Source organism: Mustela nivalis (genome assembly GCF_964662115.1).
Source record: "Mustela nivalis genome assembly, chromosome: 6".
NCBI lineage: Eukaryota > Metazoa > Chordata > Mammalia > Carnivora > Mustelidae > Mustela > Mustela nivalis.
The window spans coordinates 116,062,575-116,202,132 of record NC_139025.1 but is presented as its reverse complement, the minus strand read 5'-3'; the positions used below and the strand labels follow the sequence as shown (position 1 = coordinate 116,202,132).

Genomic DNA, 139,558 nt, shown 5'->3' with positions numbered 1-139,558 from the left:
GTCATGATCCCAGGGTCCTGGGATTGAGCCCCACATCGGGCTCTCTGCTTTGCGGGGAGCCTGCTTCCTCCTCCTCTCTCTCTGTCTCTGCCGACCTCTCTGCCTACTTGTGATCTCTGTCTGTCAAATAAATAAATAAAATCTTAAAAAAAAAAATCTGTTTAAAAAAAAAAAAAAGAAAGAAAGAAATAACAATGGAGCGGGTTCCTGGGTGGCTCAGTTGTCTAAGCATTGACTCTTGACTGGGGCTCAGGTCATGATCTCGGTGTTGTGAGAGCCAGCCCCATGTCAGGCTCGGCCCTGGATGTGGAACCTGCTTAAGATTCTCTCCCTCCTTGGCACCTGGGTGGCTCCACTGGTTAAACAACTGCCTTTGGCTCAGGTCATGATCCTGGAGTCCTAGGATTGAGTCCTACATCGGGCTCCCCATGCGGTGAGTCTGCTTCTCCCTCTAACCCTCTCCCCTCTCATGCTGTCTCTCTCACCCTCTCTCTCAAATAAATAAATAAAATCTTAAAGAAAAAAAATCTCTCCCTCCCTCTGCCCCTCCCCCTGCTCACTTGTGCACTCTCTCTCTCAAGTAAATAAATCTAAAAAAAAAAAAAGAAATGACAATGACGTGTTTTCTTCCAATGAGGTGGGTATTTTTACTCTCTCAGCTTCCTCATTCAGTAACACTTCCTTGAATCTCCTGCAGCCTTTAGAATATCCTCGTCTTTCGTGTCGTGGTAAACCCAAATAGAGACAAATGGAAAATTCACGCTGCTTTTCTGGAGCCCACACCACACGTGCTCCTCGTGTCAGTTCAATGTGACGACACCAGGCTAAGTATGCTCTCAACCGAGGGCTTTGATCGTGGGATGCTTAAGATTTTGCTTCGGCAGTAACAGCCTTTTAGACCTGTCGGGATTAAATTCCACCTCGCCAAGAATGTCCGTCCTCTCTCTGCGCCGATGGGCTTGTTTTGATAGACCAACAGTTTGTGCATCAGGTCCTTGGATCCATAAATTCTTCAGAGAAGCTCCCCATGTCTAAAACGGTCCTCATTTTGAATTCGAAGCACATCAAATGTCTTCCGAGGCTTAACATCTTTTCTCAGGAAAAATGGTTTTAAAACACAGAGGTAATTCGAACTTGTGAAATTGAAGTTGGATTTCAGGTAGATTATAGTTTCAGTAAAGAAACAGAAAGTTCCGTTAACTTGGCTGTCCTTTACTGGTGATAATTTTTTGAGTTCTGAAGCAGTCTTATTTCCAAGAAATGACTCATATTTTTTTCCCCCTCACTGGGTGGGGTGTTGTCACACCTAAAACAAAATGGAATTAGTCAGGTGCACTCGGTTCACCCTTTTGCCGGGCCTCTCCAAAGGTCATCAAACAGTTTTGGAGAAATAGCATGTAAATTTCCATTTTTACAGTAACCCTCTTCTCCAGTCTCATCGCCAGTATATTTCCAAATTAGAGAAATTTCCACACTTTGAAAATACCATTTACAGCAGGCCAACGTTTTCACGTCTTTTCTACAAGACATCTTGTAGGCATATGTCTAAGGAGGCTATCTCCTTCCACTTCTATAATAAGAAATCTCATTAAGTGCTTCTGCAAGCTTTGAAGAAGCTGAAAAATGACCAAAAATTATGTTATGAAACTCTCAATATCACAGGTAAACAAATCACAGCTTTTTTCCTCCCATGTTCTATAAAAGGTAAGCAGGACCTTCAGCTGTAAGATTTGTAAAAAAATGTTTTTGATAAGTTCACAGACTGAATAGAATTCTCTAGAACTTATTTTTGCACCGTTTGCCGCATATGCCGATAGATGAGCAAAGTCTAGTTTGCATTTGGAAAAGATAGCAACAATCTTTGATTTCATATATGCTGTGATTTCCTTAAGATCTTCCTAAAAGTCAGGAAAACAATTTGAAGCTCCATTTTTCAGATCAAAATACCCAAGAGCTAGGAGGACCATGTTTTTGTTGCCATGTTCAACGCATTGCTTGCAATGCTTGAGAATGTCTGCTTGCTGGAGCAGCTCACGGAATCAGCTCTGAGTTGTGAAGGGCTAGAGCAGCCATTCGCAGAACTGCCCCTTCTGGGGCGCCTGGGGGCTCCATCGGTTAAGTGTCTGCCTCGTTGGTTGGGGCTCAGGTCGTGATCTCATGGGTTGTGAGATCGAGCCCTGTGTTGGGAATCTGTGGTCAGCCGGGAGTCAGCTTGAAGATTCTCCCCTTCTGCCCTTCCCCCAACTCTCACACATTCTCTCTCTCTCAAATAAATAAATCAATTTAAAAAAATTAACGTCCTGTTTCCCTATAGGACATTTTATTTGCAACACCCGAATCAGGAGACATACCTTTACTTATGTTCCATAAAGCAATCAAGGACACAACGCAGTAGAGTCTGGGTGATATGCCCCGGGGTTAATTCATGGTTCCGCAGAGCATTTGTGTTTTGGGGCAGGAGATGAAAAATCTCGATTGATTTAGAGACAACTGTCTCACCTGGATTTGTGAGAGATTCAGCCTCTATCAGTGGTAACCAGATCTCGAGCCAGGCTGCTGCACACAACCCAGGAGGCCTGCGCCCCCTCCCCCCCAAGAGCAGAAGAACATCTCTTGGAACAAAAAAGAGTGTGTCATCTCTCCACACCAGAGCTGGTTTTCAGGGTGACTCTTCTAGACCAGCACACAGCTCTTCTACTGTAGCTGGAGAGGCTGGAGGTGAAGCTGGAATCCTCACGCTTCCTTCTAGGCCTTCTAGGGACTGAGAGATGTGGGGGAGGGGCAAGCGTTGGGCACTGTGAGCCAGGGAGGATTTCACTAACATAATATCCTCCCTTCTCTGCACTGGGGTGGGGCGGGGAGATTGAGCAGATGCCAGTTTCAGGGATGCAGCTGAATCATGGCAGAGGGAGCATGCTGGGGGCATGGATCAGACAGAGCTTTGTCATCAGTTCCCCCACGGGGTGGGACCTGCTCCATTCAGCAACCCACTCCCCGGGAAGAAGCTGGTGCTCTGTCACACTGGGATGGACCAGGCAGAGGTCAGCTGGTTGGAAAAGATTCCTGGGAAAGTCAGGGCCAGGCCACCAGACTGCAGGGTAGCTACAGGCAAGGCCGGAGGGAGGAGATAAGTAAGACTTGGCCTGCAGACTGGAGCCCCAGAGAGCACACACCACCAGGTCCAGGTGGAATGTCTCTCACTGTCCGATAATTACATTGTTTCTGAGCTCGGGGCTCAGAGAAGGAGTCATCAGCTAAAAATGGACTTAAGTGATTTTTTTTTTTTTTTTAAGTAAAGGGAAGAAAGAGATGAAGCCATCGAAATTAAAATCAGACCATAAAAATGCTTAAAGAGGGACCTCTTGCCACAGGGAAAACCAGGGCTGTTCAGCGACTGGGGACATTCATGTGTGCCCAAATCGCTTTTGACAAGTCTATTTTTGCCACAGTGGGATGCTGGTTCTGTTGGACAATGTCGTTTTTCCATGCCTCTCAGAGTTAAAGACACCAGGAAGCTGGCAGAGATGTGGGATTTGTCAGAGGACAGACAGAGGATCCAGAAATAATCCAGAGCTGGTCAAGAGTGATGAAAATCTAAACAAGGCTGACAAAGCCACCAGGGGACGGAAATGGGCCTTAGCAACACCTTCAGGGGAAGGGTGAGCAGATGTTAGTCACTCGGCTTTGCAGGAGCAGCTGAGCTGAACAGATCGACTTCCTGCTTCAGTCACGTGGGGGGGGGGTGAGGCTGCTGCTGAGACACGTGTAGATATCCAGTTGCAGAAAGCTGGAGAAAGAAACCTGGGGGAAGGTAAGGCAAGGGTCGGCAGGGAGCTCGAGTCACTGCAAAACGTTTTGTCTTTCTGACCAGCTGTTAGAGCTGCACGTGAGGCTGTCACAGGTAACTATGTGAACTCCATTATTGCCACCCAGTCACGGACTCCTGCAGGAGCAAGTCCGTCTAGTAATCAGGTTCTAAATGAGGTAGCTCTTTTAGAGAAGTAGCACAAAGCTTCCTGCTTTCGACTGAACATATTTCCAAGGCAGAAGGATGTGTTTCCAGAATCCTTGGTAACTGGGACTATAAATGGGAAGAACCTAGATGCTGGGGCAAAGAGGGGCCAGGCATCAAGTCTCCCAGCTTCCTTCTCCATCTCCTGAGCTGAACGACTTTCTGTTCACCCACCCACTCATTCATTCATTCATTCATTCATTCATTCATTCCTGAAACACACAGTTAGTAGCGGTTATGTTTCGAGTGCAGCCTGTGTTCCAGCAAAGAGCTGAGTAAGACCCTCTTGCCTGTAAGGAGTCTACTGTTTCTGCTGTTATCCAATTTTTCAATCCCAGCAAATGAGGATTATGTAAAATAAACGCAAATCCTGGCTTAGACAGAGATAGATTTTATTAGAAACAAAGACTTTTGCAATAGGGAGGAAGAATACTCCCGTCTCAGAACCATGCAAGCATTTTAAAATCAAACGGAGGGCGGGGCGTGCCTGGGTGGCTCAGTAGGCTAAGGGGCCTTGGTTTCCACCCAGGTCATGATCTCAAGGTCCTGGTGTCCATCTGTGTATCAGGCTCCGTGTTCGGCAGGGAGTCTGCTTGTGGATTCTCTTTCTCTCTCTTTCTGCCTCTGCCCTTCCCCTTGCTCATCCTCTCTGTCTCTCTCTCTCAAATAAATAAATTAATAAATCTTTAAAAATAAATAAACAAAGCAAACGGAAAGAAGTGTTTTTCTTTCATAGGGTAGAGGGAAGACAAGCAAAGAGAAGCAGAAACTTTAGAGGGGAAGCTGAACAGCAAGGGTAAATGCCAGTGAGATCTGACCAGAAAAGTGTCCCACTGTGGTCAGCCAGTTCCCAGGAGAGGCTAGTAAAGGGGTACGTTCCCTTTTTCTTGTGTTTGCTCAGGCTTGGGGTAAAGCAGAGTTCAGGTCTGTAAGAAAGGGGGAAGTCTGCCTAAAATGTGGTTGAGACCAAGCAGACAGTAAGCAATGGGCATTTGCAGACAGTCTGTCAAGCTCTCGAAACTGACACTTTTGATAAGTGTCAGAGTGGTGAGCAGGAGGCCACTGCTGGTGAATGGCATCCCTCAACTATTTCCCAGCCACACACACACCCACGCACACACAGACCATGGGGTTCCTATCCTGTGGTGATTCTGATTGCTTTACTCTATATTTTATATTTTTCCAGGCCACAAACAGTAGCTTCCTTTCTGTTGGGTAAAATTCAATGTAATTACACCCAGAGCACACCCTATAGTCAACGAAAAATGAATAGACAGGTTCAGATATATTCTTTTGTTTCCTCAATGGAAAAGCCAGGAGAATAGAAATAGAATTTGTACCTTCCAGACCCTGAGAGGAAAACCACAATAAACAAAACTAGATCTATCTAACAAAAGGCAAGACACAGGAGGAAAAAAAGAAACCCCAAAGCCTGGCAGATAAGAAACTCAAAATAAGGTGATAGGAAGAGACCCAAACATATCATTCAGTACAATGAATTGTGAATACATTGTTATCCATGGAAAGAAAGGTGTTTGGACCGGGTTTCTGAAAATCCAGTTATATGTGATTTACAAGTGTAAGTATTTACTGCACCATGACAATGCACCCCAAAGCTTAGTGGTTAAAGACAAAAATGATTTCTCATTTTTCACAGTCTTGTGGGCTAGTGATCTGACCAGTTCTTCTGTTAGTCCTCCCTGGGATCACTCATGTGGCTGCTGTCAGCTGGCGGCTGGACTGGGGCTAGAGAGTCCAGGATGTCCTCAGTGTGTGTATGGCAGCTGATGATGGCTGTTGGCTGGGACTCCTCTGTTCACTTCAATGTGGCGGCTCCTCCTGCAGGAAATTAGTTAGGGTTTCTTTAAAGCATGGTAATCAGGGTGAGAGGGAGAAAGACGGAGCTACAGGCCTCCTAAGATCCAGTCTCTACAGTCCCATGGCCCTTCTGCTACATTCTGTTGGGTGAGGCTAAGGCAGTCACAATAATCCATACAGTGTGGTATTGGTGGAGAGATAGATACATAGATCAATAGAGAATAGACAACCCAGAAATAGACCCACACCAATATGCCCAGCTGATTTTCAACAAAAGTGCAAAGCAATTCAATGGAATAAGAATAGCCTTTGCCACAATGAATCGTTGAACACTACATCAAAAACTAATGATGTATTATATGTTGGCTAATTGAAATTTTTTTAAAAAGTGTCAGAGCAACTGAACATCTGTAGGCAAATGTGCTTTCAACCTAAACTTCAAGCCTTTCACAAACATGAACACCAAAGTGATCACAGATGCAAGTGTAAAACCTTTAACTATAAAACTTCTAGAAAAACATAGAAGAAAATCTTCAGGATCAAGGGCTAAGCAAAGAGTTCTTCAACCTGACCCCAAAAGCATGATCCATAAAAGGGAAATCTGAAAACTGGACTTCATCAAACGTGAAACCTGCTCTGTGGCAGACCTGTTGAGTGGTTGAAAAGACAAGCCACAGAGTGGGAGAAAATACTCACAAACCCTGTATCCAGCAAAGGACTAGTATCTAGGATATATAAAGAACTTAAAAACTCAACAGTAAGGAAAAAATCCAATGAGAAAACGGGCAAACAACATGAAGAATCATTTTGCTGAAAAGGATATTCAGGTGGGCTATAAACATGAAAAGATGCTTGATGTCATTAGCCACCAGGGAAATGCAAAGGAAAATCAGTGAGATATTACCACGCACTCTCAGAACGACTAAAATAAAAAATAGTAATGCCGCCAAATGCTAGTGAGGATTCTTAAAAACTGGATCAGTCATTGTGGCAGGAAGATTAATAGCCTTCCAAAAATATATATGCCCTTATCCCCAGACCCTGTAACAATGTTAGGTTGCATGGCAGAAGGGGATTAAAGTTACAGACAGGATTCAAATTGTTAAATGGTTGACTTTAAAATGGGGAGATTATCTGGGTGGCCTCAGTGTGATTGCAAGGATCTTTAAAAGTAGAATAGGGATACAGAAAAGTCACAGAAGGAATCATGATGACAGAAGCAGTGCCAGAGAGTCCAGGAAAAAAAAAACAAAACCCACACATATATGGTCATCTAACTAATGACAAATGTGCCAAGGCTTTATAGCAGGGGACAGGATCATCTTTTCAAGGAAAGGTGTAGGGTCAACTGGATAGTCACATGGAAAAAAATTGAATCTTGATCCCACCTTACTCCATACACAAAAATAATGTCCAGATGGCTTGCAGACTAAGTGTAAAAGGTAAAATAATAATGTTTCTAAAAGAAAACATAAGATAATATTCTCATAGTCTTGGGATAGGCAAAAATTTCTTTTTCTTTCTTTCTTTTTTTTTTTTTTAAGATTTTTATTTATTTATTTGACAGACAGAGATCACAAGTAGGCAGAGAGGCAGGCAGAGAGAGAGAGAGAGAGAGAGAGAGAGAGAGGAGGAAGCAGGCTCCCTGCCGAGCAGAGAGAGCCTGATGCAGGGCTTGATTCTAAGACCTGAGATCATGACCTGAGCGGAAGGCAGATGCTTAACTCACTGAGCCATGGAGGGGCCCCTAGGCAAAAATTTCTTAAACATGGTTCAAAAAGGTTCTAACCATAGAGAAAAAAAAAATCAATAAATTGAAATGTGTTAAAATTAGGAACAGCTTTTTATTTAAACACACACACACACACACACCCACCATTAAAAGTGTGAAAATAGGGGCACCTGAGTGGTTCAGTAGGTTGAGCATCAGACTTATTATTTCAGCTCAGGTCATGATCTCAGAGTAGTGAGAGAGAGCCCAGGGGTCATCGGGCTCCGTGCACAGCCGGGAATCTGCATAAGATTCTCTCTCTCCTCTCTCTGCACCTTCCCTTGTTTGTGAACAGGCTCTCTCTCTCTCTCTCAAATAAATAGATCTTTTTTTTTTTTTGAAAGAGTAAAAATAAGGGTGCCTGGGTGGCTCAGTCATTAGGCATCTGCCTTCAGCTCGGGTCATGATCCTCGGGTCCTGGGATCAATCCTCGCATCAGGCTCCCTGCTCCATGGGAGACCTGCTTCTCCCTCTCCCATTCCCCCTGCTTGTGTTGCCTCTCTTGCTTTGTCTCTCTCTGTCAAATAAATAAATAAAATCTTAAAAAAAAAAAAAAAGAGTGAAAATAGAAGCAAGCCATAGCAAGGGAAAAGACATTTTATTTACAAAGGACTCATATTGCAGAAATATAAAGAACTCTTATGAATCAATAAGAAAAGGATTCTTGGGTGCCTGGGTGGCTCAGTGGGTTAAAGCCGCTGCCTTCGGCTCAGGTCATGATGTCAGGGTCCTAGGATCGAGCTCCGCATCGGGCTCTCTGCTTGGCAGCCTGCTTCCCCCTCTCTCTCTGCCTGCCTCTCTGCCTACTTGTGATCTCTCTCTCTGTGTCAAATAAATAAAAATCTTAAAAAAAAAAAAAAAAGAAAAAGAAAAAGATTCTTATTTCCAATGGAAGAATGAGTAAAATACCCTACATGAGAGGCTATCCAGATGGACAGTAAACAACAGTATTCAATGTATTAATCAGCAAAATGTCAATTATAATCATAGTGCAACAATGTTCCACACCCAACAGAATGTCTACAACCCAAAGCAGACAACGTCTGAGTGTTGATGAGGATTCTTACTGCTGGTGCAAGGGTCACATGGTACACACTGCAAGACTGTTTGGCAGTATCTGTCAAAGCTATCCATGTGTACTGTACACCTTGTGGTTCTAGTCCCTCAAAAATGTATCAGTTCCCCAAAAGAGAAATACAGAAACATTTACAACAGCATTATTTATTTTTTTAAAAGATTTTATTCACTTATTTGAGAGAGCATGAGAGAGGGCATGTGTAAGCACAGGTAGGGAGGGGCAGAGGGAGAGGGAGAAGCAGACTCCCTCTGAATAGGGAGCCCGACTTGGGGCTCGGTCCCAGGACCCTGGGATCATGACCTGAACCGAAGGCAGATGCTTAACCAGCTGAGCCACCCAGGTGCCCCAACAGTACGATTGCTGATAGCCCCGAATGGGAAACAGCATAAATGTCCAAAAACAGTAGTATGAATAAATGAAATCTGTGTATTCCCACAGTGGAACATTATACAATAGTGAGAAGGAACAACAGAGGCAAGAACACAATGCAATGGGCCATGTACAATCACACAACTGAATCTCACAAGCAGAATGTTAGTGCAGGCAAAACGAATCTATGCTGTTAGAAGGCAAGAGAGTGGAGGCAGAGGAGTGAGGGGAGAGAACACAGGGAGGCTGCTAGGTGCTCATCATTCTCCTTTTGTTGATCTGAGGGCCGGTTGTACATGTTTTCTCTTTGTGAAAATACTTCCCTGTATGCATGTTAATTCCAATAAAAATTTAGTGGGAAAAGAATACACCTTAGGACATTGCCTCAAAAATATACAGAGCAGGGACCCCTTGGTGGCTCAGTGGGTTAAGGGCTCTGCCTTCGGCTCAGGTCATGATCCCAGAGTCCTGGGACTGAGCCCCGCATCAGGCTCCCTGCTCAGCAGGAGGCCTGCTTCTCCTTCTCCCACTCTCCCTGCTTGCGTTCCTTCTCTTACTGTCTCTTGCGCTGTCAAATAAATAAACAAATTTTTTAAAAAACATACGCAGAGCAAAGTGAACAACATGACAGAAAAAGAGACAAATCCATAATCATGGGAAGGAGATTTGGACACACGTTCCTCAGAAATTAATAGAGCAAGTGGAAAAAAACATTGATGAGGAAACAGACGATAAAAACAATAAAATTAGCAGACTTGACCTAATGACCACATAATCACAAACCCAATCCAAGAATGAACATTTTTTTCAAACATACATAAACCTTCACAAAAATTCACTACATACTATTCCTCAGAGCAAGATTTAATAACTTATAACCAATATCATACAGTCCAAATTCTCTGACAATACAAATGAATCAGTATCAAAAAACAAAAGTGGCAGGAAAAAACTACACACACACATTTGGATATTTAAAAGCATGTTTCTAAATAATTTATGAATCAAAGAACAAATCTCACGAAATAAAATATTTAAAACTAAATGACAATGCAAACACTACCTATCAAAACTTGGGGCCTGCTGTTAAAATGGCACTTAGAGGGACATTAATAGCTCTAAAGGCATACATTAAAATGAATAAAGTTTAAAAATTAATGAATTAAGAACTGAACTCCAAAAGTAAACACGGAGAGTTGTGTCGGTCTGAGTCAGAGGGAGCCCGTGCCAGAAGCCGTTGCGGTGTTACCCAGAGAGAAAATTATCATGTTGGGACCAGCAGGATTCTGGGCAACCTTGCAGAAGAGTTACGGGCTCCATTGTGGTGTGAAGGCAACGCAAGACCTTTGTGAGAGTTTCCAGTGGGAGCTGAGTCATGCATGCAGACCTCCCAGGCTTCCCCGTAGCAAGTATCACCAGCAGGCTGGCCCCGGGCCACAGGCTAGTTCTCCATTCCGGCAGTATGGAATAAACGCTCCACTTAAGTCCCGGTCAGCACCGAGCTCCAGGAACACCCAGCAGGTGTCTGACTTACCCCAGGTGACATCAGTTCTTTCTTTCTTTCTTCTTCTTCTTTTTTTTTTTTTTTTTTTTTTTTGCAGTTTTCATAATCTTTTATTGACATTGTTCTCATACTATCCCAGGACCACCATTGCTCAAGAAGAAGGGGAGTAGAGTCCTAGATCCCGGTGGGGTGTGGATGGTGGAGATAACAGCCTACACATCCCCTTGGGGACACTGAACCGAACCAGATGGGAAAGCTCCCTGAATGGGGGTGGTGTTAATGACACTGCTTATATTTCCATACAGATATGTGCGTTGTTAGAAACACCTGCAAAAATGGTCCGAAAAGATCCCGGTTACCCCTCACCCCTCGTAAGAGTGATGACCCCAGGGGAGAGCTCTGGGATTGCAGGTGGAGGGAAGTTTCAGTGAATCCGTTATTCAATGACCTTAGGACAAGAATGTGATACTTATGTAATTTAAGAACAATTCTGCAGAAAGAGACTGGAAAGAATGTTAAAAGGTTAACTCTGCTCTCCATGGGATGGGGTTTATATAGATAATAAATTCTTTTTTCTTTTTTAAAAAGAGTTTATTTATTTTATTTGAGAGAGAGAGAGAGAGAGAGAGCGCATGTGCAAGCCGGCAGAGGGGCAGAGGGAGAGGGAGAGAATCTGAGCTGAGCGCGAAGCTCGAGGCAGGGCTCGATCTCATGACCCTGAGATGATGCCATGAGCCACAACCAAGAGCTGGACGCTCAACAGACTGAGCCATCTGAGCGCTCCAATAATAACTTATTTTTTCTATACACTTCTGGATTTTTCATTTTTCTGTAACAACACCACCGATAGAACTTTCTGTGATGATAAAAATGTTCTGTCATCTCTGCTGCCCAATCAATATATAGTAGCCACTAGCCACGTGGGGTTATTGAGCACCTGAAATGAGGCTAATGTGACCGGGAACTGAATTTTGAATCTTATTTAATGTTAATTAATTAAATTTTAAATTTAAATAACCACATTGGCCAGTAGCTACTGTATCGGACAGTGCAGTTCTGTACGGAGTACACATTACGTGGTGGCTGTATTTCCAAGGGTTATTTTTCCATTTTTAAAAATCGAGGTATAACAAATACAATAAAGCGTACAACTCTTAAATATACGGCTTGGTGAATTTTTACATGCATAAACACTCCTGAAATCACCCCCCAGAATAAGATGGAGAACATTTCCAGCACCTCAAAACATTCTTTCGAATACCCTCTCAGTCCTGGTCAGTACTTTCCAACACTATTCTGACTTCTTTCTCCCCAAATTAGTTTTGGCCTGCCTTGAACTTCATATGAATGAAATAACACGTTACCCATTCTTTTGTGCCTGGCTTTTCTCCCCTCAACATTATGGCGTGCATGCTGCTGTGTGTTGAAACTTGTTGAAACAAGTTGAAACTTGTTTGCTTGTTTGTTTTTCACTGCTGTGTCCTATTCTATTATATGAATATACCACAGTTTTTTTTCCCCATTCTACCCTTGGTGGCTATGTGGGTTATTTTCAATTTGGGGTATTACATATAAAGTCATGACAAACGTTCTCGCACTTGTGTCCACCAAAAGACCTGTTTGTCTTTCAATAGGCTTACGTGCTCACTTCTATCAGGGAGATGCCAGGAGTGAAATTGCTGAGTCATAAGCTATAATGTATCTTTCACCTTTGTATACTGCCAAATATTTTTCCTAAGGGCTCTACCCATTTACATTTAATCTCGCATAACATTTTTTAGCTTTTTTTTTTTTTTTTAAGATTTTATATATTTACTTGACAGATAGAGATCACAAGCAGGCAGAGAGGCAGGCAGAGAGAGAGGAGGGGAAGCAGGCTACCGGCTAAGCAGAGAGCCTGATGTGGGGCTCAATCCCAGGACCCTGGGAGCATGACCTGAGCCAAAGGCAGAGCTTTTAACCCACTGAGCCACCCAGGCGCCTCATGCATAACTTTTATAATTGGGGATAAAATGGCTATTTTGAGAAATAAGAGAGACTGCAAGAGAAACTCTTTTTCTAGACAAACTTGATAATCAGCAACAAAATTAGCAATATATAAAATATATTATCCTTCACTTAATCTGATTTATAGAGGTATCAGAAGGATGTTTGGTTTTATGGCTAAGAGCTCTGTTGCAAAGTACAAACCTCAATCCTGCAAATCACCAGCTATATGACCTTTGGCAAATGACTAACCTTTCTGCTTTTGATTTTCTTTGCCTAAGTTGGGATAATAATATTATCACCACACAAGATTATCAAAAAGATGAATAAAGTAATGATTATAAATTCTATAGTATGTGTGTCCCTGAAATATGGTAGGAGTTCAATAAATGTTATTAATAAGTCATTTTAACTTAATTTAATTAATTTTAATTACTCATTGTTAATATTTACTAGGTGACCATTAACATTTTTAGCCTGTCTAAATACACAAAAGTCACTTTTACTAAAAAAAAGCATTGATAATTAATTCTCCACTCCCATTCTTTCCCTATTTAAACACTGATCAATTCTTACCAAGTTCCTCTCTGATGTTTATGATTGTAGCAGTTTTTCTCTCAAATGGCTGGATGCCTCGAAGGGCTTTTAGACTCAATTTAAGGACCAGTTTGCTAGAGTGTTGCTAAGAGAAAGTGCATCTAATTTACCAAAACCAAATTAACTCTTAATACACAAGGGGACATGTTTAAGCCATAAACAGTTGATAAAAATATAAACATTTATTTTCCTTATTCCATGTGGACCAAAACTTAATTATTAAACTTACGTTCACATGTCCAGACAAAGCATGAGCAATTAGCACAATTTAAAAAATCATATCATCTTCAAATTACCTAAATTACTTGCTCAACCAAGGAATGGTACAAAGTCTTTCCAACTGATTTAACCCAACGAGTTGGTTTTATTTTCTGCTCATCATGGGGTCTCTGGATGGTTTTTTAAAAAATCCATATCAAGTCTCATTAGGAAAACTGGCCATATTTAGAATTAAATGCTAATACTGCAAGACATTTTCTAATTCAATCTCTTTTATATGCCAGTCACAGCAGACCTTCCATTTTCAGTGCATAATTCTCTACCAAGTCCTAAGGCAAAATCTTGTCATTGAACACATATGTGTAGGTGGGTGTGTTACAAATGCAATCAATTAATTGACACATCACAGCTGAAATGGCTCTGCTTGCCCCATCCCCTATCTTCCAACAGAATTGCTCTTGTCAATATCTTCATGTGGGCAATTTACAAGGTAAAGGTATTTGTTAGGTCAGATTTCACAATTTAGGGTCTCTACTTGGGGCCTTTCTTAGGTCCTAGTCCCTGAGGTTGGGTTTTTCTGTCGAAAATGTACCTCATGCCTGAAAGGTAAAGGCCCTCCAGTTTCTCAGACATCATCATTCTTTCTCTGCGGATGATGTCTCTGTTGGGCAGAGGCTCCTTCTTTCCCCGTGGAGTATACCATAACTGGGGCTCTGATATGAATGAATCTGGGGCAAGAACCTTGTAGCAAGACGCCATCCCCTTTCCTTTCCCTACCAAAATGTTCTGCCCTGAGATCAAGGAGGGAAAATCAAGATTAGCCTCACCTCCAGGGATTAGCTGTCCAAACATTTACTGATTTGAGTAATCTTTAGAAATGTTAGCTTTACTTGTGGTTGTTATTCCAGTGTCATGGGTGGGGAGCTTCATTCCAAACACAAGATCAGGAAGCATGGGGTGGCTGGCGGGAGGGTGGGGGGCATGGGGGGGTGGGGGGGTGTCTGTTCCAGATGCTTCTTTCTCAAAGAAGCCCTGTGTCCCTTTGTATAATGGACTTTCCCTAATGATCTTCATGATGGTTCTCATTCCTGCTGATCTTTAGGAGACACTTGGGGGGGGGGGGGCGGGGGCACTCCTTTCAAATCACCTTCCTGCAGACAGGTTTCCAATCTGATTCAAGGCCACATCCTGGGCATCTGGTTTCTGTAGTTCAGAGAATTACTGCTCCTGATAAATTGCTCTGAGTTCCAAGGTTACCGCTGTCATATTGCATTCTCTGAGCATTTTCCAGGTCCCCTCCATAGGCGCATACAACACACACACACATGCACACGCGCATTGAATGGAAAGCTTTACAGCCCTGGAGTGAGGGATGGAGGTGGTATTCACCAGCAGACCTCTGCGGGATCTCCCGGAGATGTGACCTTTATACTGCTCAACAGTCTGTTACTTGGGGGGAGAGAGCAGGAGTGAGCTCCCCATTGTGCAGGAAAATAGCCTTGAACAATGGAATATAGAAAGGGCCCACAGAGACCCCCTGGCTGAATATAGGGGACCCAACTCAAAATATCCAGAGGCCCTCCCTGAACAATGGGCTGCTTACAACCAGGCTCAGATACCAAAAAAGGCAAATTCCATAGTTACCATACCTGCTCACCTTCCCCCTCTTAAAGACAGCCCCCGCCCACTGCCTAAGTTGCAGATAGCTGCTCCTCTGGGGTCTGCCCTCCGCTCCCTTGGGTGGATTCAATAAGCTTCTGTCTCCTTTGTTCTGCCTCAGGTGAATTCTTTCCCTCCCGTCCTGGCACTGGCTTCCACCCAATCCTTACCGCATGTTTGAGGACCCTCATCTGATCTGGACAAACACCCCATCTAGACACCACACCCAGCACTGGGTAAGCACGATGGAGCTCCTAAAACACCTGAGGAAGGAATGACGTCTCCGTTGGGCAAGGCTTCAGGGTTCCTTCCAACCCTGGGCCTTTAAGAGATTCTTCAATGAATAAATAAGGCAGATGCAGAAAGAAAAAGAAAAGAGAGAGAAGAGAAGGGGAGGAAATGAAAGAATAAAATTAAGAGATAGGAAGGAAGACCAGAGGCTGGAGAACATTCTGGTTACGTGCCAATCCTCCATTTGCACAGAAGCTGGTAAGGGCCAGAGGGGACTGGTATCCCAGTGGACAGTCAACAGTGTGTCATGGCACCCTGGTCCTCCACCTCCAGCACCCGCCTAGTCCCGTCCCGGGACCTGAGCCTTTGTGCCTGGCTTTGCCCTGACAGCACTAGGCTAGCTCAGCTGTGGGTGTCCGTCCATTAGGAAGACTGGCCCAGGACAAAGGAGGGGAAGAACTCTCAGAACTCTGCCTATCCGCCTGGGGCACTCAGGGTTCTAGGGGGTCTCCAGCAAAACCCCTAATCCTTAGGGAGGACAGGAAGGATCCCTTCATTCCCCTCTCCCTCTATACCCATGACCAGAGAACTGGGTTAGGCCCGAACTGCTAAGCACTCACCCGCCCAGCCAGGCCTCTGCCCAATGCAGTCATGTGGGTGGATTCCTGAACCAGTTACAAAAATTGAACCAGGGGGCACCTGGGTGGCTCAGTGGGTTAAGCCGCTGCCTTCGGCTCAGGTCATGATCTCAGGGTCCTGGGATCGAGTCCCGCGTCGGGCACTCTGCTCGGCGGAGAGCCTGCTTCCCCCTCTCTCTCTCTCTGCCTGCCTCTCCATCTACTTGTGATTTCTCTCTGTCAAATAAATAAATAAAATCTTAAAAAAAAAAATTGAGCCAGTCCCTGCCCCCTGCTCAAAGGCAGCATTTTCAAGCAAAACAAAGCTTTTATAATACAAGATGATATTTCTGAGCTGTGTCCCCAACAGTGAGGTGAGCTGCAGGGGCAAAATGGAACTGTGACTCTCAGAAGGGACTTTTTCTCGGACACAGGTTTGCTGGTCTGAGCAGGGAACCGAGCCTCCAGCCCCGGGAAGAATCCCAGCTGCCGTCTTTGCCAGGAGACAGGCTAGGATAGGAGGCTGGGTGTTTGGACATGGGCCCAGTCCCCAACCTGCACTGGTCCCATTAAGAAGTCTTAATACTGGGGCACCTGGGTGGCTCAGTCGTTAAGTGTCTGCCTTCAGCTCAGGTCATGATCCCGGGGTCCTGGGATCGAGCCCCACATCGGGCTCCCTGCTCAGTGGGAAGCCTGCTTCTCCTTCTCCCACTACTCTGCTGTGTTCCCTCTCTTGCTGTATCCCTCTCTGTCAAATAAATAAAATCTTTAAAAAAAAAAAAAAAAAAAGAAGTCTTAATACTCACTGTCCGGGTGAGGAAGAAGAAACTGGAAGCTGAAGAGTAGGGACGAAATCTCGATCAGCTCCCCTATTTTTATGCCTTTTCTTACACTTCCCTTCCTGGCCACTCCCTATTCTGCAGGGGGATTCAGCTGGAACTCACAGCCAGCCCAACCCAAGCACCAGAGGCTGGTCAGGACCACAGCTCCCGCTCTGGCTCCTGCCATTTCTTTCTCCTGTTCTCCTCAACACAAGAAGCCTCGCTTCTAGGAGGATTCAATCAACCAGATTCTACTCACCTCCACTCACCCCAAGAGACTCACAGACCTTGTCAGTTGTCCATCATTCACTAAGCACCTTCCAAACATAAACACACACACACACACACACACACACACACACACCCACAGGCACACGCTTGGGCATGCGCACATGCCCTGTGAATTCCCCCACTGGCTTCTCAGAGAACAGAGGGACTGGAGTTGAAACAGAAATGAGGCAGTCTACACACACACACACACACACACACACTGCACCACACCCCATCATAGCGACTATGTCAACCCAAGGAGTATTTGGCAGCTACACAACACACTCAGGCGCACCCCCCCCACACACACACACGCACCCCTGAACTGTCGTTCCGTCTGTGGGGACCACCCCCACCCTCCCTGAAACCTCTCACACTCATTTCCAACCTCCTCAAGCCCACGTGGTTTCGCCCCCTGCCGCTCGGAGTTGGAGGCACTAAGAACGAGCGGGTGCCGGGTGTAAACACCTGGCAAAATTACAGGACAGTCCAAGCAACACGAACTCACACAAAGGATCCCAATGGGAGGATCCTGGGGGCTCCCTCCTACTGCGGTTTCCTCCAGCATCCTCCAGGCTTCCTTCCTCTGCTCCCCCCCCCCCCCCACAAAGAGTCACCAAGCCCAGATCAAATCGATTGTTTTATTGACTGTTTACATACAGACGCCTTTAGAAAAGGGCGCGGGCTCCGGGCTTGGGGAGCTACTCCGCCCCGGGCCGCACTTGTGCTGCGCTTCGCGAAGGACTGGCAGGTCCCGACGACCGAATCCACCGCCCCCCCCCCCCCATCACCATCCCGACGTTCACCTCCAAGAATAAAAAAAGGACCCCGCCCCAGTCGCCGCGCCGCGTCCACCCTCCCGCCCCCTCCCTCCCCGCCCACCTGCCTGCCCGCCCGCCCCCCTACACTACACGATCACACTTTACAGAATACAGACTTCTACAGAGCACGCTCGTCTAGGACTACACGCCAGGCAAATACTGTTCTCGTGGAAGGAGGGGCAGGGCGGGAAGACGCGAGGACCCAGGGGCTTTTCTCCATCCGGATCCCGAGGCACCGTCACGCGCAGGCTTTGTGCGAACCAGGGCGCAAGCCCTTGCACGAAACCCGGCCCGGGAAGACCGCACTTGGCTTCCTTTGCCCCCAGCGCACCTCGAACGGAGGTCTGGGCCACGTGCAGCAGCGGAACCCCAGCTGTGGAGTGCTTGAACTCCGGAAACCCCAAGTCACCCACAACGAAATTCACCCAGGACCAAGCCCACGCTCTCTGCGTTAAAAGGGAGTGCCGTTCCTCGGCGCTTTAAGTTAGGAGAGCCGGAGAGAGAAAACAGATTCCCTGCTCTACCCCCTCACACACATCCAATTTTCCTAGAGGCTGGGAAGGGGGTGTTAGCACCGGACCCGGAGTGTCGCTGTCTTTGAGAAAACAAAACAAAACAAAACAAACAAACAAACAAACAAACAAAAAAACCCCTACGAAAATATGAAAATCGGAGCGCGGAGCTGAAAGGCGCCCCAGGCTCCGGGCTTGGCTCCAGCTGATTAGAAGCGGATTGGGGGTGGGGGGACAGAAGGGTTTGTTTCCCAGCCGCAAGGGGACTTTGAAACTAAAACTAGGGAGTTGCCACGGATTCCTGGCTTCTGGGACGTGCACCCCAGAAATGTTGGAGTAGGGGTTCAGGTGGGACCCTACAGCACTCCACGCAAGAGACATCTGCTACGGATCCCTGGCTGACCCCACGCCACGGCATTACCACCAGATATTTCCGTGGTCTCCTCTGTTTCCTCTGGTTCCAGAGCCTACCGTGGGGCAGGCTGCAGAGCAGATATCGCAGATAACAATTAGGGTGGGAATGGAGAGGCGTGGATTCCGCTTCCCGGTCAGCGGGTGGTGCATTATAGGGAGAGAGGAGAGTGAGTAACTGTGCTTGCCGTGGAGGGGAATTGAGCCCTCAAAGACAATGATGATAATGGGTGGCTGGGAACTGGTGCAGTCATCCCACTCCCCTCTCGAAGTCCCCAGTAATGAAGGTCGGGGCTGGTAAAGGGGCGGAGTAAGCGAAGGTTGCGGGTGGGGTGGTGGGCGTACATCCTGCCAGCCCTAGGCTTCTTCTCCCAGGCACCCAAGGTGGGGGATGGGAATGGGCAGGCCGGTGGGGCTGGGGATTCAGCCTGCCGTCTGCCTGTAATTGCCATTAATTTCCTGGGCGATGTTGACTGCCTCGGCGCCCAGGGGCAGCCGATCACTGTACTCAGAGCCCGCCTCGAACTCCTCTTGGTTGGCCTTGGACTGGGACTCCACCAAAGAGCAGGCCGCCAGACTCTCCTCCCTCTGCAGGTCCCCACCTGGGTCCCCTTGCTCCGCGTCTTCGTCGAGGCCCTCCCCGGGAACCTCTTCTGGCTCCACGACGTCTGCCTCGCCGCCTGCCGGGTAGCTTTTCTCGGACTCGAGGTAGGAGGCACGTGGGTCGAAGTCGGCGGCGATGCGTTTCTCCATGGGGTCTGGGGCCTGTGGCCGCAGTATAAGACGATAGGGCTTACCGGGGTGTTTGGCCAAAAGGTGGCAGCAGGCGGCGCCCAGCAGGGGCACGGTGGCCAGCACCAGGAGGAATACGCTCACCGCCACGATAACCAGCAGCGAGGGCAATTCCTTCTTAGTGGCAAACACCACTTGCACGTGGCAAGCCTCCCCGGCTAGCGCCAAACACACTGAGTAGTTAGTACCAGGCCGCAGGCCGCGGAACCAATAGGCGTTGACGCCCTCCTCCACGCGCGACCACTGCACTGCTGCGCCACCCCCAGCTGGGCACAGGTAGAGCAGGCGCAGCGGCCGCCGCCCCGGCCGCCCGGTTGCCCCAGTCCCGCCAGGCCCAGATCCCCAGCGCGCCGCCAGCGGCGTCAGCTGCACCCGAGCCTCGCGCTCCGCCACGTCCAGCGCGATGACGCCCAGCTCAAAGACGTGCTGCTTGAGCTCTGCGCTCTGGTTGAATGCGTGGTTGGACACGTACCGCGAGGGGTCCCCGTGGCCACAGCGTTGCTCCTCCGCCGGATCCGCAGAGATCTGGTCTTCTGCTTCCTCTCCCTCACCTGCCTCCTCCTCCTCCTGCTCCGGCCCCGCCTCCGTTTCCCCGAGGATGCTAACCCGGGCTAGGCCTTGGCCTTTGATTTTGCCCTCGGGTTTGGAGGGTAGAACGCTGTTGCCCCGGCCTTTGGCTGTGGACTTGCGTTCAGAAGTAGGGGCCTGCCCTACAGAGTCTCCCCCGGCGCCAGGAGCGTGCTTTGGGGGCCCGGCAGCCGCCACTGCCACGCGTAGTGAGGTGGAGTTGGTCCCCAGCTCATTGTGGGCTCGGCAGGTGTAGATGCCTGCTTCCTTGGCACTCAGGAGGGGCACCAACAGGGAACCGTTTGTGAGGGCCAGGAAACGTGGGTTGGCTGGGGGCGCGGGCCAAGCGGGTGCTGGAGTCGGGGTTGGGGCCTCCGTCTGCGTGGGCCCATCCCCATCTCCTTCCTCCTCCCTGTCATCGGCCCCATCTGCGTTGTCCTCCCCGCTCAGGACGGGAGGCTCTAAGACTATGGTGCCACCCGGGATCTGAAGTTGCCATTGCAGGCGGGGTGTGGGGTGTCCTTCAGCGACGCAGTGTAGCATGAGCGCCAGGCCGGAGGGCAAGGGGCTGCCCGGTGCCTCGGGCGGGGGCTCAGCACTCAGACGCACGCTGGGTGGTACACAGGATAGGGCGGGAAGGCGGTGCACAGGCACCCCCTGCAGCGCGGGAGGCGAGGCACACGCAATGGAGTCGGGCTCTGGTAAGGAGACCCTGGTGCTTGCGGCCCAGGCTTGCAGCCACACAAGGCTGCAACCGCAGTGGAAGGGGTTGTGATAGAGTTGGAGATGGGACAGTGCGCTTAACGCGTCGAAGGTGCCAGGAGCCAGGGTACGCAGCCGGTTGTTGTTGATGCGCAGGGAGCGGAGGTCGGGCAGCGCACCGAGCGCATCCCGGGGCAGCGAGCCCAAACGATTGTGGTTCATTTTAAGCAGCTGCAGCGCACTCAGATTACGAAGGTCGCTCCACGGGAAGCTGGATATGAGGTTGTGGCTTAGGTCGAGGTTCTTGAGCTGGCTCAGCACTGCCAGGGAACCGGGCTCCACCGTGCGCACCTCATTGTGCGCTAGCCACAACGACGTGACTTGCGTGACGTCGGCGAAGGCCCCGCGCCGCAGCACGGTGATCTTGTTGGCCGACAGACTCAGCGTGGTCACGTTGGCCGGCAGTCCTTCCGGCACCTCATGCAACTCCTTGTAGGCGCAGTCTGCGAACTGGTGCGCGTATTTGTCCACGCAGGCGCACGGCTCTGGGCACGCTCCGGCCACTCCTAGCAGAGCCCAGGCCAGCCACAGAGCCCACAAGGGCACCATCGCGGATCCTGCGGATGGAAGCTGGAGAAAGAGGGGAGAAGATGACTTTTGAGATCCAGCCTCCCTCTCTCTATTAAGCTCTGCCTCCGCAAAAGCCCCTCTGGGGCAGACCCTGGGGCCCCAGGAACCTTCTCTGTGCCCAAGAGTCTCTCTTGGACACGAGTTGGGGCGCAATAATAGTCTCAGGATTCAATGCATGCTCTCTCTCGGGACCTGACTTCCATTTCTAGCGGACTTGTGCCTCGACCCCTACCCCCCACCCCCACCTACCCATTCAGTCTGGCACTCCAGAGACTCAGCCGCTCCCCTGTCTGCTCTGGGCTCTGCCCTGACCCGCAGGTATGTTTCTAAGCCTTCGTTTAACCCCGTGACAAGGGTACACAGAAAAAGTATTTCTGTCTGTTGCCTGTTGTCTTTCCTCAAGCTCTTTGTCCCACTCACCGCGTTCGCACACGCGCCCATACATTCACACAACACTACAAACACAGCCTGGGCACGCCACCAAACTTGCAACTTCTGCAGGGGTTTAGAGGTTCACAGCACATTTTCTAGCACACAAACACAACGACACCCAGACATGAGCACACTGGAGACCTCATTGTTCTTTCAGCTGAACCTAGCATCCGGACAGGGTTCTCCGTCGCGGTGCTTTCCTGTTCATTGTGTGAGCTGACAGACACAAGGACACAAGTCCTCACACGAACCCACCCGCTCACAGGCAGCACAGGCGTTCGCTTGCGCATGCACAAAAGCCCTCCACTGAGACAGAAATCCCAGCGGATAGAGAACTTGAGGTGGGAGTGAGGCAGGCGGGACTGGGGCAGTAGGCTCCTAGCCACCCATCCCCCTATACTGAAGCAGCCTGCCCTGGGCTGCAACTCCCTCGAGGGGAGGACCAAGGTTGCTGTGTCAACTTCTGTCTGAGGAAGGAGGTCCTTCCCCTTGCATGAACCTGGAGCATTGAGGAGGATGTCACTAAAGATTCAAAGAATCCCCCCTCCCATCACGGAGGAGCCCAGGCAGCTCCCAGAGAGGGTACAGGAGTCCCCAACGGACAGGTCATCGTGCAGGATTCTGTCCCTTTTCTATGGCTCCACGAAGCTAGCACACCTCAACCCCGCCCCCCCCCACTGCCCCATAAAACCTTATACCCAGCCACACAAACGCGCTTTCGGGGAGACTTTCCTGCTCCCACCTAGAACTCCCAGCAGGTTGGGCAGAGCCCCTCCCACAAGCCCATCTTTGGGAACCCGGGTTCCCTCACGCTGCCTTTGCTCCTGGGGGAGGGCCCCTCCCCACCCCTCCGTATCCCCCCCCCCCCCATAGCTCCAGGGGTTATGGTAACCCAGGTGGAGGTTGTGGGGCGGTCCCGCGGCTTACCCGCTGCTCGCTGACTCTCCGTGCACTGCCCTCGGGCTGCAGCCCCTTCTCCAGACTTGAGGTCTCCGAGCCAGGACACTGCCCAAGGGCGTTTTCCACATCTGTTGCTGGCTGTGGAAAAGACAGGGGAGGGGGCAGAGAAAGGGACAGGTAAGTATGGAGACCTCCCTAGCCCTTAGGTCCCGCTTCAGCTTTTCCTTCCGCGTCTGTTCCCCCCACGTCTGGCTGGCTGCAGACTGAAGAGAGTCCGCGCGCGCTCCCGGCGCGGCAGGGACGCGCACAGCCTCTCCCACCTCCCGCATCATCCACATTTGTTAAAGCCGTAGAGGCTTTCCCCGAGGCTGAGACACGTTGGGCTCAAGCGGCGCCCCCCACACTCACCGCCCTCATCTGGGCTCTTCCCAGTTCAACGCACACCCATACCCCACGTCCCTCCGTATTTACACATCTGTAGACGTTGTCACTATGCCTAATCACATCGCCATCCTCCCCCCACCACGTTCAAACACATTGATACAGACACACACAGACCTTCACACCGTCCGCACAGTTGACCTTCACACGGTAGAATTATCCATCATCATGTAATAATAACCGAGTCAATGTGTTGAGGCCTCCTGACGTTCACACACATTTTCAAAGGCACACCTTCACTCGGGACACTCACCATTTTCTCCCTCCTGTGTACGCACACACTTTCACGCTCACTCACCCTCACGCGCGGGTCCCGCGGGGGCCGGGGAGCTTCGCTGCTAATTGAACAGAGAGCCGCTTTTACGCCCCGCAGCACGTGAGACAAACCATCTTTGAGGAATTTGGGGGAAGGCAAAGCGCACGACTGAGGGGGGGGGGCGTGTCTTTGCCTTTAAACTCTTTTTGCAAATGCCGGCTGTGGCACAGACCGACCTGAAGTAGGACCTGCTGCGCTGTGCGCAGCCGGCTCCCGCGAACCCTTCCTTCCCGCACCCTCCTCCCCACTACCAGCCTCCTCCCCGAAGCCACGTTCAACACGATGCATAATTGATAGTGTTAGCAGAGCGTCTCACCCTCCCTGCTATTTTTGCTAGGATCTGGGTAGATGGTCTCCCCTGCCCCCCGCCAGTCCAACCCGAAGAGAGGCGAGCGCACGACCCCGCGAGGCGCCCGGGAAAGAAACGTCTGGACCCCAGCCCACCGCCGCCCTGGCCAGCCTCTTAAGCCATACTCTTTTAAGTCTCGTTTTTTGTTTTTTGCTTTTGTTTTTGTTTTGTAGCTAAACCAGCGCTTGAGGCCCATAGCCCAATGAGCCGCCTGTGCGCGTTCCCCGGTGCGGTGGGTGCGCCTCCCCAGTGGGACGGCCTGGGCGCACCCAAGTGCCTCACCCTCGGATCTTGCCAGCTCCGGGAAAATGGGGCCCCGAGGCTGCGGCAGACAACAGCACAGGGATGGTTACAAAACGTCAGCTCCTCCAGAGCAGTGTGGGCTGGGAACTTAAGGCCGGAGCATCTCTCTCACTGTCCCTCCCTCACCAACGCCTTCACAGCCTCACCAGCAAACACACCGTCAACCCCACACACTTAGCCCCCAGAGCCTCCGCGGCCCGCCACCGCCAGCATGTCTCACACCCTTACACAACAGCCGGCCTCGGCAGATTCGAATACTTGCTGTTCCCGACTCCCGCTCCCTGTCTCTGGCGAAACCCCGACATTTCTTTAAGCGAGGAGGAGGTGGAGGCACAGGAATGTCGAGGCATTTGGCTAAAACTCTCCTTCACTGCCCATTGCAGCCCCAGAGACAGAGTTGCCGGCCAGAATCCTGAAGGGGATACTGGCTCCAGGAGACACCCTCCCCCAAAGCCTCCTCCCTTCCCCCGTCCTTTCCCGTAGACATAGAGCTCTCTCGGGGCACGCACGGCCCCCAAGCCCTCACCCGGGACCGGGGGATTCTCTGGCCGGTGGGTCGATGGCCCGGGTTTGGGGCCTCTGCGGAGATCAATCTTCCGATTTGAGTGTTGAGCATTTTAATGAGCTGGAGAAGTGGGGGAAGAGAGACGGACGGGGAGCGCTGCAGCTGAAGAGACTATTCGACTCATTCCGAGGATCTTTTGTAAATTAAATATGAACCGACCTGCGCTCGCACGCTCTGCATCCCTCCCTCTCTCCTACTCCTGCGGTCGCTGCAGGCGGCCCAGCGGGCTGGGACCAGCACCTTTCTTTCCTTCCGACCAGAATTGAGAACCCAGAACTTCACTCCACCTGCCTGGGCCTGTGGTCCCCACAGACGAACTGGGGGAGGGGGCACAGGGACGCCCTGAGAGGGATGGTGTCTTCAAGGAGGGTGGAACGCTGAGCGCACCTCGACTCTGCAGTGGGACAGCGCAAGCAGCCCCCTAGGCTGCGAATGAGTCCCTGAGGCTGGGCCAGGGAGTGGCGCGGTCGGCGGGTCTCGTATAGCCTCTTTGTCCGCGGAGCAAGGGCGGGGGGGGGGGGGAGTGCGGGGGGGGAGTGCGTAATGAGAACGCTGGGTGGGGGGCGTTTCCGCGAGTCTCGGTCCTGGAAGAGGGGTCTGGGAGGTGAGGGACCAGTTGCAAGGATGGACAGTCAGGTCCTGGGTCGTCGGTCCCGGAGACTTCCCTGGGCGCGGGGGAGGGGCGCCGACCAGAGAGGCTGGGACCGAGGCTCGGGCGGGGAGGCGCACAGCTTGTGGACCCTCCACCCAGTTTTCACCTTTTTTCTCGTTCTTTTTGCCGTCGTCTGGGAGGCGGAAAGGTAGGCAGGCGGGCGAGGGACAACTTGGAAGCGCTGATGTACTAGAAGACAGGGTTGGGGAGTAGAAGGGAGAATGGGCTCGCTCATTCTCTGCGGGGAGCTTCCCAGGCCCGCAGGGACCCGCCCCCCCAGCGTCCCGGGAACCACCCGGGCCCGCGGGCCAAGTAAGACCCCCTTTTTCTAGGCTCACTTGCCGGGGATGCAGAAGCCTGGGGAATTCGGCAGGGACACAGGGCTCCCGGGGCCAGGACGGCGGCCAAGGATGTGGTCGCCACCCAGAAGAGAGCTCAGACTCCCAGGGGTCCCTGCGACACCCGCCCACTCTTCAGCAAGCGCTTTTGTTCCCCCAGCCGGCCCCGGGGGGTGTGGAGAAGACAACCCTTACCCCCGCCTTCGACCCCGGAGCGCCCAGTGCCTGCCCTGGCAGAGTCCGCCCAGGCCTGGGATGGGAGCCACGACTCCAGGACCAGCCTCCGGGCTCAGCTGGGAGAGCACGGCACGTTTCGCCCCGCGCCGCCAGGGCGCGCAGGAGCAGGTCTGATGTCTATAATGTTAATAACGGTACAGTTACTGAGGGGCTGGGGAGCCGAGAGCGAACACACCACCCCCGCCGCCGCCCACGTCTTTGATCGTTAAAGAAACAGGCACCTAATCAGGTGCGTGAACGTAGGTGAGGGAAGAAAAGAGATTCAAGGTTCTAAGCCGCCAGAGTTGGAGGGAGGAGGGGGTGTCCCAGAATCGGAATCTGGGAAATCCGGACTCAGGCTTTTTGACCAGGCTGGGGTCCAGAACTTAGGCAGACGCAGGAGCCGAGGGCTGTGGCTCCGGGCAGATTTTTGCGGACTGACTTCTAACTTCGACTTCTCCGACCCGAACGGTCTGGAGGGTGGGGCGGGTGGAAACCCAGTGGACCCTCACAGTCGTTCCCGCAGCTGTGTAGTGGACTCAAGGTTTCGGTCCAAGGCCCGGTTCGTGAGCGCCCCCTGCTGGACACCGCTTGTCGGGCGCTGAGGCTGGGGCAATGGTAGCCGGAGGCTGGAGCGCTGCCCAAAGCCCTGCGCTGTCCCTGTCCGAGGTCCAACTGGCTGGGGGCCCCTTACCCAAGGCACAGAACCTTTCCTTCTCACGCCCACCCAGTCTGCGTCTCAGGAATCTGCAAATTCCTCTCCTCTGCCCAACACCGCCACAGCCCCCGCTTCTCACCCCGTTGTGTTCCCTGCACCCAGGGCACAATAGACACACTCAGAATGCCGGCTGAACGAATAGACCCTCCTGGGAGGAAACCTTCCTGTGTGCCTCCCTCACCAACAACCGACCCACCCACACATCCCGGGCGGGGTGAGCCCTTTCTCTTTGAGACCTGTAGGAGGGTTCTAGAACACAGCCCTTAAGTCTTCTGATTTTGTCAGGAACCTAAAATGTCGAAATCTTGAAAAAGAAAATCTGTTGGCTCTAAGATGGGGGAAAAAAAACCCTGTGAAATCGGAAGTCATAGATGCTTAATGAAAAGTTCCTGACATACAACATTGTGCGAACGATTCAGTTGGCGACTGGCACGTGGATGATTTCAGGGATGTGGGAAGGGCCTCGGAAAGTCATTAGATGGGCATCAAATTCTCAATGCTTGGCAGCAGGCTCAGGAGATCCATCCCACAGCTGCACTCCCACAAGATCTCTGTAACACTCACGGCTCCCACCTTGCAGCTCTGCACTTTGTCCCCCAGCCTCCCAACACACCTTTATAGTGTTCCCACCTCTCTCCCTAAGAAGCTGCTTTCTTTTCTAATTTCCAGCAGAAAGCTCACCCTTCCAGGAAGCCAGTGCCAGTTTAGGATAGTACCCCCACCCCAACCCGTCCATCTCTCCCTCCCCTCGTACACACTCAATGGAGTGTTTAGGAGGAAGGGTTTTAGCATCAGACTCCACCAGGTACTAGCTGTGTGACCTTTGCCAAGTTACATAGCCTCTCTGTGCCTCAGGGAGAAAAAGATCATAAATAGGAGTATCTATTTTATCAGGTTGCTGTGAGGATTCAGTGAGTCAATGCACGCAAAGCACCCAGTACTTGGCACTTAGTGCTCGGGAAGGAATTATTATTTTTTTAACAACAACCAGAATTAGCCATTATTATTACCTTCCAGAATTGGGTACAGATATGATGAGAGGTTCCTTGTGTCCTGCCTCCCCCACAGGGAGAAGGACCTTGGCCCTGCCCCCACATGCCTCTCCTTATTCCCTCCCTGCCCCACCCTCCATGGCATAGGCAACAATCAGAATACTGAAACTCAGATTCTCACGCTTGTAGCTGTCACCAGTGTGCCTTTTTGGAAAGAGAGACCTGCAGCTGCAGCCCTGGTGGAAGGTTTTTAATTAAAACCACAATCTGTTTAAGTATTTATTGGGCACTGTGACTTTAATTATTTTCCAGGGGAAACCGACAACAACAAAAAATCCACATTTGCATTTGGGAAGGCTGTGGATTTCAGAGGGAAGTAGCAACCGGTGGCAGTTTGCTGGAGGCAACTGGGAAGAATTTCCTAAACGGTTCAAATGAAGCTCGACATTATTAATAATCTGGGATCCAGTCCACAACCTTCCTCCTAGTGCTTTCAGGAAATTAGCTTAACGTGCTGGCAAGGCCCTTTATTGCCATCAAAATTAACGACAGCTCTTCCAGTGGCATTTCATGTAATTATCTGGGTCTGTGCTTGTCTTGCTGGAGATGGGGAACCCCTGCCTCAAAGAGGCAACACTCCCATGGGCGAGGGGCAACATGCTTAGCTGTTCTGCCTGGCCCAGGCAAGACTGGATCTCCCCAGAGTGGGGAGTGGGGCCACCAGCCCCTCCTTAGTAGGGTGCAGTGGGTGAAGAAGGGTTTCAATCTGCAGATAACAAACTTCCCATCATGAAGTGTTTTAAACTCTGTGGGTATCATCTTGCAGGGAGGAAGCAGAGCTGGCTTCAGGTCTAGTTGGTTCAGTGGCCCAGTGACATCAGCAGGCCCAGACTCTCTTTCCTCTGCCACCCCTAATGGGGCTTCTGCCTGAGACTTGTGTCCCTTGATGCACTGGAAGGCTTCAGCAGCAGCTGGGGTGACATGTTTGGTGGTAAAAGACTCGTAGTGGAACAGAGAGACTGGATTCCCTTTCTAGAAGCCATAACCTCTCCTTAGGCCTTATGGACACCTATTGGCTTAGGACTTCTCATCTCTGAGCCAATCAGTGGTCAAGGGGATTGAATTGATTGGCTGAGAGTAATCATCTAGCCCTGAAATGTATGTTGAAGAGTCAATCCCAAGATTATCTACAGGCAAGAAATCCCCTTTAAAGAAAAGTGCTGGGGGGAGGGGTGGCATGAGAGAGTAATCTACTATTGTGTCAAAATGAATTGAAATGAAACTGACCATAACTGTAATCAACCATATTGGGCACCATGTTAGACAGTAAATCGCAAGAGACACCTTATCTGGAGATCAGACCAGTCTACTACGTCCAATGTCTGTGGCTAGGATCAGGGCACAGTGTATGACCAGGATATAGGGAGCTCTCTGGGGTAAGGATCCATAAAGCTAGAGAATTCTCTGCTTTCACAGAATTCTTAAAATGATAAAAATTTGTTCTTGGAAATGCCTGTGCTGGGATCCAAAGCTATTTTGGGAGCCGTGGAAGCTTGAGTCTTCAGTTGGATATTTATGAACAGGAGACGTTTATGAACTCAGAGATGTTCCTACATGACTTCATATCCTGAGTACGTTGCCCAGTCCCATGGCAGGGAAGACAGGCCTTTGCTGTTGAGGTGGAAGACAGGAGGAAGAATTGTCCCCAGGTCTTCTGAAGAATGTGGAGGCAGTGTAAATCTTCCACAGACTCCTTGTATGACCTTACGTGACTCCTGTCCTCTCTCCTGCTAGGTCTCCATGCTTGTAAACGTAGGAGGGTGGGCTGGGTGAGCTCAGAGGCCCTTCCAGTGCTGCTGAGTTCTGAGACCCTGGCTTCCTGCAGGAGGAGGTCTTTGGAAGGTCTGGGAACCACTGCTTGCCTTCTTCCTCATGTCACTGGACAATTTCTTTGTTTTCCCTCCTGTGGTACTGCACCTGCCTCATCTTTTCTGCACCTGGGCCAGGAGCTAACTGCCCCCTCCCCAAACAGCTACACATTGTTCTGAGGGCAGGGAGAGTCCTCTTGCTACAAATTACAGCTTGAAGGCCCTTCACATTGTAGGGTTCAGGGCCTGTGTGTGTGTGCGTGTGTGTGTGTGTGTGTGTGTGTGTGTGTGTGATCATTAGAAATTAAATCTGATCACTGAATAATTCAGAAGCCTGGTGTGTAGGCCCAGGAAGAAATGCCAAGGTTGCCAGGGGCTCCCTGACCAGTGGGTGCATGTAGAAGCAAGACCAGGACTCTTCTTCAGTTCTGGCCACTCCACTCTGCTCTGTGGCCCTCAGTTCTCCATCGCCTGAGGCCATCAGTGGAGAGAGGTCATAGTAAACACCTATTTTGAGACCCCCTCCTGAGCACCCATCAGAGACCACAAGGGCAAGGTCCAGGGAGTGGGGGCTCCTCTTCCTTCACCCTCCAGGCTGAAAGCTTCTGGAGTGTCACCCAGAGCCTTCTCCTCTATGGTCCCCACCAAAGTCAGACTAGCATGGATGGGGCACTTGATAGCACAGAATACATTAAATTTCCTCCTGGGTATCTTTAGTCTCTCACTGGTAACAGGCTCTTCCTTTGTTTCTGGAAAGAGTTTCCTAGAAGCAGAGCTGCAAAGGGGATTCATGCACAAGCCATGATTGAGGAAATTTCTTAGCATAGACTGGCAGGGCTCGAGAAGGGAAGTGGGAGATGAAGGGGAAGAAGCCAAGCCAGTGTGTGATTTCAGGAAGTCTCCGCCTCAGAGGCCTGATCCCAGGGAGTTCTAGGCATAAATCACACCTCAGAGAGATGCACAGCAGTCAGACATTGGCTAGGGGCTGCCTCCAGGGATGGAAACTTCCAGGCACTTCCTCCTCTCTGTGCCTGTGGGGAGTCAGCTCCAGTAGCCTAAGGGCAGGCCTAGGAAGAAAGCCACAGATGTGAGCTGTCAGAAGCCAAGCCCATAGAAGCCAAGGGAAGGACGTGCAGAAATGGGCCTGCTATGTCCTTCATCCCACCGGCCAGAATCCAGCCTCCCCCATGTTGCCCGGCGCTCTGCTTGGCAGTGGGACAGCTGGGAACCAGGCGGATTCTGTCTCTGCCCTCCCGGACCCAGCAGGTTCAGGTATCCTCAGAGAGAGGAGGTTAGGAGGCTGCTTAGGAGGCCCTTGGACCTCTGAGGCAGAGGTGGCCTCTCTGATGGCTGTTTTTGGGTGGGAAATATGCCCCCATGCAGGTCTCCTATACCCCGCTCCAAGGCTCCTGGGCACCCAAAGCAGAGCCCTACCGTGTCTGGGAAAGCCTGAGACTGTGCCCTTGACTAGAGCATGTCCCGATTACTGACAGCATGTCCCAGAGAGGGACAGCACCTCCTGGCAGGCAGCTGGCTGGGGCAGAGATTAGGAGGAAGGACATCCCTCCCTCAGGTGGGGCTTGCACCCAGGCGAGGCCAGTTCTAATGGCCATGTCTTGGGGACAGCCAGGTACAATTCAGTGTAAGGGGGTCCAGAGCAGGAAACCAGGGAACAGGGGGCTGACCCTGCTTTTCCACTGACTATCTGTGAGGCTTTGGGAAAGTCTCTTTCCCTTCCTGGCCTCAGTTTCCCTTCCTGTGCCATGGGTCTAGACATACCTCTCCACCTTCCTGTCTCAGCTGGGACAGGAGCTTAGATCTGTCACATTCTTGCTCCCAGGCCTGTCCCTACCAATCTAAAAGGAGGAAGCATCATCTTTCCAGAGCAGCGACCTCCCAGGAGGGACAGTCCCCTCCGTTAGTTCCTAGCAGAGTCCTCTTTGAAGTGCCCCAAATAGGTTTTCCCTGGAGTCAGTGAAGCCTCAGCCTCATCTCCCTGAGCCCTTATCTCCAGCCCCAGCTGGAAACTTGATGTATTTATTTGCTTCTCCCAGGACCTCTTCTGTCTGACCCACGTCTCTGCTGGTGCAGCAAAAAGTGATCTTCCTGCAGCCGGCTATGTCTGGTGACCAGGTGGGGGCTGAGGAGGGAAGGGCAGGCAGTAAATCCCTCCAGACGCCAGCCTGCCGGTGACCCCATTGTCATGGTCATCATTGTTGTCGATCTGTATCCCAAGGGTAGAGGAGGTTTGGAGAGGTGGGGACAGAAGTACTGAGAGAAGTAGTTGGGGACGGGGTCTCTCAGATCTTCAATGGGTTGGAATTAGGAGAGGGAGAAAGGGAGAAAAGGGGGGAAGTGAAGGAGAGGGGAGCAGGGAGGGCAGGAGAAGGGAGGAGGGGGGAGGGAGGGAGGAAGGGAGGGAGGAAAAAGAGAGAGGGGAGAGGAGGAGGAAGGGAGAAGGGGAGGGCAATGACAGGAGGAAGCCCACAGGACTTTCTGGGGCTCGGCACAGGGTCTTCTCTAGGGTACTGGAGGTATAGACTTCTTTTTCATTCAGCGGTGACAACTCACAAAGTTTAGGGCTTTATGTATATTATCTCATTAGTCCTCATCATTTCCGAAGTATGTATTATCACTTCCAGTTTGCCTATGAGACCCCAGAGGCTAAGTAGCTTGTCCAAGGTCACACATAGGATTCTGAACCAGGTCTCTCCAAAACCTGTGTCCTAACCACCTGGCACCCTTCCCAGCTCCCAAATGGACTCAACCAGGACTCCACCTCTGGCCCAGCCTCCCCGCCCTCTGCCTCTTCCTTGGGTGATCTGATTGACTATAGAATCAGTCTGCTCTGGTGTCGGCCTGGACCATATGGCTATAGAGCTCCAGAAGAGAGTCTTTCGAGAAAATTCTATCCCCGGGCCCTCTGTACTCAATCTGGTCAACAGTTTCAGATGCTCAGACAGGTGACATGGGATTTCACGGTTACGTCCTCTCATGCTTGTTGGGCTGCCTAGCTTCGTGGAAAATTTCTGAGGTTAGCAAGCTAGCTTGTGTGATCAGCTTGGCTATCAAGTTTGCGATATTTATATTTATAAACTGTCTTTAGTACAGTCCAGGCAGCTGGTCTTTAAAGAATTCCTCAGGGCTGAGTTTAAGGAAGTTCCCTGAGCCAAGAATGAAGGAATTCACCCTCCACTTGTCAGCAAATGTGTTTCGTAAATGTGGGTAGAGACGTCAAACTTTGTTTTGTTGTTGTTGTTGTTGTTTTGCGTTTTTTGTTTTATTTTGAGAAGGGGTGTCTCAGTTGAAATTCTAGACCTTCTCTCAAAAGAATCACTACCGGCATTGGCTTTATTCAAGTCTGAAAGGTCGGAGCTGACATCTGGATTTGGATACAAAACTAAATGATGGGCCTGCCCTCATTTCACCCAAGCCTCAGGCTTATCCAGTGCCAGAGCTACTCCAGGGAAGTATGTCCTTACAGATCCCTGCTGTGTTCCCTACTGGTTTCCTGCAGCTCCTTCCCACCTCATTCCCACCTAGGAACTGAGCCACAAGGTGGGGTTAATCCCCGCCCCCCCCAAGGACACTTCCCCATTGTAACTGGGGCTGGGGCCTTACCCTAAATCATGCATTCTCAGCAGAGGAAATATTACCCCACAGAGGAGCTCCCACTAACAACCTTAGATATGTTAATGGTTCCTGACCCTCCAAAGGACCACGGTATATAAACAAATAAACGGTACATGCGTGTAAGGAAAAAGTAGAATGATCTTTATTTGCAGATGACCTGATTTTGTATGTAGAGAATCCTAAGGACTCTATAGGGAAACTGTAGTATTAAAATTTCACTGGGAGGGTGCGTACCTAGGTAAAAAATATGTCTAAAGAGGTTCCTTATGCGGGTAATAAAAATAAAAAGGTTTGAGAAGCACTGCTCTAAAAAAAAAAAAATAGAAGTAGTAGATATTCAAGTGCTGGAACCAGAATGTTGGGATGTTGGCTTTCTAAAGGTTGAATTTCACATCTTGTCAGACCAACAGACCAGGAGGGCGCGGGAAGGAGAGGGCAGAGAACCGCCCCCGCTCCTCTCCTTCTCCCCCCCCCCCTCCACCCACCCCCCTCAAAGAGGCAATGCACCAGGCAGCTGTGGGCCACAGATGGCTCCAGTCTAGACACAGGCGCCCCGCTGGGCCGACCCCAACTCGGCACGTACAAGTTTAATGACCTTGAGCAAGGTGCGTGACCTTCCCGCCCCCCAGCCCCCCACCCCCACCTTGTGTTCATCTGCAGAAAGAGGCGATGACTGCAGGGGGTTGCTGGCGAGACTGCAGGAGGTTACCAGCGCTGAGAAAGCATTGGGAACACACGGTTACCTTCCAATTGTGTCCGCTGGGGGCAGTATCAGCTCCCGGCTAGAGGCTCTGGCTCCCGGATTGGACTACGGTTGTGCCTCTTCACCCAGGGGTTCAGTGAACTCAAGAGGAACCCCTGCGGTGTGCTTTTATTTTATTTTAATTTTAAAAAAGATTTTATTTATTTATTTGAGAGACAGAGCATGAATGGGGGCGGGGCAGAGAGAGGGAGAAGCCTACTCCCTTGCTGAGCAGGGAGCCAGACATGGGGCTAGGACGTGGTGGTCCGAGGTGGGGCTCTGACATAGGGCTCGATCCTGAGACCCTGGGATTATATATGACCTGAGCTGAAGGCAGTCGCTTAACCGAGTGAGCCACCAAGGCAGCCCTGCTTTTAGAAGAGGATGCTGGGGAGGGAGGCAGGCCACACTTAGGGTGCCATATGAGAGTTTCATGAACTCTTCAGCTGCCAAAGTGACATAGGGAGCCTCCAGAGTGACTCTAATTCTATTCCTTTTGATTCTTAACTCCGTTGCACACACCAAATGTGCCCCTAAATTTGATATACCCCCAAATCCTAACCTGAAGCTTTACTCCAGCTTCTTCTTCTTTTTTCTTTTTTTAAAAGATTTAATTTATTTATTTGAGAGATAGCAAGCATGAGGGGAATAGGATCAGAGGGAGAAGCAGACTCCACCAAGCAGGGAGCCCGAAGCGGGGCTCCATTCCAGGATTCCAGGGTCACAACCTGAGCTGAAGGCAGTCCCTTAACCAATTGAGCCACCCAGGCACCCTTTACCCCAACCTCTAACCCCACCCCATCCTTACCTTAGTTCTAACCTGGGCCCTGACCTTAGCTCCAAGCCTCATCCTAATTGCACTTGTAGGTAACCCAGGATTTCCCCACATGAAGCCACAAGTTTTGCTATACCTGTGACCCTCCTCAGCTTGTGGTTACCTAATTTTCTTTTCTTTTCTTTCTTTCTTTCCTTTTTTTTTTTTTTTGTTAGATTTTATTTATTTATTTGACAGAGATCACAAGCAGGCAGAGAGGCAGTCAGAGGGCGGGGAGGGGGTGCCGAGTGAGGGGGAAAGCAGGCTCACCTCCCAGCCCGATGCGGGGTTCGATGCCAGGATCCTGGGATCATCACCTGAGCTGAAGGCAGAGGCTTTAACCACTGAGCCACCCAGGCGTCCCCTAATATTTATCCTTAAATTAGACCTTTAAATAATTTCACTTTAGCCTCATTCTGAGCAACTATATTCCAGAGATCACCGTTTTGATAAGCTGGCTATATTTTTTTCTGATAGATGTTAAAATAAACAAAACAGGGTTAATGTTTTTGAACTGCTTCTCCACGCACCATCTACCTGAGGCTACTTCCCATACCACCCGCAGCGTGCGTGGTTCTCGGGAAAAGATGGAGCGCTATGGGAGCCTAAACCTCACGCTCCTCCACACCTCATCTAAGCGGAGCAGCCGCCGTAAAGCCCGGCCATGCGGGGCTGCAGCGCCCCCTGCTGGCCGAGTCTGAGAGCAGCTCCAGCGTGGCTCCCTTCCCTGGGGGGTGGAGGGGGATAGGCACAAGGGCTGGGGACACATGCGGTGTGGGGTGGGCATAAACCTGAAGTCAGAGGATCCAGGATCAGGGGTTGGGCCTGCTGGGAGCTGTAAGGTGCAGGGTAAACCCTGAGAGAGGGAGAATTGTCTGGGTTGGGACTAACGGTCAGGGCGAGTATGGGTAGGAATAAGGATGAAATGGGGACTGGAGGAGAAGGAAGGATGGGGGAGGGGTGCCAGGTAGCAGCTGGGTGTTGTACAGGTAGAAGGAAGAGCAAGGTTGGAGTTAACGCAGATTTCTGACCAACGTTCCTGGGGATGTGAGTCCTTGGGCCTCAGAAGAAGGCACTAGAGCAAGCAGGGCTGGCCAGGGCTGAGCTGAGCTGTCATTAGAAGGCTCTCTAGTGACAGAGAGGCTGAAGCCCCCCTGCCCCCATTTGGGTGCATTGGGGACACAGAACCACCCACTTCTCAGCCACTCCAAAGTCAACTTCCCTGCTCTCTTCCCTGACTTCCTTGGACTCCCACAATTGTCTGCTCTGCTACAGATCTTGCTTTTTATTCCCCGATGCCAAGCCCATGTATATTTCTTGCCAAAAGCTAAGATCTATTAATTTCTTGTAACTTATGAAGAAATAAAATTGTCATCTTGGTTGTTTGTGAAATAAGATCCTATATTTGTGTGGTTCTTCACATATTAAAAACCTATTTCCACATTATTTCTTTGGTTCATGCAAGAGCCTGTGAGGGAAAAATGATCGATGTGATCCCATTTGACAGAGTCAGAGCCTGTGCATCAGTGAACACCAGACCAGTCAGAGGCTGTATTGTGAGGACTGAAACTCAGTTCCCTGACTTTGAGCCCAGCAAGTTCATGGTTAGCTGACATGGGTGAATCTGAGATAGCATTCTGAGGCACAGAGGACACATTTGGATTTGGCTCTTAGAGACGAAAACTCCCCCGAAGAATTTGGGTATCTGCGGCATGTAGGTGGAGTTGGGGTGGTGGCTCCAATCCAGCGACATCACTGGGGTGCTCACTCAGGCCAGGCGAGGGCCACTTCCCCATCACTGCCTGTGCCATGGGAATCGCCAGGCATACTAACGTGGATTCCATCGGTGACACCCTGGACACCCGCACATTATTTACAGTTAATTACACATGGCTAATGTCCTGGGCTCCCCTCCCCCTTGCTGGGGGTTTTTACTGTCTCTGACTCTGGGGACACACACAGAGATGCAAGATTACCCAGCACGGGGCAGAGGTGAGGTTCTTAGGGACATCCCTCTCTGGCTCCAGACGCCCTCTAGGGGGTGATTCTTGAAACTAGTGCTTCTTTCCCTCCATGTGGCTCTCCTTTGGGGAGATGATCCTTGACAGGCCCACCCTGGGTCTCCCCCTTTGGAACGGGGGAATTCACATCTGTGAGGCTCTCAGCACTGAACAACTAGGGGCTCTCAGCTCTGCTGAGTCCTGAAAGGATGCGACAAAGGGCAGCTCTCCTATGTCCAGGAGTGTACCCTCTTCCCCAGGCAAGAGGCTGCTTGGTGGCTCCTGGGGTGGGCTGAGCAGTACTGGATTGGAGCATCAGACTTCGAACATTCACATCTTTTATTAGAGACTGTGTAAATGGAGAGAGGGCAGAACAGCCCTTTGTTATAAAACTTGTGGTCAAGAACTCTGCAGGTAGCAAGCACGGTAAGGGCTGAAAGCCAGTGGGTGCTGCCCAGGTCAGGGCAAGGTTGAAGGCTGAGGATCTGAGCAGTGGCCCAGGTGCTACCTTGCAGGTGCCAAGATGGTCACCACAGCCAGGCTATGGCCCCACCAACCTGCTCCCATAGGAGCTTCTGGGCCAGCACTTGCTTAGAACGCGAATCCTAGTTTATTTATTTATAAAGGTTTTATTTATTTATTTGACAGAGATCACAAGTAGGCAGAGAGGCAGGCAGAGAGAGAGGGAGAGGGAAGCAGGCTCCCTGCTGAGCAGAGAGCCCAATGCGGGACTCGATCCCAGGACCCTGAGATCATGACCTGAGCCAAAGGCAGCAGCTTAACCCACTGAGCCACCCAGGTGCCCCCGAATCCTAGTTTAAATGCATCAGAGCTGACTGGTCGACCGGCGGGACTCGATCCCAGGACCCTGAGATCATGACCTGAGCCAAAGGCAGCAGCTTAACCCACTGAGCCACCCAGGTGCCCCCGAATCCTAGTTTAAATGCATCAGAGCTGACTGGTCGACCGGCATTCCCACTGTGGTAGCCAGTTCCCATGCAATCCCTCGGGACATCTCCAGGGCACCTGCTGGATGGGGGCTGAGCTGTGGGCACACAGACCTCATCCCTGTGAAAGCTCAGGCAATGGATGTTGGAGGCCTGGGCTGTGTCCCAGTGGCAGGAGCCAAGGAAGAGGGGAGAGGGGAGCAGTGCGGGGGCAGTGGTTCTGCTGGTCAGAGGGCAGGCCCTGACCTGTCTGTGTTCTGCTCCTGACCTCTGATGTGACCACAGGCTGGGGGCCTTGGCTTAGGACTGAGAGCTAGGGTTTAAGTTGAGAACCGTCCTGCCCACTGTCTTTGTGGCTGCAGTCCTTGTCTAAGATCCCAGAATGGCAGAGCTGGATGGGAGCCTATTTAGCAGGTGGGGGGATGCTGGAGCGCAGAATGGGGTCTTTGCCTAGGTCACCCTCCATTTGCCCAGTCAGGACCAGGACTGGTTCTGCCATTCCAGCCTGCTGCGTGTTCGGGGAGCAGTCTATCAGAGCACTGGTTCTAAGTATTAGCAGGCTTCAGAATCATCTGGAAGACATGCTAAGGCAGCCTGCAGGGCCCACCTCAGAGAAGCTGATTCCAGAGGTCTGGGCTAGAGGCTCTCAGGGGACGCCAACGCTGTGCGCCCCTATGTAGCAGGCAGCGCTGGGTTAGAGGACAGTCATTGGTGGGGCTGAGGTGGGCAGTGCAGAGAAAGTGAAAGCCATGCTGAGCAGGGCTGGTGGCTGGAGGACGGAAGAGTGTGACTGTGAGGAGGTAGGTCTGCGTGGCTAAAAGGAACACGGCAAGCTTGGAAGAGGGACAGGCGTGGGACAGAAGCTTCTGTCTCTGCAGACAAGAGGGGTGAAAATGCATTTGTGTCCCCAAAGAAGTGACCAGAGAGCGGCCTTCAGATGGGCAAAGGGTGGGAGAACCCAAACTCATGACAGCGGCTTGGTTTAAAAGGCACTTGGGTACCAGTGGGGTGTTCTGGGCATTATCTATGGGGCCTGTCAGTGGGCCCACTAGGGCAGTGAGCAGGGGTCAGGGAGGGGCTGCAGGGACACTCACGGAAGTAGAAGGTTGGGTGGCTGGGGGCTACTCAGCCCAGAGGCTGGGCCTTCTTTACTCCCTGGTTTTGGCTCCTGGAGAAGAGGGGCCAGGTCTCGAGGGAACCAACCCACGGTGCTCCCAGGGCCTGAAAGGGGATCTGGTGCCCCCCAGGGGGTTAGGACTTGGGACTTGCTTGGATTTGGAACCTTCTCTGTGGGGTTTTTAGAGAAGGGTAGTTTGGTCCCAGAGAACTGATTTCGGAGCAAAGGACAGCTGGGTGCTGGGGAAGAAGGGCAGTGGGGCAGGGGGAAGGGGGCTGGCTCAGGAACCCCATGACCTTCTAACTCCAGAGATCCTGAGCCAGTCTGGGCCTCCTCTCAGCTCTGCTGGCACACCCGCCCCGCCAAGCTGCGGCCAGCAACAGGGGCGGTGAGGCTTTCTGCCCGTGCCGGGCTGGGCTCCTTGGACAGGTTTCTGAAGTAGGTGCCCAGGGCCTGCAGGGGGCTGATGGCCTGGATGGGGGGTGACGAGGCAGCAGACGGGCTCAGGTAGCAGCTGTACCGGCGCAGTCCCCACTGGGGGTCACGGCGGTGCGCGGCCAGCAGCTCAGTGAAGCTCACGTTGTGCAGGGCCAGGAGGCGGGCCTGGGCGCGCGACAGGACGGCCGCCTGCACCAGCGGCTGCAGGGACGTGAAGCACTGCAGGCTGCTGAAGCAGTAGACGTGCTGGGCTAGCTGGGGGCTTGGGAAGATGTCCAGGAGCCGGAACAGGTCCCGCAGGGCCAGCACGGCGGCCAGGGTGCTGCGCTCGCTCATGCTTCTTGCCAGGTAGGTCTCAGCCAGGCTCTTGAGCTTGAAGCTGCTGGCCCCGGGCACCAGCTCCCGGAGGAGGGGCCGTGCAGCCAGGAAACCCGAGATGACCTGCTCGAACTCCCATAGCTTATTCATGTCCTCCAGGACCCGGAAGAGGTTGGGGAGGCCGGGTCCCCACAGCTTGTAGCAGGCCAGGATGGGGCGGTGCAGGGAGCCCAGAAAACCAAGGAAGTGCTGCAGCCCCACCTCCAGGGAGACAGCCTTGGAGTTGGTGCCGAAGAAGGCCTCGGGCCGGATGAGCACGCGGAACTCACTCTCCCGGTTCACTGCTGCCAGCTGGCTAATCTTCTGGGCTGGGCAGGAGAGAAGGGCAAGGTGAGGCCCCTGAGGCATGGGGGACACAGGGCGGGAGCAGGCAGGGCTGCTGTCCCGCCGCACAGAGACCCCACCGTGGGACCTGCCGGTGGGAACCAGACATCAGCCTCTGAACGGCTCTGCCCTGGCTCTCATGGGGACAAGGGTCAGAAGGGGAGGGCTGGCTGCTCTCCAAATACCCCCCCACGCACCTGCTGGGAGTCCAGCAGTCCCCTGCCCCTGCCACAGACATTGCCAAACAGTTTAGATCCAGGTCCCTCCTGCCTGCCTTCGGTTACCCTCACCCACCAACATCAGGGCCTCTCTTTGCCTCCACTGTATCCTCCGCTCCCTGCCCCAGCCTCCAATCCCATCGGTCACTGAGCCAAGACTCCTGGCCAGTCACAGCCCCGGCACACACGGCCCACTGGCCCAATCTACTCCATTCAGAGCTGCCCTGTGAGGTCTGCCAATGACTTCCCTCTCCTAGGGCAATACACTACTTCTGCCTGGCTAGGCTGGCCCCACGCTGGGGCTGTGCCACGGGGCGGGCTGGGCCCCGTGGGGTCAGTGAAGGGCACTGCAGGGAAGCACCGTGGGGAGCTGATGGGCTTCTGGGAGAAGGGATCCTCTTTCCCTGTGGTCTTGGCTGTCAGCCTCCGGGTGCGGCCCACCTGTGGACCGGGCTCTGTACTCAGAATTCTGCAGCCATGGCCTAAGGCCTTGCTTGGACTTCTGGCCTCATCATGGTACTTCCCACATCGCGTTGTTTCTGTTTAGAGGGGCATTGCCAGGGTTCTCTAAGAGAAGCGCTGGTCAAAGAGTTCATGGAGGCACATGCCTCAGGCTTTCAGGCGCTGGTCGAGACAGAGGTCTTTATTCCATCAACCAAGTGGGACAGCCAGAGTCCCAGGGAAATGCAGCGCCCTGCCTACTCTCAGGCCGCGGTCACTGGCCAGAGCTTTGGGCTCTCCCGGGCCCAGGACATAGCTCTGCCTGCACTTATCTGGGGGACTTGGAGACTAAGCTAGAAAAGGGTGCGAGGGGCCAATGGAGAACCCACTTTCACTGTCAATCTTGAGGTCAAAGAAAACCAGGGGCCTGTCTTCTGCTTGGGGGTCGGCGAGGCTCTCGTTCAGGACCCTGAGGGAGCTGGGGCCCTCCAGCTGGAGGTCACTGGACCTGCTGCTGCTGTCATCCAGCTCTCGGGAAGACTGCAACACAGAAAAACCAACAGGTTAGGGGGCCGGAGGGTGATGGCGCATGTTGGGAGCATGAGCACATGTCCGTGAGCAAGTGTGTATGTGTGCATGCGTGTGTGCGTGGGTGCGCGTAGCGTGAGTGTGGGGACACGAGCTAGCTGGTATGGCTGGGGGCATCTGCACGCACATGGGAACAGCAGGATATTGGGAAGGGGAAGGCACGTGTCTGAGTGTGTGTGCAGAGGGACATGTACACATGAACAGATGCATGTGTGTGTGCGTGCGTGTGAGGGCCACAGGTGAACCATGCAGTAGTGAGTAGGAGTGAGAGGTTGAGATCACACAGGCGAGTGTGTGTGTGTGCATGTGTGTGTGTGAAAGCACGAGTATGGGAAGAAATGCAAATGTCAAATGTGTACATCACATGTGAATTTGTGAACCAGTGCTGACAAGTGTGTGGGCACGTGAGCATATGTGAGTGAGTGTGCCCATGGGTGCGTGGTGCTGAGCACTGAAGCTCAGGGAAGGGACCGCTGCTGTGGTGGTTGGGGCTGGAGGGGTCTGCTGCTCCCTTCTCTCTGAACACTCAGAAGAAACACCATGAACTTGGGACGGGAGGAAGGAGGCTCATCTCAAACCTCAAAAGTTTCTCTGGAAGGAGCCAGGAGCCTGGCTCTCATCCCCATGGCCAGCCTGGGCCCTAGTGTCCTGCACAAAGTGGGAGAGGAGGGCTGCTCAGCCTCAGGAATGACACGTAGAGCCGGGAAGCGAGAGCCATGGAGAGAGAAGTCTCAGGGCCTGAAGGCCCTTTGTCATTTGGTATCCAGGAGCCAGCTGCTCCGGGAAGCCTCAGGCCCAGGGCTCCTCTAGCCTGAGCACCCAAGGCCCTATTCTCTCCAGCACCCAGGCCAACAAGGTTTGAAAGGCCTCGGGTGGGAGAAGGGCTCCAAGTCTGTGGGGCTCCCAAGGGGCTGCGGCTGGAGGGTGGGAGAGCCTCTCCCTAAAGTGGACAGCTCATCGTCTGCCGGCTGCCTCACCCAGAAGGTGTCTTGGGTGGCCTGCTCAGAACTTCCTGGGAATGCCACCTGGGGCTGTTAGCCAGAGCCCAGGAGGAAAGGACACGGCCGATGCCAGGTGTCACAGGGCTGGGGTACTACTGGGACAGAGTCTAGAGCAGACCTCAGGTCTGTCCTACTTCTGGACCACCTCTGGCAGGGTGATGATATTGGCCTCCTCTGGGGCTACCTGAAGCCTCCAAGAACAAACTCTGGCTTCTGGCTAATGCCCCTGGCTTGGGAGCGAATAAGCATGGGTTTAGGCCCTCTTCCTCTCCAGGTGAAACATTTTAACAAAACTTCAGCCAAGAGCAAAGTCATTACTAAACACAGGTACGATGTGTGGGATTTTCCTAGGAGTGCCTGATTTCTTACTCTTTTTGCTTTTCATAGCCCTAACCCCAGGCTCACCAACTTCCTCCGGGGTCACTGATTGAAAGAGACATTTACTATGTATCCATCTAAAGCTGGGCTTGCTTACAGAAGCCTGGCAGTGAGGGGATTCTACACATAAGATCCTGATTAAAGTCTTCGTCAAACGCCTGGCACATCCATATTCTTGATTCCACCATGCAGCAAAGGTTTCTTTTGCATGCCTTGCCTCGCCTCTGAGTCTTCTGACTCCCGATCCCAGCTCCCTTTCCTCCCCATAAGGAGCCCTCTATAGAGGGCTCCTCCTCCAAGTTGCTGGCTGGTAAGCCAGAGACGCCGCCTTCCTCCCCCGAGGGAAAAATCCAGGTGTTTTTTTAATCTTCAGCCTTGCAGACCTTGCTCTTGCCCTTGGGCTGGTGGAAAGAGCTGGACTCCTCTTGCTGTGTCCTCCCCAGAGCTGAAGAGCTGTCTCTTTTCCTGAGTCCTCTCTGTCACCCACCGACATGGCACACCGAGCTTTCTCTTCTTCCTTCCTCTTTTTGCTCCCAACATAATTGCAAAAGGCCACGCAGTGGCCCGGAGTGCCTCCACCTGTCTCCTTCTTTCTGGAATGACTTCTCAGGCCTTAGAGCCATAATCATCTTTTCGGATAATCCTCTTCTAAGATTTGAGCTCCCCTGGAGAGCAGGAGAGCTGTCTTTGGGCTAAATCCAACTTCATACCAGACTTATTTATGATGGCCATCAGAATCTCATTCTTAAGGCCTCTCATTGTCCTGGGGTCATTTTTTCTCTTACAGTGGTGCAACATCTTTCGTCTGGCTCCCTTAAAGAAGGGACGCTCCCCTTCTGCTGAGCCGGTCAACGGCGAGAATCCTGGAACTTCCAGCCCGGCCTCTTCTTCAAGTTCTTCCTCACCCTTGGGGACTCTTCCCAAGTGCAGCTGGGACACAGAAATGACCTCGCCAGAATGCCTTCTACTGAACTCCAGCCGGCCCATCCACTCAAGTCCTCTCCCTGCCTTAAATCCCAGCAACGTGGCCAGGAGGTACCGGTGCGCTTGCAAAAGGTGTTTCTAGAAACCCAGGTTTAACAAAAGGACAATCGGCACGAGAGGCTCTGGTGTAGACGTCCTCCTGCCCCCCTCCTGCTCACTAGGGGAGCACCACTGCTGGGCTTCCGTCCACAGTCCGGGTAACCGAGTTGTGCGGGTGGGGAGCATAGAGGGATAGTAGCAGAGAGCCGGACACAAGCCAAGAAGAGGCTTTTTGTTGGAAAAGGCTTGAGATCTGCTGGGAAGGGAAAAGGAATGGTGGAATGGGAAACGGAGCAGGGACGATGAGAGCTCACGTGCACAGCCTGGGAAGAGAGAAGGAAGAAGCTCCAAGGAACTAGAAAGTGGGCAAGAGGGGAGCCTAAGAAAAGAGGAAGAGTGCTTGAAGATGCGCTGCTGGGCCGGGAATCAAAGCCCCTTTGATACTGCTTGCAGTGCAAGGACACACTAGGTTTTATTTCTTCATTACACTCGGTTAATGGACTGTTTCTTTGACTGCAGAACGGCGCTCAGACAGATCCACGGGGAGCCCATAAGGTTTTCTCTTACAGTGGTGCAACATCTTTGGAACTAGGAGACACATGCAGTCCGGCTCGTGAGCTACAGTTCACTGGTCTCCAACACAGATCAACTCAGCGTGACAACTGCGTTGCAAATCCACATAGCGGGCCTCCCGGCCACACCAAGCATACCCGCAGGAAATGCAGCTTGATATTTTCATCACTTTCCACCAGTGTAGGAGGTTTCTCTGGGGAAGACCCCGCGTCCCCCTCTCCCCTGCCGCATCGTATCCCAGGATGTACGGGTCACCTCAGTTCAAGGCTAACACATACTTGAATCACAGATGTGCGATCGAATCCCCAGTTCTGGGGTTCTCCCCTTTCTGGCCGTGCATTAGCGATCTCAACAACTCCAGGTGCCCGGTTTGCACCCTAGACCAGTTCAATTACAGTCCATGGGGGTGGGACCCAGGGATCTTGTCATTGGTAACAGCCGCCGCCACCCCCCCGCCCCGCCCCCCATTCCCGGCCCAAAGACTCCAGTGTGCACCCAGGGCTCAGAACTACTGTCCTCCTGACTCACTCCACGCCGGGTCAGCAGCCACTCCAACAGGAGCCAGACTCTTAGCATCCAGCCACCTGAGGTTGTCTAGACTGTACCTGCCATTCATTCTTATCAAGAGTCTCCAAGCTCCTGAGGAACCTTCTCAGCACCCAAGCTTCAGCGACAGGTGGGATCAGTTTGGCAAGACTTGTGTATTGCTCTCTCATGCAGACACAAAGCCCCAGCTCTTGCAAAGTGTGGAAGCCCCAAAATATCTCCCACGTAGCTGTGGGCTAGGTCATCCTGTCCGCTAGCCTGTGGCCCCTGCTGCCCTCCCACTCCATCCCCACGGATCGTCTGTCCCCTCGAGGCCTCCCTTCTACTGCTGGGCGTGGTGCCACGTGGTGCCACGTCGGTCACGGACCACCCCCTCCTGCTTCCACTTGGTCCTGCTCCTGCTGGACACTGGGGCCAGTCACCTGTCAGAAGAGTGGGTGAGAGCATTCTATTTTTTCCTGCCTCGGACCCTAACCTGGGGATCACGGCAGAAGCACTGTGAACCCCCCCTTGTGTTCAGTCGTCTGCCTTCAGGCCTGGCCTGGCCTCTCCACTGCCTCTTCTAGCTCCCAGATGGCTCTTTTCGCACAAGCAGTATATCCCTGAGCTTTGCCCGCCCAGCTGGGCCTGCATCGAAGTCCCCACGCATGTCCCACTAGCTTCCAGCAACTAACACAGCGGCAGCCTGCAGTGGGCGCCCTTAGGCACCTCGTACGCTTGGAAATGTGCTGTCCTTGTAGGCCAACTTTCCCACGTGGCAGGTGGGATGAAGGCCATAGCGCAGGAGTTCCGGAGGTATTCAGGAGCCTGGAGCACCTGGCGAAGGATGCCCTGTTCCCAACCAACTTGCTGTGGATACACTAGGAGCACCAGGGACGGGAAGGGGGCACAGGAGGTAGGTGAGCCATGCATGAAGGGGGCCTCATTGGTTTTCTTTTTAAATATATGTTTTATAAAGTTTGGGACTCGTGATGGTTAATTTAGAAAACAGCATTGTCTAGGGACACCTCGGTGGCTCAGTCGGTTAAGTATTTGCCTTCAGCTTAGGTCATGATCCCAGGATCCTGGGATCGAGTCCCACATCAGGTTCCTTGCTCAGCTGGGGGTCTGCTTCTCTCTCTCTCCCTCTATCTGCTGCTCCCCCTGCTTGTGTTTTCTAACAAATAAAATCTTAAAGAACAAAAAAAAAACACACACATGCCGTCTGAAGAATACCAACACAGAAGCAGTGGTCCTTGGGCTCTCCCCTGACTCCACAGCTGGTCTTCAAAAGTGAGTGGCTGCTTCTAATTATTTTAACTCTTCATGACCTAAAATGAGCCTCCCCTTCCTTTCTTGAATAACTGCAGACATCAGCTAGCGCTTCCCTGCAGACAGCTGAGGCTGGACTGACGCCTGCCCAAGACTGCTGGTTTCAATGCCTGCATCCAACTCTCGCGAAGTCTGGCGAGCACTGGCATTGCCGTCCTTTCCCAGGCTTCTACCTCTGCCCCGGGTCTGTTCTGTTTTGGCGGGGGGGGGGGTCGTGGTGGTTCCGGGATAGAAAGAAGTGCCCAGGGTTCAGAGGAACGTAGACTATGGAAAGGTTAAGACTGAAAAACTGATGGGCGCTGAGGAACGATCGAGAGGGGCCTCCGCTCATGTAGCCAGGCTGGCAGTGTAGTGGGCTGAGAGAAGCACACAGACAAGTGTGGTGGCTCTATGGGGGCAACCAGCACAGACAGTGCAGGGCCACGGGCTATCTGTCCTAGTCTGGCAGCGAGGGTGCCTGGCTTCAGCAGCCGCGGGCATGGCTGAGACCACAGGAAAGGACACACTAGGAAGAGAAGAGGGGTTGTCACTGGAAGAACAACATGGAAAAGAACAGAGGCCTGAGAGGAAGGAGGACAAAGAGCAGCCACCAGAGCTGTGGAAACCGGGGTGGGGAGGGCAGGGGTTCCCAAAGTACCTGAGGGCTCAAGAGACAGGATGCTGTGGTCGGAGTCCCTGTGGGCCAGCTCTCAGTACGGTGAGGTGCAGGGGGTGGCCATGGGGCTGAGGGCTGCAGTGGGTGGGGTGAAGACCCCAGAGAGGCCGGGGTGCTGGCTGTTGAAGTCACCCAGATAGAAGGCTGGCCCTGGCTCAAGAGAGGACCCCTGGGAGGCAAGGGCTGGCAGCTTCCCTATGTGGGGGGAGGCAGGAGGAGGTGTGAAATGATCTGGGGAAAGGGGCATTCCCCCCTCAAGACCTGGAACCTCAAGGCACAGAGGACCTTTCCAGATGGTGGGACCAACACAGCCCAGGGGGCACAGAAGGTGTTGACCCACCACCCTGAAGCTCACAGGCAGTGGGAGAAGGGGGGGGACGTGGCCACCCCAACAAAGAACCAGTTGCAGTGCCAGGAAGACATAAAGCCATCGGCAAGAGAAGAGCTAAGTCCCCCGGGGAATGTGATGGTCATGGAAGAAGGGTTTGCAAGGGCAATATTTCAACACATTATTTATTGAGCAGCTGTATCTGCCGGGTCTTGGGATCGACGTAGTCCCTGCCCTCATGGGTTCAGGTCCTGGCAGAGGCCCCGTGGAAAGCCTTGGGGTGGTGCAATGGACAGTGGGAGGTGCAAAGGGCAACAGATGCTTCCTAGTTTTGGGAAAAGAGGCACGGGAATGGGAGGAGCGGTGACCCAAATCTCAGTTGTGCCCTTTCCGGGGAAGAGGGCTTATGTCTCCCTGCTGAGTCCATGCAGCCTTTCCTTCCTGGGTCTGCTCCCTGACTACAATACACAGGACGCCTGCGGTGCACAGGGCCTTGGGTGCGTGGGCCGTTGCAGGCTGCGGGGTGGAACGGGGGCTGCTGAGTGGCTACACAGTGCCGGGAGTGACTGCATGGTGGCCAGCAGCTATAGAGGACGGAGGTGCTCGGGGCTCTCAGAGGCCTGTCTGAGGGGGGCTGGGCTGGCTCAGGAGCCTCTCCAGAGGGCAAAGGAGTGGGAATGCAATGGCAGAGACCTCCGGTGGAACCCGGGCTACAGGGTTCTGCAGAGGGCTGTGTCAGAATCCCTGGGGGAGATTCCTGCCCTAAGAGTCTGGGGGACTCTGCCTCCCTCCATTCTCCCCGCTGACAGCGGTGTCAAGCTGGGCAGCCACAGAGGAGAGAGGAAGGGCAAAAAAGTTATTGAGCCACTGGGCGACAGGGGAGCCCCGGAGGGAGCAGCCGACAGAGCGCACTGCTCCTCGAGCCCGGCGGCGGTTGCGCTGGCCCATGGCCCTCTGGAGACGGCAGGGACCCTCCTGGGCACTGGCAGGATGGCTGGGAGGCCCTGTGGTGGCAGGGGTGGTGGCCTGGACCTCAGGGGGAGGATAAGTCCACCCGGGTTTATAGTACACTTTGAGGGGCAAGTGGAAGATACGATGAAGACGGCTGGTTCTTTGTGCTCTACGTGGCAGAAAGCTGGTCCCACGGCGGTGACAGATGGCGGCGTTCTCCTGGTGACTAGCAAGCTGATGGGGAAACTCGGCCTCAGAGACTGCAGCTTGCTCGGCGGGACGGTGGGAAGACCAAGCTGGGGGGCGGCATGCGCCCAGTGGCAGACGGGAGGCCCGGTAGAGGCGGTAAGCTCCTTGTGCCCTTGGCAAGGGGTGGGCTGGCGAGGAATGCGGTACAGCAGTCTCCGTGGGCTCCGTGCACTTTCCAATACAGAACCTCAGACTGAGGGCTGGAAGGGACCTCAGGGGCCACCCAGTCCAACCTTTCACTCTGTTCACATCCCCTCTGCCCCAGCCTCCATTAACCAACCTCCAGGGACGGAACAGTCGCAACCCACAAAGGTACATGTTCCAACGGGGGACGGCTTTAACGTTTTTGCTTATGGAGTGCAAACTCGCCTATTTGGGTCCCACACGGTGCTCCCCACGCCCTCATGGCCCTGCACTGACCCTCACTGGCTGTGGGTTAACTGGGGTATGAGCTCTTGGCCACCCTCCTCGTTGAGGACTTAGAGGTTAGAGAACACAGAAGGAAGCTCCAGACAAAGGCATTAGCTAGTCCAGAAGCGAGACAGGGCTCTGGAAGGAAGCACACTAGCAGCATCTCAGAGGACGGATGGTCAGTGAGGGCTCCTGCCCCCGTAGGGAGGGAAGGAGGAATGGGGTGGTCCAGGACCGCAGCTGGCATCTGGAGTCTGTCCTCAGGACAGCTCAGGACTCACTGCCTCGCTGGAGGACTCCTCAAGCGCAGGGCAAGTCTGAGAGTCACCTGCTGTGGCTGCGTCCCCTGGGACATGGAATAGGGGGAGTCAGGAGTCCAGGGCCGAACTTCTGGACCACTCACCGAGTTTTCAGCATCTGAGTCTTCCGAGCTGCTGATCACCACGACTCGTTCCTCTGAAACCGGGTAGAGGGAACAGTGTTAAGGCCCTGCCAGAAGGCCCAGTGGGGGGGGCCCCGGGTGTGCTCCATGGGACTCCCTATAGACCAGTGGATGAGGTAGGCCATGTGTGCCCTGCGAGGGGGTGGATGGGAACATCCACCGAGCATGCTGGTATGGATGTATTCACTTAAAAGGGCTTTCTGTCACTGCCCACTGTGCCCTGTAAGCACTTAACTCAGTTGTCGGCCCTGAATTCGGAATCTGCTCCCTGTACAGGCTGCTTGGCAAACAGCCCCTGGTTTAGAACCTCCTGCCATCCTAAAGAAACACATTGGTTTGTTCCAAGCCTCAGCCTCCTGAGCTGAGGTGTTCAAATTAAAAGATACTTTATTTGGTTAATCAAAATCTTTTGATTACCAATAGCATTGTGAGCAAGGAATGTCAGTCAGGGCTCAGTGTGCAAGCAGAATCAGGGCTCAGTCTGGGACCTAGAATGAAAACAAAGGGGGCCTCTGGGTGAAGCAGATCTCGGAAGAACGGTCTTGACCATTCCAGAATTCCATTAATTAAATTGAGCTCATGCCCGAGGACTCCCTATCTGGCAGCGTCCGTAAGAGACATCCAGGACAAATGAGCTCCTTCATGCAGGTGACCTCTTCAGACAAATTTGGGAAGTGGTAGCTGTGGACTTTCCCCCACAAGTCTCTCTGGGCCCATGCTACGGTCCAATACACACTTCCTGGGGAGACTCGCTTTGGGTGGGGGCGCAGTGCTGGGCATTGCAAGGGTGTGTTGGGGGAGGGAGCTACAGAGCCCCTCCTGCTCCTCGCACTGGAATCCCAGCAAGTCATCTGGTGAACTGCACCATTCTCACCCCCCAGGCAAACCGCAGGCTTTCCCTGCCCCACCTGGTGGCAGCTGAGAGCCGGACACACAGGGGATGCAGGGGGTGGGCTGGCGAGGAGTGCAGTACAGCGGTCTCCATGGGCTCCGTGCACCCCGGACACTGGCACTGAGCTCCCTGGGAGGGGTGAGGATGTAGAAGAAGGTTCCCCTCCCACCCCCAGAGGAGAGCTCGCACGCCAAGCCACTTCTGCCCAGCTATCTCCCTACCTGCCTCACTAGCGTCGCCGGCTGCGTGGTTGTTGTTGGGCAGAAAGCCCTCGCTTCCCACAGTGGGGCCTTCGGGGCTGGAGGGCCCATCCAGGTGGGGCGGCGAGACTGCCTTGGAGGTGCTGGGCCTGGGCTGCTCCGGGGAGCTCCGGGCCAACCGTATCTCCCTCTCCTCCTCAGACTCCATCTTGATGGCCTTTCTGGGGCACTCAGTCTGGCAGGACTTCCTCTTCTGGGGCGGGACTGTGCTGCAGACCTCCTATGCAGTGGGGAGTCACAGGGCCAGGTTAGCAGCTTTGAGGGGTGCTGGGGGGTGAGGGAGACGCGGACCTGGGAGGCAGGGGCCTGTGGCCCTTCCCCTTGGCTCTCCTGCCATGCAGATCGCGTCTCTCTCCACACAGGATGCCCCCTGGGCCACCAGGCACACTGGCTGGCTGCTGACCACAGACTCTGCCTGCCCTGGAGTGGCTCGTGCTTACAGGGGAGCTTCCTGGCAGCGTGGCCCGGGCGAGGGAGAGAACAGAGTAACAAAGTAGGTGTTGATTAAGGCCTGGATTCTCAACACCGCCCCCCTCCACCCCTGCCACCACCCTGCCTGCCTGATGGGATCTGGGTCTCCAGGGATGGAGGGGGTGGTAGAGAGACGCTTACCTCTCTGCAGGAGTCTTTGATGGAGTAGGCGTGAACCGGCACTGGGTGCACCCCGGGCACCGGCTGGACCAAAGTCCTAATCTGGGTCTCAGCCAGCTCCAAGTCCTGTGTCAGAGCCCTCTGCACCTCCTCTGGCTGTGAGGTCCAGAAACAAGAGAGATGTTAATGAGCAGGTGGCAGTGAGCCCTGGGCCAAGACCTATGCCTGGGGTGACCCAATCCCCAGAGCCCCCTGGGGACCAGGAGTCCTCCTCACGCCCTCCATGACTTCCCCTCTTCCTGACCTTGAGGTGCTGGCATTCAGGGTCACTTCAATTCCTGGCATCCTAGGTCCCCTCCTGAGATTGTAGGGACCAACAATGCCTTAAGGCTTACTCAACAATAGCTCCCCACACAGTGCTTGCTCCTGATGGAAACCACTCCTCTACAGGTGCAAAGTTAGAATGGTGAGGAGACCCTTCCAGGGCACTTCCCTGTGATCTGCACTCTGCCCCTGAGCCTTAACGCCACCTGGGTCAGAACAGCAACTACACACCTTGGCCCCATCACTGAAAACTCAGGGCTCGGTCCCCCTCTACAGAATGGAAATACCAGTAACCTCTGTCACCGGTAACATCTGTCTCATGGGAACATGCAGATGAACTCTGCTGTGCTTGGAGAAGCAGCTGACACTTAGCGTCACCAATGACACTGATGGTAAAGACTGCTTTTAGAGTTATGCTGTGCCGGGAGCCATGTGAAGCGCCTCCTACACCCAAGCCGAAAGGAAGGAGGGAAGGAGCAGGTCCTCAAACACAGAATTTCCATATGACCCACCAATGCGACTCCTAGGCAGAGGCCCAAAGGGCGGGAAACAGATGATCCGACGGAAACCTGGCACACGAGAATTCACAGCAGTCAAAAGGTGTCTATCAACCACTGAGTGGATATGCAAACATGGGACAGCCACTCAGTGGAGCATTATTCAGCCGTAAAAAGGAATGAAGCTCTGTATTTGCAACCAGGATGAACCTTGTACGCTACGTGAAATGAAAAGAAGCCAGCCCCAGTAGAGGACACGTTGTAGGGGTCCATTCAAATGACTATCTGCAAGGGCTGACCGCGTAGGGACAGAGAGCAGGTGGGATGCCAGGGAGGAGGTAGGGGAGATGGGGAGCAGCCACAGCATGGGGACAAGGTCCCCTTTCCGGATAATGGGAATATTTGGGAACTAGGTGGGTGGGGTGGTTGTGTAAGATTGTAAGCATACTAACTGTCCCTAAACTGTACCCCCTAAGATGGCTCAAATGGGGCATTTTCCTCTATAAATTTAACAGAAAAAAAAATTATAGTTAAAAGAAAGAAACAGGGACCATCCTTGATTATTGCCAATCTACAGAGAAGCATCAGAGGCATGAGAGGTGAAGTGACTTGTTTCCCAAAGTCCTGGACCAGGGTTGGAATCTCATGTTTCTGAAAACAGCTGGAGGGGGGTGCTTCCCCGAGCCCAGCTGCACTGGAGAAAGCAGGCGCCGGACTTTGGGATGAGGAGGCCAGAGGTATCTTTCCTCACAGGGACAAGCTCCGTCCCTCCGGCGTAGTAGAAGAGAGGTCAGGCCCACCTGCACAGGGGAACCTGTGCTAGGGGCAGGCAGGGGAAGCCCAGCACAATGGGGGTCCCCTGTACTGGGACGAGAACCCCCTAGGAGGGGCTCCTCTCGGTATCAAGCACTTTGATGTGGGATGTGGGCTTCCACATCATTTGCTATAATGGATTGACTTCCTTTTCCCCTCCTTCCCTCCTGGGTTTCCTTTCCTTGACATCTGTGCAGAAAGGAAGGAGGGTTGTCTCTCTGGCTCTGAGCGGAGTGGAGCTGAGAGGGAGGGGGGAAAACAGTGGAGCTCCTGGACCTCTAGGAAAGTATACAATCTCTGCCAAGTGCTCCATGCCAGTGGTTTTCAAACTACAGTCTGTGACCCATTAGCAGATCAGGAAAGCAATTCAAGCATGACTCATGTAACAGGTCTAATTTATCCTGCAAAACTTCCATTTCAGCTATAGTTATGCATATACATATGCTATAGACTAGATTCAAAATATATTTCTTTACAATGGGTAGTGGTCAAAAATTGAAGCCACCTCACACCCAATTTGGACGGTTATTATTGAAAACTGGGGTTGAGATGTCGAGAAAATGGAGACCACTGTTAGTCGGACCACAGCATGGCATAGCCAACTGTGGGAAATTGCATAGTGACTCCTCAAAACGTTAAAAATAGAATTACCATATGATCCAGCAATTCCACTGCTAGATAAATTTTATGTTATGTGTATTTTATCACCATGAAGAAATTTTTTTTTTTAAGTTGAAAAGGTCCTTTTGTGTCTGGATTTACACGTCCCTGGTAGGTCAAAGACTATCTTCACGTGGGCTATGGACTCCCCACAGGTGGGCCTGGGTTCCTCTCTCTGCCTCTGTCCCATCCATGACACCCCCAGTCCCAGGTTCATGAAGCAGGGGACACACAGGAGGGCTCACTAAAGACAAAAAATCATGATGACTGACTTTCAGTTGTTTCACAGCTTTAAAGGGTTTTATTTATTTTTTTTCTTGAAAGTATTTTAACATCATTATAGAAAGAGCCAGTCCTAGTCAAGCCTACTGCTGTTCTTCTCATCGCCTCTGTGTGGGCGCATGACCCCAGTGAAAGTAAACCAACCATTTCAAGAGGGATCAAGGGCTGATGCCGGAAGCCCAGCTCCTGCCTCCTAAGGCAGGGGCTTTGGCCCAAGAGTGGCCTTTCTCCGGGCACAGCTGATGGACCTTTCTCCTGAGACTGCCTAACCACGCCTGCCTCCCAGCCTTGCTGGAGCTGCTCCACTGGTCCCTTGGGCTCACAGTGTGAAACCTGTTCCTCTTCCCCAGCTCCACTGGCCTGCATGTCCCCTCCTCCAGCCGGCTACCAAAGCAAAAGCAAGATGCTTTGCAAAAAAAGGAGCATTCTTCTCATGCTCCAAGTTCAAACTGCATAGTAGTGGATAGGATGATGAGAGGTAATGGTAAAGACAAAGACCTGGCAAAAAGCTGTTAATTAACCAGCGACTGGCACCTGGAAAGACAGCCGAGCTCCGTGGACCCAGGGCACTTCGCACAATTATTCAGTGGATTTTCTGGGGGACATTATTCATCCTAGCATTGTAATACCAAACAACCTAAATATGCGTTGGCAGGAAACTGGCTAAGTGAAGATGCTACATCCATACAACAGGCCACGGTGCACGTGCAAAAAGGCAGCAGGAATCTCCCTACCTACCCATAGTGTAAGAATTCCAGAAGATTCCAGAATACTTCCTTGGGAGAAAAAGCCTGGGCATAACACTCTGAATATAGGGTATTATTCTACCTTTGTCCCAAAAAAGAATGGAAAAACCGATGACCTGTGATCATATTTGCTTGTAATGACAAAAAGAAATTCTGGAAGGATACATAAGAAATAAATAAAGATAGGTATGTGGGCACAAGAAGTGGGAAAATAGGGATGAGGTAGGAGTGAGACATCATGTATCTTTTTCTTTCTTTTTCTAAATCCAGATCATGTATGTGCAGGTTCGGGGCAGCAAGGTGCCACATGTAGTGTAGTATGTGGAAATACAGGTTATGCACCATTACAGTCTTTTTTGCATTGCCTAAACTGTTGCAATGCTGACTAATGGGAGAGCTCAAATGAGGAATGGGGTAAGGAACGATGGTAGGTGAGTATCCTTCCCACCTCAAAACAGTGGTTCTCAACTGAGCCACAAATTATTGTCGCCTGGGGACCAAAAAAATATTTTAGGTCCAATTTATATACAGTGAAATGCAGAAACTCTAAGTGTACACATCAATGACATTTTAAAAAACTGGAGTTTTCACTTCCTTATCACTTTCTGTTTTTCCTTCTGACCATGTGATTGAATGACTTATCCAAAAAACAAAATACAATGTCCTTCTTTACTTGTCAAGCTATGTATACGGGGATGCAGTAACCAAAGCAGTTAGGAGTAGGCTTCTAGTCCTACCCCTCGCTTGCCGTGTCATGTGGCTCTGAGTTAAGTCACCCTCTCTTTGGGCCTTAACTTCAGCCTGTGCAAAAGAGCTCCCTCATAGCTCCAAAACCCTCAGAGCCTAAATCCTGCCTCTTCCAGGAAGCCTGTCCAGATTGCCTCTGTCTCCTGCAATCCTCTCCCCTAAAGGCCATGTATGGTCAAGCCAGGAAGGCTCACCGCCTGACTGCTACCATCAGAAGATCTGCTTTCCATGGAGGGCTGATCAGTCCAGGGCCCACATCCTTGACAGGCAGGCACATACAAACCTGGATGACCATGCCTCTTGGTCTAAGGAGGAACTCTGGAAGCTTAGTCCGAAGAAGACAAGCACCCAAGAGGGCAAGCCAGAGGAGTGCCACTGCAGTTTCACCCTGGCAAGCAATCTAAGAGCAGTCCAGAGATGGGAGTGGCTGCCTCAAGAACTAGTGAGCTCGGGGTGCCTGGGTGGCTCAGTGGGTTAAAGCCTCTGCCTTCGGCTCGGGTCGTGGCCCCGGGGTCCTGGGATCGAGCCCCACCATCAGGCTCTCTGCTCAGAAGGGAGCCTGCTTCCTCCTCTCTCTCTGCCTGCCTCTCTGCTTCCTTGTGATCTCTGTCTGTCAAATAAATAAATAAATAAAATCTTAAAAAAAAAAAAAAGTGAAAGAACTAGTGTGCTTCCTGTTCGTGGAGGTGTGTGTGTGTGGAGAGCCACAGGTCAAGGGTGCTGCAGAGGGAATGCCATCATTAGAGGGGGCATGGACATCACCCAATCCTGAGAAATTATGGTCTTGCATCTATGCTGGTCCTGAAATCACACCAGTGAAACCCCAGGTGCTGGGACTGAGGTCTGACTCCAGGCCCTGTTCTCCTCTCCAAGAACCACGTATGGGGAAAGAGGAGGGGAAGGCTCCTACGGTGATTCCAGGAAAAGGCTCACATGTCTGGGATGGGGTACAGAGTAAGGGAGAGGTCATTTACCACATCTGTCAGAGCCACCCACCAGTGACCACCTTCTTGACCTCCTGTCCACCCCTTCCCGAACCCATCAAGTGCATTTAGGAGCCCAGAACCAGTCAGTTCGCCATCCCTTCCTATATTCCCTCCCACCAAAAGCTCCAGTCCAGCCACTCACTATTCCTCTTGGGCACTCTCCCTCTTCTACTGCCTGCAGACATAGGGACAACAAGACTCAGTTTCCCTCCTGCCAGAGGGGAACCTGACTACCCTGCTGGACCTCACAGCCTCCCCTTCACATCTCAGTCCATCTCACCAGCTCAATGTCAAGAGAGTCCCTGGGAGGGTTGGTAGCCTCTGGGCTGGCTCGCCGGGGTGGAGTTGCATCTGGAGAACACAGAAAAGGTTACAGGCAGGTCAGGGACATCCCTGGTGAGAGGCATCTTGGATGGGACAGTGACCAAGGAAACATCCCTTCTTGTTTTCCTAGAAACTCTTGCTTCAGGGCCTCTCATAGCACTGGGGGAGCTCCACAGAGGGGCTGTCATTTGGAAGGACAGCTCCCTGACTGCAGGGAGCATGAATCCAGCGGGGGGGGGGGGGCAGTAGAGTACAAACCCCAGGGGCACTCTCCGTCCATCTCCTGGCCACCACCAAGGCAAAGTGTGAACAATCCTAAGGTTATCATTGCTCACTGACTTCCCTGCATACAGTGAGAGCTTCACGAAACTCTTGTGATCTACAGCCTGATTTCTATTACATCTAATCTAAATTTTTCACGCTTTAGAAAAGAGCTCCTTGCCCCTCCACTGCCTAGTTACAATACGGAAGACAAGCTGTTTAAATCTGTTGGTGTCACTTCCTGTGTCCAGAGTAACATTCACTGCCTAGGTGGAAAACGCACAAGTCCATGTGCACTCTAGCATTATACTTTTACAAGACCACTTCCCTCAGCTCTAGGGTAGCAGTGACGGATCCCTGATCACTGGCCCTTGCCCGGACGCCTTCAGATTCTGTTGCTACCCACCCCTTTCCTGAAAAGGGCATCCTCACACCAGTTTGTCTAACTAGAGCTCAGAGTTCAGTTAAGAGGGTCTGTCAAAAAGCTTTTAAAGCTTCTTCACCCTGGAGGCCCTTTTGGGCACCCCCTCCCTAGGGTCTCTTGAAAGCCCCCCCTGATGTTACCAGCTCACACAGAGCTGCTACAACTCCAGCATTTGGACCGCAGAGCCGAGCACTACCTTGTTCTCCAGCTGTGTGATGTGCTCCCATCTGTGCCCTGGTTGGGCTGGACAGCTCTCGAGTTCAGGAACTGGTCTGCTGTCTACTTCCTGAGTGCCCAATACCAGGCAGAACACACAAAGGTGGGCAGCTGGTCCAGATGACTGGCCATGCTGGAGGCAAAGTATCTTCTCCACTGAGCCAAGGCATGGTTTTAGGTAAGCATCCGACCACCCCAGGGGGTTTCCTCAGCCCCCTTCTGCTCTAACCTCACGTTCCAGTTGACTTCTCTGTTGCTAGATAGAGGGTTTAAGCGAACTTCCTAGAGTGGTTACCCTTTGGGGCTAAAATGCTAGTGGGTCTGGTTCTCTGCTTTGTATTTTCTTAACTTCTCCCAGGGTCACAAGATCACAGCTAATCCAAAGGGTCTTGCAAATTAGTAAAATATGCCCCCTCTGGGAGGCTGCAGACTCCATGTCAGGGCCTACTCTCCTCCTCATCCCGCACTCTAGAATCGACGATATGAGCAAACCCTAGACTTAATAAAACAAAAACAAAAAAACCCAGTTTCCTTTCCTATCACATGTAAATGACCTTTTCCTGCCCCTCTCCCCCAGGGAGGAAGAGCAAAGCAGAAGCTCTTAAGTGGTAAAGGGGCTGGTCACGTGGTGGCTCGGGTGCTTACCTGTCCCCTGAGTGATGCAGGAGACGAGTTCCTGCAGGCGCACTTTGAATTTGTCGAAGCTGTCGGGGCGCACAGAGGTCTGCAGGTACTGGGGCTCCTCCTGGCGCAGGCGGCCGAGCGCTTCCCGCAGGAAGCCATGAAGGTCCAGCACCTCCTGGTCGGAGGCGTAATGTTTCATCCTCTGCACCAGCGAACCTCCTAAACGGATGCGCTGCAGCACAGCTTCCAGGCGGCCCAGCTGGCCCGCAATCTCCTGGTAGCTGCGCTGGTACTGCGCGCTCACCCCCTCCAGCAGCGCTTTCTCCTGGGCCAGCACGTGCGTCACTAGTTGGCGCACGCGTGTGTGGATCAGCTCTTCGGTGTCTGCGCGCGCGCGGTCCAGCTGGCTGACAGCCGAGCGCATGTGCGCCTGCGCCGCCCCGAAAGCGCGGTCCTGCTCCTGCAGCGCCTGCGCCATGGCGTCCAGCTCCTTCTGCCGCTGCTGGATCTCGGTGCTGATGTCGCACTTGAGCTCGCTGTGGATGTTATCCAGGAGCGCGCACGAGCAGCACAGTGGCTTGGAGCAGCCCCGGCAGTAGATGCTGCGGATACACAAGGCCGGCTTAGTTTTGGGCTCTCCTGTTCTGCCTTCACCCCCTACCCCTTAAACTTCCGTAATTAAACACCTCTTCAAAAACTACAAAACTCTGAATCACGGTATGTTTCTAGGTTCGTGGTCTTCCCGATTCAGAGAGTGTGAGTGTGTGTGTGTGTGTGTTGTTGTTTTAAAGATCTTATTTATTGATTTGAGAGAGAGAGAGAGAGAGCACAAGCCGGGAGGGAGAGGGAGAAGCAAGGCTCCTCGCTGGGCGGGGAGCCCCATGGGGGTTCCATCCCAGGACTCTGGGGTTATGACCTGAGCTGAAAGCAGACTTAACCGACTGAACCACCTAGGTGCCCCTCAGTTTGTGGTTATGGTGCTAGCCTCCAAATTACCAATAAAACATTAGAACATAAAAAGTTACTAAAGCAACAACTGCTAGTCTTCGTCTGTGGAACAAGGCACAGATACACAAAAAGTTAATCATCTTCTCACACCACTTCTGAATTTCTTTTCCTTTCTTCTGAGGCAACTAGATGAGCATCTGGGTGCATCCTTCCACAACTCTTCACAAACCACTTTACGCAAATAGCCAGACAATGCAGCTGCTTGCAGGATTTTAAGGACTCGATACATTTCATCCCATGTAAGCCTTGGTAGAGTTTCCATGGGGAGAATTATCCTTATCCTCATTTCATAGATGAAGAAACCTAGACATTCAGAGGTTAAAAAATTGGCTCAAGGATCCACAACAATTTTGGTGGGTTGATGCTTGTTCCTCAAAACAAAAACAAGATCATGCTGTGAATGAGGTCAGGAGTAATGACTTTGCAATTTCCTCCTCTAATTTAACTTTTATCAGGACATTCCTGGAGGTGTAATAAATATAGATCTTACTGTATTCTTACATATATTCCTTTTTAATAGATTTTATTTATTTACTTGACAGAGAGACAGAGATCACAAGTGGGCAGAGAGGCTAGCAGAGGTGGGGGGGGAGCAAGCCCCTTCCTGAGGAAAGAGCCTGATGTGGGGCTCAATCCCAGGTACCTGGGATCACCACCTGAGCTGAAGGCAGATACTTAACCAACTGAGCCACCCAGGCGCCCCTATATATTCTCTTTACTAGCTCCTTTAAATTCGTATGTACCACAACTGATCAGTCATTCTCCTGTTAATGGACATTCCAGGGATTTCCTATTTGTTTTTTATTTTATTTTTTATTTTTGAAGATTTTATTTATTTATTTGAGAAAGAGTGAGCACAAGTGGGGTGAGGGGCAGAGGGAGAAGCAGACTCTCCGCTGAGCAGGGAGGCCAATGCAGACTCAATTCTCCAACTCTGACTCGTGACCTGAGGCCAAGGCAGACACTTAAGTGACTGAGCCACCCAAGCACCCCCAATGCTCTCCTATTTGCACATTTTTTGTTTCTTTTTGCCACTATGGTCAATGCTTTATGTGGCCTAACTCATGGATGCTTGTTTCTATGAAACAGGTTATAAATAATAGGAATGCTAAATCAAAGAATAAAAATAAAATTTTTTATTTATTTAATAGAGTTTAGCTAACAGACACTTCCATAGCATTTACTATGTGTCAGACACTATTATAAGCATTTGAGAAATATCAATCCTTTTAATCTTCCTAATGCTCCTACAGAGTAGGAATTTTTATATACTCATTTTAAGGATGAGGACACTGAACAAGAGGTACAGTAACTTGTCCAAGGTCACACAATTCATCAGTGATAGAGTCCCAAGGCAAAGTGTGGTAGGCAGAATAATGTATTAATTCCCAGAACCTGAGTATATTACCTTATATAATGATAAGGACTTAGTCCATATGATTAAGTTAAGGATCCAGGATAGGAAGATTATCCTGGATCATCTGGGTGGACCCACTGTAATCACAAGGGTCCTTATAAGGAAAGAGGGGGAGGCAGGCAGGTGTGAGGAAGAAGATGTGATCGAGGAAGCAGAGGTCTTGTGGTGCTACCTGCTGCCTTTGAATATGCAAGGAGGCCATGAGCCAAGGAAAGAAGGCAGCATCTAGAAGCTGGAAAAGGCAAGAAAACAGATTGGCTCCAAGAGCCTCCAAAAGGAATGCAGCCCTTGATTTTATCTCCATGAGACCCATTCAGACTTCTGACCTCCAGAGGTATGTAGTAACAAACCTGTAATGTGTGAAGCTCCTATATGTGTGCTAATTTGTTAGAGCAGCAATAGGAGACTAATATAAGACCCCAGGCAGTCTGGCTCAAATCCCTGGTCTGACACACCGCAATACCCCCTCTTCAAACGTTCCCAGGAAAATATTGTTGATCACTTCCTCAGAAAGTTTGCTGTGATTTATTCTCATTAGCAGTGATAGTCAGCCCACTTGAAGCCAGGAGAAAGGGTTTTAGCTGGAGCCACTCTGACCTTAGTTACCGAGATCAGCTTGTCCTGTTGGCTAGCCAGACTCTAAAAACTGCCACTAGTTACCAGTCCTCAGCTTTGCCAGCTCCCAGCCTCCCCAGATCAGAAGAAGGCAGGGCCTCGAGCCTGAACCTCTTGATCAAACACAAGACACTTATTCCAGTCCAGCAGAGGTTTCTTGGAGAGCCCTGAGTGTGAGGGAAGCATGCGAGCTGCAGCTAGGTCGAGGGCATTCAGATCCGCCAGCCTGGGGAAATCTAATGTAAGTGACAGATACCCATTACCATGAGGCAGAGCCAGGGACTGAGGTTAATTGGCAGCTGAAGCAGAGAAAAGAGCCAGGCAAACGTGGATCTGACCTGGGCTCTGTGCCCTTGGCAAGTCACTTAACCTCTCTGCACCTCGGTTTTCTTATCTGTAAAACAGGGATAATCCCCAGCTCATACTGGAGTGCCACAGACGATCAAATGAGAGAGGTGCTACATAAATGTTCTCAACAAAGGCTGTGATGACTGTAATTGCCTGAACTATTAATACTCACCAAGATACTATTAACAAGAAATGCTGAGCGATTATGAAAAGAAATAATTGCAGAGGGCAGCTTGGCAACAGCCATCAAAATCAGGAACATATTTATCCTCTGAACCAGCAATCCCTCTCTTACGCGTCTGTTCTGTAGCTCTATCTCTAATTTACAAAGTAGCATCTGTACAATGCAACACAGTATGTAAGAGCAAAGAACAGAAACAAGGGTAGGCAATGAGTTTCATAAATTAGGATTGTATTCCATACAGTGGAATGCTGTGCTGCTGTGAGAAATTGAGGACGCTCTTTATATGGAAAAATCTCCATGGCAAAATGCAGATAATAATAGGAGAAATAGAAAGATTAAATGAGTATGTATATATATATATGATTAGACTAGTGACTAGCATATAATGAGTGCTCAAAATTTATTATTATTATTATTATTATTATTATGCATATTTTAAATAAAATTGGGGTGCCTGGGTGGCTCAGTCTGTTAAGTCTGCCTTTGGGTCAGGTCACGATCTCAGGGTCCCAGGATTGAGCCCTGAATTGGGGAGAGGGGAATCTGCAGCTCCCTCTCTCTCTGCCCCTCCCCCCGTTCATGTTCTCTCTCTCTCTTTCTAAGAAATAAATAAATAAGTAATCTTTTAAAAAGAAATAAATAAAATAAATAGGATGCCACCTATTGGGGAAGAATGAAGAAAAGTAAAAATACATTCACATTTGGTTGTATCTGAATAAAAACATCTTAGAAGGACACACAAGTTAAAAAAGTGATATGGATGGGATGGGGGAGAGGCAGAGTGAGACACTTCACTGCAAGCCTTTTAAATTGGTATCATGTTTGGGGCGCCTGGCTGACTTGGTCCGTTGAGTGTGCGACTCTTGGTCTCAAGGGTTGTGAGTTTTGAGCCCTACGCTGGGGGCAGAGATTATACTAAAATATGTTTTTGTTTTAATGAAATCCTGTGATTGCTTTCATTTTAGAACCTTGTGAATGTGTCACCTATTTTTAAAATGAAACAACAGAATACTAATCAACATGGGCAACTATATAGCATGTAGAAATATGGGAAGAACTAAGTAAAATCTGCAGTCACTTTTTTAGCTTTGGACCCATGGGAGGGGCTGCGTCTGAAGGTAGCCCCTTCCTTAGAAAGAGTGTTCCAAGCCTGGGAGGGGAGTGTTCCAAGCCTGGCTGGCGGGAGAGCAAGACCTTCCGGGTTGACCATAGTCTCTGCTTAGGACCTATTCCTGAGCCCATCTGTCCTGAATGGGGTGTCCCTAGGGAAAGTGGTCACCGCTCTCCGACTGGCTGGAAGCATCCCTGTGGGGTGGCTGGCCTACAGCAGGGCCCTTGGGTCTGAAAGCCCCCAGCCTTCTAAGAAAACTGAGGTGTGGACCATAAAAAGGAGTGAGCCATCAAGGGGATCTCACCTGGGACCAGGACCCAGTTCCTAGGCCTAGGGTTCCTTCGTTCTCCCTCAAGGAACACTCATGGAGCACCAATGGTGTGCCTGGATGTGGGAGGCAAGGGGAGGTTGGCATGTGCCCACGAGGAGCTCCATGACAAAAGCCCAAACTTACCACAGACATAGAGAAGACTAGCTCTAAAGCAAAACGACAGTTATTTGCTCTCAAAAGAATGAACTAAAAATAGCATAGAATTAACATGAAGTTGCTCCAGAAGGTGGCCAGAATACACCAGAATGAAGAGTAGAAAATTGCTTAATTCTATCCCAGCAGTATGAACAAAGAGAAATATGGAAGAAATTTCCATGCTCTCATTCACAAACAGCAATTTTCAAATGCTTAAAAAAAATGTAGACATAATCTTACAAAAAATATACATATGGGAAAAAAGACAAAACTCCACTGAGAGAGAAAAGTCTAAAAAATAGAAAGATGTGGGGCGCCTGGGGGGCTCAGTGGGTTAAGCCTCTGCCTTCGGCTCAGGTCATGATCTCAGAGTCCTGGGTTCGAGTACCGCATTGGAGGGTCTCTGCTCAGCAGGGAGCCTGCTTCCTCTTACCCCCTCGCCTACTTGTGATCTCTCTGTTAAATAAATAAATAAAATCTTTAAAAACAACAACAAAAACAGAGAGATGTACCCAAGGTCCCAACTGGAGAGGCTGAATATTAAGATTAACAATTCTTCTCAAGTTAATATGAAGGTTTAAGGCAATTTGAATCAAATTACAGATGAGAATTTGAAACTTCACCAACTGATTCTAAATTTCACAAGATGGGAAAAATAGGATAGGACAGTTATGAAAATTTGGGGAAATCAGCATCAAGAAAGGGAATTTTCTCTGCCAGATAACACAAGAGAGAATGACTGTTTTTAAAAGAGAATGTGTGGCGAACCTGGGTGGCTCAGTTGGTTAAACATCCAACTCTTGGTTTTGGCTCAGGTCATGATCTCAGGGTCGTGAGATCGAGCCCCACGGCGGGCTCTGTACCGGGCACGGAGCCTGCTTAAGATTCTCTTTCTTCTTCTGTTCCTCCCGCCAAAGGACATGGTCTCTCTCTCTCTCTCTCAAATAAATACATAAAACTTAAAAAAAAAAAAAGTATATGTCATGCTAGCCTCAGAAAAGATAACGATCAGCAGAATAGACCACATAAAATCTGGCATCGATAAGACCGTGACAGTTTATGGAACAAAGAAAGCATCCACATTAATGAACATTAAACAATTTCATTCAACAACTGGCATGGAGAAAACTGGCTACCAGGGGGCAAAAGGCAAGTTAGAGCTTGCTTCACCCATCACACTACAACACATTTCTGATGGGTCACAGAGTTAAATGTGAACCATGACACCAGGGATACAATAGTTGACTATTTACTTATGATGGTGAAGACTTTATAACCACTGAAGAAATGGGAGAGATCCCACAATCAACAGATGCAACTACTGAAAATTCAAAACCATGTATTTTCTGGAAAGATATTCACAGCTTCCTACCATGAGAAAAGCAAGTTACGGAATTCTACGTGCTGTTCATTTCATTTTAGATGATTATAGAGATCGCAAGAAGGAGAGGAAAGAGTGTATATCGGTGGGAGTTAGTTACTTCTTTCTCTTTCTCCCTCCCCACCTTTTCATCCATTTAGATCTCCCCAAAATTTCCATAATTGCTTTGAAGTGAAGGAGTTAAGACTTTAAATGGGAGGCAATGGAGACCTCAAAAAAACATTCCATCTAGGAATTACAAAGTTCTTCCTCTTCCTCCCTGAGACTGATTGTTTCTCTTATCCGTTTATGATCATTTGGTGAACTGACTATGCTGTTGGTATTTTAATAAAAGCCTCAACATATTTCCAGGGTTCTCAGTCTCCCTATAAACTGCTGTACCAAAGGCCATGTGACAGGAGGAAGGGTATGGGTTCTGAAAGTAGAGAGCCATGGGCCCGAATCTGAGCCGTTCCGTTCCTAGTGACAAGGCCTTGAGTAAATGACTCTCTCTCTAGAGTCTGAACTTCCCCATCTATAAAATGGAGATAGATAAGGACACCTCTCATGGACTGTTGCAAGGACAAAGATGGGCTTGTGTATGTGAACTCACCTGAATAGTGGCCAGGTCCACCTTGGACATTCTGGAACCATGAAAGAAGGGGAGGCATGAACTACCCCCATACACATGACAGGCATAGCCCTTCATGGGTGTGTGAAGCTCTTAAACCTGAACAGTACGGAAACATCGCACTGAGTGTGGTCTCTGGGCTGTCCCCTTCCCACTGTGGTCAGACCATCCTAGTGCAGCCACACCTCCCGCCAGAGACCAGAGCGGCATGCACTTCTGCTGTTTTAGGAAACAGGGTAGCTCGGAAATGCAGGAAGCAAAAATCCTATGAAAATGGGAGCTGTAGAGGAGAGCTGGCCCCAGAGCAGGACTCTAGGGCGGGGCCTGGCTTTGTAGAACAGCAACCAAAAACCTCTCTCCTCTACCACCCTCCCTCCACAAGAGGGTGGGAGCTTTCCCTTGGGTAGTATTAGCAAAAGGAGCAGCCTCCTTTGCAGACTCAAATGATCAGCTGGAGGGCAAGTAATGGGACCCATCAGTTATTTACACAGGAGTAGGAACTCATTTAATCAGACAGGTTTCCTGCACTCTGCCGGGGAACAGAGTTGAGGAAAGATTTCTGAAGCTGGGAGAGGAGCTGGGTAATTGCAGAACCTGGGATACTGACAGTGAAAGCATTATTCCTGGTCACCTCCCCTCCTCCAACCCTTCACTGGTTGAGAAGGTGGTGGCAGAGACGGGAGAACCTGAGGGCTCAGAGAGGAAGATGCTAGAAAAGAAGGAGCAAGGAAAGGAGAGAGGAGAAAGCCTTGTCCTTTTTCCACTATGGTCTTACGCCAACCCCATACCCAAGAATGACGAAAAGGAAGTTTGTGCTTTTCCTTCCCCACTGGTTTCTAACCCATCCCTGCTCCCAAGTCAGAGGGCTGGCATATCCATGGTGGACAGCATTCTGAGAGGTCACATCGCTGCCCTACTTATCCAGAGAATGGCACTGCCCATTGAAAGGCCACTCAAGCCAAAGACCAAAAAAAAGATTATTAAGCACCAACTGTATGCAGGCATGGTGCTAGGATATAAAGGTAGAATCCTGGTTCCTAAATTTGTCCCATCAGTTCCCATTGCTACCACCTTTGTTTTTGCCGCAGTCGCAACTTATCTACTTTGGCGCTGTCCCCTAAGGCCTCTCTGCTTCTGGTCTCTCCAATCAACCTTCCCCAGTGCCACCAACATGGTATTTCTACAATGTGAGGACCATCACACACTCAGAAGTACAGTCAAGACAGTATCAAGCACAAGACATTTTTAAAGCATCTTATGAGTTATGTGTTAATAAAGTAGATTCAATTTTTGGAATACTATGAGATAACTTGGGGGAATTCACTGAGTTTTATAACAACACACTACAATTATACAGTATTGAATACTAGCGAACTTTGATGAAATAGGAATTTACGTGCCCACAAATGTTGCAAGACAGCAAGACAAGGCTTATCACACAGACAAGTATGGTGGACATCAAACTATTTAAATCTGATCTGATTTGGGGTGCCCAGGTGGCTCAGTCAGTTGGGCACCCGATGTTTGGTTTCTGCTCAGATCAAGGTCTCAGGATAGTAAGGTTTAGCCCTGCCATTGGGCTCTGTGCTCAGCGGGGAGTCTGCTTCTTCCACTCATCCTCTGCCCCTCCCCCTGCATGCACACACTCTCTCGTGAGTGCTCGCTCTCTCTCACAAATAAATAAATACATCTTTATATCTGATCTAGTTTCAGTAAAGGAGATGGCAAAAGAGATGGAAACAGCTAAAACAATCGATTAATTAAAGCCATGAATGAGGGGCGCCTGGGTGGCTCAGTGGGTTGGGCCGCTGCCTTAGGCTCGGGTCATGATCTCGGGGTCCTGGGATCGAGTCCCACATTGGGCTCTCTGCTCAGCAGGAAGCTTGCTTCCTCCTCTCTCTCTGACTGCCTCTCTGCCTACTTGTGATCTCTCTGTGTCAAATAAATAAATACAATCTTTAAAAAAAAATTAAAGCCATGAATGAGAAAAACATTATTTGATGATTAAGTTAACACTAACTTAACACCTGTTATTAGTTAGATGGCATATGGTATAAAAAGGCAGCTCTTCTACAGAGCCATACCGATCTTGAAATACTTCTCCAACTCTAACAGCTTTGGCAGAACAAATCCAAATAGAAAAAGATGCCAAAGCAAGAATTTGTTACAAAATTCAAAGACCAAAGTTAATCATTAAATGTTAATAGAATCTGGTAAAATAGAAAACAGACAGTAACTCCTTACATATAGGAAACAATTTTGATAGTCTCAAGTACTTTTATCACAATGCGTACAAAATGATTTTATGTAACTCTGAATGTATACTGTGGTTCTGATCATCATTACTCATTCAATGATCATGAAGTAAATCAGTTTCCCCCAAACTGTAGTAATACTGTTAAGATTATGAATTGGGAAAACCTGGAAATAATAAATTAATGATTATAATACCATAATGGTGATAGAGGTAAATGAGGAGGAAAAGGAAGAGGAAAAAAGAGGAGTAAGAAAATTTCACTGACATAAAGAGACTTTAATTATTATTATTACTATTTTAGTCTCTACGATTTTGTTTATTTATTTATTTGAGAAAGAGAGAGAGAGAGAGGGAGTGAGAGCAAGAAGCACAAGCAGAGGGAAAGAATCCCAGGCAGATTCCATGCTGATTTGGAGCTTGACGTGGGGCTTGATCTTTCCACCTGAGTATCATGACTTGAACTGTAATGAAGAGTCAGATGCTTAACTGACTGAGCCATCTAGGCCCTCTGAAATAAATAGAATTTTTAGATTGAAGGAGCCTGCCAGGTTCCAGAATAATCTGATACAAAGTGCTCAACACTAAGACAGTTTGGTTAAATTAATAAACTTCAAGAAAACATATCTTTAGGTATCAAGACAGAAAAAGCAAATAAATTTGGCTCAGTCCTTTCCTCATGAACACGGAATGCTGGAAGACAATGCAGCGGTCTACAAAATTCTACAGGCAACGGCGTGTAGATTACATTATACCCACCGAAGGTATCACTCAAGCAGAACAGCAACTGATAGACATTTTCTAGGAATTTGGACTGCTTACTGACAACATCCATCCAACTAAGAGCTTAATCAAAGTAAAGAATTTGCAAGAAGGAATGCCAGAGTAAAACGGCCAGGGCCATGCCTGAGAGCCATCTTAACACAGAATCAAGACAGGTAGATGGCAGTGGTCCATCCTGATCTTTCTCAGCAGAGACTCTATTATAAAAACAAGCTACAATGACTCCAACCTCTTAATGTATTAGCAACATATATATAGTTTTTGCTTACTGTTAGATATTTTAGGAAACATTTTAGGATGAAGAAGTAGTTCTTTGAAGTTTAGTTAAGTCCAATTTTACTTCCATATCTTTTGCTTGTGTGAAGGTCAAGGGAATTTAAATTTATTATTGCTTAAACAGCATGCTTCCTTTTAATAATCCACTTCCAAGGGAAAAAACACTCTGAGTTTAAAAAGCAACTTGCCCGGGCACCTGGGTGGCTCAGTGGGTTAAGCCTCTGCCTTCGGCTTGGGTCATGATCTCAGGGTCCTGGGATGGAGCCCCCCGCATCAGGCTCTCTGCTCGGCAGGGAGCCTGCTCCCTCACCCCCCGCCGCCACCACCCCCCTCTGCCTGCCCCTCTGCCTGCCTCTCTGCCTACTTGTGATCGCTCTCTGTCAAATGAGTAAGTAAAATCTTAAAAAAAAAAAAAGCAACTTGCAGAATCCCTTTTTGTACCTCAGCCTGGTTATGAGTTGCAGATTGCCTGAATGTAGAGGCCAGCAGTGCCAGGAAAGGCACACACAGTCTGCAGTCAAGAAGCCCTGCACCTGTTTGGGCCTTAGCTCATACAACATCTCCTATTTGGGTGAGCTCCCATTAGTGCACCGGCCTCTCGCCTCATTTATACAATGGGAACAGTTCTCTGTTCCTCAAAAATCTTTCAAGGTATGAGAATGAAGACGACAACCCAGGGAAACCAGCTCAAAAGACAGGAAAGTACGATTGTATTAACAATTTATGTATTAACTCCAACCAGAAGAGCCCATTCTCTGCCCACAGAGGAAAAGAGAAAGCTTTCTGTTGGAAGGGGACTGCCCAAGTGCCAAGGGGTTAGGGAGCTTCCCTTGAGGCTGGCTTCCAACCTGTCCAGCTGCACAGACAGCTAGCTGATCCAATCAGAAACACCACTCAGACTAGGCTTAGAATTTGGGAAGAGATTTTTGCTCTTTCCCAGTGGATTTAAGGATGAGGGCATGTACAAGGGCCTCTGGAACTGCTGTGTTCATCTGGCAAGCAGGAGGGAGAAAGCCTTCTGTGAATGGAGCTGACTGAGAGGAAAGAAACACAGAGAAAATAGGTCCTGGTGACACAATTTGAATACCTAATCAAGTGGGGTCAGAAGGCAGCCACAACCTTATTCACCTCTTACAGAAGCCATTCATTCATTTTAGCTTAAGCCACCAGATAAAAATTTGTTACCGATTTACGGATTTGTTTCAGCTGTAACTCATTCAGAAGACCCTCCTGGAGATACAGCTCACAGGTCCCTGCAGCCACACATTCAACCAAATCTACTTTAGAGCTCCACCTCCCATCCTAGCTGCCTCCAAGAAACGAAAAGCAGTTGCTGTCGGTGATGGAAACAAGTCCCCTGGGCGAGTTCATAGGAAAACTTGGAAATGGAGTACTTGACCGTGCCCTAACTCCTGGCAGCAGCCTTCTTCCTGTCCACGTGGTGCTCCTGGGCCAGCTCTCGATCCCAGTAAGATCATCATTCCCCAAGAAGATGCAATTTACTGATAACTTCTACAGAGGGTACCAGGAAGGCCCCAGGCAAGGCCGGGACTAGGAGGCCAGCCAGACACCCGCAGTGCAGACTTTCAGGAGGCACTTGTTTGGTTCATGAGGTCAAGGGGGCTCCTTAGAGGTGACGCCTGCGGCATCTGGCCTTCCTCCCCTGAGCCCTGACCCTCAGTGGGCCCATCAGGATGTCTCTTCCATTCTCTTCTCAGTTAGCAGCCCTTCCTTGCCATCAGCTCTGCCGCTGCACGCTGTCTGCCTCGGCCCTGAACTTCCCCTTGGCCTGTCCAGCCTGCTTCTCCCTGACCTGTTGTGAATCACGCCAACTTTCGGTCTTGGGAACTCTGTCCCCAGTTTATGATCTCATCACAGCTTTCAAACTGGATTAATAGGTCTTTCATTTTTTTTCACTCAACTAATTCAAATGCTTTCTGGCTATAAGCTTTGATGGCCCTGGACTCCTTCCCCATCCAGCCAAGCTTTGGGATCTGAAACCCAGATATGGGTCTCAGTTCCCACTGCTGGCCTAGACCCATCATACTCTTGTGTTGAAGGCACTCCCTAGCACTCCCAAATACACATGATGGAAAGGCTGGCAGTCACCTTGACCTCCAGGTCAGGCAGGCCCTGGGAGTGTAAGATTTGGACCTTTTCCCCAGCCTTCCATCTCTCCATTCTTGCAGGCCTCACCCCCACCTGGACCATGGCCTCCATCTCCTAGTGAGGCTCCCTTTTCTCTGGTGCAGATTTGCTTTAGTCTCTACTGGTCAATCTCCTCAAATTCTTTGTGGAATGGGGTGATATATAAAAAAGCATGTAGCCAAACAAAGAAGGCTCTCCAGGTTTCCCAAATTTACCCACTTTACAGAACCGTGGTACAGAGAGGGAATCTGATCCTCCCACCCTCTGCCTTAACATCCGTCAGTGGCTTCCAACAGAGCCCCAGAGCCCCCCACCCCACGACCAAGAGTCCCCTTCAAAGTAAGTTCTATAGGCCATTCACTGGTAAAACAAGGACTGCATGAAAAAGGAGCAAGCTGAGAACATTCTATGCCCCAGAAATGACAGGACAGAGTCCTAACTCCAAGCCCCCCATGTCTGACTCCAGCTCCCCCTTCCAGCCCCTGCCTTCAGGCATACCCTTTACTTACAATTCCTGAAATGCAGCAGACTCCCACGTGCCTCTCTGCTTTTGTACCTGCTGCCCGGCCCACCCCACCATGCCCCTGATGCCATTTGTCCTTTTTTATGTATCAGGCTAAATGTGACAGCCTCTTGGAAGGAAGCTGCCTTTTCCAGCCAATGCCTTTTCTAAGATGATTCACTTTTGTGCCTGTGTGCCTCCTCCCTTCTGCCCTCAACAACAGACAGAGCACAGACACCAAGGTCAACCCTTTGCCGAGCAGGGACAGAGTTAACGGGACAGTGTGAAATTACGCAAGCCCAGAATGAGAAGGTTTCCTGTTGGCACTTGACAGCCCTCATGATTAGTTGTAGATCTGGTTTTTCTACCAGACTGTGACCTCACAGAGTGCCAGGCCTCTATCTGTTCACAGTTATACCCCAGTGCATAGCGGAAGGCCTGCCACATAGAGGAAGTAGGCCGAAAAAATGTACAGATCAATGCTAGTGGCCCCAGGGCAAACACTCCCAGGCTGAGTTCTAAGTCTAAAGTCACCTCTGGAGCTGCTCCCCAGCCCGAGTCCTAAATCAGCTCGCATCAAGGGATGGAGTGCTTATTACTGCACTATGACCTGAAGAAAGCTGTGGGTTATTTATGGCACTGAAGTTTCAGGCAGAAAACAGAAGTTGAGGGTTTCCAGTAACCACTGACTAATTGTGAAACAATGTGAATTGTGAGTGTCTGTGTATGATGTTCAAAATATATATATATATCTTTTTTTATTTAGCGAGTGAGCGAGAGAAGGTGTGCAGGAGAGGAGGTGGGGCAGAGGCAGAGGGAAAAGGAGAAAGAAAATGCCAGGCAGATTCCACCTTGAGCGCAGAGCCCTGTGTGGGGCTGGAGCTCACAACCCCAAGATCACGACATGAGCCAAAACCAACAGTCAGATGTTCAACAAGTGAGCCACTCAGAACCCCCTCTGTATATGATTTTTAGGCATTATGGTCAGGTTTTTGAAGCTATCCACATTGCTCAGGGGACCGGAATCCTGCCCTCTTGGCTGGACCAGTCTTGCCCCTTGTACCTAGAGAAAAACCCACTCCACCCGCTACATCGGACCACTCATAAGCCACTAAGAAATAAGAAATAAGAAAGGGGGAAAAAGAAAAGAAAAGAAAAGAAAGGGGACATCATTACAGTTGTAAAGGAAATTTTTAAGAATGCAAGAAGGACTGGAAAATTTTCCAGAAAATCTAACCCAAGACCCATAACAGACCAGTACCAGGGAGAAAATCTACTCTTCAAAAAAAACACAAGTTTCAGATAGTTTTTAACGAAACTTCTACAAACCCAAACTACATATGTTCTTCAGTTGTTCTAGAACAGAGAAATTATAGGAACTTAATGTTGACTTAGAACTTAACATGTGCCAGGCACTGTGCTAAGCAATTTGAGTGTGTGTGGGGGTGTGTGTGTATGTGTGTGTGTATGCCATGTTCAAAAAAGCTTACAAATTCACTAAAAGAGATTAGTAGAAAATAAGTCAAAAACCTTGAAAGAAAGCATATGTATTCATAAAAATTGATCACACTTATAAATACAGACAAAAGCCTAAATAAAAGAGTATTGAATGGAATTGAGCTATGAATTAAAATAATAGTATATCAGGACCAAATAGGCTTTTTCCTCCAGGGAATTTAAAAAAAATGGCTCAAAAATAAAACAAAATAGTAGCCACAAAAAAAACTGTTAAGCTAGAAGTGGGAGGCAACTTTCTGAACGTGATTTTGTAAGTTACCTAAAGGAAGCCAGCAATAAAGAGCACAGTATACAAGAAAAATTCTCACGAGATAGCAATAAGATAAAGTAGTCTTTTCTTTTCTTTTTAAGTTGCCTTTTCTAACCACTTCCTTTCGCTCTTTAATGTTATTCTGAGGGTTCTAGCTAACAAAGCTACAAGGAGGTAATATGTATAAATCCTGGAGAGAAAAAAGTTTTTATTATTTGCCAATGATATGATTTGTTTACCTAGGAAATCCAAAAAGAATCAATTGGAGAAACTTACAAGAATAAAAGAGCTCAATCAGATGGCTGATATAAAAAATTAGGAGGCTTAGAGGATGTTAATGATAACCAGCAAGAAATGGTAATGGAAAAGATTTTATTCATAGGGTTGTTAAATATTATAAATTTAACTATAATTTAAAAGTCCAAGAGGTATAGCCATAAAACTATAAAACTCCAAAGATATAACCAGAGATGACGACAACTCTCCCCAGATTTCATACAGTGTCAGTCAAAATCCCAATGAATATGTAAGTTCTTTTTTTTTTTTTTTTTTAAGATTTTACTTATTTATTTGACAGATAGAGATCACAAGTAGGCAGAGAAGCAGGCAGAGAAAGACGGGGAAGCAGGCTCCCTGCTGAACAGAGAGCCCAAGGCCAGGCTTGATGCCAGGACTCTGGGATCATGACCTGAGCCAAAGGCAGAGGCTCAACCCACTGAGCCGCGCAGGCGTCCTGGAATATGTAAGTTCTGAAACTGCATCAACTCTAAGAACATAAGAAAAGCAAAAGCACTCCTGAAGAAGAATGGGAATTTGGTCCAAGCAATTCCCTATGGCAGTAAGGATTAGCATAGCAATAGTCGAATCATCAGCACAAAACGGGTATTTACAAACATAGTGATTACTTGGGCATTTAGTACAGGATGGAATGGGCATTTGAGATGAAGGCAAGAGTGGATTACCCAATAAAAGTTGAGAGGAACCAGCTTTCCATTTGGAGAGAAAAGCAAAGTGAGGACTCTTACTTTATACCACCAAGAAAAAGAAATTCCATTCGAATTAAAGATTCAATTATAAACATAAAATCATGAGACTGTTAAAATAGAATATAAGAAAATATTTTTAACATTGGCCTGGGGGGGGGGGGAATCTTTCCTAGCACGATCAAAGCAGGACACCATGCAGGAAGACAGGAGGAATTGGATGCTATAAAATGAAAAATTTAAACACAATCCCTCATTGGAAATGAAATGACCAAGGTGAACAAGGGAAAACTTTTGGACTGTTATTGGCTCTGAAATTAGAGGCTAATTTCTTGAAGAAAAAAACCCAAACAGGTAAAGGACCTAAATAGGCAATTCACAAATGAAGGAAAAAAACAAGGGCCAAGAAAGATAGCAAAAGCCACTAAAGCTTAACAACAAACAAGAAAAATCTAAATTCTAATGTCTGTCTGTCCAGGAATCTGCACAAGAGGCATTCTGGGAGAGCAGGTGGTACAAATCCAAGCAGAGCCAGAAGCAAGCCACAATCAGTTTTAGGAGAAATGCAGTTCTGAGTGTGTACCCAGTGGACAAAGAATGTGTTAGCCATGCAGATCTCCTAAAGAGGGCTGCTAAGAATCTTACAGGAGCAATCTCCTTACAGCAGGAAGAGTTCATGTAGGTATGCTACCTTTCTGGCTAAAAAGGGGAAATTAGGATTTATAAGACAATATACCCCTACCTGTGCATATATTCATAAAGAAACTCTGGAAACGTTCAAAACTGGTAACAATGGTGAACTGTGGGTAGAGGAGAAGTGGGAGGAATTCAGCAGATGGGGACAGAGTGACATGGAAACTTTGGCCCCTCTCTTTATAAACTGTGTAATTTTTAAAACCATACAAATGTAGTCTCAAAAATGCTGAATTAAAAATCCTGTACTGTTCAATAAAAATAATTTTAAGTGGATTCAATAGTTTGTTTTTTTCCATATAGACATTCCGAGATGGCAAGTGTTATGGTTTTGACTTTTCAGACAGAAACTAAACTACCTGCATCTTATTGAGAGTTAACCATATACCCACACTCCCTGGCGGTGACACGGAAAATTCCACTTTAAGACTTTCTAAAGGGCAGTTTGGTAACATGTATCAAAGTGTAAAATTTTCATACCCCTGCACTGCAATAGCATTTCCAAAATTTACCCTGTAGAAATGACTGGATAAGTGTTAGTAAAGATGATTCTGCGGCATTATTTATTACAGGGGAAACGGTTAACGATTACTATCCATTTGCATGGGATAACATAAACCATGGGCATGGCTCCAGATGCTGTCTATCTGCGGACCATACTCTTGAGTTGCAAAACCCTGGGAGCTCCTTATCTCACATTTCCAGCCGTATGACCCTTTGGATCTCTGCTCACCGCACCATCTACCCTGCTCTAGGAGGTGCCACCCCACCCTGGGCCAGCGGGCTCACCTCGTCAACATAGGGGGGCAGTGGATGGGGTTGGAGCAGAAGATGCTGTTGGACCTGCGCATGCCATCAAGGAACTCCTTCGCTGACTGGCCGCGGAGCTCCGCCAGGGGCCGGACCTCATGCTTGACGAACCACTGGTGCGCCTCAAAGCACTTGGCACAGAGGATCTTCTCACACTCGAAACACCAGAAGTCCGCGGGTTCTTTGCAGCGGTTGCAAACGGCCTTCACATCCACGATCTGCCTGTACATCGACAGGCGCCGCTGTAGACTCTCAAAGAAGACGTTATCCAGCACCAGCGAGTCAGCGCCTAAGGGCCCAGGCAGCTGGCAGATCGGGCACTGCAAGTTGGGCGCCTCCAGGCACCCCGAGCACAGCGTGTGCAGACAAGGCAGCAGCTTGGGGCGCTTGGCTTCTACCTGGCACGCCTGGCAGCGCAGGAATTGGAATTCCTCTTCCAGGGCTTGCTGGGGGACCAGAGAGGTTGGGGTGAGCCTGAAATCCAGGAGTCCCCACCCACCAGACCGGCTCCTGAGGCTGGAGGCTGGGAGTGGGACTCCATATTCCATTCCCGGCAGTCATTGGATGATACAAAACCCAGGCTTCCCAGGACCACACCCCCCCACTTACTCAGTTCTTCCTGCTCTCACTCCCCAATGGACTGAGCATCTACTTCCCATAAGACACAGTACTGGCCCTGGGATCCATGGATGGATAAATCCCTGCCTTCCTGGGACTCCGTGTAGAAAGGAGATCCTTTAAGTGTTCTCATATAGCATCACATAAAGTGCATCCCGTGGTTTGGTGGCTCCTCAGAGAGTTAAATACAGGACTATCATATAATCCAGCAATTTCATCCCCAGATATATTTCCCCAAATAGCTGAAAACAAGTACCCAAACAGATACTTGCACACCCATGTTCATAGCACTGTTAGGCACAAGAGCCAAAAGGTAGAAACAACCCAAGTGTCCATCAAGGGATGACTGGATAAACACAAGGGTTCTACACGTGCAATGGACTATCATTCAGCTTTAAAGAAAAGAAGGTGGGGGGGGTGCTGGCTGGCTCAGTTGGTGGAGCATGTGACTCCTGATCTCCAGCTTGTGAGTTCAAGCCCCACCTTGGGTGTGTAGAGGTTACTTAAAAATAAAATCTTTACCGATAAATAAATAAAATGAAAAGGAAGGGCCTTCTCATACATGCTATGAGAGCCTTGAAGACATTATGCTAAGCAAAATAAGCCAAACACAAAAGAACAAATATTGCACAGCCCACTTATATGAAATATCTAGACTAGGCAAATCCACAGCAACAGAAAGTAGTTTGGAGGTTACCAGGACTTGGGACAAGGGAGTAATAATGAGCTACCACGTAAGGAGTACAGTTTCTGTTGAGGGTGATGAAAAAATTTCTGGAAACACATGGTGGTGGGTTACCCAACACTGTGAGATACATGTAATGCCACTGAGATGTACGCTTAAAAACAGTTAAGTTCTCGGGGTGCCTGGCTGGCTCAGTCGGTGGAGCAGGCAACGCTTGCTCTCAGGGTTGTAAGTTTGAGCCCCACATGGGGAGTGGAGATTCCTTACTAAAAATAAAATCTTTAAAAACATGGTAAGTTTTATGTTATGGATATTTTATAGCAAAAATAAAAAGTGCTTACTATACAGTACCTGGCCCATGAGGAGTGTTCATAATTAAGTAATACTACTCCTAGTTCTAATAATGCAAATTATAAAAATCACTGCAACCTGGTGCTTTCACGAAGGGGAGCCCAAAGGGCCTGGAAGAACATAGAGCAACGGATGTAAGTAGCTCCTCTGGGGAGGAAGGCAGCCGGGGAGTTTGTCGGAGAGAAGGCTGAGGCAAGTTTCCGGGAGGACCTTGTAAGCCCCTTGCGGGGGTGGACTGGGCATGCAGCATGCTCCAAGAAAAGGATCCTGGAGATACCCTAACGGTGAAACCACCACAGGAGCTCTGAGGCCTTAGCCAGGGCACGTCTCTCATCTGGGCCAGTTTTCCACTTTCTGACCTGGGAACTTGGGTTTTGGTTTTCCACACCTGGGACATGCCCCGGGCTCCAGGCCTGCGCAATAGGGCTCCTCCCGCCATTCTCCCTAATCCGTGCACCTTCTCCCGAGGCAGAGGTTTAGGGGGCGGGTCGCCAGAGTGGGCAGACAAGTCCAGTCCCAAGTGTCAGGGACCCTCAGCGTCTTGCCCCCTGTTCGTGGCGAATCCCAGCCGAGAGAGGCTCCCCTAACTCATCCTGCTGCCCTTTTTTACTCTCACGTACCCTTACCCCAGACAAGAGGGTCAGGACCCAATACCTGGTTTTCTCTCTGTGTCACTCTTTAAGGTACTTGGTCAAGTTGCCCTCTCCCTTCCCACCTCTACCCGCACCGTAGCGAATCAACGAAGCCTAAACCCCATCTCCCCAAACCCAGTAGTACCTCCGCGGGGCTGGGGCTGGGCTGGTGGCCTTCGGGGACGGACTCCGGGGGAGTCATTGTGGGCGTGTGGGGCAGTGCGGGGTCTTGCTGGGGACCCGGAGATCGGGCGGGTGCAGGCTCCTGCTGCATGGATCACAGCACAGTTTCGATTCTCGGTTTTTGAGCTTGAGGGGCGGGAGGGGAAGCGGAACGAGAGGCGGGCGCCAGACGCCGTAGTCTCCTCAGCGGGTCCGAAAGGGGCAGTGCCGGGTGAGGGCCCGCCTCCCGAGAGGAAGTGAGACAGAGCGAGGGGGCGGTTCTAGGGGCGGAGAGGCCGGCGGGGGCTTAGAGGACACGCCCAGAGCCGGAGGGAGGATTGGGAGTCGACGCGACGCTCAGCTGACCAGGGGTAAAGGGACCATGGCAGAGCAGAGCAGAAAGGAGGCGGCAGCCGCCCTAGGCTTTGGGCCCCGTAACGGACAAGAGCCGCAGGTGGCTCTACTTTGGAGGAACTCCTGGTCTAATGGAAGAGCAACAGTTGCCCAAACAGAGGTTTTCACACAACAGAGGGACTGTCTGGAAAGGATATCCTCAGCTGGGACTTGAAGGAACTTGGGGTAGGGCGGGGAGAGCTTAGAACAGCACGTGCAAAGGCCTGGAGGTTTGAAACAGGAGAGTCTGTTTAAAAACTAGTTTTCATTATTTTCAGATTTAAGAGGGGACCCATGAGGGGGAACAGGGCTAAGAAATTGGACCAGGTCTGTGGGTGACAGTGAGTTTAGAACCCAGAAACATGACCCAACATGCATGTTGGGACGGTAACTCTGACAACCTAGGACCGTGGCCTGGTCTAGGAAATTGTTGTGGGATGCAGAGGAAGGACCTGAGTCAGAGACACTGGGAGGACACTTGAGTGGGGCTGAGGGGAATAGGACGGTGCCTTGGGTGATAGCTAGAGAGGTAGGTTGGTGAGTCTGAGGCAGAGGAGCAGGGAGGGAAGGGGGAGAGCTGGTGAGCAGATATGAAGACAGTGAGGAGAGAGCAGGTTAGCTCTTGACCAAAGGAGAAGCATGCCAGCTCCCAGCTGGTGAGGGGAGAAAACACCTCTAGGCAGCTTCACTGGGCCAAAGGCTCTGGCTTCAAAAATCAAACCATCCCAACCACTGTGCTAACTTCTGATACAATTCTGTGCTCAGTTCCAGCTTGCAGCCGACTAGGAATGGTGATGGAACCCTGCTCCTGTAAAGCTGATCTTCTGGCCTGTGTGGGGAAAGGGAATGGGAGGGAGAGCCAACTTCCCAGGACCCTGTGAGGCCTCAGGGGCCTTACCCTACCCTCCAGCCTCGGGGCTTTAGAATCGGGCCATTGAACTAGGAAAAGCCAAAGATGGTGAGCAGCAGCTGCAGAAGGGACCTGGAAGGGTCCCTGTTGGGTCCCTGTTGGGTCTGAGGAGGCAGGGCTGGCATGTGGCTGAGACAAGGAAAGCTTTATTAATTTCTTATTAATCACTTTCAAAGAGAGCAACATTTAAAACTCCATGTCGAAAATCATTGCTTCTCAGAGTAAATTTACCATTTGCATTTAGATTTTCTCAAGCCATGGAGAGGCAAGTTATCTCTAGGTCAGGTTACCTCTGGATCAAGGGGTGTGCTGTTTCTGGACTTTTGTGATACTCTAGAGGGCCTGCTCTGGGATGCTCTTGTGCTGTCTGTCCCCTCCTTCCTCACTCTGCTGTGCTCCCTGAGGTCTGCACATGAAATTTCTCTTTTTGTGCCAAAGTTCAGGCCCTCCCGCCCCACCTTGAACACAGTGAGGCTGGCTACGAACTCATTCAACAAATAAGTGTTGAGATCCATTCTGTGCCAGGCTTGCCGGTCTGTGGGGACGCAAGGAGTAATAATTTGCGGGCTGTGTGCCCAGGAGAAACCCTGATTCTAGATAAGACATCCCACACACTCCCACCCCAGTATGTGACTTTGGAGCGGGAATGCTGAGAAGGCTGGTAGCATTTCCTCGATTTTGGAGGAAATTCGGCTCTGAAATCCCACTCTGCAAAGCTCACCTTGCCTTCCAGCTCCTTTTTCCAAGGCCAGGCAGTAGCACGACTCCGGCAGGCTCGGTCCTCCCGGAGCAGGGGGCGCTGTGGGACAGCGGGAGCCGCCCCGTCTAGCCACCGCCTCCCGCGCCCGTAGCCAGTGAGACCGGAAGCGGCGGCCGGCAGGGGCGGGCCGGATAGCGGCCGGCTTCTGTGGCCTGGCACCGCGCGGGGGCGCGGGGCGTGCCCCTGTCAAGAGCCATGCTCGGCAGGTCCGGGTACCGGGCGCTGCCCCTGGGGGACTTTGATCGTTTCCAGCAGTCGAGCTTCGGCTTCCTGGGCTCGCAGAAGGGCTGCTTGTCCCCGGAGCGGGGCGGCGTGGGGCCGGGGGCCGGTGAGTGGCCGCCCAGCACAGCGGACCCGGGGCGGGGACCCGCTGGTACCCTCAGGAGTCAGCCGGTCTGGCGCCCTCGCCTCCTAAGAGGAGGCACCGAGAGTGGCTATGGCGTGGAGAAGGGTCTGGACCAGGCATTGGGATGCTAGCGCTCACCCGCCCTCCCTAGGTCTACTGGGCTGCTGGCCCGGAGCGCTCTCATCCTCTAACAGGCCTCATCCCTTCATTTATCCTCTCGGCTCTTATCAGCCCTTTAAGCCTGGGAAGGGATTTCAAATTCTCATTTTGAAGATGTATTTATTTATTTGAGAGAGAGAGGGCGGGAGGGCCGGCGAAGGGACAGGGAGAGGGAGAGAATCTCAAGCAGATGGAACCAGATCTCAGGAACTGAGATCATGACCTGAGCAGAAACCTGCAGTCGGCAGATTCACCGACTGGGCCACGTGGGAGACCCCTCAAATTCCCATTTTGACCAGAAAGACCCCAGAGTCTAGGCGTGGGAGGTCACCAGAGCTCTAAGGGTGCTTGGCTGCAGAGAAATGGCAAAATCTTGATTCCAGGGGGTACTTCTAGATGCCTGGAGTTTAAGCATCTGCCTATTTCCTGGTGGATATGAGCAGGCCCTTGGCTGCCTGTGGTGTCAGCTTTGGTCATCTCTTGCTCCAGAGCCTTGAGGGATTCCCTTGGCTCCAGGGCCAGATCCCACATGATTCAGTCTGACAGGCAAACCCTGGAGGATTTGGTCTCTCCTGACCCTCCTGTAATGACAGCTGACCCTCTCCAAGGCTTCCTTTCCTGCAGGGGCCACAGGGGTCAGAGCTAGACAGGAAAACATCCTGGGGTTTGGAGAGCCCAGAGGGCATAGCGTTCCTGGAAGGACTGAGCAAAAGCTCCTGTCTGCTTCTTGCCCAGGCTTGGGAGGAGAAAGATACCAGAGGATAACCGTGCTAGATTCTGGGGCTCTCAGCTCCATTTTCCTCGTGGGCCAGGACCTCTGATCTCAGATGAGCCTCATCTTCCTAGTTCCCGCCTCCTACCTGAAGCCATTTCAAGTATTTGATAGTCCTTAGGTCATTAAAAGGGGGCGTGAGTTGTGAGCTAGAGAAGAACATCTTCACCCTCACCTATGGTTCCTGTTGAGCCATTAATGCTTTATCCTAAGCATTAGGATAGCCTAAGGCCTTATCTCCAAGAGGATGAAAGCACACTTCTGGGGCTGATGGTGGAAGAGGAATGTGTTCTACCACCAGCATTCAGTTCAGCCCAGCAGTGTTTACAGATGCCTGGGTGCTCCTGGCTGTGTGCCAGGTATGGGAGGCACTATCTATCAGACAAAAGAATTGATCCAGATTCCTGGTGAGGAGAGCATCACATGGATTGGCTTCTCAAATCTAAAGGCTGTTGCCTAGCAGAGACTCGGCCTTGTGGAGGTGGAACTCGAGGCAGATTAGTTTTGATGTGTGGGAGGAGGGAACGTTCTTCACTAGCATCTGGCTAGAGACAGAAATGAGGCAAGGAGGCAACTGAGAGCTCTGAGAAGGGACTAGCTGCTGAAGGGAGAGGTGGGCAAAAGGTGCACTTGACCAACTTCACTCAGCCTGCTGCTGTCCTGCCAGCACTGGTTGGTGTTTCCTGACTGCCTCTGCTCTCTTGTCCCCAGACGCGCCCCAGAGCTGGCCCTCCTACCTCTGCCACAGCCTCATCAGTTTCCTGGGATTCTTGCTGCTGCTGCTCACTTTCCCCATTTCTGGCTGGTTCGCCTTGAAGGTAAGGCTGGCTGGGTCAGACTCTGGGGGATTGGGCCCCCACTCTCCATCCTCTGTCCCCTTCCCCTGAATATTACATTATCACATCCCAGTGAAATGGGCCGGTCCGGGATTATTCATTTGTATCTTTCAGATGAGGAAATAGGCTCAGGCTTGCCCAAAGTCATACTGGGAGCCAGTGAGTGGCAAATAAGCCTTCCCAAACACCCAAGTTCTGGGATCTGGACACTGGCTTTAAGGTGCACACAGATATCTTTGCCACATCTTCCTTTCTTTGGGTTAGGCTGAAATTTGAACTGAAAACTACTCCACTTGGCCCAGTAGGTAATGAGTAATAGGAATTCAGGCCTGGTTTTTAACAAGGGCTGGTGCAGAGGAGAAATCTGGAGCTGTACTTAAAGATCATATCTGAGAGCTGCAGTGAAGGTGGAAGCCCAGGCAGGCCGTGCCCGTTGTGTGGCCTAGGAAACAGTCAACTTTTCTAGAAAGCCTTCGGGTTTGGTGTGGTCTGGAAGGAAGTCTTTAGAAGGTGCTAAATTCTAGTACTAAAGCTGCCACTGAAACAAACACTGTGTGACCCTGGGCAAGTCACTTTGCCTCTCTGGGCCTTCATTTCTCAATTTGGACCTATTTACTTCTGAAGTTGACAAAGCCCTTTTTTGGGGGTTGGAGTCATTCAGAACTGCATTCACATCTTTCCTGTTTCACTTGGAGGCTCTGTGATTTTTGAGCAAATCATTTAACCTCTCAGAGTCTTGGTTTTCTCTTCCAAAAAGATCTAAGGATATCTGACACCGACCAAAGCAAAGGAGAGAGAGGGGAGGGGGGTACCTGGGCAGATGCCATTGTGAGCCTAGGCCCGGAACTTTCACCTCTCTCTCTCACCCTCGTGAACAGATTGTGCCCACCTATGAGCGGGTGATCGTGTTTCGACTAGGCCGGATCCGCACCCCTCAGGGGCCCGGCATGGTTCTGCTCTTGCCCTTCATTGACTCCTTCCAGCGGGTGGATTTGAGGACACGTGCTTTCAATGTCCCTCCCTGCAAGGTGAGGATCTTCTCGGCTCCCCCAGACAGAGGGAGTGGGGGCTTGTGCAGCATGATTGTGGGAGCCAGTTCCATGGTGTATGAGTAGCCGTCAGGGGCAGGGTGGTGGAAGAAACCAGAAAAATTGAGGATGGAGGCTGGGAGGACATCCTTGCTCAATGTACCTACTGACATGCACTTGGGGATGTGATTTTCCCTTTGAGGAACTAGGTACCAGGAGGGCGGGTCAAGCTGGGTGGTCTCGTGGGCCAGAGCTCCCTGCAGCACCAGCCCCTTGAGTATCTCCTTTCACGACCTCCCCCAACAGCTGGCCTCTAAGGATGGGGCTGTGCTGTCCGTGGGGGCTGATGTCCAGTTCCGCATCTGGGATCCAGTACTGTCTGTGATGACTGTGAAAGACCTGAACATGGCCACGCGCATGACGGCCCAGAACGCTATGACCAAGGCCCTGCTCAAGAGGCCTCTGCGGGAGATCCAGATGGAGAAGCTCAAGATCAGCGACCAGCTCCTGGTAGGCAGCTGTTCACATGGTAGAGGTCAGTGGTGAGCTCCGGGCCTGGCTTTACCTGCCAGGGCACTTTGAGCAAAGCATCAAATTGCTCTGGGCCTCATATATTCCAACCTTGGAAGAACCAGCAGTCTGGGTGGGACTGAGCACCAGAAGATGGGTGCAGAGCATAGTGGTCTTGGGCAAGCTTGTCTTGGCGAGGCACTGGGGTCTTGAGAGGGGCATGGTCTAATCCAGATTCTGGGGCCTTCCCTAACTGCTGGGGTTCTACCCTTCACCACTCTGCAGGCATTGCCATGACAACACTGGGCTTCGGAGGCAGGCAGTGGGGGTGAAAGGAGTGGGGGCCCTCCTAGCACAGTCACCTGGGGAATTCCAGGCTCCACAGGGCAGCGTGTGCGCTTGGGGGCTTTGTGTTCCTAGTTCAGAACAGAACAGACACAAGGGCGTTTGGACCTTTTTCTGGTCTCTCCACGTGAGTCATTATCTACGCCAGAATTCCCCTCTCATCCCTTTTGTGACAGGATGGGGTGGAAATGTGGCATGTGTCACACATGGTGGTATATCCCCTGCTCCCCAGGCTCACCTTGGGCTTTCTCCTGTGTCCTGGTGGACCCTGAGTGAGGTCTTAAGTCCCCTTGGCTGTGTTTTCCCCTGGGGACCTGGGGTTTGAGGACCGGAGTGAGGGGCAGTAATGCCAGTCCTGGAGATCCCAGTCCCTTCTGGAAGTGAACCAGTCCCATAAGGGAAACTCCCAAGGAGATGCTGCTGTGCTGGGGACAGCAGCTCTCACGTGCAGAGTGTCTTAGGGTCTATGAGTCCTTTTGCTCCCCACGTGTATCCGCTTCACATTCTGCTGCCAGAGGGCTAATATTATGGTTTTATTTTGGCGGGAGGAAACTAAGGACTCAGAAGTTATTGGTTGCCCCCCAAGAACCATGGTCAAGGGCAGAGCCGGCCCAGAGCCAGATCACTGGCTATCCCACTCCCCACCCTCAATCCAGTGCTCCGTCTTCTACAGTTGATAACAAATTGATAACAGCTTTTATTTATGAAACCACATTCCATTTTAGTGTACTTTTCAGAGGAGAAAGCTGATCTCAGCCTTATTGCTGTCAGGGGCGGGTGGGGAATGAAACCAGAACACCAGGCGTGTTGTGCAACAAAGCCGAGAGAGGCAGTTTGGGGGAAATCGGTCCCACACCAGGATGTTAGTCATTTAGGGCCTGTTGCCCAAACTGGGTTGGCGCCTGGTAAAGTGGGGTCAGTGCCTGTGGTTACAACGAAGTCTCAGGAACACTAGCTTGCCTCCCGGAAGCCCCGGGTCAGGCATACATTTCTCATTCTCACTCCCCTCTCTGCCTCTTCCCTGGAGGGACTCACACTCTCCAGTCTCCCTTGCTGGACCCTGGTGAGCTGCTCACTCCTCCCCCAGGCTGGTTGCTTGCTTCCATTCACTGCTGCCACACACTACATTCCCCTGCTGCAACCTGACCTCTTCCTCCTCAGGAGGCAGACCCCTGGGACAGGAACCCTTTCGCTCATCTGGCATCAGCCCTTCAACCTCGGGTTCTGTGCTGTCTCTCTGGTCACCGCAAGCCAAGCCGTGCTTCTTCCTCCGAGGCTCCTCCCTGTGTGGGCAGTGCTCTTGGCTCAGGGCTCAGCTTCTGCTTCTCTCCGCTCCTTTCTGCGTGGGCGTGGGCACAGACTCTCTTCTGCACCCCAGCCCCTGACAGCTCTCCCCTACCTCCCCCACCTCCCCCCCCTGCTCACCCCATCCTCAGTCTAGGCTTCCTCTAGACTCCTAAGACAGCAGCATGACCTCCTTCCTGCTAGCTCCCAGCACTTCTCGGTCCCACGCTTGCTTAACATGGGGGGAGCCTCTGACTCTGTGCACCCTCCTTTCTCTCTGTCTCTCTCTCTCTCGAATCCTCTGCTCCCTTGGCTTCCATTATTTTACTTCTGCTTTTCCTCCTTCCAGCTCACTCCTGCTTACTACTTGCTGTCCTGCCCTTCAGTTTCCAAGGTTCTGCCAATGGCCTCTTCTTCTTGCCTAGGACCTCCTGGGAGGGCTCATCCAGCCGGGCTTCATGCTGCTTCTGGACATTGATTATGTACAACCCTCTGCTCCAGCTCCCCTCCTGTGCCCTGGACCCCGTTTATCCAACCGCCTGGTGGACACTTCAAGCTGAATATGTTTAAAAAAAAAAATAGTCCTCCCCCCCCACCCCCCCAGCCATCGCCGAGCAAGTTTCTGCCTGTGTGCTCGCTCCCGGTGAGCACCGCACTCACGCTCGTGCAGGAGCCCACGCCAGAGCCGGCCCCTCTCCACCCTCCGGCATTCACAGGCAGGTGGCCACCACGCTCCCTGCTTGTTTCCTGGGTGTCTTGCTGTAGCTGCATCTAGTTGACAGAGTTGTGCTCTGTCCTCTGCATGTCTCGGCTTCACGGCCACCTCTTCGTCTAACACCAGAGCCGCCTCATTTCTGCCTGCACTTTGAAACTGGCCCACGTGGTCTCCACGTCCCCACCCTCAGCCCCCTTCAGTCCGGTGTCCACGGAGCAGCCAGGAGGAGTTCCCAACGAGCAGGTCTGCGGTCACCCCCCCTGCCGAACTCCTCTTGAGGCTCCTCGTGTATCAGAATAAAGCCAAGTGAGTGGGGCCGCCCACCTCAGAGCCCTCTGCTTGTTCCAGTCTCCCAAGCCACACTTGGGGGTCTAGCTAAATGGAATGGTGGTTACTCACACTTCCCCAGACGTTCCAGGTTCTTCTGTCCAGGCTTTTTTTTTTTTTTAATTTTTAAATTTTTTATTTTTTATAAACATATAATGTATTTTTATCCCCAGGGGTACAGGTCTGTGAATCGCCTGGTTTACACACTTCACAGCACTCACCAAAGCACATACCCTCCCCAATGTCCACAATCCCACCCCCCTTCTCCCAACCCCCCTCCCCCCAGCAACCCTCAGTTTGTTTTGTGAGATTAAGAGTCACTTATGGTTTGTCTCCCTCCCAATCCCATCTTGTTTCATTTATTCTTCTCCTACCCCCTTAGCCCCCCATGGTGCATTTCCACTTCCTCATATCAGGGAGATCATATGATAGTTGTCTTTCTCCGCTTGACTTATTTCGCTAAGCATGATACGCTCTAGTTCCATCCACGTTGTTGCAAATGGCAAGAACCTAGATGTCCATCAACAGATGAATGGATAAAGAAGATGTGGTATATATACACAATGGAATACTATGCAGCCATGTCCAGGCTTTTATACATGTTGTTCCCATTGCCTGAAAGAGTCCTTCTTGTGGGGTTCCTGGACCCAACTCCAGTGTGGGGAAGGGGGTTTCCACACACACAGCACCCAGCAATTTTCAGACACCAGTAGAGTATCCCTAGAATTCAACTCACTTTGAACACTGTCTACCAAGAGATAGCATCAGATCCCGTGGGTTAAAAGCTCAGTCCCACAAGACTGCCCCCCATCCCTTACTAAAGATGCCAGTCACAAGCCCCAGGCTGTTACCTGTGCTTCTCACTGACTGGCTCCGGTTGGGGGTTCCAGCCACCTCCCTGGGTCCTTTTGCTAGAGCAGCTCTCAGAACTCTGGGAAGCACGTTTACCAGTTTATTAAAGAATGTGATAAAAGCTATGAATCAACAACCAAAGAGAGACACAGGGCGAGGTCTGGGGAAGGTACATATGGAACATTCCTGCCCTCCCCAGGCACCCCACTCTCTGGCGTTCACTAGCCTGGAAGCTCTGGAACCCAGTCTTTCTGGGAATTCTCTGGAGGCTTCTTTGCGTACTGAGGACCAAGTCATTGGTCATCGCTCAGGGTGGGACTGAAGGTTCCAACTCTCCAATCACATAGTTGGTCCTCCTGGCAGCCAGCTCCCGCCCTTGAGTGGGTCCAAAAGTCACCTTTCTTACCTTCATAGAAGACCCCTTTATCACTCTTCTCACAGGCAATTCCAAGGGTCGTAGGAGCTAAGTCAGAAACAAAGACAAATACGTAGAAGTATATTTTAGTCAGTCGAGTGATCAAATGGAAACCTATATTTCTTTTAGGTCACATTACAGTCTTCCTTCCTGGTGTACTCCTTGGCTGGGGTGACCCCGCTCCACCCGGCATCACTGCCCATTCCCTGGGCCTCCAGGGGGTCAGGCCTGGTCCTAGTTACTCACACCAGTTACCAGCTCCTGGGTTGTATGTACTTGCCCTCTGCCTGTGTTCCTCAGGAGGGAGCCTGGGCCGGAACAGGAGGCGTGGTGCCTCCAGCCTAAAGAAGGTGCTCCCAGAATGGCTTGTCGGCTTAATTCCATTTCTCCGCCTACACTCTTTTTCAGCTGGAAATCAATGATGTGACCAGGGCCTGGGGACTGGAGGTGGACCGGGTAGAGCTGGCAGTGGAGGCCGTGCTCCAGCCACCCCAGGACAGCCCAGCGGGGCCCAACTTGGACAGCACTCTCCAGCAGCTGGCCCTCCACTTCCTGGGAGGAGGCCTGTCCTCTGTGGCGGGAGGCTTGTCAGCCCCAGGGCCAGGTGAGGAGCCCTAGAAAGAAGGGGAGGTGCTTCTGGGGCGCTCAGCTCAGTGTTCTGCACAGGCTCAGGGCCCATTGTCTTAACTGAGCTGAGCATGCTAAGGCGGCGAAGAGAGCTGTCTGAGTGGGTGGAGGCTTTCGGGAGCCTCCGTGGGAGGAGGGGACAGCACCCAGGGGTGAAAGCTGAGGGGCTGCTTCTTAGCCGAGGAGGAAGTCAAACGCAGGCCTGAAGGGCCTATGAGAAGGAGCTGCCATGAGAAGTGCAGAGGTCACAGTGAGCCTGACCTTGGGAGCACAGTGACTTTCTTCCCTCTGCTTCCTTCCCCAACCCTGTCGGCCACCCCCAGCAGACACCTTGGAGATGGTGAGTGAAGTCGAGCAGCCTGCGCCTCCTGTTGGTGCTGGGCCCGGCCCAAAGCAGCCCGTGGCGGAGGGACTATTGACTGCTCTGCAGCCCTTTCTGTCGGAGGCCCTGGTCAGCCAAGTTGGCGCCTGCTACCAGTTCAATGTCGTCCTGCCCAGTGGTGCCCAGAGCGTCTACTTCCTCGACCTCACTACAGGTGCCACTGCCTTCCCTGCCCTCGCTCACCTTCCCAGCCAGGTTGCTTATAGCTGCCCCCTTCCCATGGTCCTCTTTTAAATTTAAATTTAAAATCCTTCTGTTCCCGCCACAGTTTAGAAGCACCTCATAGCAGTCTGGGGCTCAGACAGCACAATCTGGGGGTTTGTCTCTCAGCCTGTCTCTGTGAGAAGGACGACTTTGATGGTTGCAGACCGAGCCCCGCACACAGTACAGGCCGACTGCGTGACAGTCTCTGTGCTGAGCACGTGCAATGCATGATCTCCCTACAACTCACCTCGAGCCTCTATTCGGGGATGATTGTCCTCCCCGTTTCACCAATTTGGAAACTGAGGCCCCAAGTGCTCCTACAGCCGATAAGACTTGAACTCAGGGAATTAGAACCTGAACACCTGACTATTACTCTCTACTCCTCCCAGTGGGCCATGCTAACCAGACCTTCCCCCTGCTGCATAGCCATACCAGTGCTCAATTTTTCTTTCCCTCCACAGGGCACGGGAGGGTAGGACATGGAGTGCCTGACGGCATCCCTGATGTCGTGGTGGAGATGACCGAGGCGGACCTGCGGGCCCTTCTGTGCAGGGAGCTGCGGCCCCTGGGGGCCTACATGAGTGGGCGGCTAAAGGTGAAGGGTGACCTGGCCGTGGCCATGAAGTTGGAGTCTGTCCTCAGGGCCCTGAAGTAGCGGCTTTGGCTGACTGTCCGTAGCCAAGCTCCAAGTCTGGCATCAAGCCAGGGAGGCATCTTAGAGGAGAAGGCGGCACTGGTGCCACACCTTGGATTGTTGAGGCCTTCCTCAGCCAGGAGCCAAGGGATGGAGACTGGGCCGACACCAGAGCTGGGAGAGACTGTGTCAGGCCGCCTTGTCCTCCTTACCTGGAGTGCTTCTCTGGACAAGCCTTTGCCCATCCTGCTCCCCGGCTGAATGCCCAGCCCTGAGCCGGGTACACGGTGTGATAACGAGAGCCAAGCCGGCCCGCTCTGCTGGCGACCTAACTGGAGGGGCGGGGCCCGCAGACATAGCCTGGCTGCATGGATTCGGGCTGGTGTGAGGGAGCCAAGCATGTGGCTCAGGTCCCAGCTCCAGGGTGGGGATCAGAGAGGTTGAATGTGGAGAAGGAGGGCAGCCACCAAGAAGAGTCACTTCAGGGCAGGGATTTGGGGATCGAGCTGGGCCTGCCTTCCCGGTTGCTCTCTAGGCCCAGGCCCTGGGCAGTGGTGGTGGAAAAGCGTGGGGCCTTCTCCGCTCTGGCCCTGTTCCTGAAGATGTCTTGACTCGTCCCCCAGCTCCGTCTTGCATGCCTGACGGGCTGGAGCCCAGGGCAGCATGTAGGAGAGCCCTGCTGTTCTGTGCTTTTTACCAGAGGTTGGCAAACCACCAATAAATGTGCTGTTTACAATGTATTGAAGAGAGGTGGGGGCATGGGGTGGGTTGGGGAATCCCCGAGGCCATGTCCCTACTGCCACCTGGGCAAGGACCAGGGCTGGGAGGCTGTCACACCCTTAATATATGCGTGTGAATCACCCACAGTTCCCCTTCTGCCAAGGGTTTCAGAGACCCTGGGGCAGGTATGGGCTCTTCTGTTCCTCTTTGGGGTAGAAGTTGGCTAGGAAAGAGAGGATATGGGTGTGTCAGAGCTGGTCCTGCAAACACCCTCCCTAGGGTTAGGGTTGGGGGGGGGGTGTGTGATCCCGTTCAGGAGAGGAGTCAGAGCTGCTATCCGCTCCCGGGCCTCTCCACACCCCCACCCCCGGGGTCCCTGTTTCTCCACCAGCAGAAGGGAAGGAAACAGAAGGAAGTGGGCCTAGAGGCCAGGCCAGGTCTTTAGCCCTGGGAGCCTGGCCCAGCTTTCTGCTGCTGTGCTCCAGCCCAAACCCCAGGGAGCCCAGGGAAGGGGCCTTTTACGTCTTCAGCCCTAAGAAATGAATCTCACTTCCCAGAAAGTCTTGTGAAAAAACGAAACTCTGAGAAATCGGGACTTCCCCTTTGTGAAACAGTCCCGGGCTTGTCCTCTGGCACCAGGCTGTTCCCCTCGGGGCCTCTCTAGCTCCCCTGGCACAGTCTAGTTTTCCCCTTTGTTTCTGCCAGTGCCTGCGTTTTCCCTCCTTTGGGAAATCCTCTTAGCGTGGACTAGGTGGCCTTGGGGTTCAGGTCTCAGCTCCCGGGCTCTCACCATGGAGGGCCAGAGGCCAGCCAGCTGCCCCTGCTCTGCCCTCAGCTGGAGACTGCCTTCCCTGCAGTCCTTTCCGCCCCCACCAGCCACCCTCCCACCACCCTCCAGGCCTTCCGTGTTGGGGCTGTCACATCCATTCCCCACCATGTGTATCACCATTCCTTGCATCGGTGCCTGCCCTCCCTGCTGGACTATGAGCTTCATGCATGAGCTGCTCATCAATTCCTCCCCCTGCGGCAGCGGCACCCAGTGTACCGGCAGTTTATGGGAAAGCCCCATGTCTTCCTCATGAAAGCTTAGGAGAAACTGAAACTCAGATTGTTTTTGTGGTTGTGGGAGGATCAACTTAACATTTACAGGAAACCGAAACTCCCGGATGTCTACATAGGAGGGGTGTAAGGCCTGCCGCTCCTTCCCTGTGTTGAGGGGCACTCATTCCTTGGTGGGGCCGGTGCTCCAGGAACGGGAGCCCACAGGTTCAAGGGCCCCTGGGCTTTGAGAACTGAGCAGGCCTTGCAGTCTGCCGGGGAAGGCAAGGGACACTTCAGGGAGGTAGTGTGTGAGGAGGGAGGGAGAGGGTGTCAGTCAGAGGAGGCTTATCAGAGGAAGTGATGCCCTTGCAGCCACAGGGCAGGGTGAGGGGAGAAGCAAAGAGATGGGGCAAAGCATGGCACAGAGGGGACAGCCCCTGCAAGGACACACCCAGAAGAGGCAGCTGAGCGCCTCTGATTTCAGGAACTGGAACCTGAAGTATGGTGGGGATGGAGGGGGCAGGGGGGCGGTTGTGCATGGATTTAGGGAGCAGGGGATAGAAACAGTAACGCTCTACCATGTGTGTACCTGCACTGAACTAGACTTGCTTAGTGTGGTTACCACAAGGTAACCTTGTGGATAACCATAAGTAAAATGCTCACATTGACATGTGTAATGTATTATTTTGATATTATTTAAAAAAATAAGTAAATTTTGAATAGATGGTACAGTCACGTCTTTCAAATTTTTTTAGATTAAAAAGGCATACTGTGAAAATCGTCCCTCATGCTCCTGACTCCATCCACATATTTCCCACACCTTCCTCCTTTTTTTTTTTCCCCACACATATATATACAAGAAAATCCAAATATATATCCTCTGGATTTTTTAAAAATAAAAATACATGGCAAATATAATATTGCTTTATTCACTTAACATTACAGCCTTGAGGATCTTTCCATAATAGCACACACAGACTTTCCCCACTGCGTTTTGTAGTTACACAGGATTCCATTGTTCGGACGCATCATAATTTAACCCGTCTGCATTGATGGACATTTAGGTTATTTTGGGGATTTTGCTATTTTAAACAATGCTGCAGTAATGACCTTTAATGTAGGATAAAATTCCAGGAGGGAAATAGCTACGTTCAAGCATCTGTAATTAAACAAATATTGTTCAAATGCTCTCTTTAAGGGCTTATATTCCAATTTACACTCCCGTGATTAGTGATTCAGTGTGCGTTTCCTCACAGCCATGCCAGCACAGGGTGTTATTAAACTTTTGGATTTTTTGATAATCTCATAAGTGAAAAACTGCATCTCAGTGGAGGGTTTTTATTATAATTGTCCAGTTGTTCATCACTCTTTAACTTGGATTTTCAAAAGCACAGGGTTTTTGCTGTCTTCCTCCAGCATTTACTTTTTTTTTTTTTTAAGTATTCTACAATGAGATGCACCCAGTCTAAATGTAGTGCTTGATATGTTTTGACAAATGTGAACACCGTGTAACCATCAGCCAATACAATCGAGAGTCAGAACATTTCCATCAACTCACAAATTTCCCTCCAGCTCCTTCTCCAGCCCCTGCCCCCTCCCTGAGCCCCTGGCCATCAACAATCGGCTCTTCAATTGCTGTGGATTAGTTTTTTTTTTTTTTTTTTAATATTTTATTTACTTATTTGAAAGAGCAAGAGAGATAGCAAGAGAGGGAACACAAACAGGGGGAGTGGGAGAGGGAGAAGCAGGCCTCCCTCTGAGCAGAGAACCCCATGCAAGGCTTGATCCCAGGACCCTGAGATCTTGACCTGAGCCGAAGGTAGAGGCTTAACCCACTGAGCCCCCCCATCAGTCTTTTTCACGTCAGCCGTTGTAATGGGTGTGATTGATGGTGTCGAGCCTCTTAATATGCTGACTGGGCACGTGTCTTTTGTCAGTATCTTTATTGGCATCCCATTATTGTGTGAAGAAAGGCATGAAAAATCACAGTCGTGATACTGAGCCTATGGATCCATGACCGTGGCCTGTTTTTAAGTCTTTTGTGTTCTTCAGAAGTTTTATAATGTTTTTCATATTGGTTTTGAACATTTCTTATTTATTCCAAAGTACTTTATCTTTTCTGACACTACTATAAATAAGGTCTTTCCTTCCATTATAATATTGATGATGATGCAATTTATAGCTCTGTGGGAATTTCGCCCTTCACTAACTTACTGTATTTTTCTTCAGAGAATTTCACCTTCAGTACACAGTTGTCTGCAAATATGAAACTTCATCTCCTCCTATCAAGGTTTTAAGATGCTTTCTCTTGTCTAATTGCATTGGCTGGCATGGAGGTGGGCACTGAGGGACATGAGAGTTAAGATCCAGTAGGAAGAGAGAAAGAGGTGGGGGGGAGGGAGAGAAGGTAATGGAACCTGAGCCTGATGGAGGGTTTAATTGTGGACAAACGGAGTGATCCCTTACCCCAGAGAAAGAGAAAATAAGGATGGAGTAAATATCTGGGTGAAGGTGAAAAACCATACTATAGTCCAATGCACCCAGGGCCCCAACACATGGGTAGCAAGTAGTTGGTGGGAAGATCTCAGTCATTGGGTCACTCACTCAAGGCCCTGGCTTAGCCCCTGGTGGGGCCCCCAAAACCTTGAAATGAGAGTAATGCGGAGGTGGCCTTTGGGAGATTTGTGAATGGAAGGGATGGGAACTGAGCGAAGAACACTTCTGGTTCTGGTTCTTTCTGGTGAGTGACTTTTGGAATGAAGAGAGGGGAAGGGAGGGAAGCGGCGAAGGGAGGGGAGGAGGAGGAGGAGGAGGCAGTGGATAAAAGGGCTCACCTACCACAGTCCTTCTCTGCTGGGAGCTTCTGTCTCTACACTGGGACTCTGACTTGCCTTCACTGACCTTTCACTGATTCTCCTAGAGCCTGGCAAAGTGTCTGCCATGTAATAGTCACCAGCAGCTGGTTTTTTTGTTTGTTTCTTTTTTTAAAAATTTTGTTTATTTGAGAAAAGGAGAGAGAGGGAGAGAGAGAAAACACAAGGTGGGGGAGGGGCAGAGAGAGGGAGACAGGAACCCCAAGAGACAAACACAGCTGGGAGACTGGGACAGAGAGGGAGCAGGAGTCAAACCACAGTGGTGAAAACAGGTTATGTGGCTCACCCCGGAGGGGCCAGAATCACTGGAGAGAAGAAGCCTGGGGAGTGGCCCCAGGGGCCCTCCTAGCTCTGGCTCCTTGAAGGCCGCCCACAGAACCTCAGGCTTGAGCTTGTGGCACCACCTGGTGGCGATGTGGGGGATTGCTGCTTCCCCCATTCCAGAAGCCATCCAGGGATCCTTAGGAGACAGTGGAACAACCTGAGTTGGGAGCAAGCCCAGAGGGGACAAGAGCCTGGGCAATGTGTACCTTGCTTGACTGCACGCGCGTGCGCGCACACCCACACCCACACACCCTGTGTGTGCTCAGGCCCAGGGTGGGCTTGTTGGTGATAGTGGGTAAAGGAGGGGTGGAAATAGGAAGGCAGGAGGACTTGGCCAGGAGAAACTGGGGAGGTTGACTAGCGTGACTAGGAAACTGCAGAGCACAGAGTTAAATCCGTAAAATGGGGCTAATTGTATCAAAGGCCATTTTAAGACGTCCCTAGGATGAAGTACTGTTACTTTTGGAAGTTCCTCCCCAAATCAATTATTAAAATCCCAGAATTGCTGTATTAAATATAACATATCATGTAAAATAATATGAAGTGATTTTTGTAAGTCTGCCTTGGAAATTATTTGTCTAAGAGTAATTTGTTCACAGTATAATTATCCGCGAGTTCTCAGTGCTCTCTGGTATTCGTTCGCATTCTTGAAGTGCTCACAGAGTTTTTTAAAAAATCTAATCCATGGGGCGCCTGGGTGGTTTAGTGGGTTAAAGCCTCCGCCTTCAGCTCAGGTCATGGTCCCAGGGTCCTGGGATAGAGCCCCGCATCGAGCTCTCTGCTCAGCGGGGAGCCTGCTTCCTCCTCTCTCTCTATCTGCCTGACTCTCTGCCTAGTTGTAATCTCTGTCTGTCAAATAAATAAATAAAATCTTTAAAAAAGTCTAATCCACAAATTATTTCCAAATGTAATGAAATTCTTATGAACACAACATTTAATAATTAAAGAAGTTGACACAGAATTAATGACATAAATTAACAACTGATGACATTTTGTAGACATTTTATTAAACATTTATTAATTTGGGTTACTGTATAGTTTTTGCATTTTGGAACCAGACCTCTTCTTGGGCTTTAAACTTTCATGTAGGTCTCTGAAGAGCTCAGGGACTCAGTACTGCTTTCCCAGGACTACCTTGGACAGGAAGTGACTCTGATGACGTCACCTCCATAGGAAAGCTATAAAGAATAAAAGTAGGACAATATATTAATGCACTTTGCACAGTGCTCAGTAAACTCCAAGCACCTGGTAAAAAGTAGTAGATGTTATTAAATATATCTGCACACATATACTCACGTATGAGTTCACTCGTTTTTGTTTTTAATTATACTGGGCACTCGCTCTGGGCTGGGTAAGGCAATGTTCTAGGTGCTGGGGTAGAAGTCAAGATACCAAGCCAAACTTTCATCCTCGTGAAATTTCCACTCTAGCTGGGATATAAACAACGAGCATGAAAAATAAGAATGTCATACAGATGTGAGAAGACCAAAAGTGCCTTGGGAGAGGGCCTGGCACGTTCTGGAACAGCAGGGTGATCAGTGGGGCTGGAGTGGAGAGTACAGGAGAGAAGGAGGCTAGAAGGGGAAAATGCGGCCAGGTCAAGTAGGGCCTTAGAGACCATTGTGAGGACTCCGTGCAATGGGGACCCGCTGGAGAATTCTAGCAGAGGAATATGGGAGACTGAATATATGAGCCAACAATGGCCAGGCTACATATAAAAACAGAACTCTGACACACACCTGCAGCGACCTTTTCTACAATCATCAGTGCAGGAAGCCAGCTCGCTGTACGTCAGGTTTGTGGGAAGCCACACCCCTTTCTCTAGTGATGATCCAGGAAGCCAAATAACAGTCTCTGTGACAAATGGCCCCCCAAAGGGTCAATAACCGACAGGTTCCCCCCTTTTGGTCCCTCGTCCCAACTTAGAATCAACCAGGAAAAAGCCAACCTATCATACGGGATATCTCACTTCTAGTCAGCCCACCTCTAGTGGCACCCCTGTGCCAAAAGCTTCCCTTGGGGGCACACCTGATGCCTCCCCATTTTGGGCCATAAAGCCTTCCCACACCTCTGCCTGCCTCTGAGTCTCTTCCAAAACACAAGTGACGGGGGCTGACTCCCTTCCAAAATAAGCATCCAATAAATAACTTTTGTTTTTCTCACCTGGCTGGTCTTCATTTATTTCTCTTTCCATTTTAGAAGCTGCTCTTTTTTTGAGAATAGACTGTTGCGATAATCCATGTAAGAGATGACCTACGTCAGTTTGGACCTACGTCATAACAGGGCAGGTGACTGGAAGGGGGAATTGGATTCTGGGTATATGCATTTAAAATTTTTTATTTTTAAATAATTCTATATTCACAGGATGGTGCAAAGGAATGCACAAAGAAGTCCCATGCATCTCTCCCCCAGCTCCCCTCCCCATCTCCCAGAGCCCTAACCCAGCAGCAACATCAAGGAATTGACGTTGGCCTCCTCTAGTTCACTCAGATGTCACTAGTTATATGGATGTGTGTAGCTCTACTCAATTTTTGTCACATGTGAGCCTGGAGTCACCACCACAACAATCAAGATGCTTGACTGTACCATGGCCACGAGACCCCTTGTGTCACCTCTTTTTAGCCACATCCCTCCCCTCCTGTTCCTAACCTCCAGCAGCCACCAATCTGTGTGATTAAGGTCCCCACAACAGTTACATACATGGGACCATGCCATATGGGTTCTGAGACTGGCTCCTCCACGCCGCATCATTGCCTGCAGATTCATCCAAGTTGTCGCCTGCATCACTGGCTCATTCCCCTTTGTTGCTGAGTCGCGCTCCACGGTACAGATGTGCTGTCCTACGTTGAGCCACTCACCTTTTGAGGGAAATCTTGGTGGGTTCCAGGCTGGGGTTTTACAAACAAAGCTACTTAGGAACAAGTTCCTTGCAGACAAGTCCCTCTGCGAAAACAAGTCTTTAGTCCTCTGGGCTAAATGCAGTTGCTGGGCCCTTGGTAAGTTCATTTTTAATTTGGGAAGGAAGTGGTTTTATTTTGAAGACAGAGCCACAGGGTCACCCAACAGATTAGTTGTGGGTGTGAGAGAAAAGACAGGAGTTGGGGAAGGTTTAGAAGGAACGGATACACTTAGAGCAGTGCTGGGACATGGTGTTGGCTCACGTCGGCTAGACAGCAGCTACGCAATTGACAGCAAACAACAGCACGACGTCTGGGGAAATGAGAAGACTCGTGAGACATCACACGCCACGGGCACCAGGGAGTCCGTCAGAGGGCAGCTGGTACATGGAAAGCCGTTTGCTTATCTGCTTGTATCAAAAGTGAAAGAGGGGAATTCCGCTTTCTCTTGTGACGCAGAAAGGCACAAGAGAATGTCACTCCCATTCTAAAAAGAAAAAGCCAGATAATCTACAAACTGCAAGTTTTAAAACTCACCAGGCTGAGGTGGTTGTGAGCAACCAAGAGGACTGAATTCCCGGGAGTGCCAAGTGCCTCTTAGGAAAAACAAGACAGTTTGCTTTGGGAGCTCATGTGGGGGGCCAGAGGGAGTTGTCCCCCTTTCCCAGGAGGAAGACTGGAGGCAGAGCAGGAGGAGCAGGAGAGGGGAGACCCCTCCCCACACACACATACATGAGCAGGAGGTCATTAGCTGCTGCTGGAGCTAATGGAGCTAACAGCCTCACCTGTTTCTCAAGGAGGTTCCCTCGGGTGGGACGGGGGAGGGTGGGGCGCAGCCATCTTTGGTCCCACAGCTGCTGGAGAAGGGGCAGAAACTAAGATACTCCACTTTGGGGGAAGAATAAAAGTCAGACACCGCCTCTTGCCCTTGTGGGAGGTGCAGATCTACCACCAAGGTCGGGTTTTGTCAAAAACCCACTAAAAGACACAAGGCGAAGGTCAGGAGCAGGGCCCACCCTCTGAGTCGCAGGTGCCCAAGTTCTGCGAGGCTGGGCCCGGGGAACGGAGAAACAGTAACAGCAGTCTACCACTAGGGGGAGAGCAAGAGCACACAGAGGGACGACTCGTCTCGCAGGCAGTCAGGGACCTCTGAAGGCTGAGGCTGGAACAGCCACAGCGGGACCCCCCCTCCCAGTCCCACCCCTTGCCGTGAACCCCAGGCTGCCTGCAAGAAACCCACTTTAAATATAAAGACCTCGGTAGGTTAAAACTAAAAGAATGAAAAATAGACACGCCACGCAAACACCAATCCAAAGAAAGATCAAGTGCCTAGACTAACACTACACGAAGGAGACTTCGGGACAGAGTCAAGTTCATCAAGAGGAAAATCAGCCTCTGGGGGGAGAACAGGCCCCCCAGGGATAATTACAACTGATAGAACCAAAAGGAGACATAGACGCATTCACTTGTCTCTCAGTACTTCAAAGAACGAGAGAGTAGACAATCTCAGTTTGGATGTATAACTCGAAAAACTGTTAACTGACTAAACCCGACTGACATTTATGGGACACTCCACCCAACAACAGTGGAATACACATTCTTCTCGAAGCATGTGGAACCGCCCCAACATTGATCATATTCTGAGCCATAAAACAAATCTCAAACAACTTAAAAATAATTAAAATCACACAAGGATGTTCTCTCATCATAATAAAATTAAACTATAAATCAATGACTGAGAGATATTGGGAAAATTCCTGGATATTTGAAAATCAAACAATAGGCTTTTAAGTAACTCATAATTCAAAGAAGAAACCACGAGACTAATTCAAAATACTGTCATTAAATAAAACAACACAACCTAGAAAAATTTGTGGAATAAAATTTAAAGCAGTGCTTACAGGGAAATGACAACATTACACATTTATATTAAAGAATAAAGGAGAGTATCTTGGTGACCTTGTGTAGGTAGAGATTTCTTCATTGGAACAAACAGTACAGTCCATAAAAGAAAATCATAATTATATTGGCTTTCACCAAAATTAAAAACTTCTGCTTTTCCAAAGGTACTAGCAAGAGAATGAAAACACAAACTCCAGACTGGGAGAAAATACTTGGATACAGTATTTTATAAAGTTCTTATAAAGAACCTATGTTGAAAATAGATGAAGAAGCCTTCTGACTCAATAATAAGACAGGCAGGCCAATTAAACATGGGCAAAGGATTTAAAGAGAGACTTCCTCAAAGATGAGATATGATGGAAATACATACATAAACATATTCTTACCACTATTTGTCATTAGGGTATGAAAAATTAAAAACATAATGAAAAAAGTGGAAAAAAAACCCATAATGAAATACCATTACATACCTATGAGAATGGCTTTAAAAAAAAAAAAAAAAAGGCAGTCAAAAGTCCTGGCAACAGACACTTTATGGAGCAATAGCCACTTTGGACAATAGTTTGGCAGGTTCTTGTACAGTTAAGCATGCTCTTATCATATGACCTAGTAATCTCATTCCTCGATGTTTACCCAAGAAAAATGAAGACATATGTCCACTCAAAGATCTGTTTGTGAATGATGACAGCAGTTTTCTTCATAATGTTGCCAAACTAGAAATGACCCCAATACTCATCTTCTGGTAAGGGGGGGGGGAATCTATGGTCCCTGGGATGGGATATTACTCCACAAGAGAAAGGGACAAGGTATTGTCATGCGAAGACAGGGATGAATTTCAAAAGCGTTCCATTGTCAAAGACGACAGACACGAAAGGCCATGCATAGTATGATTCCATTTATATAAGGTTCTAGAAAAGGCTAACTGTAGGGGCAGAAAGGAGATCTGTGGTGGCCAGGGGCTGGAAGTAGGGGTAGAAAATTGGCACACAGAAGCGTGAGAGAACTTTTAAGGAAATATTTTACATCTTGATTTTGCAGGTGTTTTTTTTTAACAACTGCACATGCTCATCAAAACTTATCTAACTGGGTGAATTTCACTGCATACAAATTATTCTTTAATATATCTGAATTAGTTTAAAAGTGAAAGAGACAGTTGCTGAGAATCAGAAGCGAGGTGGCTCTTGATGTCAAGTATCCTGGAAACAGAGTCGTGCCCCCTCTGGTGGTGTCCAGAGACAGTGAAGTCTGTTTTCTGGCTGAGAAGCTCCCAGCCAGCTGGGACCCCAGATGGAGGCCCAGACCCACATCTCTTGTCTGGCCCGGGTGCACCTCCAGCTGGATCAAGTCCCTCAGGCTCAGGATTTGGTTGCCCTGGTCATTGCAGGCACCGCCCCCGAGTTTTTTGAGGGTACACATATTTGGTATCGCAAAGAGGGAATTCCTTCAGGACTTGATTATTTAATCAGATGTTAGCAAGCCCAACAGGGAGAGGGCGGAGGACGTAAACTATTTAAAAGCAAACAAGCAAAGACTTAAGAACCTCTCAAAAAGAAAAAGAAATGACAAATTGTCAACCTCGTGGGGTATTCTGGCTGACCGCAAGTTTCCAGCCAGTAGCAGTGACTCAAGTTGTAGCCTTTTTGCAGCAAGCTTTGCGTGCTGTCTCTGCATCCTGAGTGGGGTGCTTAAGACTGGAAGGGAGTGTTGCGTCCCTCTCGTTTGGATCGAGATAGGGGTCCAGTTTAGCCCCCCAGCACAGATCAGGGGTACGGGAAAGCATGACGCATGCTGGGTGTTGGATAATTGTGGGCAACACTGACTGCGTTAGAGGACACAATGAAACGGGGTTCCGTTTGCTGGTCTTTTATCCAGGTTTTATATGCACTGCCAAGAGTAAAATTGGTCTGTGGTTATCGTCATGCGGGCAGGTGGGGTGATATGGTTTTCTCAGTCAGATTTGGGTGTCAGGATTCTGCTAGCTTCATAAAATCCATTCAGAAGCATAACATCAATCTACATTTCCTCCTATATGTTCTGGGAGAGTTTAGCATAGAAATGGCCTGCTCCCCCAGTTTGAAATAACTCATCCTAATACTCTCTACCTGTAGTGTCTTTTTAAGGGATGATAACTTTTTTTTTTTTTTAAAGATTTTATTTATTTGAGAGAGAGAGAGAGCACGCACAAACAGGGAGAAGGGCAGAGAGAGAGGGAGAAGCAGGCTCCACGCTGAGCAGGGAGCCCGGCGTGGGGCTCCATCCCAGGACCCTGGGATCATGACCTGAGCCAAAAGCAGACGCTTAACCGATTGAACCACCCAGGCGCCCCTAGAGATGATAACTTTAAAAATTTATTTTGTCGTTATTGGTCTTTTGCTTATTGAGTCAATTTTGGCAATTTACAAAAGTGTTCCTAGAATGCTCTGATTTAATGTTGAAACACTCGAACTTATAAGCATAGAGTTGTACATACTACTCTCTTTAATTTCCAAAATAACCTCCATGTGTTACTATTCCCTTTCTAATCTCATATTTTGTGTCGTTTTTCTTGACTAGACTCATTGATGGCTTGTCTGTTTTAATTTGTTCCTACTTTCCCCTGCTCGGAAAGAACAATCTAAGTATGAATTATACTGCTTCTAAGAGGAATTTTGCCTCCCACCTCCCAACCACTTTTTGAACTGCTGTTTCCAGGAATCATGATTCCAGAGAGCCGCAGAGGAAGGAGATGAAGGTTTGAACAGTGGTCTGGCTGTGCTTCAAAGCACAGGCATATGGCATTCTGTCTCTTTCCAGATGCCCACCTCTAGAAATGTGGCTCTCCTACTTACCAGCTGGGGGAAGTGGGGCAAGCCACATGGCTTCTTTTTGCCTCAGCTTCCCCATCAGCAAAATGGGAATAATAATAGCGCTGCCTTCAGAGGGTCATTGTGAGGATCAAAGGTGAATATTTGAATAGCACTTAGTGGGGAGCCTGGCACATGGCTGTGTTCCAGAAGTTACCTTTCGTTAGCATCATTCCTGGTGTGTTCTCCTGCAGGGTCTTCCCCTCCCATCCCCCCGGAAGGTACTAGCTCTTCCCCACCCCAAGGGCCAGATCTGCAGTGGCATTGTAAACCAATGCACAACGTGGGGGTGATGGAAGGTTGTCCCAAAGAGGAAGAGGAAAGGAGGGAGGGGTTGGGGAGGCAGCAGCAGCAGGCTGGGAGAGCATTGCCCTGGACTGGAGAGACGGGACTGTGCCTCTGTTCGTAGCACGGACGGTGTCGGCTCTGGGCAGCACCCTGAGGCTGTAGTGAGCCTCCAGGCACATGTGTGGTGTCCTTGTGCCACTCCATGGAGTTCAGCCAGTGGGCCAGCGTGCCTGGAGCGGACTGAAGACAGAGGGTCCTGCTCTGTTGTTCGGGGTAAACCAACTAGGAGCCAGTGGCGCGAAGCAGGTTAAGTTTGATTTTGAAGAATTAAAAAGAAGAAGACGTGATTTCACATAGTCAGGGAATGTGGAAACCCAAATAGATACCCGCTCCCCTGCCTTCTGTGTTTTGAGTTTCTCTCTGAAAGCTTCTCGGGACCTTCTTAATCTCAGAAAGTTCTGCTCCAATGTCCAGGGTGATGTGTGTCCCCCACAGGCTCCGGTGAGAGTCCTGGGGGGTGGGTGGCCTCACTCATTCTCCCTGGCTGGCTGCTGCCGACCCCGTCCCTGGGCACCCTCTTCATGACTCAGTCTGGGGGGACGGCTGGGGGGCTTGTGGGCAGGCGTGTGGCACTTTCCAGCAAGTGCTGTGGTTGTAGGATGCACCCGCATGTAGACATAGGGAGGACCCAGCCCTGTGAGTGGCCACAGGGCTCAGAGGCTGTGGGTAGACAGCCCATGGGGGGCTTTGGCCTCTCTCTTTTTTTTTTTTTAATTTTAATTTCTTTTCAGCGTAGCAGTATTCATTGTTTTTGCACCACACCCAGTGCCCTCCCCAATACCCACCACCTGTTTCCCCCAACCTCTCACCACCTCCCCCCACCCCGCCTGCCCTTTGGACTTTGGCCTCTTGTCCTGAGCAGGGAGGGGAAAGAGAGGCCTGGAGGAGCTGCGAAGCAGATGCCCCGCCCTCCCCCACCCAGGCTGGAGGGCACGTGTCATCAAGCTCACTCAGTCTGAAATCCTCAGGGCCCATAGGAACCTCCGTTGGGAGGCTGGCCTTAGAGGTATCATCAGGGGTGAGGTGGGCCTGCGGGTCGGGGTGAGGGCTGCTGGATCAGGCAGCAGGACCTCCGATGCAGAGGGATAGGGGCTGGGCTCGTGTTCCCCATTTCTTTAGGGTCAAACATCCGGGGCTTTGTTTTCATGAAATCTGTAAATATCTCACAGGCCCCTTGCCCCTCCCTGGCCAAGCAGGGAGTGCTCTCTTCTGGTCCGTCCTACAGATTACAAAGCTCCTTGCCTAAAAGTCAGGAAGGATGTGGGCCAGCTAGGCCTGCTCACACTATAGTTACCAGATGCTTCCATGACCCAGACCTAAGTAGCTTCTCAAAAGAAGTGGGGTTTTTGTCAAGTGGGGGGAGCTAGGAAGGGTAATGTTTTCTCTCTGACCCTACCCAGTAGGTGCTGCTGCTCTGGGGAGGGGGTGGGCGTGGAACTAGGTGGCGGAGAGGGGAGAGGACCCAGGCTGTGGCCAGGAGAGTGGAGGGATCTGGGTCTGGGCGGTCCTTTCATCAGAGGCCTCTGCACCCCCGCTCCCCCAGCCCAAGGCCCCCTGGAAGCCTTTATGAAGGTTCTAGCCGCAGCCTGGTTTGGCATCTGATGCCCTCACTTCAGGGCAGATGCCTGTCTGTGGACTCCCACAAGCCTCACGATGCCCCAGGCCCTCCTCAGGCGGCTGTCTTGCCCCTGGTGCCCTGCTTGTGGTCCCCTGACCCGTCCCAGGCGTGTCACCACCTCTCCTCTCCTCTGCTCAGTTCTCTGGAAGACAGGGAGCAGTATGGGTGCCCAAAGTGCCTGGCTCCAGGGCACAGGTGGGGAGACTGAGGCCCAGTGGCCAGGAGCGTTAGGTCCACAGCCAGGTCCCCTGTCGCTTGCAGGGCGTCTGCTCTCTCTGTCCTTCCTGCTTCCAGCCATGCCCTCCCCAAACTGTTAGTACTTCACAGATCCCGTGGCCCAGACCTGTGAGGAGGCTGACAAGAGGGCCGCTGTGCCCTGAGATGTTTCTCACAGTGTGGTCTGAGAGAGAGGTGGTGAGCTTCTCTGCCATGGGCCTGAGCAAGCTCAGGGTGGGGGTCGGGGGGGGGGGTACTGGGCAGGTGTCCAGGAGGCCCTTTGTGACCCAGATGCCACATAGATGCTGGTGGAGCCCCTCTGGGTCTGTGGGCCCTGGAGGGAGGTCCTGAGTGATGGCTTGCCCACCAGGCCTCTCTTCTTCCCCTGGAAGGTCCTGTGTGGGGCTGAGTGCTCAGCTCCGTGGGGCACACAGGACCAAGACGGACTCTGTTTGGCACTGAGGACCTCGCTGACCAGTCCAACACTATACTGTTTTCTTGGGATGGGAAGGATTCCAGCGAATCACCCTTCGGTTCAGGCAGGGAAGATGGTCCCACTCTTCCCCCATTCTTCCTGCTGTGGTGCTGCTCTCTCTATACCCACCCCACCCACCCTAACACTGTGCCTCCTAGGAGGCTTCCTAGAGCTGAGGGTACAGATACGTGCCCCTGAATACACCAGCACAAACCCGGCATTCAGCCCAGGCCCAGGACCGAGAGCATGGGTTCCAGCATGGGGTCTGTCTTGAAACTCACCTGGGCCCTCAGACAGGCTCCCCTTCTGGGTTCCAGTTGTCCGACCTGGGAACTGGGGACTTTTGACTTGACCTTCTAGGCTCCTTCTTGTCTGAGACCTCCCTTGCTCACTCTGGGAGCACCCAGAAAGGAGAGGTCTGGGGCTGGAATCGGGGCAGCATCTCTGGGGTGCATATGGGCAAGGCCACAGCACAACGGGGAGACCTGGATGACAGGTTCCCACCCACACTCCTCCTCAATCCTCTAGGCCGCCCTTCTCCAGCGCCTTACGGAGAGAGGCAGTGTCTCAGTGCCTGCCCTCGCCAGGAAAAGAATCCCAGCACGACTCAGTGAAGGGAGGTGTGAGGCTACAGACTGGCTTCACTGCAGCCTGTGGCTTGGGCTGGGCTGGGGCCCCAGGACTCTTCTGGAAGAACTGCTTGGCTCCAAACAGCCCTGCCTTTCCACCCTGTTGCTGCCAGGGGGCCCCAAGGCATGAAGCATGTGGGAGACGAAGGGAGGTGGAGGGCTGGGTCCACCCCCATGTGGCTCCCCCGTGCCTGTCCCTGTCGCAGTGGCTCACCGGCTCTCTGTGTCAGCATGTGAGCCAGGCACAAGGGCATTCCCATCTTATGGATCGGGAAACCGAGACCCAGAGCAGGCCTGACCCAAAGTCGTATAGACAGTGAATGAGGAGAATTGGCCTTGGCCCCTTAGGGCCCTGGTTCTCGCCAAGTACCTTGCCCGTTCTCACTAGTGTTGGTCCCCTAGGAAGGAAGGAGGCTGGCAGGGGCAGATGGGTGCAGAGGTACTCCAAGAGGAGGGTGAGAGGTGCCCACCTTCTGCTTCTTCCTGCACCGACCTGCTGTCCAGGACCTCGGGGATACCCCACCCAGGGCAGGAGAGGGAGGGCTGCCCAGCCACGGGGCCTCCCTCCATCTCCCACTTGGACCCCGTTCAGCCAAGTACATTCTAGTCACTTCCCTTCCTGGGAGATGCCACCCGCCTTCAGAAGTCTCTCCCACTTCCCATGGTCTCACTAGGCGTGGTGAACACATTCCTCCCGTCCCTGGGAGCTCCCTCACAGCAAGACGATGGTGCAGCCCCAGCACAGGCCGGGCATTCAGCAGGAACTCAATATGTGAGTAAGGCCTTTGGTGGCTGGTAGAGTGAGGGACGGTGTGAGGAAGGGAGGGGGTGGGAGTGTGAAGCTGCAGGAGGAGGGGAGGCGGAGGTGGGGGACCCTGAGTAGGGGTGAGTGGGCTAGAGCTACCGCTCCCACCCAGGGTCCTTCCCGCAGGGCTGTGGGCCCCTGGCCACACAGCAGCCTTGTCCTTGGGATAAACCCACTGGGTTTCCACACTGGTCAAGCTGTGGTCCTGACAGGTGGTGGCTGTCCTTCCCACATTCTGCTAGGGGAAGGAGGAAGCTGGAGGATGTCCCCTGAGCCCGACCTCGCTCTGGCCAGCCCAGCCTGGCCGGCCGCAGTGCTGAACCACAGAGTAGAAAATCCTTGTTTTATTCAGCCCAGGTCTGGGCAATCTTGCTCTGTGATATGGCCAAAATATAAAAAATAAAAACCAACAAACGACAAAATACCGTTGTAGAGAAGAGTTAAGTACAAAATTGGGCCTGGCATCCGGAATCCCTGTGGTTTCGGTCTGCGTTTGCTCCCTGAGGCCGGCAGGGAAGGATGCCTGTGGCTTCCAGCTGCCCCTGCCTGTGGGGTGGGGGCGGGGGGGGGGCTGAGCCCCTTGGGCCGGGTCTGTCCTGGCAGGAGGCTTCCTGGGGGAGCCTGGCCGGCTTTGGGGAGTAGGGAGATTGACCGTCTGTCCATCCTCTGTGAGATCAGGATCTAAGGAAAGAAAGCGAGCAGTCAGTGGTAGGCTGTGGGACAGGTCTCCTTCCTTGAGTGTCGGCAAGGTGCCCCTTCCACGGCCCGGATCCCACATGGGAGGGAGGGCAGGTGCGGGTGGAACCCTCAGCCAGCCCCAACCTCCAGAAGAGGGGTGTCCCGGCCTCCCCCACCCACGCAGGGGCCATCTTGGCACCACCCCCTCCCCGTGCCCCGGGTTCCACAGTGTTCTCTAGGCCATTAGGAGAGCTGCTACTGTCTGGGAACGCTTTCTTGTTTTTTTTTCTAACAAAGTACTTTTTTTAAAAAAGCCTCCTTCCTCCTCTTCAGAAACACGATCGCAAGCCACAGGCGTCAGTCCCGTGGCCTTTCTGGGAACACTGCGTCCAGCTTCCTGTGCCCTGGCCCGGCCGCCCGCCTGCGGTCAGGGTACCACAGACGCTCTAATGAGACTTGAGCCTTTCCAAGCACTTATGTAAAGGGCTTAGAAAGGAGGGCCTCCGCCCTCCCTGGCCCATAGGCCCCCGGGGGGAGCCAGAGGGGCCACGGGGCTGCTTCTCCGTCTGCCTTGTTGAGGAGCCTAGCTTGTGGCATGGCTGGGGATAGGGATGCTGTTTTATTTCACCCTTCCGGGCAGCGGCGAGCAGGACAAGAGGGACGTAGGCTCCCTGCCTCCCTGCACACCCCTTGGCCCTCTTTTCCTCTTGTGTGCCCCTTCCTTTCTTCCTCCTTCTCCTTCCACGGTATTGCTTCCCAGAAACCCTCTACCGTTTCGGTGACCCCAGAATTGGGAATGGCTGAATGCGACAGGCCCTAGGGAGGGAGGGGGGTCAGAAAACCAGGCCTACAAAAGAGCCGCCGTGCTGGGGATGGGGCAGGAATCAGTTGTTTTAAATATACTCTGTGACCTGGACAATCTGATCAAATTCAGTTTATGAAGAATCTAATCTCTATACTGAACTAAAGACCGCTATTCTAATTTTTAATATACATGGGCTAGTGGTGGTGGTGGTGGTGGTGTTGGTGGTGGTGTGTGTGTGTGTGTGTGACCAGTCAGCTTAGTGGTTGCAACTAAAGGGCAAAAGGGCTGTCTCTAAACAGGTTCTGACTCTGATACACAAAGTGAGCCTTAATCCTGGTCACACAGTGAACCCTAATCCCGGTCTCACGCTGAGCCCTAATCCTGGACATACACTGAGCCCTGACCCTGGTCACACATTGAGCCCTGACTCTGGACACACAGAGTCTTAATCCTGGTCACCCAGAGTCTTAATCCTGGTCACACACTGAGCCCTGACCCTGGACACACACTGAGCCCTGAGCCTGGTCACAGGCTAAACTTCATACCTGTCAATCATTAATAAGCATATGCTTTTGTCTCTCTGGGCCTTGAAATCTCTGCCATTTTCCCCCCAGATGATGGACTGAAGTTCTAGAACTAAGCCTGTTTTGTTTTAGTTTTTGTTTTAATGGCAAAGTGTTGATTTGAGCTGATTAAACATTTTAAATTCTCATGGAGTGGGGCGGGGGGTTTCTTGGTGAGTCTGTAAGCAGAAGGTCCCTCTGCAAAGTACTTTACCTGGGGAATCAGAAGAGAGGCTAAAGACAGATAGCCTGGAGCAGTGGCAACCAAAGTCCTGCCCCGGAGCCATGTGCCCAAGGTCTGGGCCAGAGTCCTGCAGTTTCCAGTACACCCAGGCCCAGCCACTGGGGGAAGCTCGTCCCAACCAGAATCAGCTCTAATCTGGGGCTGTTTCATTGAACGCACTTGACAGAGACACAGCTGCCATTCTCTGGGCACCCTCGGAAGGGTTCTCTGACACCACACAGCAGGCCTTTCAATCTTTTAATCTCCCAAGCCTGAATGGGAAGGGTCTCTTTTGTAGTTGAGAAAAGGAGTTCAGAGAGATGAGATGACCTGCCCGATGTCACAATATGAAGACAGCTCAGAAGCAGGACTACAGACTTTGCCCCAGTTACACTGCCCCTGCCGGTCCCCCGCTCCTCCCCGTCTGAGAAAGCTTAGGGAGCCACACCATCTGGGCCCAGAGCCCCACCAGGAGCACTCAACTGGGGTTGGCAACGGACAAGGCTCTTCGCCCTGAGTGGTTCAAGTGGCCCCATTTGTTCCCCCGGGAGGACAGGGACCGCACGGAGAGGATGACGGGTGAGCACTTACTGGACGATTTTGCAGTTTGTTGTAGAAACATAGCGACCTGTGTAGTGAATGTTGCATCTCACCACATTGTTGGTGAAGTCCGACTCCAGAACAATGTACTTGGGGTTCACATGGACCTGAAGAAGAAAGGACACCAAGGGAAAAGGGATCTGGTCAGAGGGCTGCCCTTCACCTGTTCACCAGGGAAGGTGGTAGAGATACAGACAGACAGATGCGGAGGGGCCAGAGGGAAGGAGATGGGAGGGCCAAGAACAACTACTTGAGACTGAGTGCTATGGAGACAGAGATATGCTGGTGCAGAGACGTGGAGAGATGCAGAGAGAGGAAAGAAGAGATCGTGCGTGGTTGAAGAAAACAGCACCAGGTTGCTCCTCCTGGAAGATGGGAGGCTGCCCCAGACCCAGAGCCTAGGTGGGCCCTGCGTGGGGCGCTTAGGGTCAGAGAGTTTGAATCTCTGCCCCAGAGGACACAGCAGTGAACGAGGGGGGCTGAGCAGGGATCCTGAGCCTGGTCTCCCGAGTCCGAGTCCGACACCCTTTGACCACACATGTCTGTCAAGATGACACAGGCAAAGGCTGTCCCCTGTCAGGTGGCATTTCCCAGCCTGGAGCCGGAATGTCTGACACGGAGTTCATGGCCCAGGTGTAACCTGTGCTTTTTGTCTGGAAAAGAGCTGTTGGGACACAAGAAAGCCTTTAGAATGTTGGATTAACGGTGGGGGAGGAGGGGCGGGCTGTACCAGGGGCGGCTACACCCAGACTTAGAGTTGCAGAATCTCTAAGAACATGTTACTTTTAAACCCTTTACTCTCCCCCCACCCCCAGGGCAGGAAGTGTGGGCTACGGATGTGGTTTGAATCCCGAGTGCCTGGAACTCAGAGGGCCTGTGTACACATGTGGTGAGTGGCTGGACATGGGAAGGAGAATAGCCCCACCAACTCTGGCCCTGGTCTGAGGCTGAGCAGAGGGGCTGCTGAGCCCGCTGGGAGCCACCGGGTTCGGGGCATGACCAGAGGCTTCTGGGTTGCCTGTGTTCCCAGTGCAGCTTTCCCAGCAGGCCGCGTTCACGCGGGTCAGCGTGCCTCCCAAGCCCCTCTTCACTGCTCACTGCTCTGTGTAGTGTTTTAGGGTGTGGAGCGGCGGGTCCGAGGGCCCACAGGAAGGTTCCCCGCCCTTGCTTCGCACCTGCACAAAGGAGGAGGCCATGACGCCTGGTCCCGGAGCAGCATGCGTGGACGTACCACACTAGGCTATGTGTCCTTGACATGCTTTTCTCCTTGTACCCACCCCGCCTCAGGGGAAGTGGCATTGGAGCAAGCAGACATTGGAGAAGGGGTTCAGGCCAGAAGGGACTCTTGGTCCCAGGAGCCTTTGGCTTTGCAGATATCCCTGTGGGGAGCGGGAGGTCTCTTTCGAGCATGGCAATGTCCTCTCGCAGATGGCAGAGAGCCTCCCCTGTCTGCAGACAGGGGGTGCACCCTGTAGTGTAGCTTTCCTAGTCCTCTGTCCCCTAGGGAAGACAGTGTCACTACCCCCTCTAGCGGCGCCACACCTAGGCAGAAGGTTCATTTTCTTATAGAAAGGGAGGCTCTGCCTGCTTGAGGCCAATACCCTCCAATGGGAAGAGGACACCTCCACGTGATGCCCAGGCTGCTCCACTGCTGGGGAGGAGGGAATGCCCTAGAGGCCAGAGCACATCCCTGGGGCAGGGACATAGAGCGGGAGGGGCAGGCAGGAGGGAGCGCCCTGGACCAGGAGGCCCACCTTGAGGATGTAGTTCCCAGGCTGCACATCCGTTATGTCAATCCACTGGCAGTCGATGTCCGCATTGTAAGTGTCATAGCAGCCGGGGCTCAGACCCTGGGAAGAGGGACAGGAGTCAAGGCTGGGGTGCTGGGCCCTGCTCAGAGCCACTCCAGCAGTCTGGGCCCCTCCTTCCTCCCTTCTAGAGCCCACTGGGTAGATGGACCAGACAGAAGATAGGGAGGCATAACAGCCAGCTGGGAGGGACAGAAGGAGGGGGATGCCTGGGGAGTTGGACAGAGGAACAGATGAAGAGACAGACAGGCAGGATAGACAGATGTTCTGTGGATACCTGGACAGACTGACAGAAAGGTACATTTGGGTGGACAAACAGGCAATGGAACACCATGTCATCTAGAATTTGTTGGAATGTTCCTTTCTTTCCACAGGTGGACTCGCCTGGGAGCGATGCAGGAAGGGACGCCGTGGTGACCCGATGACGGGTGAGAAGACCCTTGTTGCCATGGAGTGGAGTGGCCAGGAGCCTTGGCACAGGCCCAGCTGGGCATTGCTCTCTGCTCCCCCACCTCCCTCGACCCTGCTCCCCTGGGCAGGGCTTTGTCCCCGGACCCCTAGGTCCCTGCCTTGGCCCTCTCGCCCGGCCCGGACCTGCGTGTGAGACGTGCACGCGTAGCGCTTGAGGTTGCCGAAGTCACAGGTGCTGTCCTCCAGGCAGAAGCTGGCCTTGTGGCCCTCCGCCACCTTCTTGCCTGTGGCTGCATCCAGCAGGTCATAGTGGCTGAACTCATCCATGCTGTGGTAGTGTCTGGGGGCAGAGCACGGGAGGAGAGACAAGGGGGCCTAGTCACCCCTGCGCTTTCTGAGACGGGCCTGGAGAGCCTGCTGTGACCCAGACTCCTGACCATCTGGGCTCCTGGGGCTCCTTGTCCCCTGTGTCTCCCAGGGCAGTGTCTCTGGGGCTGCTCCCAGCCAGATCACCCAGGGAGAGCACCTCCTCTGGAGCCCTTGCTGGGCTCCCACCTGGGCTAGCCTTCCTTGGACCATTCCCTGTATTCTAGACATTCCCCCTTAAAACCCATCCTCCTCTGGGGAGCTTTAGCAAAGGAACTCTTGCCCGGGGGGCGGGGGAGTGGTGTTGGTGGGGGAGTGGTGGTGCTGTGGATCCTGGCCGGCCCTCGCACCAGCATGGGCTCCGCCCAGAGCACGGAAGTGGGGGGAGGAGCTCAGGCACCAAGGCCCCGCCCCATGGGAGGGGCCCGACTTACTGATGGCAGCTGTGCCATTCCCACGTGTGCCTGGGCCGATTGGGGAGGAAGTCCGCGGTGCCCTGGTTCTTCACGCGCTGGGGGAAGCGTAGCAGCACCCGCACGTCATAGTCGGTGGCCTCCGGGGTGTAGGCTGTGCTGCAGGGACAGGAGGGGAGACCGGAGTGGGGCTGGATCCGGGGGACACCGAAGCCCAGAATGGGCCCACCATCCCTGAAGTTCCTCTCCACCGACTCCCTGTCCTGTGGCGGAGGCTCAGGCCTCTTCCCATCTCTCCTGAGCGCAGGGGAGAGGCTGTCCGCTTCTTTCTGGCTTCCAGCCTGTGGCCGACAGCTACCAGGAAAGCCTTGCTCAAGTGGCATGGGGCCTAACCAGGACAACCGCACCTGCTGGGGACAGCCTGGGGGGGGGGTGTGGGGTGGGGAGAAAGGCATATAGAAATCTTTGGAGGGCTTTTTGAAAGTGGCCCTATCCAGGAGATTCTGATAAGGGGACAGAGCCCTGACTGTTGACCCAAGTACGCCATCTCTCAGGTGCGGCTCTTCAGTGTCAAAGCCGTTTCAGTTTCCCAATCCTGTCTGCCCTGCTGCTCCCCCACACATCCTGGGGTTCCAGCTCCAAACACTGTTTCTCGAGCAGACTTCTCTCCTGCTAAGCTATACTGTTGCGCGTGTTTGACCCAGAACTCAACCAGCCTCCTAGGCCTAACTCAGGTTCCCTCCTTCAGGAAGTCTGCCTTGATTGCCTCACTCACAGCCATCTTGACTGCCTGTGAGCTCCAGCAGCACCTCTTGTGGCCCAGCCTGATACCACAGGCCCCGTGGGCTCTGTTAGTGTGATAGGCCACCTTTCCCTGACTGCAAAGCTGCCAGGACTGAGAGGGGCTTTGTAAGAAAAGGAAGGGAGAGAGAGAGGAAAGAGGGGCAGCAGCAAGGGGAGTGAGACAGACAGCCCAACACAGACACAGACACACATGTGTGCAGGGACTGACCAAGGCTCCTCCCCTCCCCGGAGGCCTGCTGACAGCTGTCCTGGCTGGCCTCAGGGGCACTTCCTGGCACTCCTGAAGGTCTGGGTCCTGAAGCCAGAGGCAGGAGGCAGCCAGTTGCAGGGATTAGCTCGCTCTCCGAGAGGACGTCTCCTGTCTGCCAGGACATAAGGCCCTTGGCCTTGTCTGGGGGAGGCTTGGAATCCGTCTGTGTCTGGGTTGGAACAAAACATCCTCCTTCCCTCTGTTCAGTTCAATCCTGCCCTTCTGTTGCTCAGCACACCGTGGGAACCCATCAGGGCCTAGGTTCGAGGCCCAGCTTGGCCACAGACTCGCGGTGAGACTTGGAGCGAGTCCCTTTCCTTGTCTCCGTTCGGCGGCAGCCTGTGCGCTGGCTGCGCTCTGCGGCCCATACTGTTGATGATCGCGGAGAGCCCTGCCAGCTCAGCCTCAGTTCTGCTGGGTCTGTGCCCTGCACCCTGCTCCCTAGCCCGTCTGGGAGCTCAGGCCTGGGCCCGCAGGATGCTCCGTGAACATGGGATGGTAATTTGTCTTTGACTCAAAACTCCTCAAAACCCAGTCTCGGTGGGCTGCCACAGAGGCTGTGAGGTGCTCCCTGCCGGAGGGATTGCAGCGGGAGTCGGATCACGATGCCCTCTTCCCGGGGACAACTGATGAGACCAGACCTGAATGCCCAGGCCAACAGAGTGGTATAGTGGACCCCCTGATCTGCGGTCTCCTTTTCCCTGGTTTTGGTTACCCGTGATCAAGGGCAAGATGTTCTGGGCCAAGGAAGTAGTGAGTGAAGTCACATTCTGGTACAAGCAACTTAGGTCATGATGGGCAGATGACACCTTGCAGGTGAGCTACCCGGAGCGGCGGCAGTTCTGTAAGGGGGAAAATGCTGAGAATCTGACAGCCTTCGCGCACACTGAAGAGTAAAAGTCAATAAAGCATTCAAATGCAAAAACAAAAATAGGGCAGCAAGTAACAAAGAAAAATAGGTGCTCTCCAGCATAGAGGGATGTCAATAGACAAGGCAGGCCGATGTCATCTTTAACAAATTCTTTCAGCACAGGGAGATGGCCCCTCAGCGCAGGTATTTGAGCAGAACGTTTGCGGTTCATACATTGGGAAGCAAGCTCGGCAGGCAATAGGATCACCCAGGAATTAGGGAGAGCTGGCGGGGCTCCCCTTCCACAGTCTTGCAAAGTGGTCTCCTTGCCCTCTCTCCCCACTGAGGCCTCTGTCATGTGTGCCCTCTGCCCCGGCTGGAGAGCCACACCTGTCCTCTGTGGGGACGGCTCCACACTCCCGCCCTCTATCCTGAGGTCTTATTCCCCAAACTGGGCTTCCCTGCATCCTTGTGGGAGCACCTTCTCATGAGGGAGTGGGAAGGTTCTAGTCCTCTCTTTGCTCCTCGGCCGCCTGACTGGAAAAACACATACCTTCAGGGCTGGTGTGAACATTCAAGGCCAAGTTCCCTGTCTCATGACCTCTATGGAAATGCTCACTTGTCCCCTTCCCCTCTTGGTTCCCTGGGGGTAGGCGAGACTCCCAGACAAAGAGGTCAGGGTCCCGAGAGGTTGAGGGGTTCGGCCAGGGTCCTTCAGCTTGTGGGCAGCCTGACTGGCACAAGCACAGGCTCGGGGGACTCCCCAGAGGCCATCCCCATGTTCTACACTTCAGCCTCGGCCCCTTACCTGGCCAGACACTTCTCCTCCGCAGCACAGCGCAGGGAGTAGAGATGGGCTCTCTGCACATAAGTGGAGGCTTGTACGTAGTTGGGGTCCGGGACCAAGTCGGGGAGACCTGGAGGTGGAGTGGGAGAGACGGAGGAGGGGGAAAGAGTCGGCGTCGAGGGGTGTCAGGCTGGCCGCAGCTAATGCCCAGAGACCCCTTCAGCCACAACTGCCCTTTGCCATGCTCCTTCCTCCGTAATAGGCTGTCACCTCCTCCAAGAAGCTACCTAACCAGAGCTAGGGGCATTGATTGGAACAATTCCCCCTGGGCTCAGGTGTGGGCCGGGGAGGTCAAGGAACTGGGGCTCACTTCTGGAGCCCCGTGCTGTGGGAACTTCTGAGATCCCTGGAAGACCTGGGATAGGAGCGAAGCCTGGGAGGCAGGCCGGGGTCTGGTGAGCCAGAGAACAGGAAAGGGTATACTTGGCAGGAGAGCCGCATGAACAGGAGCCTGGAGGCAGGACTGAGCGAACCAAGCAATTTCCTGACAGAGGCACTCCCTCCATGTCCTCGTTCCCCAGGCCTCTGGACTCCAGCCTCCAGATGCCTTCTTGCATTCTTCCCGAACCACCAGGAGAGCCCTGGGCTCTGGCCCCAAGTGGCTCCCAGAGAGCTCACGGGCAGAGCCAGGTGAGTGGTGGTTGGCACAAGTGGGGTGGGCAGAAAGGGAAGGGCGAGTGGGAAAACACATCCCCAGAGTAGGCTGCTGACGGGGCATGATTCTCGGCTTGGGCACCTAGCCTGACCTTCTCAGGATTCCTTTCTTCTTGCCATCGGCCCCCAGACCTGACCGCACCCTCCTCTGTCTGCAACCCGAGGGGCCTGGCAGCCTCCTCTGCAGGGCCCAGGGGAAGTCTGGAGTCTGCTCAGCCCCTGTGATCACTTGCTTCCCAGGACAGGCGAGAGCCAGGGGCCTGTCCCTCTGCACCTCCCCCACCCAGGGAGCGGGTAGATTATTTGGAATTAGAAGAAACCAAACTCAGGTGTCCAGACCCCATCCGCATCGGAATAGAGAAGGAATGATCTGATGTGGCTGCTGGGAGCACAGGAGCTGGTGGGACCCCGGGGTGGGCTGGGAGATGGGCAGGGGGACCCTGAGCCCCTGGTTCTCGCCCAGCTTGGCCTTCAGGGTGAGTGAGCCTGGGGCTTCTCCGTCCCCTCCACCCCCCTCGCTCCCAGGATTCCAGTAGTTAAGGGAGGACATAAGGCTACAGGTCGCTCTTCAGTTTCTTTCAAGACCTCTGCTCTCGAGGGACAGGTAAGGTGCGGGAATTCGAGTCCTGCCAAAGCATTCCGGCCCCTCTTCTTGCTGCCAAAACCCTCTCGTCGGCTTTCGGGTCCCAAAGGTGAGGCAGACACCCCCGCCCCCTGCCCATCCCCTCGGCTCTGAGCCCCCAGCACACTCACCCCAGGCCTGGGCCCCATGCGGGAGGCTGGCCCCGCAGCCAGCGTGATCTCACCTACTCGGAATGAAGAGGAAGCTTGGAGCACAGGGTGGGTGGGGATGAGGTGGCTCCTGGCTGAGGGGGGCGTCTCGGCCAGCCGAGGTCCCATTACTCAAGCTTCAGGAATGCCTGCAGTCATTTCCCAGGGGACCGTTGGGCCCTCAAAGCAAGGGCCCACCTCGCTGCCAAGCTGTTTCTCACCCTCTGGTATCCGGAAGCCTCTGGTGCGGGGAGGTAAGGAAGACAGGAGCAGTCCCCTTCCCCATCATCAAAGTGCCTCTCCCGCAGCAACGTGTGGGGGTGGGTTAGCCTGGCCGGAAGCCTCATGAGACCCAGTATTTGGCACCAGATGGCCTGCCTCCCCCACCCCAGGCCCGGTTTTAATAAACAGTGTGCAGATGGCTCCTCAAAGCTTTTCTGGCCCGACCCTTCCCCTCCAGGCCATTCCATGAGCTGGCTGGGCAGTCCAGCAAGGTTCCAAGAGCCAGCTGAGTAAGAGGCCAGAGGTACTGAGGCCCAGCAAAGGCTGGTGCCCCTTCTGGCTTATGGCTGAGCCCCGACCCTGGTCCTATACTGAGCCTGAACACACCGCAGTTAGATCCTATTAGCAACTCAGAGCCTCGAACCCATTGTTTGTCCCCAGAGTATGTATTAAAAACTCTGTATTTGAAACACTTCTTAAGGAATTGCTTTGACATCATGAATCCTTTTTACTGTAACTGAGTGGGTTTGGTTTGGTTTTGTAAGCTCCAAAGCCATGGGGGAGGGGCCTCTGTATTGTCTACATGTGGGGATTTGGAAGGAAGACCATGGACAGACACCTCAGAGCTGGTCCTCACAACCTGAGCTCTGGCCCTGGCCCTAGATACCATCTTCCTCTTATTGTTGAAGAATCTCAGATTCACAGGTGCCTCCTGCTCCAGGAAGTCCTCCCTGACTGGCTGCGATATTCTAGACCACACATAATATCTGTCTCACCAGTTGGATTTCATTGTATTTACCTGGATTTACTTCCCTCCAGACTCTCCACTCTCTGAGGGCAGGGACTGGGTCCCACTCACACTGTTAGCAGGCAATGCACCATGCTTTGGAGCTGACTGCCTGCCCATCATATTGGCCTCTCTCAGGCAAGTTTCTTTCATCCTAAGTGGCTTTACTGTTCCAAAGACTGGGTGTGCTCTGTAACCTGTCCCCTGCAAGGAACGAGGGCATACAGAGGTGCTGGAGGGACCAAGGATCAGAGAAGGCAATGAATTTGCCCATGGTTGCACAGCGAGTAGGGGGTAGCCCTAGGAGAAGCTCCACACCCCCTCCTAGCTCCCCGCCTATCATTCTTTTTATAAAAATGAGCTTTCTGGAAGTGTAATCTAGACACAGAAATGCAGACTTAAGGTATACAGTTTTGGTAAGTTTTAACAAATGGTGCCCACTTGAGACCACGCCCATCATCAAGCTCTGTACTGTTTCCATCATCCCTGAAAGTTCCCTGCTGTTCCTTCCCGGTAAATCCCCCTTTCCTCCACCACCCCAAGTAACCGTTACTCCTCTTTTTCAATCACCGTAGATAGCTATGCCTTTTCTAGACCTTAAGTGGAACCACTCCTACCATTCTTTTCTTTTCTTTGTTCCGTATCTCTGACCAGCACAGGGGTCCCATGTTTCCCCTAACAGGCTCCTCTTGGCCACGCTCCACCTCTGTCACACTAGGGAAGCTGCTGGAAGAGAGTAGCCTTGGGAGTTCAGGTGGCCTCTCCTTACTCCTGTCAGAGGAGGGGACACCCCCGCTCCCCCTGCAGAGGTCCCTGGGCACTGCAGGCCCCACCTCAGCTGGAACAATACCTCCTGCTCCGCCTGCTCTCCTATGAGGCACTGCATCAGTGGGCCCTCAGGCTTGGGCTCTCAGCCCCTGGAGGGACTGAGGAGGTACCCCTATGTTGTTCAAAGTGAGGGGGGGAAGGTGTAAGCGGGGGCTTGTGGATGTAGGGAGAGGGGACTGGCTTGCTGTTTCTGGCTTGGGAGGTCCAACCGGGCCTTCTGGGCATGATGGCCCATGTTGCCTGAAGTGTCACTACAGTGGAACCATGTGCCCATCCCCCATCCCAAGAGGTGTGCGGAAGATCCCCGGGAGAAGGTAAGAACAACACTCAGTCGTGAGGATGTCATTTTGAGGAGGGGCTGGGATCTTTTATCCAGAATATATGGAATCATCCAGCACTGGGACCTGGCACTGGAGCCTCTAGAAAGTGAGTTCCAATGAGAACACCTCCCAGAGACCCCCATTTCTCTAAATGCAGACACCGAATTAATTACAGTTCTAACGTCTGAGCAAACCAACCATTATTGCTGGTCTGGGTTAGGCCCCTCTCTTGGAATAACATTTTTTTTTTTTTTTTTTTTTTGCTTTTCATTGTCACCCGACCCCTCTGACATGTCCTCGGACAATTTGTGTTTCTGTATACAACCTGCAGTGTATTGGAGGCAGGCATGCATTCTTGAAACATTATAAATGAGATTGTCTTAGAATCTCATTCCACTTCTTGATTTTTCCATCAACGTATAAACTAGGGTCTACCTAGCTCATGATTTGTCATGGCTAGATAGGGCTCTTAGGGAGTGCCCTCTGTGGCCCACTATGGCCAGTCTTCCAGGGTTGGGTCCCAAGGTGAGACCAACCATAGACAGTCTTGGTGTATGGTTTGCTGAGGCTACCCAAGGGGTCCCTGGTCACCATTAGCATCCTGCCATCCCCCCCCAAGAGGGAGACAGGAGCCTGGTGGCTTACCCTCCTCTGCCACAGAATTTCTGTGGGACCCAGGGCCGGCCTGCCCCCTCTCCAGCCCCCACTGCCTCCATTCGTCCAGCTCTGCTTGTCCTCTATCCCATGCAAAGCCTGGAAGGGCTCTGGCCAAGGCCCCTGTGGGCACTGTTCCCCAGAAGCAAAGTGCTGATCGTGGGGGTTGGACACACAGGGACTCGGGCTGTAGAGTCTAGACCAGGGCTGGACGAACACAGAGGCAGAGAGCAGTAGAGGCCCCGGGGATGGCTGAAGCCAGGCTTCTCTGCAGGGAAGGGGCTGGGTGTAAGTGAATCGGGGTCCCAAGGCCATTCTGCAGGCAGCCCTGGAGGCACCCTTGCCCCCATCAGACCCTCCTGGGCAGGGAAGACCCAGAGCCCGGGATAAGGACCTTCTGCATTCCGCATTCCTGCTCCAACCCTGGTGCTTCCTCTGAGGGTGATGCAGGCCCCTTCACTAGGCCCTCGGGACCAGCCTGCCATGCTCCCCACCCCAGGCTGGCCCCTGGGTCAGCCTGCAGGAACCTGAGGCCTATCTCCCTTTTCCCTGGCAGGACCCGGTTGGGGCCTTCTCCGGAAAAGACACCAGAAGGCAAGTTTGCCCTCTCATTCAGTCCCTGGGTGGATAAACCCTAGGTCCGGTTTCCCCACCTGGACGACGGAGAGAAACTACGCTAACCTGCAAAGGAGCCGCGAGGAGGAGTTCGATGGCTCCCCAAAACACCTGGAGAGAAAATACTTTTCAGGAGCTCTTCAGTCTCTTCCCCAGCCTCGGGCAGGAGCCCAGACCTCTTACAACCTCTGCAGACGATTCTTCAGCAGCCAGGAAATTCTCCCACTGTCTGACCTAAATCCTTCCTGCTTCAGAAGAACTCTGGTCCCTCCCGCCCGGCAGCTCCTGGAGACTGCCCAGTGCAGAGGGCCTGTGGTTGCGTTCCTGCCGCTTGCTCACACCTCACCTGTTTCCCTCTTGGCTTCCCCCTTTTTGTGGGTTCCATAAACCTTGGCCCCTTTGAACACTTTCCTCTCCAGGCCTCCTGCTCCCAAGCCACAGAGGAAGGAGCAAGGAATGCAAGAGGGCCCTAATCTCTTGAGTCTCGGGGGCTGGAGGATAAACAAGGTCCAGCAGGAACCGGTCAGCGGGCGGGCGGTGAAAGCTGTGTAGGGCGGGATGTTTTGGCTCAGCAGCCAGATTCTGGAGGAGCCCTGAGGTGGGGAAAAGGGGCAAGCTCACAGAGTTCGGCCTTGCATAAAGAGGAGACGACAGGGCCTACAGACTGGGAGGAGCTGGCAGCTCCGAACCCTGTGAACTCGTCATCTCGTAATCAGGCCATGAGACTGTCTGGGCTGGCCCGGAGGGGCCGCACTGTGTGATGATCGGGTGGGCAAGGTGGCTGTGGGATTCCCTGCATCCTGCCGGGAAGGGGCAGTCCCAGCCCAGGCAAAGGAGCTGTGACAGCTCTAACGCCAGGCTCAGAACCTGCAAGGGCTCCCCGCCGCCTACAGAATTGGGCCCTGACTTCTCAGGGCGGCAGCTAAGACCTTCCGTGGTCTGGCCCTACCAGAGCCTTCCAGATCTCATAGCCTGAAGGGTCAGGAGGCAGCTCCCTCGCACACCAGACCTCTCCTGCCCCAGCCCCTGAGGCATATTTTGGAATTCTGCACACACGAGGGCACACGCTTGCACACACACACACACACACACACACACACACATGACCTTGCAGGGGTTCACAGTCTTTAGGCCCCAGACTTGTCAGTGCTGACTACCCCCCCGCCAGCACACATCTGCCCCGCTCAGTGGGTGGAGACAGTCCAGGGGCCGTGACCACCTTATCCCTCCTTTGAGGGCCCAAGTCTGAGAAGGGGATCTGTGAGGGTTTATTCGTCTCAGCGACCACGCCGGACATGGGCTGGGGCTGAGCTGGGAGCAGGCTGACATAAACCTCTGGGGAGGTCAGCTGCCTCCTTGCACACCTCACTCCCTCACACTCTCCCCGCCCTGTGAACACAGGTCCCTGCTGCTTTCTGCTCACCTGCAGGTCCGCAGGGGCCCCCCAGCCCTGTCTCCAGGAGCCTTTGTGGATGCTTCTGTCCCCCGGGACTCTCCCTGCCCCTCAGGCCCTTCACATTGACTCGAACTTCCATCTTTCTTATAAAACCTGCTCAACCCACTGCCTTCCCCTCTCAGCCCATGGCAGCTTTATCCTTCCAGCTGCACAGGCTACAAACCTTTGTGTTCATGCCTGACCTCTTTTTCTTACACCCCATGTCCAACCCATAAGGAAATCCCAACAGCTCCATCTCCAGATTAGATCCTGAACCTGACTTCCTACAACCTCAATCGTTAGCCTGCCTGGTGCCATCACCCCTGCCAGCATCTCTCCACCAGCCTCCCCACTGCCTATCCCAGCCCTGCGGTGAGGGGCCCTGTTTAAATGTCACTGCCCAGCTCAAAGCCTGCAGTGTTACCTAGTGCAGGGGGCAAAAAAGCCTAAGTCCTCCACGGTCCCGTGGCCTTTCTGCTCTGCCTCTTATCACACCCCTGACTCCTGTCCTGCTCTGCTCCAAACAGACGGGAACACACTTGAAACCCCCAGGGAATTCCTGCCTCCGGACCTTTGCACTGGCTGTTTCCCCTTCCTGGAATGCTATTCCTGATCCCTGCGTGCCTCACTCATTCTACTCCGTCTCTGCTCAAATGTCGCCTTCAGGAGGCATACCTTAACCATCTTTGCAACCTGCTCCCCCCCTCCCACACCAGATCTTAGTTATCTCTATTTTCCCACAGTCCTTAGCACATTCTATTATTTCCCTATGTATTATTCTATGCAGGAAAATATGTCCACAAAGGCAAGGGTTTTGTGTCTTTCTTTTCATTAAGGAAGATTCAGCTCTGGCCTGTGCCCAGCACACAGTAAGACACTCAGTAAGAGTTCCTGAGTGGATGAATCTCCATTCAGCGGAGGGACTGCCCTTTGCCTGCTAAGCAGCTGTGGGCCCAGGTGTCTGCACATAGCAGGTGGGAGCAGGAGAGATCTGTGAGAAGGTGGTGGGTGAGGAGAGATCTGTGAGAAGGTGGTGGGTGGGGGATGTCTTGTGGCCTGGTTTCTGGCCGCTGTGCTGAGGCCTTCGTAAGGACAGGCCTGGCTCTGGCACACCCCCAACTTCTCTGTGCATAGCCTGGGGCTGGCCCTTGTGGGCCCTGGCGACCACAGGCACAAACACCTGCAGGGCCTTATGGCATACTTCATTACCAAGCAAAGGTTGGCACTGATTCCAAAAGTTTTTTCTTTTGAAAGAGGATTAGGGGTGCCTGGGTGGCTCAGTGGATTAAAGCCTCTGCCTTTGGCTCAGGTCATGATCCCAGGGTCCTGGAATCAAGCCCCGCAATGGGCTCTCTGTTCAGTGGGGGGTCTGCCCCCCCCCTCCCGCCTGCCTCTCTGCCTACTTGTGATCTGTCAAATAAATTAAAAAAATCTTAAAAAAAAAAAAAAGATTAGCTTTAGGATTGGAAAACCCATGATTGCTGTTGGTCTACAAGCAGGAGGAGAGGTGGGTTGTCTGTCTCCTGAGGCTTCAATGGCAGAGGCCTCTGGGAACTTACATTCCCCACCTGAGACCCTTCCTGCTCTGGCGTTCGGACACAGCCCATTTCCAGGTGACAGGGAAATAACCAGTTCCTGAGTGCTCGTCAGCAAGGGAGAGAGGGACCCAGGCCCAACGGTGGCCCCGTAATTCTGAATCCATACAGAAAGGCCCTCTGGGTCCAGCTGCCTCGGGAGAGGAGGCTGGTAGGTCAGAGCAGGGGAGGGGACCAGACCCAGCCTCTCCTTCCTGCTTCTGAGCCGATGGCTGCTCTGCAGGAATGCCCGGCACAGGAATTGGAAGCAGGTGTGGGCTTACGGGCGGACCACCCACCTCCTCCCCCGCTTCCTCTCCTGCCATTCCAGTGCTGCCCTGGGGAGTTTTCCATGTGTTCTTGGCTTGGACAGGAGTGGAGTGGACTCAGGCTGGGACTGCTGGCAGTGTGAGTATGAGTGTGAGTGGGTGTGTGTGCACCTTCAGAGCTGAGAGAACACTGAGATGGGGACCCCTGGGGTTAGGAGAAGAGGGAGGAGGCAGGATGCCCCTAAGGCCCTAATGATTCCCACCCTGCTCTGCTACCACCCCAAAGGCCTGTGGGGCCTGCAAACTTAAGGCAAAAGTCCAAATTTTGGCTTTCTGGGGTTTTAGATCTGAGACAAACAAGGAGACAGACTTTCCCTGAGGGGCAAGAAGAGAGAGGCTTCAGCCGTCTAGCAGGAGAGAGGGATGGCCTGGCTCCGAGTCTGGCTCTGATCCATGGAGACCTTGGATGACTTATGAACTTCTGTGGCCTCGGGCTCCTGGTCTGTGGTGGGGGAGAGGGGTAGGCGGGAGGAGGCGAGCAATAACCCTATCTACCTGCCGCCCTGGGTTGCTGGCAGCACTAAATGAGAACATGAAAATCCAATGCTTAGCATTGTGTCTGGTGCACAGTCAGTGTTCAAGAAATACTAGCTTTGGTGATTGTTACTTAAAATAGGAGCCCTCTCTTTTTGCGGGGATGGTCCAGTTTGGGTCTCGGGGAGAGAGGATGTGGCCTTGCAACCCGATGATAACAGAGGAGACAGGAAGTCTGCCTGAGAGGAGACTGCTCGGGACACAGCTTGTTTGTTCTGACACTAATGACTTTGGCCAAACAGGGGAGGAGGAAGAGGACCCAGGTCCCTCTGTGTCCACAGCCTGTCCAACCTCTCTCGACAGCTTCCTCGGCCTGAAGGCTCCATTTCTTTCTGAAGGAGCTTCCAGGACAACCTCAGGGAAGGAAGAAGGGAGGCTGAGCTGAGATCCTGGCTCTGCTCGTCACCAGTGATGTGACCCTGGACAAGCCACTTAACCTCTGAGAACCTCAGTTTGCTTGTCTGCAAAATGCGGCTGGTGAATACTACCTAGGGTTGCCTTGAGGATTAATGGACTTGAACCGTAAAGTTCCAGGAAGGGTAGAAAACACCGAGAAAGCACGATATAAGCGCTTGTGACAAAAGTGTTCTGGAGTCTAGAGTGAGAACGGCAAGCCTTCGCAAACACCACACTGGGAAGGGACTCTGTTTCCTAAGCCTCGCAGGTCTGCTGGCCTGACAGCCCGTCCCAGCCAGGGCCCGGCACAAACTGGACAGTCAAACAGCTTAGGAGTGAATAAACCAGGTGTGCAGCAGAAGCAAGAATACATCAAATTAAACAAAATTAGGTCTGGGGGTTAGGAACTCGGCATGGGGGTTCATGCAAGACCCACAACCTGGTTTCACAACTAAGAGGCTGTGTGAACAGCAGCGAATGAGCCTGTCGCCTCATCTATGAGATGGGACAAAGAATGGTACCTGGCTCGTGGGGTAGCTGCGGGGACTAAGGGTGGCGATGTGCAAAGTGCCCACCAATGCCAGTGTCAGTCTCCCTCCCCTGGTTGCAGCTGGGGAAACTGAGGCCCAGAGAGCCACTGGAGGAGGCCGAGGCGCTTGGCCTGACCCACCTGGCTTGCAGGTGGCATGTGGGTCCTCCTGGGGTCATCTGGATGCCGTGCAGAGATGACAGGCTGGGCCTGAGCTCTGGCTCAGCCATGTGGGCGGGGAGGCTGCCCTGGGTGCCAGAGGAGCACTGTGCCCCCTCTCCGGGAGGCCGTGAGTAACACTGCACAGTTTAGCCACCCGGCTCAGTGGGTGCTCCTCCGCAGATAGCCTGCTTGTTATTATCATCCCTGACCTGGGGCTTGAACTCTGGATGCTTTGGGGATAGAGGCCAGCTTCTACTTTTCTCTCCATCTACTCCAAGCCTGAGGAGGTAGGGAGGTGACCTGGAGAAGGGGAGGTGGGGGTCGGGAGCTGGCCCAGGTGTAGGGGGGGGCAGGGAGCCAGGGCTACTGTCAGGGATAAAGGGGTCTTGTCTGGCTTCTTGGGTGCAGGAGACTAGATGGAGAGGGGAGGACACTAGAACACCTCTGGGTGTATGGGGAGGTGCAACCTCCAGGCTGGGGAGTGATCTGGTTCCCATGAGGCTGTGGGGGTATGAGACGGTGAGAAAGAAAGGAAGGAGGTGCCCCTACTTTTGGAGCAGTAGGCTAAGGCATTTATTTTGACCTGAAGGCCTTCAGGGGCCCCAGAACTTTCTTGAGCAGGAGAATAATGTGGTCAGCTCTATAGAGGGACTGGCCAGGGAGAAGCTGGGAGCAGGGGAGCAGGGGAGCAGGGAGGAGGTAGCCAGGGCTTCCTCCTGGGCTTTGATTGGCCGTGTGGGGATAGGGTTGGAGGGCCATGCCAGGCAAGGCTGGCACAGCTCTCCATCCGTGAGGCCCAGGAGAATGGCCAGGGAGCCTGCTCCATATTGTTTTCACAGGGTTTCCAGGACCGGTGAAGCAGGCCAGGAGTGGGAGGGGGAGGCCTGGGGAAAGAGCTGGGGTCTTCAGGGACCAGGAGTCACCTTAGTTGGTCCAAAGACCACCAGCTCAGAAAAGCTGAGACCATGAGGGGATGGGGTGGGGAGGGGGCAGTGGGCAGGGGCAGGGGCAGGGATAGGAGGCCAGGAAGGGAGGGCCTGGCCATGGTGGAGGGAGAGGCACAGTGCAGGAGACACAGCTAGGCTTGGGAAGCCGCCGGCCACCCTCCAGGCGTCTGCACGGATTTGCTGAGAGCCAGGCAAAGTATGTGACCCTCTCTGGGCCTCTGTTTCCTGGTCTCTCCAGTTACAAGTTTCAGAGTTGGAGACAATGGGATTGCAGGAGGCCCGGGCAGCCCCAGCACTGGGTGGGAGGGAAGAGGGTGCAGGCGCCAGAGGAATAAACCCGGGCTCTGGACAGACGCTTGGAAACCGCCCAGACGTGGAGGGATGTGGGCGGAGCGCACATGTGTTTGGTGTTGTGAGGACACATCCACGCCCACACGCACATAGGCTGCCAGCACCCAGCCTCAGACCCCTGGGTGTGTGGCCAGGAGAAATGAGGTCAGTCCCAGAGAATCTGCCCTGGACTCCCACACCAGGCCTGGGGGTCTGATCTCAAGCACAAGGCTTGGCCTTCTCTTAACTGGGATTTTCCATGGTCTGGGCCTAGCAGGGTGGGAAGGGGGAATCAATGATGAGAGAGAAGATACTGCTCCTTCCTTGGTCTGTGAGCCCCAAAGTAGACTGTGCCCCCACACTCCCTCTCACCCCACACACCACGCCCCCGCTCCCATGACTAGGGGAAGGAGCACCTGGAGAGTGCTGATGGCCCTTACCTGCAGCAATGCACAGGTACCTCCTCCTCCGGGAAGTCCTCCCTGAGCCCCCAGCCCCTGACTGGGGAGACCCTTCGTCTGGGCTCCCCTAGCTCATGCCTCCAATGCCTGCCCAATCACAGCACTCATGTGTCCCTTTTGCTATGCCTCCCCTGACCCCCAGCAGGGGTGGAATGTGATGCTTACTAGCACACTTTTAAGCCCAAACCAACTATGGGGCTCAGGGTCAAGACTGGAGACTCTGATAAGCACCAAGTACCCTCACTCCAGACATGGCCTTAGCCCTGGTCGGTCGCCTTTGAACTTTAAGAACCGTCAGGCCAAAGAAGGTCCCTAGAAAACCCCACTGGTTTGGCACACAGAGGCTGAGGACCAGGCTTAGCTCTGCCGGTGGTGCTGTAGCACTGGAAACCTCCGATTTCTCCCATGCCCAGAAGTGGGTCACTTCCAGCCGAGCCCCACTCTGAGGTCACAGAGCCTAACAAAGCCACTGCGAAAGCTTAGTACCCTATAAGATGGGATGCCCTCTCCTCCAAGGAGCTCTAGGAGCAGATGATGCCCAACTTAGAGCACCCTGCTGCCAGGATGCACAAAGTCTCAGTGAGGACCAGATGTGGATGGGGCCACAGTGGGCAGGAGGACACAACCTTCATCACATCCCACAAGCCCCCCCCCCCCCCATCAGGCTCCTGCCGCGAGGCCCCTGCAGGTTCTGCAATTGGGATTCGGCACCCAACTTGAGTGCTATGCCCTGGATGTGAGGCAGTGGGTGCTACCAGTGGGGACACTCCTCTCCCCTAGCCTTGGGCTCCAGCAGCCCCACAGAGACAGAACCACGTTGCCCCTCTCCCCCTCGTCCCCTGCGCAGTGGCCTCTCACCTAGGTCCGTGTGGCTGGAGACAAACCAGCAGTCCCTGAGCTAACCGAGGTAAAGAAGCAAAGGTTGGGGCTGTGCCCCTGTGCCCCTGGGCCCTGCCGGGTTCAGCCCTCACCTGGTGAGCCTGGCCCGGCAACCTTGGAGTCGGGCAGAGAACTGGGGCACTGACTGATGGGACTGAATGGAAAACCTTTGCTGAAGCTGACTTTGGGCTTGCAGATACAGAGGCAGAAAGGGGAACTCTAGGACAGCAGAGGATGGGCCAATAGCCATCTAGCCTTGGCCAGGCCCCTAGTGGGCCCTTACCACAGTAGCCCCCCTGTATGTGGAGTTCTCTGTCTGAAGATGGAGAGTTTCCCCTTCGCTGTGTACTTATGTACAGATGGTTTGGGCTTTCCCAAGACCAGGTCATATCTTCACATCCCCCCTTCCCCCAGAAAATACCAGAGGGAGGCTTGTCTACAGCTCCCTCCTGGGGCTCTCCTCCAGGACCGGCACTGCAGTGAGAGTGAAATGAGGGAGCTACTGGCCTGGGCACAAAACACTCGGCGACCACGAGAAGTAGTATTTGCGGCAACACTTTTAAAAATCAAGATCAGTGCCAGAAAAATCTGTGATGAACCAAATATCAGAATCTCACATAAAGACAGGATCAGTTTGCTTCAAGCTCCAGTATGGCTTTGTATGGCACCGTTACTAATTCTACGTAAAAGCTGGATCTTTTGCTCATCACAGGTTTTTTAGATGTTTGCATTCGTTTTTGACCTAAAAGGCATTAAAACATTACTTTTCTTGATTCCTGAGCTTTTTGACATCCCCTTAAATTTTTCACCCCTGGCGGGTGCCTCACTACCTCCCATCTGGCCCTGGCAGTGTCCCCTGCGCTAACTCCTGTCATCTAGTCTGGACTCCTGCCTTGAGCCAGAGCGGCCTCCCTAACCTTCTGCTCATCCAGGCCAAGCTCACAGATGCTAGTGACTGGGACCTTGCCACACCTCCAGGGGCATCCCCAAGGCCTTTCTGACCCTGAAGACCCAGGTTTCTGATGCTGATACTTCCTGCTTCCCCCTGCAAGGCTGGCATAGGGGCATTTCCAGAGCTGGAAGTCAGGCCCTACTGAAATGATGGAGGGGCAGGGAGAAGCACTCCTTCCCTTTGTGCCCAGAGGACCCACTCCAGGTCTGGAAGATGCTTCAACCTCAAGCCCAGCCAGTACCTACACCCCCGACCCCTCCAGCCAGGGTCAGAGCCCAAGCCTGCCTGGCCAAATCCTGCAGCTAATGATGCGTGGACCTGGGGAGGTCGGGAGGTGGTACACACGGTGACTGTCGAGGTGGGGGGGCCACTTAGCTCAGGGGAGGCCCACGGACCGCGTGGCTGTGGCCTGGCCGTGACCGCAGGGCGGCCGGCGAGGCACTGGACGGTACTCACCGCGGCCGTTCTGGTTCGGCCGGTACACGCTGCCCACACTGAGGCGGCCCTGCTGCGCGCCGCTGCGCTCCCCTCCTGGCGGGGGTGCGTCCGAGCTGCGCACGGGCAGGTAGGGCGGCTCCAGCACTCGGAAGGGGGGCTGCGGCTCCACTGCCCGCGGCGGGACGTAGGCCTCGGGCGGCACGTTGGCGTAGGGCGGGTACCAGCCGAGGCGGGGGTCGCCGGTGTAGGCACCGCCACCGCCTCCGCCGCCTGTCGCCGGCGGCGCGTCGGGGCCCGGCTCCGGGTAGGCCTGCTCGAAGCCGGTGGTGCCCTCGTGGTAGAGGCTGTGCGAGTAGCGGCGGTCCAGGCCGTCGGCGGGCTGCGGCGGCGGCGGCGGCGGAGCGTAGGGCCTCTCCGGCGCGGGGTAGAAGGTCTGCGGCGGGTACTCGGGCTGCTCCTCGCCGCCGCCGTACTCCTCGTAGCGCGCCCGCGGCTGGAAGGGGTAGATGACCCCAGCCGAGGCCACGGCCGCCGCCCCGGCGCCGCCGCCACCGCCGCCGCGGTAGTACACATAGCCCTGGTCGTAGGTCCGCGACGCGGGGTCGTAGGTCTCGTACTGGCTGACGAAGGGCGCCTGCGGGTAGGGGAACTGCTGCGGGAAGGAGGGCGGCTGGCGGTAGGTGGTGGCGAAGGCCGAGGCCGAGACGGAGGAGGCGGAGCCCCCGTGTCGTTGCTGGGAGACGGAGGTGCGGACCCGGGCCATGCCTGTGCTGTCCCCGACGGCCACCTCGCGCCAGTTGTCGGGCACCTGGCCGAAGCCGAACGGGTGGCGCGCCTGGCCGCGCACGGTGTCCGAGCCGACGCGCCCCGGCAGGGGCAGCGTCGGGGCCTGCCTACGCCGGAGGCCTCCTTGGCTGCGCCGCTGAGGGGCCTGGGGAGCGCCGGCCAGCAGCACCCGGGAGCTACTGTCGGTGCGCTGTGGCCCGGCCGGCACGTACTCTGAGCCAGAGTTGAGCAGGCTGTACACCTGCCCGTTGTTCTCCCACTGAATCAGCTGCCGCCAGCGCCCCGCGTCCGAGCCCTGTCCCGGCCGCGCCTCCTGACCGTGCACCAGGACGCAGAGGCAGGCGCCCCACACCAGGGCCCCCAGCTGCCAGCCAGCTCGGGCTAGAGCCATCGTGGCCCCTCTGCAGCGGCCTGGTGGACGGAGAGGCTCTCAGGAGTGTACTCCTGTGCGTGCTTCTCTTCCCACGGCCTCGAGGACAGGAAGGCTCCTTGCCTGCCTGGGCTCTAGCTTTGTCCATCCTGGCCTTGTCCCGAGCGGGACGGCTCCTCCGATGACAGCATTTCGAGGCCAAGGGGTCAGGGCAGGGCAGGGGCGGTGCCCAGGGCAGCACGAGGCTCTCTGCAGGGCACCGGACAGGCAGGACTGCCTGGGAGACTTACATGGCCAGCCCGGTACTGGCTGGCCGCTGGGCAGGCGCTTTTCCACTCTGAATGAATAAGCAACAGGCTGGGAGCTTTGGGAGGTTTCAGGCAGCCTAGTCCGCCTGCTGGGGCCTCCTCCGCGGGGCCCTACGGCCCGCCGGGTTTTAGCTATGCTGCTTGTCCCACAGCTGCTGTGCTCCCTCAGTCTCTTGAGCTTCCAGCCAAGCTGCAGACCTACCTCTGAGGAAGGGAATGAAGCAGGGACTAGAAGGGGGCCTCTGGGGGTACAGGCAGAATGTGGCTGGGGTGTCAGCATCCCTAGGGCCCTTTCCACTTTGGACCCAGCATCCCTGGTCTCACCTTACCTGCTTCTTTGGGCTTGAATGAATGAACCCCCAGCCTCTCCCCAGGACCCCCTGAGCTCCCCTTCCCCAAAGTTAGTGCTAAAGGCCACCCTCCTTGTTGGTGGGCCTCCCTGAGGAGATGCTGAACCTAATATTGGACCCCAGGGGCATCTCAGTTGCTTAGGCCTGAGTACAAGGGGGCTGGAGCTTCAGCTTTTTCCTCTCTTGGCACATCTCTTGTGCTTACTCTCTTAATCTGTAGAATGGGCGTATGCCCTTGTGCTGACTAGAATTTGTGAAATCATGGGAGAGGTCAGCCTCTTATGCATCGCATCAGGGAGTTTTCTGCTCTGTGTCTCTTGAATCCTGAGTATGCCCATGGTTAAAATGCAAGCCAGGGGCTGTCTTTGATATGGCACAGCATAGAACAGCAGGAAGGGGGACTCAGGAGAGCTAGGCCTAGTCGTGATGCTGGGATTAATTCAATGGTTGATCTTGGGGAAGCTCCTTCTTTACTCTGATCAATGGAGGATTAGACCAGATGGTCCCCAAGAGTGCTTAGGGAGTTTCTCAGTCCTCTCTGACCATAGCAGAGATAGGAGGGATGCCAGAAGTTTGGACATCTTGGTATCCAAGAAGTCACCCTCTGAAGGACTTCCCTGGGCTGCCTTGTCCTACCTTGTTCGTGAGCTGGAGGGCAGAAATTTCCCTCCTGTGCTTATACCCCAAGTAGGAAGAACTTGCCCTTAACTTGGCCCCTGCAGATTCTCCTCTACTTTGGAAACTCCTGGAGCCCACCTGGGAGAAGCCTCCAGAGTGGACATTCCTCGGAGACCCTGGAGCCCCAGCCCTCACCCTTGCCAGCTAGCATTTTTTTGCCCATTTCACTGGGCCTCGGGATGAGGCTTGATTCAGGTGATTGTCTACCCTCATGAGCCAGTGGGCAACCATTCAACGGGAGCCCCTCAGCTGCCCCATGTGGGGTTAGGTTTCAGACTCCAGGCAGGACTCCTGCAAGGAGTGATGGGTTTGCTGCCCCTCCCATGCCCCCCCACCAAGCTAGATGCAGATCTGGGCTCATGGAGGGGGCCGGGACCTGGAGAGTTAAGTCTTCCCTGCCTCCCGCCTGCCCCCTGCAGTGCTGGCCCCAGCTGCTTGGAATCCCTGGGGTCCTGTAGGGCCCTCCCGCCAGCCAGATGGGCAGCAGCGCCAGGAGAGGAGGAGAAGAAGTGGAAACAGGCCTCAGGGTACCCCCAAGTCGGGGAGGGGAAGGGGGGAGGATGGATGGGGAGAGGACAGAGGATGGCCATGAGGTAGGGGAGTCCCAGGGGCTGAGACTGGAGAAGGGCAAGGACCGCTCTTGGAGAGCCAGGCCCAGGGCAGGGGCTGCCTCAGGGCTTTGGGGCTGTGGGGAGATCAGGGCACAGGCTCTCGTTCTCAGCTAGACCCTGCCTCAGAGCCAGCACTTGGCGTGAAACCCTAGCCAGCGCTGGCTCCTGCTCCGCTTTCTTTTTTTCTTAATAAGGTCGAATCAGACTGAGTTAGAGGAGCCAAGTTTCCTGTTAGGCTCTGTTTGAATAAACTCTGCTCTGAACAGAGCTTGGGCCTCTGCATCAGTTCCCTGGGCCAGGGCCATGGCCCTGCCAGCCGTCCCCGCTGAGACCAGAGAGCTGGGGTCCCCAGGATGACCCGGCCAGGGACCTGACTTGGCCCTTGGCCATTCCCTGGGGAAGCCCGTTCCGCTCTCAGGGCTTCGGTCTTCATCTGTGTCTTGGGGGTGATAATATGTTTCTTGTGGTAAATTTGGGAGGATGAAGTGGGAAGATTATGAAAAGTGCCCGGCACAGAGCCAGGCACACGGCCACTATCTTTCCTCCTCTTGCACCAGTGGCAGGAGGCGAGGCTCCTCTCCCATGGGTGTTCCCTCTCCCCACTTCCCCCTCCGTTTTCTCAGTCCCTTTCCTGTTTGGATCTGTCTCCAGCATCCTTCCTAGTCCAGGGGAAGCTTTGTGCGGAGGGGGCCTGGTACCACCCCTTTCCACCTCTTCACTTCCTCCCTCAAGCTCCTTCTCCCTGCCTGCCTGCAGCTCTGTGAGCCCAGGGGAGCCTGCCCAGCTCCCTGTCTCCAGACACCGTGCCAGGCCTTGCCTCAGTAGCTGGAGGTGTCCTGGCATCCTCCCAACTGAAGCCTTCAGAGTGGCAGCTCACAGAGAACTGGACAGGCCGCAAAGGGTGCTGAGCTTGGCTTAAGCGAGGCCCTTGAGTCACCAGGCTGGGCTGGCCTGAGTTGTCTGGATGTAAAGGGATGGCGTGGGGGCTCCTCTCTAGGCCTTGTCCTTACAGGCTGGGATTCACAGCCACATTTTAAAGATCTAGCCCTGTGGTTGAGGTTTGTTGCGCCGGCACTAGGAACCAGGCTCAGGGGACCTCGGGAGGGCCAGTGATCCAGGGCTGAAAGTTTGCCCATGGCATGTGACTTCATTAAGACCTACTGTGTGCTCGAATCTGGGCTTTGTTGGTGGTGCTCTCATAGAGCAATTAGCGTCCTGTGACCCTAGGATGGAAATCCAGGTTCTGGAAAATCCATGCAGGAGTGAGGAAGCATCAGGCCTGACCAGCAGAGGGTCTGGGGAGCAGAGGAGGAACTGAATGTGGGACTCCTCACTGCTTTGCAGAGGGAAGGACCAGGAGGCCCACTGGGGGGGGGGGGGTTGGGGTCTGAATGTTTCTTTGATGGGGGGTGGAGTGGGGTGGTAGGGGTGAGGCAGAGGGGCTTCCCCTCCTCCCCATGATCACTGGCTGCTGAGCCTGGGGCCCTGGCACCTGGGTGGACAGCTCAAGAAAGGCCATTGATGGGATCTGTGTTGAATTGGGAATGGAAGCTGCAGCCCAACCAGCCTTGAACTACGTATACCCCTGGCACTGTTTCCGGACAGGCGGCTGAGGGGAGTGAGGAATGAGGAGGGCTGGTGAACTGGCACAGAAGTTGTGGACTCTGCAGGGAGAGGACCACCGAGTGACCACTGCCAGCTGAGGCCTGTGCTGTCCCCTCCCAGGCAGCAACATCTGGCGCAATGGTTGGGAAAGCAGGGGGGCTTTGGTCCCCAGAGCCAAGAAAGCCAAGGGAGGGGCCCATGGAAGGGACTGCAGCCCTTTGGTTTGGAGCAGCTCTCTCTAGGGCTGGAACTCTGGAGAAGTCCGGAAGTGGGGGAGGTGAGGTCAGGACCTTTTCAAGGGACAGATGTGGGGGGAGGGGAGGGAAGGAACCCACCCTTCTCTAGGACCCAGAGGAATTCAGTGGCTCTGGCTGCCTCCCACTCTGCTTTTCCTCCCAGCTTTCTGCACAACCCCCTCCCGGTTCCCTGGGGAATTGGAAATACCAGAGCTGAAATAACAGTCTGGGCACCGAGGCAAGTTTCCATGACTCCACGGAAGCAGGAAGCCCCCTCAGTCCCCCTCGGCCACCAGCCTGGCCAGTTTCTCCCTTTCCTGACTTTCTCCCCCACTCAAGAGGCAGGCATGGCTGGGGCCTGCTGAATGGAAACCTTCCCTGTTCCCACCCCCAACCCCTCCAACCCAGGGCTCAGAACTGGTAGAGGCCTCAGTACCAGAAGGAAGAGAGGGGGAGCTCCTCCCAAGGCCTTCCTCAGTGGAGGGGTTGGCTGGGGCCTGCTGGGTGGAGAGCCCCTTCTGTCCAGGTCGGGGGGCAGGTGGACCTCAGCCAGAGTGCAGTGGGAAGAAGGAGGGAGCAGAGCCCCCTGTCCAAAGGAGAAAGACCCAGAGGGGTGCCAGTCCCTTGAGCTACAGCCCTGTAAAGCCGGAGGAGAGAAACTGAGGAAGGAACCCAATGATGCTGACTAATAATGCCCTGGCAAGGCTAAGGGAAACCTGTGTCCTCTCCTTTTCCTGCCTCTTTTAACTCTCATTTGGGTCTCACTGGGTTTCTCTAGCTTTTGTTTCTTTTTCAATAGCCCCCCACTCCCCAGCCATTCACTCCCTCCATCTCTGCGGCTCGAAGTCTCTTCCACCCGTCTGTGCTTTCACGTGGCTTACCCACTCACGTCCTCTGCTGCCAGTGTTTCTCCCAACTAGTCCATTTGTCTGCGCATTCCATCAGCAGGTCCCCTGCACGCCAGCTGAATGCCAGCCCCTGGGCGGGCGGGGCGGGTGACAGAAGGTGCACCTGGCCGGTTCCCCAAGACCTTGAGTCTGATATTTGGGCTTCTACTAAGAGGGTGTTTTGCAGGCGGTTCTGGCTAAGAGGAAATGCTGGTCGTGAGATGGATTAAGCTACTGTATGTCGCAGGACTGGACAGAGTTAAGGTTCTTCACTGATAGTACTCTCTGTAGTTGAGTGTATGTGACCCCTGACCCCGACCCCAGGAGTCCTTCAGGAATTCAGTTTTACCCACCTGGGTCCTAGAAGTGGGGGGCACAGGGTATGAAAGCGGAGTGGAGACAAGATACCAGCGATCTCTCCCTTACATCTCCTACAGCTTTTTAATTGCAGATTACAAAGGAAACATGTCAATTACAGAAAATTTAAAATGTAGACTAATAAAAAATTGACTTACTCTGTAACGTAGAGAAAACTACTCTCTTCGGCTTCCCCCTCCCCATCCCTTTAAAAAATCGAGATCGTACTGCCTACGTTGTCTTATAACCTGCTTTGTTTACGTGATATTGGGTGACCATTTTCCCATGTCAGAGTAACAGTCAAAACCTGCTTCCCTTTCCAAGTATTCTCATTGCTCACTGGAGCTCCTGTTTGCCTAGAAGAAGAGGTGGTCAAGCTTTCATACCCTCTGGGTAGGACCCTGGGGGAGGCGGGCTAGCTCCAGCGCCTACCCCTCCCCTGTGAAGCCCTCACCCCCTTCAAGGCTAAGCCTGGACCCTGAGACCATTATTGTCAGACCTTCCATTTCCCTCAGACAGGATGAACTCAGCTCTAACTGGGGACCATCCTGACAGGGTGAAGACGGCAGGTGGAATGGTAGGGGTTGCCTTAATTTCTATCTGCCCAGGAGGCTGGCCAGCTCCTTCCTTTTTGGAGCAGGTGGTAGTTACCAGCCTTAAGCCTACATAACCAGGAGGGACTGCGGGGACCCTAGAAGACCTGCACCACAGACATTTTTGTGTTTCCCAGAAAGAGAAGCATCTGGCAACTTAAAATTCCAAAAACAGCTGTAACATTTTTTACTATAATATATACATAGAAAAGAATGCGACGTGTACAGCTTGATGAATGATCGCAAAGTGAGCACATCCGTGGAATTACCACCTAGACCAAGAAATGGAACATCCCAGCAGCTGGCCACCGCTAGCAGGAAGCTCCTGGAAGTTCTGCCTGTGTCAGCACTCGGCCGCATCTAAAACAATTTTTCTTCAACAGATTTTTAATGACTGAATTATGTGCATAAATCATAATAACCTCCCTTGGTTGGTTTCATTTCACTTTCTTAGCTCTTCTCAATGATGGTGTAATCAGCACCCTAGCACAGGACCCTTTGTGTCTGCCCTGCCATGTACTGGCCTCAGAGTGCCCCGGTTTGGTGCCAGCCCTCCTTTGTGCATTGTAGGACTCACTCTGCCTTTTTTCTTTCTGTAAAATGGGAAGAACGATAAGGATTTAAATGAGGTGACATATGAGGTGTGTTTAGTACATGGTCTCATGTGTACAAACACTTAGAAAACAGCAGGCTTTATTAGTGCCTTAGATGAATTAGAAGTTGGATTTCTGGAGAAAGGGTTTGAATATTTCTAAGGTTATTTTATTTGTCAGAGAGAGAGCGAGAGAGCAGGGGGAGTGGCAAGCAGAAGGAGAAGCAGGCTCTCTGCTGAGCAAGGAGCCAGATGCGGGGCTCGATCCCAGTATCCCAGGATCATGACCTGAGCTGAAAGCTTAACCCACTGAGCCAGCCAGGTGTCCTTATTTCTAAGGTTTTGACACAAGTTACTCAGCTGCTCCCAGAAATGTGGTCTCCATTTACCTGCCCAGAATGCCCTGGCTCTTATCACTACCGTGTACTGTCTTCTTAAAAGAGCATTCGACATTGGGTAGGGTTACAAACACAGTGTTTTTTTTTTTTTTTTCAGTTGTCTTTCTTTGATTACCTGGGTGAGTGAGCCTTTTCTCTTGTGTTTGTTGACCTTCCTTATGCTTCTATGTTTGTACACAAGTCTGTTCTAGGACAGTCGCCAGAATGGTCCTTTGAAGACATGAGTCAAAATTTCTCTCTTCTGCTTAAAACCCAGCAGTGGTTCCCCATTTCACCAGGAATAAAAGCCAAAGTCCTCTTTGTGGCCTCCGGGGTCCTCACTGTTTGGACCCTCACTCTCCCTGCTCCACCACACCTGCCCCCCCCCCCCGCACCATCCCTCCAGCACCCCACCCTGCCCCACCCCCCACAGCGCTCTGAACTTGTTCAAGGCTTTGCTCAATGAGATCCCAGTCCCTCACTCCTGATCTCCTTATTTATTCTTCTTTTTCTTTTACCCATAGTACTTCTAAAATACTGCACCATTTACTCCTTTGTTTGCTGACTGTCTCCCCCTAGCATGTAAGCTCTATAAGGCTAGGTACCTTTGTCTTGGTCACTGCAGTGTCTCGAGTACCTAGAACTGTGTCTGGCAGGTAGGAGGCACTCGGCAAAATATTTATTGACTAAATGAATAAACGGTGAATTTCCTGGTCATAGTCTTCGACTATTGGGTTTTTTAAAAATTTTTTTTATTTATTTGACAGAGAGAGAGAGAGAGAGATCACAAGTAGGCGGAGAAGCAGGCAGAGAGAGAGAGGAGGAAGCAGGCTCCCCGACAAGCAGAGAGCCCAATGCGGGGTTCTATCCCAGAACCCTGAGATCATGACCCAAGCCGAAGGCAGAGGCTTAAACCATTGAGCCACTCAGGCGCCCCATTCTTCAACTATTTTCCATCATCACAATCATCTGTGTAGTCTGGACTTATAAGATGTGATATATTTAGCACTTTTCCATACAGAACTCTGTCACATCTTACACAATGAATTTTTGAAGTTTGTTGTTCATATTAATATTTTTTATACTGATGTGCCAAAGGGCTTTGTTTTTTCTGCTGTCAAATTATTTGTTTCCCCTTACGATCTCAGACTTTGTCGTGTGACTTTTGCCTTCACCAAGCATATATATATTTTCATTAAAGTTTCTTTCATGGTTTTATGATTTTGCTTTTTAAAAAAAAGATTATTTATTTTGGAGACAGTGTGTACGCATAGTGGGGAGGGGCAGAAGGAGCCAGACAATGTTGTTAGGCTCCCCGCTGAATGTCATTCTCATTCTCGCTGGGGTTCAATCTCAGCGCTGAGATCAGGACCTGAGCCGAAAATCAAGACTGACTGTGTCCCACCCCCCCGCCAGGTGCCCCCATAATTTCATGTTTTAATTCCTTAACCTCTTTGTCTTCATGTGTGGTAAGAAGTAAGAACATAACTTTAAAACAAATTAAGCAACTATCCCAATATGGATCATAAGCGAATCACTCACTTTCTAGTCATCTGAAAGGCCATTAATCATATACTGAATATATTTTATGTGTTTGGGCTTTCCATTCCATTGGCCTGTCAGATCATTCTTACACTGATACTGCCCATTTTAATAATCGTGACAGTTCCCTTTATCATTTTGAAGTTGTGTTTTGCTGCCGTTATTTATATGAACTCTAGATTTACTTGTTATTGCCAAAGTAAACAAAATCAAAACAATACTTCTGGGAACTGGAATACGATTAAACTTTTAGATTGATTTAGTGACAAACAACTTTACACCATTGAGTGTTTCCATTCAGAAACATAGTGTATCTTTCTACTATGAAGGTCTCTATTCTTGTTATTCTTCAGTGAAGTTTTGTTTTATAGATGAGTCTGTTTCATGCTTCTTTTCATGAAATGCAGAAATTGTGTCCATGGTGGGCGGCTTCTGAAATGGCTCACGGTGACCCCTGGAAATTCTCACTTGTATGATCCCCTCCCCTCGTCTGTGGGCTGACCCTAGTGACCCGCTTTTAATGAGTAGAATACGACAAAATGTGATGGGATGTTACTTCTGTGATTATGTTATAAGAAACTGTGACTTTTGTCTTGATAGAACTCTCTCCGGCCCTCTCACTTGTCTGCTCTGATCACACCAGCTGTCATGTTTGTGAGCCACCTTATGGGAAGCCCACGTGGCAAGGAACTGAGGGTGACTTCCGGCCAAATAGTAGCAAGGAACTGAGGCCCTCAGCCCCACAGCCTATGAGGAACAGAATCCTACCCGCAACCATGTGGGTGAGCTTCCCCGAGTGAACCTTCAGATGAGACCACAGCCTTGGCTAAGAAATTGACTGTAGCCTCGTGGGAGACCCTGAGTCAGAGAACTCAGCTGAGCCACACCCAGACTCCTGACCCACAGAAACTGAGATGATAATGTTGTAAACTTCTAAGCTTTGGGGTAATCTGTCACAGAGCGAAGGATAACTAATTTAGCATCTTTTATTTGGTTTTGTTGTGTGTATTGTGTTTTCTAACAGGTTAGTAGGCAGTAGAAAGGACATTAATTTTTCCGTAGTTCTGTAACTGGCCGCTTCACTCAAATCTTCTATTCTGATAATTTTGTATTTTCCGAGTTTTTCAAAGAAGACTGTTGTATTTACAAATATGTTATAATTTGTTCTCTCTTTTTTTGGGGGGGTCTGTCTAACTGCATTAGCTAAGATCTTAAGAACAAAGTTGAATAACAAAACAGTAGAAATCTTCCTTGTCTCCGTATTTAATAAGAATGTTTCTTGACTTCCACTCTTTTGGTGTTGCCTGTGGGTTTGAAAGTTTAGTATTTTTTTTATCATGTGAGATAAGTATACTTCAATTTCCAGTTCACTAGAGCTTTTTAAAAGAAAGTCAGGAAATGGATGTTGACATTTACCGAACATCTATTGGGCATGTGAAATGATCTTTTTCTTCTCTGACCTGTTGCTGCGGTTAATCAGCTCACTGTGTTTGGGATAGAACATCAGCCATGCATTCCAGGAAGGTTTGCTCATGGTGTATTATTTTAATATATTGCTGGACTTACTTTTGACTTCATCTGATTAAACTTTTATTAGGACTTTTACATCTATATAAATGAGACTAGTGTATGACTCACTCATGTATCCCATCTTTCTTCGGTGCTAGCTGTATTTTAATACCAGGGTTGTTCTGGTTCTACAAAGAGAAGTGTGTGTGTGAATCAAGGTCCTGGCTCCCTGTCTCCCAAAATGGCTTAGATAGAGACACCTGAATGAAGGGACGACATACAGATGTGTGAATAAGGGGAAGGGAACAGACAAGGGATGGCAAGGCACCTGGAGACTAGCGGTGAACAGGAGCCATTACCATCCCCGGGACCACAGGGACAGGGGAGGAACCCATGTGTCTAGAGCACAGAGACAGCTGGAACGGAGGCTGGGAACATTAATGCCTAGAGAGAGGGCACTAAAGTAGGGAGGGAGCAGGAAAGGGTATCCCAAACAATCCTGCCCCCCCCTCCAACCCTCCAGTCTCCTGCCCATGCCTCCTGTGGTCAGAAGCCAGCCAGAAGCTGGCAGACCAGGCAGCCTCCGGGATGAATGCAATTTCTGGGGGTCAGTTCTCTGGAACCTGGGACAAGGCAGGAAAGGGTGTGGTTTCTGTCTCATGATGGGACCCCGATGGATCTGTCCAGAGCCATGT

At 52.0% G+C, this 139,558-nt stretch overlaps 4 protein-coding genes across 22 annotated transcripts; 1 reads left to right on the top strand and 3 right to left on the bottom strand.

Annotated features, from left to right (window-relative positions):
* Positions 1-17,585: 17,585 nt before the first annotated feature.
* ISLR2 (immunoglobulin superfamily containing leucine rich repeat 2) lies at positions 17,586-26,027 on the bottom strand. Of its 6 annotated transcripts, none has more exons than XM_082734212.1 (3): positions 25,879-26,027; positions 22,747-22,857; positions 17,586-21,387 (listed from the first exon to the last, which is right to left on the bottom strand). In XM_082734212.1, exon 3 carries the CDS (start codon positions 21,364-21,366, stop codon positions 19,120-19,122), a length of 2,247 nt encoding a protein of 748 aa, XP_082590338.1. In that variant the 5' UTR covers positions 21,367-21,387; positions 22,747-22,857; positions 25,879-26,027; the 3' UTR covers positions 17,586-19,119. The 6 variants fall into 6 exon arrangements, with proteins under 6 accessions (XP_082590338.1, XP_082590334.1, XP_082590335.1 ...); XM_082734208.1 differs by lacking the exon at positions 25,879-26,027 and adding an exon at positions 25,452-25,528; XM_082734209.1 differs by lacking the exon at positions 25,879-26,027 and adding an exon at positions 24,655-24,942.
* Positions 26,028-37,275: 11,248 nt separating this feature from the next.
* PML (PML nuclear body scaffold) lies at positions 37,276-77,696 on the bottom strand. Of its 11 annotated transcripts, none has more exons than XM_082735811.1 (11): positions 77,421-77,646; positions 74,969-75,435; positions 57,654-58,234; positions 56,064-56,134; positions 51,565-51,621; positions 50,750-50,884; positions 50,099-50,357; positions 48,947-48,999; positions 40,919-41,069; positions 37,548-39,854; positions 37,276-37,425 (listed from the first exon to the last, which is right to left on the bottom strand). In XM_082735811.1, exons 1-10 carry the CDS (start codon positions 77,547-77,549, stop codon positions 39,067-39,069), a joined length of 2,691 nt encoding a protein of 896 aa, XP_082591937.1. In that variant the 5' UTR covers positions 77,550-77,646; the 3' UTR covers positions 37,276-37,425; positions 37,548-39,066. The 11 variants fall into 11 exon arrangements, with proteins under 11 accessions (XP_082591937.1, XP_082591945.1, XP_082591940.1 ...); XM_082735819.1 differs by having other exon boundaries at positions 37,548-39,849; XM_082735814.1 differs by lacking the exon at positions 51,565-51,621 and having other exon boundaries at positions 77,421-77,696.
* Positions 77,697-79,593: 1,897 nt separating this feature from the next.
* Positions 79,594-89,676, top strand: STOML1 (stomatin like 1). 4 transcript variants are annotated; one of them, XM_082735808.1, is made up of 7 exons: positions 79,594-79,828; positions 81,489-81,595; positions 82,492-82,641; positions 82,948-83,151; positions 87,498-87,693; positions 88,043-88,252; positions 88,764-89,676. In XM_082735808.1, the coding sequence occupies exons 1-7, from the start codon at positions 79,696-79,698 to the stop codon at positions 88,955-88,957; spliced, it is 1,194 nt and encodes a 397-aa protein (XP_082591934.1). In that variant the 5' UTR covers positions 79,594-79,695; the 3' UTR covers positions 88,958-89,676. The 4 variants fall into 4 exon arrangements, with proteins under 4 accessions (XP_082591934.1, XP_082591933.1, XP_082591935.1 ...); XM_082735807.1 differs by having other exon boundaries at positions 88,040-88,252; XM_082735809.1 differs by lacking the exon at positions 79,594-79,828 and adding an exon at positions 81,216-81,390 and having other exon boundaries at positions 88,040-88,252.
* A 16,280-nt stretch (positions 89,677-105,956) lies between these two features.
* Positions 105,957-129,571, bottom strand: LOXL1 (lysyl oxidase like 1). The gene is made up of 7 exons (XM_082734323.1): positions 128,081-129,571; positions 114,207-114,315; positions 111,516-111,653; positions 110,899-111,055; positions 110,251-110,346; positions 108,488-108,603; positions 105,957-106,308 (listed from the first exon to the last, which is right to left on the bottom strand). Exons 1-7 carry the CDS (start codon positions 129,237-129,239, stop codon positions 106,302-106,304), a joined length of 1,782 nt encoding a protein of 593 aa, XP_082590449.1. The 5' UTR covers positions 129,240-129,571; the 3' UTR covers positions 105,957-106,301.
* Positions 129,572-139,558: the final 9,987 nt, after the last annotated feature.

What these genes read in the sequence shown, in the direction of transcription:
- ISLR2 (XM_082734209.1), bottom strand. Translation starts at nt 24,744, where the DNA reads ATGCTCAACACTCAAATCGGAAGATTGATCTCCGCAGAGGCCCCAAAC. An exon ending in AGAGAATCCCCCGGTCCCGG is followed by an intron (nt 22,858 to 24,654) that starts GTGAGGGCTTGG and finishes TCTTTTCCACAG; the next exon opens with CCAGCAACAGATGTGGAAAA. An exon ending in GGAGAGTCAGCGAGCAGCGG is followed by an intron (nt 21,388 to 22,746) that starts GTAAGCCGCGGG and finishes CTCTTTCTCCAG; the next exon opens with CTTCCATCCGCAGGATCCGC.
- PML (XM_082735811.1), bottom strand. Translation starts at nt 77,549, where the DNA reads ATGCAGCAGGAGCCTGCACCCGCCCGATCTCCGGGTCCCCAGCAAGAC. An exon ending in TCTGCCTAGGAGTCGCATTG is followed by an intron (nt 50,885 to 51,564) that starts GTGGGTCATATG and finishes TGGACCTCACAG; the next exon opens with CCAGAGGAGGTGCAGAGGGC. An exon ending in ACTCAGATGCTGAAAACTCG is followed by an intron (nt 41,070 to 48,946) that starts GTGAGTGGTCCA and finishes TCTGTGTTGCAG; the next exon opens with TCTTCCCGAGAGCTGGATGA.
- STOML1 (XM_082735807.1), top strand. Translation starts at nt 79,696, where the DNA reads ATGCTCGGCAGGTCCGGGTACCGGGCGCTGCCCCTGGGGGACTTTGAT. An exon ending in CGGCGTGGGGCCGGGGGCCG is followed by an intron (nt 79,829 to 81,488) that starts GTGAGTGGCCGC and finishes TCTTGTCCCCAG; the next exon opens with ACGCGCCCCAGAGCTGGCCC. An exon ending in CTGGCTGGTTCGCCTTGAAG is followed by an intron (nt 81,596 to 82,491) that starts GTAAGGCTGGCT and finishes CCTCGTGAACAG; the next exon opens with ATTGTGCCCACCTATGAGCG.
- LOXL1 (XM_082734323.1), bottom strand. Translation starts at nt 129,239, where the DNA reads ATGGCTCTAGCCCGAGCTGGCTGGCAGCTGGGGGCCCTGGTGTGGGGC. An exon ending in GAGGAGAAGTGTCTGGCCAG is followed by an intron (nt 111,654 to 114,206) that starts GTAAGGGGCCGA and finishes CTGTCCCTGCAG; the next exon opens with CACAGCCTACACCCCGGAGG. An exon ending in GAATGGCACAGCTGCCATCA is followed by an intron (nt 111,056 to 111,515) that starts GTAAGTCGGGCC and finishes CTCTGCCCCCAG; the next exon opens with ACACTACCACAGCATGGATG.